This window comes from Strongylocentrotus purpuratus, unplaced genomic scaffold (assembly GCF_000002235.5).
Source record: "Strongylocentrotus purpuratus isolate Spur 01 unplaced genomic scaffold, Spur_5.0 spur5_scaffold_13, whole genome shotgun sequence".
NCBI lineage: Eukaryota > Metazoa > Echinodermata > Echinoidea > Camarodonta > Strongylocentrotidae > Strongylocentrotus > Strongylocentrotus purpuratus.
In genome coordinates this window covers 8640969-8785147 of record NW_022145598.1, presented here as the reverse complement: position 1 = coordinate 8785147, position 144179 = coordinate 8640969, and the positions used below count along the sequence as shown (strand labels likewise).

The following is a 144179-nucleotide window of genomic DNA, read 5'->3' as shown; positions in this document are numbered from 1 at the left end:
TTTTTTGTTGACCCGTCAGCCCCCCCCCCCCCCGTGGATCCGCGCCTGCAGAGGATCCAGACGTCGTCAAGGGAGGGAGGGGTAGCCAAATCTTAATACAACATTTAGTGCCGACTCAGCCGGCCGGCGAATAAGCGGGGGGGGGGCGCTTTTTTAATTTTTTTTTATAAAGGTTAACTTTACGTTATTATCCTATTTTTTTATCGTTTTGGGGGGCTAGGATGGGGGGCCCGAGCCGGAATAATCGCTACGTAGATCCGCCCCTGCATGCGCACACGGCATACTAGTACCTTGAGCATCTAAAGGCGCTATATAAATATCAATATGTATGTATGTACTAGATTTAGGAAAATCAAGGTTGACGCATTCTCGATCGCCGACTGAGACGACGTAACGCATGCGCAGTGCCTTAAAATGACGTCACACGTTGCAGTCAAAGCTGTTGACGTGCAAATCTAAAAGTCCCTAATGCGGAGATACATGACGACACCAACATGGCGTAGAAGTTGTCAAAATACACATCGCATAGAAGAGCGGCGATGTTCAAGATTGTAGCGAAGAGATAGAGAGTGACAGGTTTGACAAGGCTGTTGGTAAGGGAACCAACAGCAACCCTGCTGAAGATATTCCCTATTGCAGCTGAGAAAGTGATGATAATGGTGTTCCGGACACCAGGGGCGGATCCAGCCGGCGTCGAGGGGGGGGGGGGGCCAATTTGTGAGAAAATATTGAGCGGCGCATCAGCGCCGCGTTCCGCGCTTGCGCGGACAGGGGGAGTCTGAGGGGGGATGTGTCCCCCTGAAAAGCTTAAGAAAAGTCGAATTTGTAAACTCGATTTGGTGTATACTTTTTGCCAGGATATCATTTAAAATTAAACCTTCCAGACTTTTTCCAGCATAAATTTATGATAGGAGGAAAAGACTGTATACACAAGAAGTGGGACTATGTGTGCAGTCCGCCCGTTGTGACAAAAAGTCTTTAGGACATTGGTATTCATGGCACCGGTACCTCTAGGCAGGCGCGTTCGCAGGGGGGGGGGGGGGGGGAGGGGTTTGGGGGTTAAACCCCCCCTTTAGTTTTTTTTTTATGTGTGTATTTTAGAACAACCCCCCCCCCCCTTCGGCGATTTTTTTTTTTTTTTTTTTTTTTTTTGCCTGATTTCAAAATGTTAACCCCCGCCCCCCCCCCCCTGAAAAAATCCTGCGTACGCCACTGCCTCTAGGTGTAAGTGTTTAATATTGTTATATGTATAACTAAACACAGCAATGATTCCCTCATCAAGATCAGGAGTCCATAAAGTATATCTTTTATCCTTTTTATTTCATTTCTAAACAAGATCTTCAATTGCAACAATGTTGACAACCACAATTGACACAGTACAGATTCCTAATACCTCGGGTATCACTTGATTGTCAAAATCAGTCAGTACAAGACTAGTGCAGCAGTTGTAATGGGCAGACAGCAATAACTTGATTCGGGCTGCAGCTTTAAACACCTCACAATAGGCCCCGGTGAACGTTTTTCAAAGTAGGGGGGGGGCTAAAGTAGGTAGAGCGTAGCGTAAATTGGTGTAGGGTCCAGGGGGCGGCGCCCCTGGAAGCTCGGAGGCTTGAGCAGGCCAGGGGCAATTGAGGTAATTCAAAGGGTGTGGGGGGCATCAACAATAAAGGGCACTTTCCGGGAGAAAGGGGCACCTACTAAGGGAAACCTCAAAGCGAAAATTTACAGTTTTTTTAGACATTGGTATATACCCCTACAATGTGATTACAGGGATGATTTCAATGTCTGTTTCTCTCTTAACATGGTTCATACTGTTCAAGCATCACACATATACTTTGTAGTTGGTTTGTGATGGTACGAATAATTTTTGCGAGCGAGCAAAAAATTTGGATTTGTGAGGTCGCAGTGAAAAAATTACATCTTAAGCGTTACGTTTTAAGCACAATCTAATCATGAAAGACTGAAAAGATCTTTAATATGAACCATAATCATACCAACTTTAAATACGAGAGAGCGTAGCGAGCCACACTTGGGTGAAATTAAAGAAAAGTTCTTCTTAATCCTTTTAAATTAGGAGCACTTTTTACAGGGAGAGGAAAAGGGGGCACATATCCAAAGGGGAAAAGGACACTTATTTGAAATGAAAAAGAGCACATGTCAAAGTAAAAAGGGGAATTACCAGAGGTGAAAATGGGGCACTCCTCGCACTAAATAAGGGGCACTCACCAGAGATGATGGAAAAAGTGCAATTTTCAGAAGAAAAATGGCACTAATCAGAGATGAAAAGGGGCACTTATTACAGAGTTAAAGGGGACACCTCTCAAATTTTAATAAGGGCATGCACTCATCGGAGATGAAAAGGGGCACGTATAAGAAAGAACCAAATCTCACGCACATATTATGCAAAAGAGGTGAGTAATTACGTCCTGCAGGACACAATACAAATCCCAGGTTGGTTTCCGGAAGCTGGAGAAGAATCCTTTTCGCATAGTATACTGATTTTAATTTTTAATGATTTACGCATCTATCCAATCTGTCCATATAGTGTAACAGTAATAACCCATCTGTGACACTTATAAACGATGTGCATGAGACTAATTTTATTCGGTATAATTTACATATAATAAATATTATGGGCAGATTGAAAAAGAAAAATTTAGACTGACAGGTCGTCTTCTGTGCACCTGTTCAACTGAATGCAGTGTTTTTACCCAGATTCTGGCGATAAAAATGGGTAATTTTCTGAATAAATCAGGCTTTTACGACCACTTTTACGGAACTAATTTTATGAATCCGCGAACTGCCGAATTTGGAAGCTTTGCCGACATGCTTCACGATGCCTCCGTGTTTTTAATTTTCGCATTTGCTATTTTTTCGTGCTTTTTTCCTTAATTACGTTTGCTAAGTCGCGCTTTTATGTAGATAAAATATGTGGTCTCGCATTTTGCAGGAAAAAAAAAGTTTGTTTCCGGGGCCTTGCCCTTGGTTGGTTTCTTTCTATTTCTCTTTAAAATACTTTTTCAAAGAAGAGGGGGGGGGGGGCTCGAGCCCCGCCATACCGCGGACCCTGTACGCAGCATGATGATTTGACAGATGGACCTGAAGTTAACCGAGTCCTGAAATACTTTTGAACGTTGTAACTTGTACGCCCTAGTGTAGAGAGATCATCGGCATTTTGTTTCTAACATAATATATAGGCCTAAAACACGAATTAGGGCTAGTTTAGACCTTAAAACAATCCAAAGCTCGGCGCATGTCCAGCTGAACCGCGGGAGCTTGGCCTATATACGGATAGGTGAGGGCCCTGGGTCCACTCCTAACTCGTGTTTTAGCCCTTCTTTCTTCCCTTTCATTTCCTTTCCTTTCCTTTCCTTTTCTTTCCTTTCCTTTCCTTTCCTTTCGGGGGAGGGGGGGGGGCGGGCCCGTCGGCCCCCCCCCCCGTGGATCCGCACCTGCCGGACACAGATCCCTCTCTTCAGAGCATAAGGTACAAGAAAGGAGTGCCAACCACTCCAAACTATATGCGACGCCAAAGTAACACCATATACCAAAATAAATATAGGATCCACGTACAAATCAGATTGGCGAAGACTGTTGGTGATCCTACGAAAAATTGCGCTGTCGTCTCCGTTTTCATCTTTAAAGAAGAGTTAATTAAAAAGGCCATAAAAAAGAGGTTTAATGTCCAAAACACATTTGGAACGATATTACCTTTTACATCGCACACTACACATGTTATATGTAGGTCTCTCATTAACTTTATGATAATGATTATTACATATGAAATAATAAAAAAATGAACATCAAATCTGCAATTCCCTTCTCTGGTCGAAGGTCATAATATCATCTCAAGAGTTAGACCTTTGTATGGTTATTGTGATGTATATAGTAAGTTTCCTGATCTCATCACATTTCATCGTTAGTAGGCGGGGCAAAACCCTCGTCCATGTCCATGAAATGATCTGTTTCCGAGATGGCGCATATTAATTAGCATCAAAGCATGTATGTTAAAGTCGGACAAGGTTACGTATTGTCGACAATGATTTATAATTTATACCAGTCTTCGTAGACTAACCAGTCCCGGCAAGAGCACACGAGACTAACAGCCCACGAGACCGACAATGTAGGTCTATCGAATCTTCCAGCAAACTGTCGACATGGCCGACGAGACCAAATGGCCACAAAACCGACATACTGGTCTTTTTGGCCCTGTTGAAGGTCCACGAGACCGACATTGGCGCTCTAATAGGATTTTCCGATTGAACTCACCTGTTATGTCCTGACTTGTGCTGGTGTTGCATTCTTCTCCCTTGGGAGAACTTGGGACACTCTGAAAACCATTTCTCTGTGTGCTACTCTCATCTAATTCCAACTTAATTGCCATGCCAACTGGGATAATATTAGCCATCAGAGCGCTTATGATGAGCAGTCCACCTCTCCAATCGTATGCTTGACGTAATAATTCAGCTAAGAGTGGTAACAGAACCATTCCGGCACCATATCCAGTCAAACCAAGGCTGAAAAGTAGGTTGTAATTCTCCTTAGCAACACGGTGCAATGTCATGACACAACATATATTAACAATACAATATCCAAGACCTGTTTATTGAAAAGAAAAAGACATGGGGCCATATATATGTAATCATCATATCCAAATATATTGCAAGATGTACACGAAAAAAAATCCTACTCAACGTTTAGGAAAGGTATATAATAATGTATTTATTTATTTATTTATTTATTTTTTATTTCTGATATTTAGACAAGGTGGCTCATTATCATCAATAGTGGTAATCAGACCTACGGTTACAAGGTCACGTGACCTTTTGTCTTTGCATGTCAGCCCGAAAATCGCTCATTTTCGTGATTTGTGTGCAAAACATAAGGAAAAGTCGTTTTTTTCCTAAAAACAGATCAAACATGGGTTATTGGGTCTTGTTTCAAGTTTAGGTGGTTGTTTTGGGAGTCAAAATAGTTGAATTGTAGTTAGAAATGAAATAAAACAACAAAAACAATAAAATACATAAGTTCAAAAAAAGAATGAAATACATAAAAAAATTATCAAAACAAGGGATAACATAAGGAAGAAGCTGGCTCCTCAAAATTTAGTTGTCGTATTATTGTTTAGAATGGTCTAATGAATATATGTAGTGAAAAAGAATGCTTATATAATGATTATATATGATTTATGGGTAAAAATGTGATTTGTATGACCTTATTTGCATAAATTACCATAAATGTGCAAATGAGTGAATAAAAAAAAAATTGAAAGTATCATAGTATTTTATACACTTCACTTGACATGCGTGCAAATTTTCGCGGAGATCGGCTGCTTCACGGCCGAGATCTTATGGGGGGGGGGGGGTATAATTCGCCATAAAAATAACGATGTTTTAATGACGTCACATAATGCACCAATACTGCCCAATCAGACGACATCCCATAAAGAGTGAACATAACTGCAAAGCTATTATTTCTCAAATTATAATGAGTTTAGTGTATATAAATGTGATGGCATTTCAAACCATTCAAATGGGGATATGAAACCGATTTTGATAACTAAAATCATTTGATGGTAAATACACAGGATAGGAGCTAATTAACAATCAAAGACACCAGACTTTCAAATTGAAAACGGAATGATTATTTAGGATGGCATTCGTTCCCTCTTGAAACGCCGAACCTACCGCGGTGTGTGCAGATGAAAATACGATGGCGTTTTATTTTGTTTACAAGCGACAGATTCCTTTATTTTTATATCGCTGCATTTGTCATCAAAATAAAAACATGCGCGGGGTTTAGAGTGAGGCGATAAATTATACATTCAGCCTAATGGTAGTGAAGTTAGATGTGCTACATTCTACTGCGACTTTCTTTTTATTATTCTGACATCGAGACAGTTAAAATAATGGCACACAAAAGTCCTTTATTATTATCTTCAAATGAGTGATTTGATGAGTGTAAGTTAATTTACTCTCCCCTTCTAACTGTTTACGAAAAACTATAATGTAATCAACTGTAAGGTTTAAACAAAGAAAGGTCTTTTAACATTGTTTGTTGGTTCGGTGCACAGTTTCTTACCGGTAATTGACAGATAAATTGCCATTTGGGCGTTGCTGGTTGCCATGGATGTCAAAGCCACGCCTATTGGAGGGAGACATGCACCAGATATCAGAAGCAGACGACGAGTCGAATGGTGACGATAGAGGGCAGCAAGGAAAGGAGCTGTATGAAGACAAGCACACTCTCGGGGTATTGCAATTGATATATAGTGTCTATTTATATCAAATAGTTATCATCAAATGAATATTCATTTACACAATATATTACAATAATATTATTATTATCGATTATTTAGGAGAGCTATGAACAAAAACAAAATACCATTGAGCATATAAAAAAAAAATTGTGAAAGGAAACATAGCTTTCTGTTTTAAGGAGGGAGGTGTGACGCGGTTTTGGGATGTGTAATGCTTGTCTTTGGTGGCGAATCAGATTGTCGTGGTTTTGTGTTGCCTATTATCGGTGACAGTGCCCTTTTTCCCCAGAAAGCGTCCTTTTTTGTTGTTGCCTCCCCCTGTATATATTATTTTTGAATATAAATTCGGCGAAACATTGCTGCGGCCAGCTACAATGTAATAGCTCGAGCGAGCAGCATACATGTAGCTAGATGTACTATTATGCAAAGGAGCGCGCTGTGCGCAACGACTCATTTGTCAGGAGCTTGTGCACCGTGTTACACTTTAAGACCTCAACAGCAGAGGCAGTGGACTATGCTCACAACACGAACTAGTGCGGAAGGAAAGAAAAGGAAAATTTCATAAATGAAAACAATAAACCTGAAAAACATTCGTTTGAATTCGTTAATGAGACTGTTTCATTATTTTTGAGGGGTTATATAGTATTTAATTACTGTATTAGCGAGTGGACCCCACTTCTTGACATGTACATTCAATTTTCTATATCTTTTGCTATATATAACTCTTCGTTGTATGATCTTGCTAAAAAAAAAATATATATATATATATATACTAGGGTGTGTGCTATTACATTTGCTTATATATATATATATATATATATATATATATATATATATATATTATTTCTTACCTATAACTAAAATGTGATTTAAAATCATTTTGTTCGTACACTTTTCTAATACCCCTTTTATCACCGTCTTGTCATCGAGGAAAAAGAAATCAATGATATCAAGGAACGACTTTACATCATTCACAATTAGTCCCTAACAGGCAGTCAGCTCTAGATTTAGCTCCCGGATTTTCAACTTTGTGATCATTGTTTCGTCAAACGTCGTGTTTCTACTGTTAACTACTAGAGAAAGTGTATATCTGGGAAGCACCAGGACAAGTTTGGAATTGAATTTTACGCTTCCTGTTGTGATATTTCCTGGAATTCACTTCTTGATTTATGCTGTACTGGGTATGTACCGAAGCCATGTTCGTGTAGTCACTTTGCTGTGTATGTTGAGAAGGGGACAAGAGAACAATAGAAGTGTCCCCCTCAGACAATAGAAGGGTAACATCATTCAAAAGCAAGGGGCACTGGCCAATACGCTCCAATGGAGATACACAAGTTAAGCGTATTACTAATCCTTCTCTTAAGTACTTGCCCCAGGCAAGCGCCTGTAACTGAATATGCTCGTCGCTTTGAACCTGTACGGTGTCAAAGTAGTCTACACAGAGGGTACCACGGAGCCCGTATTCCCTACTACGCTAATTCATATGTCACATTTCAACTCTCGATAATATGTAGTGGAGATATAGAAGTCAATCCAGGACCCTCTACCACGGAAACCAGATTGTCAACGCACCGTTGCTTGTCTGGAATATCATTCAATGCCCGAAGTATACGGCACAAGTGTATAGATTTGTTAACTTTCATAGAATGCACTCGACCTGACATTATCTGTATTACGGAAACCTGGCTGGATCCATCATGTACTGATAGTGAACTTTCGATCCCTGATGACTATTTTTATTTTTTTTTTATATTTCGACGAGATCGTGAAACTGTTAATGATGTACGTCACGGTGGTGGTGTTCTTTTGTGCTTGAAAGCATGTCTAAACCCTAGACGGTTGGAAAATCTCGACCACCAACAGTTAGAAAATATATCAGCGGAGATATCCATAAACGGTTCAAAATGGATTATATCTGCACTATACAGACCTCCAAGCAACCTATCGGACTTCTGGGATCGACTTCAAGACCACATCGACCAGATCCAGGTGTCCTCATTGAATCACAGAGGTATCATACTGACTGGTGATTTTAACATCGATGTGAAGGATCCTGTTGCACCTGATGCTGTTAGGCTGTTGTCCATGTTGGAAGCAGCTGATCTGTCTCAGGAAGTGAAGTCTGTCACACGCCAGTCAACACATGACCCCACAATTGGTTCGATGATTGACCACTTCTACACTAACCGTCCAGATCTATTTGATTCTATTAATGTTCAGCCTAACCCAGTTTCGAGTGATCATCTCGCCATCTATTTTAGATTCAGACTGCTCAAGCCATTCGTTGGAAAGGGTACATTACGCGAATTTCTCCTCTACAAAAAAGCCGACTTTGACCATTTCAATCAATTGTTGGAGTTAGCTCCCTGGGACCTGTATTTTGACCCTAATGATGTTGATGCCACTTGGGAAGGATTCCTTGATTTGTTGTTGGCAGCTTCCCGTGATGCCATACCACACAAGTTATCCGGATCCAAGAAGACAAAAGCGTGGATCACTCGAGAAATCAAGGGCCTTATTAGGAAGAAACATAGGCTCTTCACAATTGCTAAATGCTCTAATAGTTCAGGTGACTGGATGAAGTTCAAAGAAGTCCGGAATAAAACGAAGAGCATGATTAACAGTTCATACTGGTTGTATGTCAACCACCTGTTTACATTGAATGATAACCGAAAACGTTTCTTTGCCTATGTTAGGTCAAGAAAGACTAGCTTGGCCCCTCCGGTCCTCGTTGATAACAACAACGTCATCAATAAACCAAACGACATTGCAGAAAGGTTTGCAACTTACTTCCAGTCTATTTACCCTCCTCCTAGTAACTTACCAAACGTTCCTGACGCGTGTGTTCATCCGATTCCTCCACTTTGTTCCGTCGAGATATCTACTAGTGATATAGCAAAGGCTATAATGCTTCTACAAGATAAGAAAAGTCCAGGACCTGATTCTATCACGCCAACGATGCTTAAGAAATCTGTAAAAGTTATCTCACCAATTCTTCAGCGTCTATTCGCCTTGTTTCTTCGACATCAATCTCTACCATCTTCGTGGAAACAGGCTAATATCTCACCTGTTTTCAAAGCTGGTGATCGGTCGCTTGTAACAAATTATCGTCCAGTAGCACTAACGTCCATTGTTAGTAAATTGATGGAGTCGTTCATTTCTAGGGCAATCTGCAATCACATGGAATCGAATTGCCTTTCATCACAGGTCCAGCATGGTTTTGTATCTAAAAAATCATGTGTGACCCAACTTCTGACCATTACTCACCAGTGGATGTCTATCTTAGATCAACGTCGCCCGCCCCGTATTGACGCAGTCTTTTTCGACTTTTCAAAAGCCTTCGACCGCATGCCTCACGATGTTCTATTGCACAAATTGTCTTCATTATTAATGTTACTGGTGACGTATGGTACTGGATTCGGTCTTTCCTGTCTGGACGTCAACAGCGTGTTCAGTACAAAGGATATTTCTCTTCACGGAGTTCACCAACATCCGGTATCCCACAGGGCAGCGTATTAGGTCCTTGTCTATTTAACTTGTTCATCAATGACCTGCCCCGCTACATTGACTCCTCATGTGCATTATTCGCGGATGACACTGTCATCTCTCGCCCCATGTATGCTCCCGTCGATCACCAATACCTCCAAAATGACATCGATAGCATTCATCAGTGGTGCCAAGACAACAAGATGTGTCTCAACGCTTCAAAATCTAAAGTCATGAGGATATCATGCGCTAAGAATCCAGGTATTCCCGAGTACAGCATCAATAGCGTTCTTCTTGATGTAGTAACTGAGACCAAATATTTAGGTGTCATGATAAATAACCGCTTATCTTGGGATAGTCACGTCAACTACATTGTCTCACGAGCCAACCGGCTCCTTGGGCTGCTTTCTAGTGTTTCATCCGGTCTCTCTTCCCACGCTACACTTTGTCTGTACAAAGCTCTTATTCTACCCATACTCGAGTATGGTCTACCGGTTTGGACCCCGTATACGAAAAATTTAATCGGTAAGATTAAAGGTATTCAACGTAGAGCGACCCGAATTATCCTTAAACAAAGAAGAATGGAAATGTCATACGAGGAAAGGTTGCGACGCCTCCGCTGGTCATCTCTTGAGTCTCGTCGGAAGTTCACTTTGATCACATTCATTATCAAATGTTTGTTTATGTACGTATCCTGCGATAGTGTAAATAGCGCCATAAATGTAAACCCAAGGTATAGTACCGACCTGAAGTTCAAACATTTGTTCGCTCGAACTGAAAGACTGCGTTCGTCAGCCATTAACTCATTTCCCAGATTGTGGGACACACTTCCTCAACATATTCGTAACGATGTACTATTGACTCAAATTGGCACTTGGTGCTCCCACTTGAAGGTGTTGAACTCTGGCTTGTAAATCTGTATATATATATGATTCCATATTTATTCATGTTGTATTATACATTATATTCCTTAATAATATTAATAATGATTGTAAAAGTTATATGATATAATCGTAGCAATAATAATGATTGCAATAACAATAATATAAATGATGTTAATAATAATGACGAATATGCTTATACATATTTGTAACAGTGTGATCTTTTAATGCTGTTTATGCTTTCTTATTGCTAGTTGTTTAATTGCTGCTGTTTATAGTCATTTATAGAATATAAATAATCCTTCAATTCTATAAATGATTCACATAATAACCACCTGTGATGTATACCGTATAATTTGTGTTTCATTTTTCATTATATAATATGAAACAATAATGATATTTATTTGAAACAATACACAGTCCATTTTAACCATTCCAAACCATTCCAAAATTGTATTACTGAATCTTAATATTTTCATAAACATGATATAGGGCTTACCTTTATCTGTACATATTATGATCGTGCAATAGCTTCGAGACTGGTTGTTGTTGAAATTGTATTCTCAATGAAAATTAATTTTGTTGTTGATGTTTTAATATAAATATTGATGTCAATGATACAAATTATAATAATCATAATAATCATGATAGTAACGGTAGTAGTAATAATGTTAATAACGATAATGATAATGATATTATATTTATTTTTTACAACGTGATGATGGTGTTGATGATTAACAGTAATAATATGTTACTATACCTTTCATGAAATCACAACTTTTTAAAAAACGATAGTAACGGTAGTAGTAATAATGTTAATAACGATAATGATAATGATATTATATTTATGTTTTACAACGTGATGATGGTGTTAATGATTAACAGTAATAATATGTTACCATACCTGTCATGAAATCACAACTTTTAAAAAAATTGTCATGCAATGTCTTTTTTCCTTTCTTTTTCTCCCTCTTTCCTCCATTTTCTTCTCATCTATCTTTTCTTTTTAAAGCTTTATTTTAACCAATATCAGGTGCATCTAGTCGGGTGTGGGGAGGAAGGTCTGCGGATCACAGTTATTTGGTTAACTTTTTCCATACCCGGGCAGCTCGACCGGATGCACCTGCTATTGCAATATTTATATATGCTTTCTATTGATTTTTTTAATCTCAATTCATGTTTGTTATATTGTTGTATTATGTGACTTGATTTGCCAAATAAAATAATAATAATAATAATTCCGAAATATTTGTGTGACTTTACAGGTCCACATAATGTGTTCGACTGTTTCATTTTCAGAGCATCCGAACGAGCATAAAGGGGACGATACCAATTTCATTTGATATACATTGTAGCTTATAGTTCATTGCCAAAATATTATTTAATACGTTGAACTGAAATTCTCTTGTTTTTGTATCTATTGAAGTTTAAACTAATAATTGGTGTGCTTTGCATATATCTTGTTGGGACATACCAAATCTATTTTGCAATCAAAAAGTACTTGCTGCTCTTTCATTTTGTCATTTATTAGTAGCTTGTAAAGATGTCTGCTCTTAAGAACCGGTATCAGTCGAATACATTCAGGAATAATGATTATCTCTTTTGATTTTTCTTTAAATTCTTCATTGAACATTTCTACAGTATATTGAATTCTTTACGCTTTTTGACAGCACTATAGATACATTGAATTCTAAAAAAAATCATTGAGATCAATATCAAATTCGTTCTTCAATGACTGGAAGGTTTTACGAAGACCTTGAGGAGTAATAATTTGATGAAGCAAGTATATACCTTTCTGGAACATTTTTGTACATGACATATTCATAATTCCTGCAAAGTTCTACAGAATTTGATGTTGGCTGCAAAAGGGACATGCTATCTTTAATTGCCCATTAAATGTGTATATGATTGAATAATCCTATATATATATATTTTTTTTAAAGAGGTAATACTGACGCATGAGATTGTAGTCCCATTGAGTCAAGCACTTGCCAATGTCAACGTACACAATCGTATAGGCATAGAAGGTTTACGTTATTGTTTCATGCTACTACTAACTCTTGTCCCTCGCACATCAAACTATCTTGTCTTACTATGTTAAACGATATTGTCCTACGTTTATTGCAGTGATCTACTATCTAAATCGCTTACAAATCGTGATAAATGATCCGATAACTCCAGCAGTGAGGTAGTTGATTATTGTGTAAGCGAATCATCAAAAGTGCAACGTGCAGGATGATTTAAGAGATAATTTGGCAAAGGATTGGAGTGGTCGCAGTAGGAATAATTGAGATTTAGATTCTCACCTGGAAAGTGGCAGAATGCATTGAGGAGACCAAGAGCAATTCCGATATCCGTCGATGTAGTTCCAAGACTAATGTTGATAACTTCCAAGTAAATTCCAATGGTCTTCATAATACCTACAGTACCGGATGTCCGTAAGCAGGTACACACCACCAGAGGTAAACTGGGAGAAGTTAACATATCATGAACACGACCCATGGTAGGCTATGATGAAATGATACACAAAATATAAATTCGTGTTTCACTTCTGTAAGCTGGGTAACATATACGACATGTAAAATAGACGAGAGTAATATTGATAGAACTCCGTGGCCCGAATTCACAAAGGAGGTTTTTCGACAAACCTAAGTTTATGTGCGTCATATTACGCGTTTCGACGCGTTGTTTTTAACAAACTATTTAGTTCATTCAATTTGCATTATTGTTGTACGGTTGAAAAGTTTTTTGTGAATAGAAGTCAAGGCACTACAGAGGTGAGGTTAATTGAATAATGGGATTAATACCCAGTAGTTTGGAAGAAATGCCAACAATGGATCGCTTTTAATATTTACACACCACATCGCATGGAGATGACATATTATTGTTATTATTAATATTTGTATTATCATTATTGTTATTATTGTAATTATTACATTTATATCTTATTCACAACTATAAAGCCGGATCCAATCAAGGGACTCAAGGCACTACAGAGGTGACGTCAATTGAATATTTACACGTATACAGTCATGTACAATTTGGGCAAAAGGACCACATGGAGTACCCAGAGATTACACTATTTCAATTGGCATGCTTGGTGCGGTTGAACAGTAGTGCATAACCGTGCCTGAATACATGTAGTTTCTTTCAGCAAACGACAAATCTATTCTATATTGTAATGAACAATATTCGTATCAATCCCCAGTTTGTTTTTTTAAAGAAAATGCTTGAGTGGATGTATGGATAATGCATGGTTAGGCTTTTTAACAAAAGGAGTCAAACTTGGTTGGGAAAGGTTAATAGCTTTAAATTTGTTTCAGCAAACAACAAACCTCGACAGCTGGAATTTATGATCTAGAGAAATATTCTTTATTACAGAAAGAATAATGGGATTAATACCCAGTAGTTTGGAAGAAATGCCAACAATGGATCGCTTTTAATATTTACACACCACATCGCATGGAGATGACATATTATTGTTATTATTAATATTTGTATTATCATTATTGTTATTATTGTAATTATTACATTTATATCTTATTCACAACTATAAAGCCGGATCCAATCAAGGGACTCAAGGCACTACAGAGGTGACGTCAATTGAATATTTACACGTATACAGTCATGTACAAATTGGGCAAAAGGACCACATGGAGTACCCAGAGATTACACTATTTCAATTGGCATGCTTGGTGCGGTTGAACAGTAGTGCATAACCGTGCCTGAATACATGTAGTTTCTTTCAGCAAACGACAAATCTATTCTATATTGTATTGAACAATATTCGTATCAATCCCCAGTTTGTTTTTTTAAAGAAAATGCTTGAGTGGATGTATGGATAATGCATGGTTAGGCTTTTTAACAAAAGGAGTCAAACTTGGTTGGGAAAGGTTAATAGCTTTAAATTTGTTTCAGCAAACAACAAACCTCGACAGCTGGAATTTATGATCTAGAGAAATATTCTTTATTACAGAAAGAATAATGGGATTAATACCCAGTAGTTTGGAATAAATGCCAACTATGGATCGCTTTTAATATTTACACACCACATCGCATGGAGATGACATATTATTGTTATTATTAATATTTGTATTATCATTATTGTTATTATTATAATTATTACATTTATATCTTATTTACAACTATAAAGCCGGATCCAATCAAGGGACTCAAGGCACTACAGAGGTGACGTCAATTGAATATTTACACATATACAGTCATGTACAATTTGGGCAAAAGGACCACATGGAGTACCCAGAGATTACACTAGCCCTACCAGAAACCCCTTCAATTTAAGAGCCTGTCCAAAAGACAGGTCCGGCCGGCTTATGACTCACAGGGTACTCTTATAAACAAGCCTAACCATATTCTCCCATCACCAGGGGCAGCGATTTCTTTTCATGTCCCCGGGGGGGGGGGGGACGAAATGAGAGGGAAAATCTGTATTCCGTTGGTACCACGGTCAGTGGCGTAATGAGCAATAGCGTTGGGGGGGGGGGGGGTCAGAACAAAATCTGCATGACCACCACTCTTACATGTTTCATGCAGGCCCCGCGGAACATTTTTCAAAGTAGGGGGGCCTTTTATTTACGATCAGGTAGAGTGGTGGGGTCCAATGGTTAAGCCCCGGCGGGGTCAAGGGGCGGAGCCCCCAGAAGCTCAGGGGTTTGAGGCATTAAATTACGGTCAGATGAGCTTCCAGGGGCCTGCCTTAGGGCCCCTGGTAGGGTCCAGGAGGCGGAGTTAGACATTAGACATTTAATTACGGTCAGATTAGCATATTTTGATACCTCATTTGTGACACTGGCAGGTCACTGATTGGCGTGGGGTCCAGGGGGTGAGCCCCCTGGAGCTCAGGGTTTTGGGCATTCAATTACGGTTAGATGAGCATTCAGGGGTCCGGCCCAGGGGTGGAGCCCCTGTAAGCTCAGGGGTATTTGGCATTTAATTACGGTCAGATGAGCATATTTTGATACCTCATTATTTTGTGGGCAGGTCACTATCCATTCCTTTCTTTCCTTCCCTATTTCTTTCTTTCTATTTCTCTTCAACATACTTTTTTCAGAACAGTTTGGGGCCCTGAAATGTAGGCTTCTAAATACGTGTAAGCATATTTCTTTGCCTAACTGTAGATTAGGGAATTGTCATTTCCAGCAAACTCATAACAAGTATTATTTACAAATAAGTGAGAAAAAATCCCGGAAAATCGTGTCATTTCAGCAACATTTGTAAATCACTGGTATCGAATTAGAAATAAACCAAATCGGAATTTTATTTTGGGGCGGGCAACTGCTCCCACGCCCCCCCCCCCATCAGTACACCAGTGACCACGGTGACACTAACGGAATACAGATTTTTTTACAATATTTCCTTGTACATTTTGAAGGATATTATGCGGGGGAGCATAGCGACCGAGCGAGAAGATTTTTGCATGGTATAAGTCTAAACGCTGCACTCTTGGGCTCTCCAGAATCTAAGTGTGTTTCAGTCTTTAGTCAGTATTTGCTATATATTTGTTTGCACTTTTTTTTTATTTTCCAGGGGGGACGCTCCCCCTTAAAAAAAAGTTGAGGGGGACGTTTCACCCCGTCACCCCCCCCCCCCCACGGGATCGCCGCCCCTGCCCATCACCATGACTGGTACCAATCACCCAGTAGTATATGCGTTAATTTATTGTCGATACTTTGTGTAGAGTGTGTGCTGTCCAATTTAATGGCAAAACGAGGAGATTCTGATAGCTGAGGGTTCTAATTAACAGATCGTTTATCATTGTTGATTTTCTGATTGTTTCATATTTTGCATCGATTAGTAACTTCTGTTAGCTGGGTAAAATATACGACACGTAAAATAGACGCGCAGAATATTGATGGGACTCCATAAGTATCAATGTACCATTGTCCTGTAGGATCTCCAACCTTTTAGTTCATTCAATTTGCATTGTTGTTGTACGGTTGACATATTACTATTATTATAATTATTTTAAACATTATTATTATTATTAGTAGTAGTAGTAGTAGTAGTAGTAGTAGTAGTAGAAGTAGTAGTAGAAGTAGTAGTAGTAGTAGTAGTAGTAGTAGAAGTAGTAGAAGTAGTATTATTATTATTATTATTATTATTATTATTATTATTATTAAATCTATATCTTTTTGTACAACTGTAGCGCAAGATCCAATCAGTGGACCAAAGGCACTACAGAGATGACGTCATCTGAATATTTACACGTATATAATTGGGGCAAAAAGACCACCATAGGGTACCCAAAATTTACACTAGCCTTACCAGAACCCCCTTCAATTTAAGAGCCTGTCCAACAGACAGGATCCGGCCGGCTCATGACTAACTCGGTACTATAATAAAACAAGTCTAACCCTATTCTACCATCACTATGACTGATATCAATCACCCAGTAGCATATGCGTTCTATTGTCAAATACTGTCTTTGTGTAGAATCTGTACCGTCCTACTTTATGGATAGACGAGCAGATTATGATAGCTGAGGGTTCTACAGATAACAGATCATTTGGCATTGTTAGGTATTCTGATAGTTTTATATTTTGTATCAATGAGTAACTTTTTCGGAGTGGGGTAACATATAATGTAAAGTAAAAAAAAAACACGCAGAATGAATGCCAGAACTTTATAAGTATCTGTTTACCATAGTCCAGATTTGTCTTCTTTCATTATAATGCTTTAACACTAAAACTATTTTCTTTTTCTTTTTTCATTTTAGTATGTACAAAAGTTACATAAACTGTATTATTTTGTTGTATATATGTAAATACAAAACAAACAAGTTTTACATTCATATGTATAAACAAATTAACAGAAAAAAAATCTTGCCAAAGAATGGAACTAGGCTCGACTAGCACTTGTGCTAACTTCTAGTTCCCATTAACAACTTCACCTAAATATAGTAATACACATATCTACGTACTAGTATGCAGATGTATGTCTAAATATCGTATTTAAACCATTACTGTTTAATCAACATTACTCTTATGTTATATCTACATGTACATGTATCAGTATTATTTTTTGCATTGTATGATTGTTCATATGTACTGTCATTATTGTGATGTGTTGTTGTTAATAAATTCAAATTCAAATTCAATTCAAATCTCTCTTCAAATCTCTCTTCAAAAACTACAAACTTCTAGTTCAATTGGCATGCTTGGTGCGGTTGAACAGTAGTACAGAGCTTTGCCTGAATACATGTAGTTTCTTTTAGCAAACGACAAACCTATTCTATATTGTATTACTATCCTATCAATTGGAACTATTACATCTTTATCCGCGTTAGAACCCAACAATAATACAAAAGTTTTGTTTCTCTTCATCTACAATCCAGACATATTTGCAAAAATGTCTAGAACAAACAGCGACATAAAAAAAAAAGACTCGCAGAATGAATGCCAGAACTCTATAGTCCAGTCGGAACTACAACATGCTTGGTGCGGTTCAGGCGCGTACGCAGGGGGGGGGGGGGGGGGGGGTTATGTGTGAGTTTTTTGTTATGTGTATGTTTTTTGGGAAAACCCTCCCCTTTTGACTTTTTTTTATTTATTTTTAATAAAACCGTATTGCCCTAGTTTTCACTAGCAGTGGGAACGGAGCGTTATATTCTTTGTATTTTCTTTGGTCTCCCTGCCCGTATAGACTTTGCGTGTAGAGACGAGTGAAAATATAGTATAGTCTAGTCTCGACAAAGTTTGTTCAGTTCTTTGAGATTGTCATGGTTGATTTATGTATTTGCTCAAGATATCTGATTTGGATAACAATCAAAATATTGACTGGCTTAACTTTCGGGAGATACCACATATATTGCCCTCACAAGACCCATATTGCCCTCGTCTATGACTCGGGGCAATATGAGTCTTGTTCGGGCAATATAATTGGTATCTCCCTCAAGGCCAGTTAATATTATATAATTGTATACAAGAATATTGGTATCAATCCCCAATCTTTTTTATTGAAATTGCTCAAGTGGATCCCTCTTAATAGTCAAACATCATACAAAATATCTCACTGAAGAAGTGTACTATTATTATCATTATTATTACTGTAGTCGTTGTTGTGCCATAGTTATATATTTCGCGTAACCTGTGAGGAGAGGGCGACATTGAACTGAAACACTGAGTATTGACTACTGGTATAACGTTAGGAAGGGTGTACGGGTGGTTCACTTCACTATGCTTTCCTCCTTGTCTTATACTATGGACCTATTACGGATGGACGTTCATCGTTTTCTTAAAGATACTATGTCCCTTTTGCAGTCAACCTCAAATTATGAAAAACTTTGCAGGAATTACGAATATGTCATGTATGTCCTATCTGTGAAATTTAAACGTTAGCAGTGTCCTAATATTCAAATTATGCAAGGAAACCTGTTTACTTGCTAGACTTCACTGTCAGACACTATTGTCAGTATTGAGTGAGTGACTGACTGGCTTTTTTCGTTTTCTTTGGTAATAACATACATAAAATGAGCTGCAAAGGATTTGTCTACATCAATAACCCACTTCTTGTAATGGTCAAAATTAAACTGATTGAATGTTTGCGCAGTATAAAACGTACGACCATGCGGCACAATGGCTCTATAGCTCCTAAGTCGATTTGACAACTAAAAGTCGTTATTTCCAACTTAAAGACATTTTCAAGCCCCATTTTTTTTAGGGGAGTTCTAAATTAGTATTATCTTTCAAATGCCATTGGAATTTAACCTTTTCATTTTGTTGGCCTGCAAAAGAGACATAGTACCTTTAACGAATTCATTGTGATTGTCTCCGTCAATGTCGTCTCAATAACATTCCGTACATGTTTCTTCACTTTGATCTCATGATGGTCACCGCCAATAAACCGGGACAGAATCATGATAGTGATTTTAAACATGTTAATCTACATGCGCAGAAGATAATAAATCGAAATCATTGGAAATCGATGTGCAGTTCTGGTTAATAATTGGAAATTGTTGTTCCGTGTGCTGTGTTCTATTTTTGAAAAACATGTTGATATTACCAGATAGGTTTCGTTTGGATTGTTTGTGGTTTAAAATCCTGTTTTCCCCAATTTCCTTATAATATTCCAGAATTAAAACGCACAGGGCGTATAAAGATAATGGCCTTCTAATTGTTTTATAAGGTCATTGGTGCGTGCAAAAGTGTGCTAATCAGTAATAATAAATTTCATATCACCAAAATCGCCTGCTTTTCAACTTTGCTGCTCCCCATTGGGGATGTTTTTATTGAAGACATACTCTTACAGAGCATACCATCCAAACAAAACCCAAGAGAGGGAAGCTGCTCCTTTGTCAATGCCCGAAAATGCTTACGCAGTCGTTATTGTTAAAATAGCTGAATTTTCTCATTAATATGCATATAATCAGAAGGCGGTGACTATCATTGGATCAAAGAAAAAATCACGTTCAATGTCCATCCGTAATAGGTCCATGCTTATACGAATAGTGCAGTGCGTTCTTAACGTGTGTTGTATTGTATTATATTGTATTCATTAAACTCCATCGATGTACATCAATAATCGGTGCATAAACATAAACATCAATTTACAATGCAATGTAACAAATCAATATTCTGTTTGTTAACATATATATCATATAAATCAATTTAAAATACAGTGTATATAGCAAAACAGAAGGCAAGTTATATACAGTGGAAAAACCCTTTTTATTTCTTCTTGTAATAACATGACACGTAATGCATAAAGTAAGTAATATAATGTACCATAATACGTCCGAAGATTTAGATATATAAAATCTAATATAGCAATTTTCTAAATAAATTACCACTCATGCTATACAAAATAGGTATGAGTTACATGGCACGCCTAAAATAAGTGACGTAATAATACTTATACATAATTATATTCGACCTACTGTAAAAATTCAACCAACAAAAGTAAGATTTTAAATTCTTACTTTGTTATTAAGTAGTATCTAAAAGTTATCCCTCACTGCAATTATATTTGTGGTGAACGAAGAGAAAATATATTATATCTTTATTGACTAATCCCATTATAAATATGAATTTTACTTGACATTCCAAATTACTAAATTTTCTTCCGAATTGCTAAAATATTTTAAAGAAAAACTACTCTTAAATCTGTATATTTGTCACCTTCTCATACTAGATTAATATTGCAGTCTTAACAGAACTGTAGATTTGGGGCGTTTTTTCTGGTCTTCTATATCTCCCCGTGTGGAATTGATCAGAAAAAGTTGATCATATAAGTATTGGTGTGTACTGCAAGGTTCTAGAGTCATCAAAATGATAAGAAATTAAGCACAGTCTTGGTAAAGTAACAAGTACTTTGCACAGAAAGATGTATATGGGACTACGCAGACATGCGGCATAAAATATGGACCTCATTTTTAAGCTGATACTTGTTATATTTAGAATATGAAGGCATTCAAAGAGCCAGGCTTTTCAGTCGAACATTTTTCTCTGAGGTTCTTTGACACTCGCATAATAACAATGATAACGTTCACGAATCACATTTCACCTCTCCCCAGAACTCGACCTTCTCTTTAAACTTCAGACTGAGAAGCAATTTTCTTTTTTCGGAAATTATATACGCTGTATGTTGAAAATGTATGTAATACTATGTTCTAAAAAAAAATTAAAGTATATTTCAGTTGATTACCTTTTTTTTAATGATATGCTTAAAATTTGTTTATGAAGACAAACAAAAAATTTAAATACAAAACGGAGCAAAAATCTTTAACGCTTCCGATACTGCATGTTCAGACGGGGTTTGCTTTTGGTCTGCATCTCACGACCACCATGAGGAGGAGAACGATGACGTCGATGAAAGCTAATAGTTTAAACGTTGCGTTGTAGGATGAGAAGTGATCCGCAATCATGCCTGAAAAAAACAAAAAAGGAATTTTGAATACACCATGTTGATCTGAATATGAGTCCGTGCATGAATTCATTAAATTACAGTCATATGATCAGCCACTAGTTTTTCCTTATTTCACTCACTGTGTTATCTCATTAAATCCTTCGCGGAGTGTTATTCTTTTTTTAGAAAGATTCATTATTCAATCCAATCTAGTTTTACCAAATTAGCACGAGGCCCTTTAATCACTTGGTTCGCAATGGACCAGTCACTTGTGAAAATTCTTTTCATGACAGATATTGTGTAAGTGTTTATTCATTTCATGATGACTATTCGATATAAATAGACACTGATGTAGGCCTATATATTCTTATAACCCCAATGTTATGTTTGTCTGCGCACATCAGCCCTCTATCGCCGCCATTCTCTTTCTCGTTTGCGTTTGATATCTGGTACGTTTCCCGCCAATGGGCATGGTCTTGATATCCATGGCTACCAGCAACGCACACTATCTTTTAATAACTGGTAGCAAACTGTACCTCAAACCTACTAAATTTCACATTCCTTATTCCTTTTCTTTCGTCCTGGCCATTAATAACAATTATAAGTTTCTGTAAGCAGTTAGAACTATTCAGTTCATAATAGTGTTTTATTAATTTCATTTAAAATCAAGGGTGAGAATGTCCGGGAGAAATTAATCTTGTCAAATCTTCTTTTTTTTTGTGCTGTAATTAAGATTGTAAATCAGATTTTAACCTTTCAAGCTATTTTAAAAGGATGCTTGTTTAATTGCTCATTTACAATATGTTTTTTTAGTGATTCCTTACCACTTAAATAGCCACCAACAAACATCCCAAATCCGATAAAAAGTTGGTCGACTGCATACGCGACATCATACTTTTGGGAAGACGCTCTATCCCTCAAAACGAGCTGTCCCAACACCGCCTTCCCTCCTACTGCCATTGCGGAGATACATGTCGTCACCAACATGGCGTAGAAGTTGACGAAATACACATCGCAAAGAAGAGCGGCGATGTTTAAGGTTGTAGCAAAGAGATAGAGGGTGACAGGTTTGACAAGGCTGTTGGTAAGGAAACCTGCAGCAACCCTGCTGAAGGTATTCCCTATTGCAGCTGAGAAAGTGAGGATAATGGTGTTCCGGACAGAGATCCCTCTCTGCAGAGCATGCGGTACAAGAAAGGAGTGCCAACCACTCCAAACCATATGCGACGCAAAAGTAACACCAAATACGACATTAAATATAGGATCCACGTACAAATCAGATTGGCGGAGACTGTTGGTGATCCTACGAAAAACTCCGCTGTCGTCACTGTTTTTAACTTCAAAGAAGAAGAGTTAAATAAAAAGTTAAAAAGAAAAGAAGTTTAATGTCAAAATAAATCTTGAATGATATTAACTTTTACATCCCACAATAAACATGGTACATGTAGGTCTCTCATTATTTTCATGATAAGGATTATATATGAAATAATACAAAAATAAACGATCCCATCCAATCCAAAAGATATTTGATATAGCGCCTTTTCCTTGCCGTACAAAGCGCTGCACACACCGCTCCACAATGTTATAAACAGAAGTAAGTCACCTCTCAGAGATCAGTTAAGTATATTATGTAGGCTGGTAATAAAGTAATTTCTAGCAGAATAAATGTGACTTGAGTAATTTCTTGCATTGGTCAGTAGATGAGGCCGCCTGCACAGTAGTAGGTAGCTGGTTCCACAGTTTTGCAGCAACCGATGGGAAAGACAATTCTCTAGCACGTTTCTTAGAGAGACACTGAGTGAGCCAGATGGATGATGATGAGCGGGTATTTCGCCGTAATGGCCACAAGACTGACGTACTGTTCTTGGCCTTCTTACATCTTGTTGAAGGTTCACGCACTGTGAACATGACGGACAAAGAAAGAGGACAAAACTTACGGTTCCTATTCTACCCTCAATAATTGCTGTGGTAGACAAAGGAACATCCCTTCACTGCTATTATTTAAATTAAGTAGAACAGGTGAATATGCATGTGACACCTGTTCTACACATTTTTACCCTATAGCAGTGAAGGGATGTTCCTTTGTCTACCACAGCAATTGTTGAGGGTAGAATAGGAACCGTATATTTTGTCCTCTTTCTTTGTCCGTCATATTAACAGTGACGAGACCGAAAATGTCAGTCTAATAAGAGTTTCCGGTTGAACTCACCTTCTGTGTCCTGACTTGTGCTGCTGTTGCTTTCTTCTTCCTTGTTACACCCTGGGGGCGAACTTGGGACACTCTGGAAACCATTTCTCTGTGTGCTACTCTCATCTGATTTCGACTTAATTGCCATGCCAACTGGGATAATATGTGCCATCAGTGCGCTTATGATGAGCAGTCCACCTCTCCAATCGTAAGCTTCACTAAATGATTCAGCTGAGAGCGGAAACAGAACCATTCTAACGCCAGTTCCAGTAAAACCAAGGCTGAAAAGTAGGTTGTAATTCTCCTTAGCTACACGGTGCAATGTCATGTTACAACATATATTAACCATACAAAATCCAAGACCTGTTTAACATAAAAAGAAAACATGTGGTGTCATTTATATACAATTGTTATATCTTAACAAATTGCATAATCACTTAATTAGATGAACGAGAAAGCAATTCACCTATGCCACGTTTCAGAGAAGATATATAATAATGTATCAAAATTCTAGTTTTCTTGTTTTGCAGTACTGCAAGCATTTCGCTATAGGACCGCTGCGTCTAAATTACCAGACAATAACAAACATTTTGCATGAGCAATAGCTCATTTCGTGCGTCAAATGATTAAAAAATCAATGCACGTAATATTTACAGTTTATACGTACTATCAAACACGATCAGTATATTACTATTCCATGCATTCGTATATTTACAAAGAATTCAGTTTAACTCGGGCAATAAACATATGTATGCTGTAAGAATGATGATGAGGAGGAGGATTCTCATTTATTCCTTATCATCATAATGATCATTAATATTGTCATCATTGTTGTAGTGGATATTGGGTAAAAGTATGTATGAAAGGACATACTATCAAAATTAGACTCAATATATTAGACTCGATTAAATCTCGTATTACCCTTAATTCATTTAAATGTAAAACGAAGAAAGAATTCTGTCAAATTACATTGTTTGGTCTTTTCCCAGTGCTGAATTAATATTTAATATTATTTCTACATTTCTATAAAACATCCATCACTATATTTTATATAACTCCCATATACTTATTTTTGTGTGAGACATATTTACATCAGCATATTTTCTTTTTCATTTTCGTCATCCTCATTATCATCTCCATCATTATCTTCACCGTCATCCCCATCATCATCATTGCCATTTCTAAATATTTGTTTATATAATTGTTTAATCATTCTTCATTTCACGCTATAACGCTATCAAGAAATCGTTTATTGTAATAGTCCTTCTTCTTCTAATGCAGATTTGTTAATGAATAATTCTTCGTATTGTGTTTGAATACTATCATTTATAATTATCATATTGTATATACTTTCAAAAGAATCGGTATATTTTTGTATGATGTTTTTCCAGAAATGTAATTTCGTTTATATGCTGAAGAAGAAAATAAATTCAATTCAATCCAATTCAAAGAGCTTGAAGTGTAAATTTAATTTCATGCATTTTTGATTCACAGAGGTTAAGACGTCATCATGTTGGAATTTAAAGTAAGATTTTTAAATTTTTAATTAATGACGTCATTTCCTAAATTTTCTTTGGACAGTGTTTCGCTTGTTTCTACTCAATTTTCTTTCACTTTTTGATATGTTATAGTCGAGAATCCACGTTACAAGGATCGTAATAATAACCCCTCATTTAGACAATCATCGTCAAATTTTAGAAGTGAATGTACATGTCAAAATTTGCCTCATCACTATTTTGGTGCTTTTTATTTATGACCGCGATTTGTGTATTTAACTATTCTATGGAACAAACACTGATGTGCTACATTGTACTGCAAAAGAAAAAAGTTAGTTTTATTCTGACATCAAGACAGTTAGCAAAATGACACATAATACAGTGCCATATTTTTATCTTCAAATGTGTACATACCACCTATACTTGTACAAGATACTGTTATAATATATAGTTCTTATTCGAATAGTTTCTTACCTGTTATTGAAAGATAGATTGACATTTGAGCGTTGCTGGTTGCCATGGATGTCAAAGCCACGCCTATTGGAGGGAGACTTGTACCAGATATCAAAAGCAGACGACGAGTCGAATGGTGACGATAGAGGGCAGCAATGATAGGAGCTGTATGCAGACAAGAACACTCTAAGATATTGTATTTTAAATACAGTGTCTATTTATATAATATAGTCATCATCAAATGAATATTAATTTACACAATATATTTGCAATAACAATATTATTTTCGTTTTTTAGGAGAGCTAAGGAAAAAAGAAAATACCAGAAAGCTTACAAAAATGTCAGATTGAAACATTCGATTTTTAAAATAGGGTAATCATATTAAATTACGGAGGCAAAAAGTATGTTTTAAGGATCTTTTGAAAGTGTCAAGACATGTTAGCTTTTTGTTGGTGGAAAAGGATTTATTGCTCCACGTTTTCAAATAAGCCACTATAAACAAAAATTCTTAGATAAGAGACTGGATTGGGGAAGGAATTGGTTATAGTCATCATTTGTTTAGCGAAGCTTACGAGCTGGTTTTTATACTTGGAGGGTGTAATTTTGAGGGACTCATGCTAATAGGAAAATTGCTACCAGGATTAACATATGGCGTCACGATCCGTGTAAAGCATGCAGTTTTATTCTCAGACACTCAGATACTAAACACATTGTGAAAGAGTATGTGCGGTACCGTATTGTGCAGATATGCATCAGTAGATCAGAACATCTACGCATAAAGTGACTCGGAAACATTGTTGAAGGTTGATGAAAAAATTGCGTAATTTCGGTATGAAATGTTACTTATCATATTCCTTTTACTGTACTAACCCTCAAACGTGTAATAAATCTTGAAAAAAATTCTCAAACGACGAAGATATCTATGGTTTTCTTTAAAGGTGTCACTTTGCGTCACCCTCTAACAGTAAATTATCATCATCAATTCATAATGTGAATTGCTTGCATACATTTAATGAGGATCTGAAATTACAGTCGTTTACTTCACGCACGCGCGTGCACCCGCACCCCATCGTCGTTATGCACTTGTAATGTGAAGCGGTTTGCCGTGAAATCTTTGAGAAATTGCATTTATACTAATGTCTTAGTTTTTAGAAACAGGTAAAAAAACAAAAGATAACGACTTTTTAATCGTGACCATTATTTGGAAAATTAATGAAGATTTAGTTGATTTTGGGAATGTTATAGAACGTATAGTAGGATATCTCCATTCAAGTGCTATGTTATGTTGTGTATAATGCCAATGTTGTCTCCTGCAGTGACGTCATATGCTATTGCGCCATACAGCTCCAAAACTGGACCTTTTTTTTTTTAGTGGTCTGAGTCGTCATTTTTAAAGCTAGATTCCAGAATTATTGATGATTTCTAAGAAAAATCATTGTCATATTCGGAATCTCCGTCAATTTGTTTGTCTTCATGTCTCTTTTTCAATTTTAAGCCCGTTTTGATTAGAGGGGACCTTTAAGCGATATAAGACGGAATAAAACAAATTATTTATACTGCTTGTATCCGATATTGTAGAGGTATAGTAGTGGATACATGTACGTCATTGCACTGTGGATCGCATGATTCACGATTCAAACCCAGCCGCGTCATTAATGTCTTTTAGCAAGTCATTAATCTACAACTGCCGCTCTCCACCTATGTGATGTAAATGAGTGACCGGTAGGAAGGTATTTCTCGATCAGTGTACGTCAGCTAACGCCGGGGTGATAATACTACAGTGCTTAGCAATATTAATATTATGCGCTATATACATGGTCTGTTTTATTGTGCCTCTGCTACCCACATTGCAAAAATACAGTGAATTCAAAACGCTGCCGTCAGAATTATCACGGTTCTTCAAAATTCTGCGACATGAAACCAATTTTTCGCCAATTGGACTTGCTACCCATCAGGTACCGGAAGCATTATAAAATACCCTTTCTGGTCTTCAAATGCATCCATGGTTTCTCGTCTGAATGGTATTTACGATTTTGGAATATTATTGGAAAATTTGTTGTTCAGGACTTAAAGATGAAGTTGAGTTCTGGTCCTGCGATTGCAATGTGAAAGAAACGGTGTGGAATCGACCAGAAAAGGTTGATCCTCTAGCATATAAGAATTTGTGAGTATTACAAGGTTCTGGAATCATCAGAATGATAAGAAATTGGCCAAGTCTTGGTAAAGTTACAAACACTGTACACAGAAAGATGCATATGGGACTACATGAACACGTGGTGTAAAAAACCTACCCCCGAGTTTTACGGTGTACATGACATATTTTAGAATATGAAGGCATTTGAAGAGCCATGCTTTTCAGGAAACATGTCTTATCTGATGTTCTTCCACACTTGTATAATAAGAATGATAACGCTCACGAATTATTTTTCATCTCTTCCCAGAACTCAACCTTCTCTTTAAAAAAGGGTTTGAGTAGTGGATAAATGTTAACATCTCAAAGGCAAGCAGTGATAACTCTGATTGAAAAAGAAGGCAAAGACATATGTAAAATCCATAATTGGAGACCTATATCATGACGTAATATAGATTTTTTTTTCTCATTTCATTTCGTTTATTTCCATTTCAAACAAAATAAATAAAGTACATGGGATTGCATTGTACATAGTAAAACAATGAAACTTAACAATAAATTTTAATTGGTCCATAGTGTACAACAGGCACATAAAACAGGTTGGTCATGGAGGGGACTGCTGAAAAGCTGAGCTTGTAGATTGCAGCCCCCTGTGACTTTAATTTGAATTTAAAAGATTTACACTGGGGGCATTCTTGATGCTAACATCAAGAATCGTCCATAGCTCCGGGCCTGCGTAAGTGAATATGAATTTAGGAAGTATAGTTCTAGTTTATGGCAGATGGAATTCGTCAGATTGGCGCGTGGGGTATTTGTGTATAGTTTTATTTTTGATGAATATTTAATTAAAGACTGAGGGTTGCGTATTATTATTTAACTGGTACATAAACTGACCGAGGCTATAACGATATAAATCATTTATCTTCAACACATTATTTTCAACAAATAAAACATCAGTGTGTATGGGGTGAAGGTAAAGGTATGCTTACAAGAAAAACTATCATAGGGGATTTAGAAGAAGGGGGTCTCAAGATGGTCGACCTTAAAACAATGTTCGCATCTGAAAATGTCCCCAAATGTAGTAATGGTACTGAAGAGTTTTGTTCATGCCATATCTATAGCTTGGAAACAGAAACTAAGACAAGGTTTTGATAGGAAGAATTGTGTTTCCAAGGCTTTTACAAAATGACTCAGGGTTTACGCCTGAAAACATGACATCCAAGTAATGTTAACGTATTCTAATTAAAAGGGTCTTTATACCTCCTACTTCTCATTACAAACTTACGAAAGAAATAAATGTTGCAGATCGTGATTGGGGATTATATATATATATATATATATATAAGTTAAAAAAAGACTTTTCCAGTGCAAAATCAACACAAACTGTTTTCTTAACTAATTATAGATTACAAAGAATGAAATTGGTTGAATCAGAACTATGTAATTTTTGTGAAAGTTTCCTGAAACGATGGAGCATATTTGGGGGGAGTGTGAATATATAAGGCCGGTATGGTAAGAGTTTCAAGCCTGGTATAGTGATATTACTAGTGTTTTATATAATTTTGTAACACCCGAATTACGGTTTTTGAACTTTTGTTCAATCTTAATTGTTAAAGAAATATATGTATAACAGGTACAGGAAACATAGACCATCGTTTAGATGTTTCAAACACTTAATGTTAAAGCAGCTTCTTTTTTCATCTTTCATTTCTGTGAGATTGTAAAATTGTATATCTCGTTTTTGTGTTGTTCAAACATTTTTTTTCAAATTATTTCCCAAAGTAAGGGGGAAAAAAAAGAAACCTCCTTTCGGGAGATTAAAATACCCCCCCCCCCCCAAAAAAAAAAAAAAAATAAAAAATAAAAATAAAATAAATAAATAAATAAATAAATAAATAAATAAATAAATAAAAAAAAAAAAATTAAAAAAAAATTTTAAAAAATTTAAAAAAAATAATTAATTAATTAATTAAAAAATAAAAATAAACAAAAAAATAAATTAAAAAGAATTAAATAAAAATAAAATAAAAAATAAATAAATAAATAAATAAATGAATATAAATTAAAAAAAAAAAAAAAAAAAAATTATTTAAAAATAATAATAATAATAATCCATGGTCTAGTTCCTCCCTAGCTATCAGAACTCATATCTTTCAGTAAACCATCACGAAACTCCTGCATATGTTTCAGCTGGACCACCCGTCTCCCAAGATGCTTCCAACACTTGGTGAATGAGTTCCCCAAACTGCCGCTCACAAGAGGCAGAATAAGGTACCCAGATTTCTTCGAAGCCAGTAATCTCTCAATAACTTAAAGCTATCAAAATAATACATTTTCTGTTAATGGTAAGATGCAATTGAACATGTATATGGATGATACAGAGGGGGCGTATCGTCAAGACCACCACAGCTCTACTTTTCAGTCCAAACGTTATGTCAGCATATAAGAAAAGGACACATTCTTTGATTTGCGTATCGGATAGGGAGCCCTAAAGGGTTGCCACTTGAGTTTCAAAGTGGAGGTGCACGGGTCAGTTATGCTCCCCTTACTCCAGCAGTGAGGTAGTTGATGATTATGTAAGCGAACCATCAAAACATCATCGTGCAGGATAATTTAGAGATAATTTGGCAAAGGATTGGAGTAGTCGCAGTAGGAATAATTGAGATTTAGATTCTTACCTGGAAAGTGGCAGAATGCATTGAGGAGACCAAGAGCAATTCCGAGATCCGTCGATGTCGTTCCAAGACTAATGTTGATATCTTCCAAGTAAATTCCAATGGTCTTGGTAATACCTATAATACTGGATGTCCTTAAGAAGGTACACACCACCAAAGCTAAACTGGGCGAAGTTAAAATATCATTAAAACGCCCCATGGCTTTGCTGGAATGATACACAAAATATAAATTTGTGCTGCACTTTTTTATAGCTGGATACGTAAAATAGACGCGCAGAATATTGATAGAACTCAAAAGTATCAGTGTACAATTGTACTGTCGGGGCTCCAAACTTCTAGTTCCATTTGGTGTACGGTTGAACAGTTTTGCTCAAACACAGGTGATAAACTTCCTGTCAGCAAACAACAAACCTCGACAGCTAGAATTATGATCTATAGAAATATTATTTTAGTGCATGAAAGAATGATGGTATCTATCCCGAGTCGTTTGGAAGAAATTGCAAGTGTGGATCGGCCGTCTCATTACTCACAAGTTACTCTAATAAAACAAGCCTAACCCTATTCTACCATCCCCATAAGCATAGGCGTTAAATTATTGTCAATACTTTGTGTAGAAAGTGTGCTGTCCAACTTTGTGGGAAAACGAGCAGATTATGATAGCTGAGGGTTCTGTAGATAACAGATCAGTTCACATTGTTAGATATTCTGATTGTTTTATATTTTGTATCAATTAGTAACTTTTTCTGAGTTGGGTAACATATATGTAAAGTAAAATAGACTCGCAGAATGAATGCCAGAACTCTATAAGTACCAGTTTACCATCGTCCTGTTGGAACTACAAACTTCTATTTCAATTGGCATGCTTGGTGCGGTTGAACAGTAGTACATAGCTTTGCCTGAAGACATGTAGTTCTTTCAGCAAACGACAAATCTATTCTATATTGTATTGAACAATATTGGTATCAATCCCCAGTTTTTTTTTTTAAGAAAATGCTTGAGTGGATGTATGGGTAATGCATGGTTAGGCTTTTTAACAAAAGGAGTCAAACTTGGTTGGGCAAGGTTAATAGCTTTAAATATGATCAATGCATTTTTGGATTTTCTTTTGATAGGAAGGTCAAAACATAAACTATGCGAAGTATAACAATGGTGGAAAGGAGATGAATGCACTTTACTGAGCGTTCAGAACTATTATCTGTAAAGGGGTATCTCACTGAGCGGCGAATGCTTGCAATCGTAGCAAATTTTGCGTTTTGCCAGGGTTCGTAAAGGGTTGCAAGAGGTTTGTTAAAGTTGATACTCTAAGCAAATAAATGTCCCTTAATTTGTTACCTACGGCAAGTATATGTTATTTTAAAGTTTTTCAATTACTTAGCATATCACAAAAAAAATCTGTCTACTCGAAATCCTCAATTGAAATGTCTAAAATATCCGCCTCTCTTTGCATAGAAAATCAGTCACGGCGCTGGTCTACTATTTATGACCTCACGTCCGGGAGAGAGTATATTCACGTACCCGGATGTTCCATAGCAAACATGTGCAGAGTGATACGATTTTCTGCATATTTTTGTTTCAAAGGCTGAAAAGTCTAATAAATCATAATTCTATGTACAATTCTTTACCTTCCCCTAGTACTTCATAGTATTAATATCAATTCCCCTTTTAAAAATTATGACATATACATGCCAACGATGTGCTATTAGTCGATATTTTCACCATGTAATTTTTGTTTTGGTGTTGAAATCGGCCCAGGCACGGAGTGAACAGTAGCTGTCTACCCATGCACAGTTCATTACCATACACTACAGCGATCTCCCGATGGTTTCTTCTTCCTTTTTCCCATGTCTTTCGCCTTCCTTGGCCCTGAACATCCTTCATCTACCAATTCTGACACCGGTAGTCAGGAGCAAGTCTTTGTTAGTTGTTTTTCTTAGCTGGCAACGTCACTTTCATTCTCTTGCAATTGCCGATAAACATATAACTAGCGCACGTACGTTCCATCACAAGCAAGCAGCGCCTAAAGCAGCGGCTTGGTCTTACCTCCCGATTCTGCTCGCTTTACGAACGTTCATGCAAGAGCCGCATCACTCGCCAAAATATTATAGAGGAAGCGCGCTTGCATGATCTCGTTCAAGTTTGATATTTTACAACATAAAATGTTTAACTGGTACTGTATCCTTTTTTGAGGCAGTCACACACATCTATGATAAGTACTATCATAGTTCTAGACCTATTCGTTTTACAAAACTGCTCATCACGACAATATAATGCATCCGCCTATTCATAAGTGCACGATTTAACTTTAATTCCTATAAGCAGTAAACTCGTCTTAAATCTCTACCAAATAGGTGAATATGAGGATATAAAAAGAAATCAGCGACTGGAAAATGTTGCTTCGTTATTCTTCATTCAAATGAAAACAGAAAATCCATCAAATATACTCCTTTCCAATAAACAGAACACCAAAAAGTAACCTCTTTTGGGAGTGTATTTTAAGTGATTTTAAAGTATAGTGCCTTTTGAACTAGATTTAAACGTTATCGACACGTGCCTTCATTTAAACAAAAAAAGGTACTCCTGTTCACGTTTTCATCTAACCTAAAAACCACCAGTTTATCACGCGACTGGAGTAGCGTGATTCCACCTACCTCTGTAAATCAAGTGTTTATGACCAAATAACCACTTGACCAAGCAACGAGTTTTTTGTCAGTTAACCGATGGTGGCGATAAATACGTAATTATTTGGTCTTGTAAGCACCTTTATTGATTGGTTTCACAGGTTATCCAAGGTTGGTGGTAATAATCACGTTGCTTACACCGGCTAATCGTCTTATTGTTCTGTCCGTGAATCTCTGGTTATATTCAACTAGTAATTCTGAGGTGTCTTACACACCTCTTTAAAAGGTTTCAAAGTTACCATACATTTCTTGGTTATGATCACGTGGCTCAAGCTGATTACTAATCTAAGCTGTGAAAACGTGATATGTAGGTGTGAAAATTAGTAATTATTAAGTGTTTTAAAACACCTTTTTAAATGGTAGTAAAAGTTGCCATAAGTTCCGCGGTGATGATCTCGTGACTCTAACGGATTATTGATCTAAGCTTGTCATACGTGACTTTTAGGTGTGAAAAATTAGTCATTATTAGGTGTCTTAAAACACCTATTTAAATGGTTTCAAAGTTACCATAGCTTTCTTGGTGATGATCACGTAGTTAAAACTGATTACTAATCTAAGCTGTGAATCCGTGACTTTTAGGTGTGAAAAATTAGTCATTATTAGGTGTCTTAAAACACCTATTTAAATGGTTTCAAAGTTACCATAGCTTTCTTGGTGATGATCACGTAGTTAAAACTGATTACTAATCAAAGCTGTGAATCCGTGACTTTTAGGTGTGAAAAATTAGTCATTATTAGGTGTCTTAAAACACCTATTTAAATGGTTTCAAAGTTACCATAGCTTTCTTGGTGATGATCACGTAGTTAAAACTGATTACTAATCTAAGCTGTGAATCCGTGATATTTAGGTGTGAAAAATGAGTCATTATTAGGTGTATTAAAACACCTATTTAAATGGAAGTCAAAGTTGCCATAAGTTCCGCGGTGAAAATGAGTTATTCTTGGGTGTCTTGATGGTTTCACAGTTACCATGTAAGTTCCGTGGTGATATTCCCGTGACTGTTGGCATATTTCTATGTTCACCAGTTGATAACTGACTGTTGGCATATTTTCATTGCACCAGTTGATAACTGGAGTGTGCATATTTCCAGTTGCACTAGTTGATGACTGAGCGTTGGCATATTTCGAGTTGACCCAGCTGACACCAATTCATCTGCATATTGAATATGGGGTGCGTGCAGATCTATGTTTTTTAAACAATTTATCTGAATTTACAGCATATTTCTTAATTACTGATGATTTAGTTAATATATGCAATTTATTTCGAAAATACTACAAATATAAATTACCAGTTATTAGGACATTTCGCTACTTCGTATAAATTACATTTAGTTAAACATGAATAAGGGAAACATTAACTGTGAACTAAAATAATTTCAATAAAGTACAAGTATACGAATTTTTTTCGATTAATTCAATTATGTAAGTCTACTTATTACCAATGCCCTTACATTGGAAATACAGACGTACCAGTATTGAAGTATTGTTGCTGTTCAACTGGTTGGAAGTTTTACCAAATGGTTCTAATGGCTCAGCTAGACCAGTTGAATTATAACTGGCCTGGATCAACTGGTTCATTTAGCCCATTTCAATTTCCAGGGTTACCAGTTGGCATTAAATGGTTCATCAACTGGACCAGTTGCAACTAGCTTTCTCTTCTGGGATGTTTGCACCCACCCCCCCCCCCCCCCACCCAACCCCCTCTAATCCCAAACTGCTTCCGGCGCGCCTGGACGTAATTATGGAAGATCCAAGACACGATGTTGAGAACGTCATTATTTTGGTTCATTTATTGTGTAACATTTGCGTAATTATTGGGTTGAACGCGGGTTACAGTAACATACTTCCTCTTCGACGTAAATTTCACGTGAATGAAGAACATGATTCATCTCAAGTCAGCCTCGTAATATTCACGTGAAAATCACGCAGATATTTTGACTAAAACTATCACTAACGCTTCACGTGTTTCTGTGACGCGATAATTTCGTGTATGAAGATGTAATTTCATAACTAAACAAACACGGGAGTATTAGGTTTACAAACCATGGTCTCCAAGGTAGGGGTAATCACGTTATTATAATGGTGATATTGCAGTGACAATTGCGTGATTTAGTGTACGTGTGTTTTAAGTTACCTAATGCAAAAAACGTATTAACACATTTACGGAAATGTCCGGTGTTTGAAGAACGTAACTCTCCTCAAGTCGATACCTTGATATTGACGTAATTTTCACGTGATTATGTTTATTGGGTTAACAACAACAAATCTAAGCTCTGACAGGATAGCATTTACGTAGGGATATCACTGCCATTCACTCTCACTGAGCCCATGACTCCCGTTCGTGACGTCACGGATAGAGGCTCGACTCTACGTGCAATTCCGGGTTTCAGACTTAGATATTTTGGTAGAGTTTACTCGAATAAATTCATTATTCTAAACTTGTTTTGTCGGGTGGACACCATTTGGTGTTATTATGGGGGTTAAAAGCTTTCTATTTATGTAATTATCTCAGTATTTGGGATTGTCTTAGAGTATCAACTTTAAAGGTTGCAAGAAAAATCGCAAACAGTTTTCATTACAGCAAACAAGAAATTTTGAACATGTTTTTTGGCGATTTTTCTATGAGAATTTCTGTTTCCGCAAACAGGTGCAAGCGTTTACAAAATAGTCGTAAGCGTTTGCAAAACAGTCATAAGCGTTTGCAAAACATTCGTAAGCCTTTGCAAACGGTTGTAAGACAGTGTCGCTGGGGTTCTTTTTTATTCACCACTGCTAGCGATCACGTTACGTATGGTTCCTATTTAAAATCGATCCATTAAGGAGTTAGCAAAAGGTCGCAAACATTCACAAATAGTGGCAAAGGATTGGCAAATAGTTACTAATTCTCGCAAAAACTGTCGCTTACAATAGCTAACAGTCGCTTATAATCGCTAACAGTGGCCACCTGCATTTCGCAAATAGTTTCGCAACATTCGCTCAAAATGTTACTGGTTCTCGCTAAACATTGCTAAAAGTCGCTAAATGTCGGGTAGGTGAACCCTGATTTTCGCCAACATTCGTCAGAAAAGTTGTCGAATCCATAATCGCAACGTTCTTAAAGGTAAAGACCAGTATTGGAAACGCCCCACTTTCAAAACATGAAATGGATCTATTGGTGTGTGAGAGATACACGCACGTGTCGCGCACGTGTGCGTAGTCCCATATACATCTTTCTGTGTTCAGTGCTTGTAACTTTACGAAGACTGGGCCAAATTTCTTATCATTTTGATGATTCCAGAATCTTGCAGTACACACCAATACTTATATGCTAGATGATCAACCTTATCTGATCGATTCCACAACGTTTTTTTCACAATGCAATCACATGACCATAACTGGTCTAGTGGTCTTTATCTTTAAGCATTCGCCGCTCAGTGAGATACACCATTTAAGGCCCTATCTCACACTGAGCGGCGAATGCTTGCGAACGTAGCGAATTTGGGGTTTCGCCAGAGTTTGTAAAATGTTGTAAAAGGTTGCAAGAAAGATCGCAAACAGTTTTCTTTGTTGTAAACAGTTTTTCTTTGCGAATTTATTTTTCCGCAAACGTTTGCAAACAGTTGTAAGCGTTTGCAAAACAGTTGCAAGCCTTTGCAAACGGTTGTTAAACGGTTTTGCTCTTTGTTTTCGTCAGTTCTCTGTGTTTCGCCAAAGCTAGCGACCACGTTACCATATGGTTCCTTTATAAATTCGACCCATTGAGTACCAGTAGTTAGCAAAAGGTCTTAAACGTTCACAAATAGTGGCAAAGGATTGGCAAATAGTTGCTAATCTTCGCAAAAACTGTCGCTAACATTTGCTTACAGTCGCTAATAGTCGCCAACTGCCTTTCGCAAACACTTTCGGAGACATTCGCTCAAATGTTGCTAATTGTCGCTAAACGTCACTTAATGTCGCTGATTGTCGCCAACATTCGTCAGAAAAGTTGGCGAATCCAAATTCGCAACGTTCGCAAGCATTCGCCGCTCAGTGAGATAGGCCCTTTAAAAACGTAGCTAATTTAAGGTTTCGCCAGGGTTCAGTTATCATTGTCGCAAACAGTATTTCTTGTCGCGTTCAACATTTCTTTGCGAATTTATTTTTCTGCAAACAGTTGCAGGCGTTTGCAAAACAATCCTAAGCCTTTGCAAACGGTTGTAAGACGATGTCGCTCTTTGTTATTGCCAGTTCTCTTTGTTTCCCTAATGCTAGCGACCACTGTACCATATGGTTCCTTTATTTTAAAAAAATCGACCCATTGAGTACCAGGGGTTATCAAAAGGTCTCAAACGTTCACAAATAGCGGCACCGGATTGGCAAATAGTTGCTAATCTTCGCAAAAACTGTCGCTAACATTTGACGACAGTCGCCAATTGCCTTTCGCAAACACTTTCAGAAACACTCAACTGTTGCTAGTTGTCGCTAAATGTCACTTATAGTCGCTAATCGTCGCCAACATTCGTCACAATGGTTGGCGAATCCAAATTCGCAACGTTCGCAAGCATTTGCCGCTGGGTGACATATGCGACGTTCAACGAAAGGTTTGAGTTCTGGGAAGAGATGATAAATAATTTTTAAGCGTTATTATTGCTGTATGCAAGTGTGAAAAAAAGCATGGCTCTTCAAATGCCTTAACATTCTAAATATGGCATGTAACATCATACAAATCGGGAGGGATTTTTATGCCATATGTTCGTGTAGTCCCATATTCATCTTTCTTTTTGCAGTGCTTGTAACTTTACAAAGCTTGGGCCACATTTCTTATCATTTTAATGATTCCAGAACCTTGCAGTACACACCAATACTTATATGCTAGATGATCGACCTTATCTGATTGATTCCACAACGTTTCTTTCACAATGTAATCGCATATTAACCAGAACTCAACTTTATCTTTAAGTAGTAATGATGGTCAAAGAATATCAGTGTACTCTCTAGAGGGTACATACCTATTATCTGAAGGATCATTGGTTATTTAATAGATGATATCAATACACCGTAATGAGAGTGCCGATCTATCATTAATGTGTTTCGTTTAAGTGAACACAACACTTTAATTGACGTAAAGAAATTCAGGTATTGTTTACATATGCGCTTTTTGATTTTGATCGCGGGGGTCTCAGTCATGTAGAAATAGTATAAGCATGCGTGACCACAGGTTTTACAGACACCATGATCCCCTAAACGAGGATTTCTTCTGAAGCGCTAGGGTTCTTTCCCGAATTCACACCCTAAACGGGTATTTCAAAAAAGTATACTCCTAAACAATTATTGTAAAATTGTAACCCCTTGAGCATTTTGAAGTGCGATAGGGATTTCCATTTAAGTTGTTGACAATATAAAATAAGGCAAATTGCGCTTCTGATGTAATATTCACAATGTAAAAATATATTTCAATAGAGAAGCAATAACATCAACATGTTCACTTCCAAATGGACGTCTAATGCACAGCCATCATATTAAGTCCTTTCTTTGAAAAAAAAGAATTACATTTCAAATTTTATCAAACCTATGTAAAGTACATGTAGTGTTTAATAAAAGTTCGCAATGTACAATTAACAGTGAATATTCTGCTATGCAAAACAAAATGTAAGGGACAAGCTTTAGGCGTGAGACTTGGTAGGTCTGGGTCGGTAGGTATCGTGGGCATCCATCTAGATCTACTGAAGATCTAAAGACCGACAGGCGCAGGCGTCGGCCGGTAATTTCGCCAATGGGCATTACTATCCCTACCCCCCCCCCCCCCTTCCCGTCCTGGTCTGGCCATGAGGGCTAGAAAAATACCCCTAAACGCGTATACCGGCACGTACAGCAGAAATTTGAAAAATTTTGAAAAAGTACCCTTTTCTTGAAAATGGCCCAAAATTGACGTTTTTTAAACCCTTAATGCGGGGACCGCAGAAAACACTCCTTTATGCGCGTTTTCTTGGTCAGGCATGCTTACCTATACCTGGCTACCTGGCTGCCGCCGTCAGTTGCTGGCGATTGGTGACCACATCTGCACATCTTATTGTTGTCTTTCCCCATTTGTTTCTATCCTGTGCTGACAGTATTTATATTTGACTGAGACCCCCGGGCCGCCTCAAGTATTGGGTAGTGTTGCAAGTTGATTGTTTTGTTTTATATTAGTATACAGCTTCAGAGGTTTACGATACGGGTTTTCTCCACGATTCTATTCAAGAGGGACTGAGGACAATCTTTTAAAGATTAGATATATAAATAAGAGCGTATTATTGTCTCAAGGATTGCAATGTTGTATATGCATGTGTATTGTATGTTGGTATGCTGTGGTGTGTGTGTTGGTGGGGTTACTTTCATTTAAGAAAAAGCCCTTACAGCGGCGGTTAATGGACAAAATAATCAGCTAATAATAGGTAATTTCAACACGATAAGCAATTTATACCTGCCATTACATGGAAACTGGAAAACAAAAGGTTCCCTCATAATTGTGTAGACACTTTGAAAATTGTGTGGATAGATTAAGTTTGATTGATATCTGGAGAGTGAGAAATGGAATAATCAAGCAGGGTACTTTATAGAGACAAACCAATCCTTTTGTGCAAAGTCGTCTTGATTATTAGTTTATATCCGCAGAATTATATGAAATAATATCATCTATAGCTCCTGATCATTCAGTTGTACAACTAAACTTCTTTAACTTACCTTCGAATGATATCAAATTCAAAGGATTTTCTAGGAAATTTGGATATCAACTGGATATTTTCGTATCGGGAAAGGTGTGAAGACAAGGTGACCCCGGCCCCCCCCCCCCCACTCAGTGTTATTTAGGGTACGCGTATGCTTGTACCCTCTTTTTGAAAAGACCCCCTATCTGAGCACTGCCAACATTTCCGAACCCCCCCTTTCGCGGGCTTTTCACGGGCTTTTCCTGCCTTGGAGACCCCCCTAAATCCGGAACGCTGCTCAATGTACCCCCCCCCCCCTATCTCAGGACATGCAGACACCCCCCCCCCCCCCCTCTCATCTCAGATAAGCTGTCATTACTGGTTTGCACTTCTTCAAGTTCAAGTTCTTCTTCTTGATCATTTTGAAGCACAATTTTGTTTAGGGCTTCAATATTACACCATATCACAGACACTGATAACATGAAGGGCCTTGCATCTCAGATTTAACATTGTTAAACGATCCCTTTAATACACAGCCAGGAATACTAATGCAGCTGTGTGTGAATTAGGGTAGCCTACACTACAGTACAAAACTACATACTAGGTCTAGATTCAAGTCCCACATGTTCATTTTCATGGGTGTAGGAAAATGAGTTTGAAAGTGTTATTATTGCGATCAAACTATAGGGCAAACTACTCACCTGAATGTGCCACCCTGTGAGCCACAGGTAGACAGCCACAATATCCACAACGAGGAGACTGTGGGTCCTGCTCAAAGACGTCCCAATCATGACAATTTTGGCAGGGCCCACGCCTAATAGCCCATCTTGATGCCCCGGCTTGATGCCGAGCCTAGCACGATATGCATGATGAGCGCGCCGTACTACAGACTATACGTTCTGTTGTTATCTCTCTCTCTCTCTCTCTCACACAGATTTTGAGAAGTCCGTACTGCCCCTGTACTGGGACGGGAGTGCATGGGACTCAATGTTTTTACTTTTCATAATGAAATAATCCTGAATGAGCTTTCAAAACTAGCAGGAATTTCTGAAATCTGATCGCGGGATTTCATTAATTTTTCTATGTTCAACTTCAAGATTTTTTTATAACCCCCTTTTTAATTACAAAGAGATGAGAGAAAAACACCCCTTTTTTAAAGAAATCTCCGGGTGAAAGTCAAATACACCCCCTTTTTTTACATTTCGCGGGCCGGACTTTGTCGCACGAAAAGTACCCCTTTACCGGACATTTTGGCAACACGCATGCGGTCATTTCCAAACCTGAGTGGGGGGGCCGGGGGTGACCCTCTGTCTCCCTATCCATTTTTACTCTGCATTGAGATTCTTGCTCGCGCAATTCGCAGCGACTCGGCTATTCATGAGGCTCCCTTCGATGATATTCACGTTAAACAAATTCTTTATGCAAATGACATGTCGCTGTTTGTTCAACTTCAAGACACTGAATCTTTTAATATATAGACTAAACACAATGTTTACCAGTTTTGCAAATATGTCTGGATTGTAGCTGAAGAGAAACAAAACTTTTGTATTACTGTTGGGTCCTAACGCGGATAAAGATGTAATAGTTCCATTTGGTAGGATAGTAAACATTGTAAAGATATTAGGTATACAATTTACGTTAGACGTGGAAAGCCAGGAAAGAATGATTTACAAAAAGAAAGTTAAGTTAAAAAGCTGCTTATGTGGTGGAAACAAAGAGATTTGACTTTGATGGGGAAACTTCAACTCATTAAGAATTTTGTTCCATCAAAATTAGTAAATTTATCCTCACTCACACCGGGACCGCCTTGGGCATTCCGTGAAATTGAAGTGTTAAAGCCCCACTGCACTACTTATAGCTACTTGCGCCCTCTATATAGCAAACAATTCCTTATCGATGCCTGTTGTTCCCCCATGATCCCCTTTTTCGTATCTTAATTGAGATCTGATTCGATGAGATAAGCACCTTTCAGTGACCTTGCAGGGAGGTATAATCTCCCTGGCCAGACTAGTGCAGACAGGATTTAACATTCAGTTTTTTTTTGTATAGAATGGAAAAGATGAAATCAAACGGAGTACTATGTTTTTACGATATATTACGCCAAGGGAGGTCTTAAATTAACCGTAAGATTTTCAATTTTTTCCTCGAATACAAAGAATCATGTGGATAAAGAGACTTGTCGTGCGGCTTTTTTTTTGGAAATATCATTCATTCAGTGCACAACATATTATTTTGTTACCTCAAAATAAGGGAGGCTGAAATAACAAGATACAAGCTGAACAAATTTATTCGGGGAACGCTACATACGTCTGCCAGACATTTACTGCATATGCTTTGATAGGCCAATGGCGATAGTTGCGTGTTAGAAGTAGTCGCTACGACGTCCTTAATATTAAGTTATTCTAATGAAGCTTCATCGGAATGTTTACAAGTATTTAACAAAATATTACAACTTGAGGAATCTGTGTTTAACAACTGTTGAACAGTCTTGAGTACACACGGAATAACGAAATTGAGCAACATTTGTTTGGATAGATTTTACAACCCCATCAAGGAAAGAGAGGATTACGACACTCCTTATAATCACCAGGAAGATGTTTGGTCAGAGTCCAGGCTTGTGGTACACCAGCAGAAAGTTGTTTATAGTCAATCACCGATAGCAGTACAGTATTCATGCATATACAAATGGATTAGGCTGTCTGTGTGTGTTGGGGAGGACGCTAAAGCATATGAATAGGTATCCTAAATACACTTGCTGCAGAACCTTACGATCAATTAATAGTGGCTATAACACACGAAAAGGACAGCTTAACGAAAAACACCCCCTGAAACAACCCAATAGCAAAACAAAAAGAAAGCTCCCAATAATTATGTCCGCTGGGCGCGGGGGCCACTAATTATCCTTAAAACGTTCAAACAGGAGGGTATACAATTTGCTTTATAATGAAAATTGAAGGAGCAAGGAAACAAAACGAATATTGCTGATGAAATACTATGGAACTAAAAAAAAAACTCTTTATAAATGGAAAATCTATCGTTAATTCCAGAAGAGCAGAATAAGGATGTGTAAAAATTCTGACAAGTTAAACAAACATAGGTGACCACTCACCGGAAGCATTGCAAAAATAAAGATTTAGAAGTTACGAAATATCTAACACTTTTAAACGGTTTTAAGAAAATGTGCAGGGAAGCTTTTTTTCACGAAAGAAAAGTATCACTCCTTCACAGAATCAATAAATTACTTGCCACTATTAAGGATTCAAGACATGATAATAAAAACGCAAATTATACATAAATATATACATATATACAGCTTTGCAGCAAACTTTTACATGTAAATAATCCTGAAACATCCAAAACGTTTTACTATACGTTTGAATATTTAATCATGGGTTTTATGATATGTCTTGATAGAGTTATCCTCCCAGTTCATTTAGAACCATTTTCATTTGAATCTCTGCATGCATGACTGAACATCAGACAATCTTTACAAGACTGCCAGATCTCACTTGCGCCAAATTGCTGGGTGAGGAATAAAATAGTGTTTTAAACAAAGACAGTCAGACATACACAAAAAACACACACGCACGCGCACGCACACACACCTACACATTCACGCGCACACGCAAACGCACATAAATGAGCGTTCCATTCCCGACAAGGCCCACCCAAACTGTTACTTTTTGTCGGGAATTCTTCTTCTCGTACGAAAAGTTGAGTGGCCGCTGTCCTCTTGGTGCGTATTGGCGGATGTTGTGCTTCATGATGATGATGATGCTGCTGATGATGATGATAATGATGATGATTAAGATGATAACAATGATGATGATGATGATGATGACATGATGGTGGTAGTGAATGTGTACTATTAAAAGGGAAAGATTGTCAGGGTTATGCCACTTAAAAATTCAGCGATCTTGATAAAAAATCAAGGCTTATTCAGAAAAGGGGAAATTATGGAACAATCGTTACCGTGTGTGTTGTGTGTGTGGATGTGCGTGTGTGTGTGTGTGTGTATGTGTGTGTGTTTATTTCTGTGTTTTTCTTTGTGTCTGTCTTACTGTCTTTGTTCAATGCACTGTTTTATTCCTCACCCAGTAACTTGGCGCAAGTAAGATCTGGCAGTCTTGTAAAGATTATCTGATGTTCAGATGGTACCTAATCGAACTTGGAGGATAACTCTATCAAGACAATTCTTAAAAACTATGATTAAATGTTCATACTTCAAACAATACAACTTTTAAAAAGTGGGACATTTCTGACTCACTCTGTACAATATAAACATATTATTTAAATTAAACATAAGAGACACAATTTTCTTTAAATTATATACACTGTATATTGACAATTTATGTATTCATATGTTCAGTATTTAAAAAAAAGTATGTATCAATTGATTGTCAATATACTCCAAATACGTTTATGAAAAAGAAAAAGAAAAAGGTTTGTAAAGAAAAGTTTTTGCTTATATAAAGAAGAAAGAAATTCTTAATGACCTCGCTTTCAGAGCTCATTAGTAAAGATATTCGTAAGACACTTCTGATACTGCAACGTCAGGCGGGGTTCGATTTCGGTCTGTATCTCACAAGGACTATGAGGAGGAGAACGATGACGTCGATACAAGCTAATAGTTTGAACGTTGCGTCGTAAGACGAGAAGTGATCCGCAATCATGCCTGCAAAAATAATGAGAAAAAAATTAATAGACCATGTTCATATGCATACCTATGTACAGATACCTTACATTACAGTAATTTGGTCATCACTACTTTGTTCTAATTTCATTTATTGTGATATCTCATTTAAACCTAAGCCGAGTGGCCTCGTTCTCTCTTTATTTGTAGTAAATTGCATCATAGGATTGTGTAAGCAGTTTGAACTATTTAGTTCTTAAAGGTAATACAAAGTTTTGGTATGGGGTCATGAATTTGGTTCAAATGAACATATTGGAAGCATATGCGGTCCTACAATATTCAGTAATCGTTGTCGCGGTTGAAATGGAGTCTAAAATTATGAAATTGTAAATGATAAACCCTTTATTTTGTATAGCTCCCTCTCAGGGTCAAGAAATTCATTAAGCTATAAAACAATGGTTGTTGACTAAAATCGACCGATTAGCTATTCCCGTTTGAAAAATATAAACTACATATTCTGAAATTGTCATTGTTCGGCCATAGGCGCTATTTGACATTTTTCAGCATTTACCTGGAGCACCGGTAAATTTTTATATTCAATTTGTCTCAAAAGCAGAAGTGTTTTAGGGGCTAAATTTTCTAGTGCCTATGTTACATCAACAGGGGCATCCAAATATCTCAAAATTTTAAAGAATCACTATCCACCCAATTTTTAAAATTTCACAAAACTTTGTTTTACCTTTGTATTTCATGTTATATTCATTGAATTTCAAAAGAACGGTTAGAATCCTGGGAGAGTGCAATTTTTTTAATTCATTTTCTCTTATCGAATCATTCTGTTTGCTTGAATGCAAGTTACGAATCGGAATTTAAACTTTCTGGAAACAACATGACAATATTGTGATTTTTTTAAAATGTAATTCAAAGTATTTTAAAAGGCAATTTTGTTAATTTTGATTAGTTAAGGAAGTATAATTAAATGGCTACGTTTTGTTTACTCGGTTTTGGTGATTCCTTACCACATAAATAACCACCAAGAAACAACCCGAATCCGACAGATAGTTGGTCAACTGCATACGCGACATCAAACTTCTCGGGAGACGCTCTATCCCTCACAACCAGCTGATTTAACACCGACCGACCTCCAATTGACATTGCGGAGATACATGTCGTCACCAACATGGCGTAGTAGTTGTCAAAATACACATCGCATAGAATAGCGGCGATGTTCAAGATTGTAGCGAAGAGAAAGAGGGTGACAGGTTTGACGAGGCTGTTGGTAAGGAAACCTGCAGCAACCCTGCTGAAGGTATTCCCTATTGCAGCTGCGAAAGTGATGATAATGGTGTTCCGGACAGAGATCCCCCTCTGCAGAGCATGCGGTACAAGAAAGGAGTGCCAACCGCTCCAAACCATATTATACACGAAAGTAACACCAAATACCACATTGAACACAGGATCCATGTAAAAATCAGATTGACGAAGGCTGTTGGCGATCGTACGAACAACTCCAATCTCGTCGCTGCTGTCCCCTTTCAAGAAGAAAGAAAGAAATTAATATCCTAAATACATTCGGTATGTTCTTTTCTCGTATTATGTCACAGTATACATGATGGTCTAACTTTTCGTATAATACCAACGATTAAGGATAAAATGATTCAAAAATCGGCAATATATTCAGAAGTCTCCTCTAATCACAAAGGCCATTATATCATCACAAGAGTAGAAGATTGTATGAGTATTGAGCTGTATATAACTAGTTCCTGGTCTCTTAAACACAGTTCATCTTTCGAAGGGTGGCTAAAGCCTCGACCGTTTCCATAAAATAATATCTGTTTCCGAGGTGGCGCAACTGAATTATCAGTCAAAGCATTTCTGTTAAAATCGGACAGGGTAACATCTTGCAGACAACAAATTTATATTTATGCCGGTCCTCTTAGACTAGACCATCTCGACCATAGCACACGAGACCGACAGCCCACGAGACTAAAGATGGAGGTCTAGAAAATCTTCTGGCAAACTGTCAACATGGCCAAAGGCCTTTGAGACCAACAGGACACAAGAACGTCATGTTGGTCTTCTTGGCCGTTAGACATCTTTTTTGAAGGTTTAAGAGACCGATAATGTTGGTCGCATGAAACTGCCGGTCTCGTGAGCTGTCGGTCTAATAAGGTTTTCCGGTCGAGCTCACCCTTTGTGTCCTGACTGGTGCTACTGTTCGATTCTGTTCCTTCGTTACACCCCTGAGGCGAACTTGGAACACTCTGAAAACCATTTCTCTGTCTGCTATTCTTATGTGATTCAAACTTAATTGCCATGCCAACTGGGATAATATTAGCCATCAGCGCGCTTATGATGAGCAGTCCACCTCTCCACCCGTATGCTTGACGTAAGAATTCAGCAAAGAGCGGTACAAGAACCATTCCGACGCCATATCCAGTCAAACCAATGCTGTACAGTAGGTTGTAATTCTCCTTAGCCACACGGTGCAATATCATGGTACAACAAGTACTTATCATACAATTTCCAAGACCTGTTTAACATAAAATGAAAAAAATTGGGATTTTTATATTGATATAATGCCTAATCACTCAATTAGATGGAAAAGAATGAATTACGTACGCCATGTTTTAATTAAAGTATAGGCAATATTATTTCTGGATTTATAGAACATCCATCACTATATATATAAATATTGTATAAATTTCGTCATCAAGGTTATCACATTACTAAATATTTCTTTATATACTTTTTAAATCATCACTCCCCCCCCCCTCCCCTCCCCACCCCAGGCTATCACGCTATCAAGCAATTGCTTATTGTAATAGCTCTTATTCTTCTTCTGCAGATTCCTTTATGAATATTTCTTGGTATTGTGTTATCAGCTATATTTGGTTTCAACGTTATCATTTATAATTATATTGTATACACGTTAAAAAAAGTGTATATTTTGTACATGTATATAATGTGTTTTCCAAAAATGTATTTAGATTTTATATTACAGGAGAAAATAAATTCAATTTAATTCGAAGAGCTTGAAGGGTGAATGTAATTTCATGCATTTTTTACTCACATATGTTAAGACGTCATCATATTGCAGTTTAAAGTAAGATTTCATATTTTTAATCAAAGACGTCGTTTTCTCAATGTTCTTTGAACAGTGTCTCGCTTGTTCTACCCGATTTATTCCATATTTTGATATGTTATAGTTGAGAATCCGCGCTACAAGGATTGTAATATTAACCCCATACCTAGACAATCATCGCCAAATTTTAGAAATGAAGGTACAGGTCATAATCTGCCACGACGCTGTTTTTGCGCTTTTTTTATGACCGCAAGTTGCGTATTTAACTATGCTATTGCACAAACACTCGTGTGCTACATTGTACTATTTAACCGTGCTATTGCACATTTTATTCCCATTGACACGTACGGAAGCGTTAAAGTGCCATTCTACTTGACGACATGACGAGATATTTCATCTTGTCAAGTCGACTTAATATCCATATCATGTCGACATGTAAAGATATTTAACCTACCATGTCGACTTATCAACTTTTATTAGTCGACATGGCGAAATAAATTATCTTGCCAAGTCGACTTTACAAAAAGTTCATGTCGTCATGGCGACATAAGTTATCTAACCAAGTCGACTTCTAAAAAAATACATGTCGTCATGGCGACATATATTATCTTACCAAGTCGACTACCCAAAAAGTAATGTCGACATGGCGAAATAAATTATCTTGCAAAGTCGACTTCACAAAAAGTTCATGTCGTCATGGCGACATGTATTATCTTGCCAAGTCGACTTCACAAAAAAGTTCATCTCGTAATAGCGACATAAATTATCTCACCAAGTCGACTTCCCAAAAAGTATATGTCGTCATGGCGAGATATGTAGTGTGACGACTATTTCATGCAGCGCGCGTATATGGCAAGCCCTTTGTGTAAAAACCAGATAAACTCTGTTTTTCTCAGATAAACTCAGTTTATCAACAGTTAAACACAGTTTATCAGAAAATAATAATAATAATAATAATAATAATACATTACATTTATAATGCGCTTAATACAATGTTTCTAAGTTGATAAACTGAGTTTTTCTGATAAACTCAGTTTATCAACTGATAAACTCTGTTTATCTGTTGATTAACTGAGTTTATCATTGATAAACAGAGTTTTTCTGATAAATTGAGTTTATCTGAGAAAAACTGAGTTTATCTGAGAAAAACAGAGTTCATCTGGTTTTTACACAAAGGGCTTGCCATATACGCGCGCTGCATGAAATAGTCGTCACACTACATATCTCGCCATGACGACATATACTTTTTGGGAAGTCGACTTGGTGAGATAATTTATGTCGCTATTATGAGATGAAATTTGTTGTGAAGTCGACTTGGCAAGATAATTTATGTCGCCATGTCGACATTACTTTTTGGGTAGTCGACTTGGTAAGATAATATATGTCGCCATGACCACATGAATTTTTTGTGAAGTCGACTTGGCAAGATAATTTATTTCGCCATGTCGACTAATAAAAGTTGATAAGTCGACATGGTAGGTTAAATATTTTTACATGTCGACATGATATGGATATTAAGTCGACTTGACAAGATGAAATATCTCGTCATGTCGTCAAGTAGAATGGCACTTTAACGCTTCCGTAGACACGTAATACAGTACTTCATTATTATCTTCAAATGAGAACATGCCCCCTATTCTTGTACAAGTTACAATTAAAATCTCAAATTTGTATTCGATGCGTATTTTAGTTTTTTATCATGTTGTTTCCAGAAAGTGGAAAGTCCGCTTTTTAACCTTCTTTAATAAAGCGAAAAGAATGATTTCATAAGAGTGAGTAAATTGCAACAATTAACTCTCCGCTCTTCCAACTGTTTGCGAAAACCTAAAATGTAATCAACTGTAAGGTCAACAAAGATAAAGAAAAGAAGGGCTTGAAATATGTTTAGTAGGTACGGTGTATAGTTTCTTACCGGCAATGGAAAGATAGATTGCTATTTGAGCGTTGCTGGTTGCCATGGATGTCAAAGCCACGCCCATTGGAGGGAGACATGTACCAGATATCAAAAGCAGACGACGAGTCGAATGGTGACGATAGAGGGCAGCAATGATAGGAGCTGTAGGCAGACAAGAACACTCTCAGGTTATAATAATTTATATACAGTGTCCATTTATATAAAATAGTCATCATCAAATGAATATTCATTTACATAATATATAACAATGCAAATATTATTGTCGATTGTTTGGGAGAGCAAAAAAACAGAAAAAAGTACCAGAGAGCTTAACAAAATAGCAGATTGCGATAAGAAACATATGATTCTTAAAATAGGTAAATCAGTTTAAATTAGGGAGGAGAGAAATATGTTTTTAAGGATATTTTGAAAGTGTCAAGACGGTTTCAATTTTTGCTGGAAAGGGGGATATTTGTTCATGTTTTCAAATAAGCCACTGTAAAATGTTTTTGATAATAGATGGGAGTCTGGATTTGGGAATAATTGAGTTATAGTTGCCACTTGTTTAGCGAATCTGATGAGCTGGTGTATATACCAGGAGTGTGCCGTTTGGAGGGATTCAGGCTAATAGGCAAATTGCCACCAGGTGTAAACATCTGGCGTCACGATCCGTGTATAGCATACAGTACTATTCTCAGATACTCAGAAATTATGCACAATATACATAATTAAGTGCGGTGCCGTATTGTGAGGATATGCATGGGTAAATCAGAATATCTAAGCTCTAGCAATAAAAGACAATATAAACCAAATGATTTTACTGCTTATATACGATACTGTAGATTTTTGTTTTAATACAAAATTTTCCCCACAGTAGGGCGTTTTATTGAATATTAAGTGCAGTATATGTTTGTCTCCATAACAACAGCTATTGAGTGATAATAACAATGACTGGATGAAACACTGAAACATGTAATAATGTGACACATAATGTGTATATGCCACTGACAGTAAACTCACATCATTAACAAGATTGAAAGAGGACATCAGGTAAGATGCCAATACTGTACATCACAGTGCCAGCCAGCACCCACCGACCACACTCCAAAACTGAACAAGACAGAACAATAGATCCGGTCCTGTAACCCCATTGTTCTGGCTCGTTAGCTCCACTCACTATGAATATGACGGACAAAGAAAGCGGACAAAATATACAGTTCCTCAGGTAGACAGAGGAACATCCCTTCACTGCTATTATGTCAAAATGTGTAGAACAGGTGTCACATGTATATTCACCTGTTCTACACATTTTGACATAATAGCAGTGAAGGGATGTTCCTTTGTCTACCTGAGGAACTGTATATTTTGTCCGCTTTCTTTGTCCGTCATGTTCATAGTGACTGCTCTCGCGTATCGAGCGCAAAAGTGAAGCCATGAATGCTGACCGCCACCGTTAAACCGTCAAAACGCGTCATATGACGCATATAAACCTTGGTTTGTCTACAGACCTCCTCTGTGAATTCGGGCCATAATCAGCATTAATCAAAAAGACCATTGAAACCTGACCAATATCTTTCAAATAAATCTTGGTAACCTTGCTAAATATTTTTACAAAAGATGGTTTTTCAAATTAAAATTGCGCGCTCAACCTCTCTTAATCATGTTCTAAATTCCTACCTGCTTCATAATTTTGTATATACACTGTCCTACAATCATGGGGTCGACACCCACTCACCCCTTTTCTTTTGTATAATCTTGTCCATGTAGTTCATAATTACCATTGTGTTTTCACGCTGCGTTGTATATGTTCTCTTCAGTAGTCACTTGTTTTGTGTTTGAATCCTTGTGTTAATTTGTTTTAAAAATATTTTTTTATAGTAGATCCCTCCATTTCACTAGACATATACATATTCAGTAACATTTGTATTCTTCTTCTTTATATTTAGATTGTATGATATGATTATCTGATAATTCCTTATAACTTAATCTAGAATGATATAAATAATGTTTTTTGTTATGCAAAGTAAATATGTATAGGCCTACTTGAATAATTATTTGTGTATACTTTGTTTAAAATGTTGTTTGCAATTAATTTATTGCATAAAATTTGTATTTTTCCTAATGAAACAGAAAATAAAAACTTGAAACTTGAAACTAATATTAGGCGCTTTAAACATGGTACTGTTTTTATTTTTAGGTGGTATGTCATCGAAAGATTACCAATTGATTTCGTCAATTTCGTCAATTTCTTTCAATTTTGGCCAAGTCATTGGTCATTTGTCACAAGACGTGAGAGCAGCATTTTCAATGTCATCAGGTCTTCATGACGTCATCCAGGCGCCATTGTCAAAAAATCAACTCATGATCGTATCTCCATTAACGATTTTAATACACTTGTTTTTCATTCAGGCTTAAAAACCTAATAATGGGGCAAGTACAGAAGAAACAGTTACAATCCTGGAATCTTGTCTTAGTGATATTTGATATTAACAAGGGTGACAGCGTCCCTGCATCTATCCCATATCAAGAACTTGAGTTGCATGTTTGTTTTGCGAACACGAACATGGAAGAACATGTCCCGATGACACGCAAGGAAGCATTCTCCAAAGATCTGTGACATGAAACCAAATTGAACTTGCTACCCATCAGGTCCCGGATTCACTACAGGGCACTTTTTTTTATCTTTAAATGCATCAAGTGAAGTTCCTCCCTAGCTATCAGAACTCGTACCTTTCAGCAATCCATCAAAGTACTCCTCTAGCTCCTGCACATTTTTCAGCTGAACTATCTCCAAAAATGCTTCTAACATTTGGTGACTGAGTTTCCAAAACTGCTTCTACGAAGCGGCAAAATAATGTACCCATATTTCTCCGTCGCCAGCAATCCTCAACACCTTAAAAATATCTAAAAACCCACTTCTTTTCTGTTAATTGTCAGACGCATTTGGACATTTTTATGGAAAATGGGGAGGGGGCGTATCCACTAGACCACCAAATCTCTACTTCTCAGTCCCTAATTCTCTGATAACCTAACGCTATGTCAGCAAATAAGAAAAGGGGCACATATTCTTTGATTTGCGTATCGGATAAGGAGTCCTTAAGTTTTGCCTCTTTAATTTCAAAGTTGCGGTGCACGTGCCAGTTATGTTCTCCTATATAACTCCAGCAGTGAGGAAGTTGATTATTATAAGCGTATCATCACAAGTGCATCGTATAGGATGCTTTTAGACATAATTTGGCAAAGGATTAAAGTGGCCGTATAAGGAATAATTGAGATTTAGATTCTCACCTGGAAAATTGCCGAATGCACCGAAGAGACCAATAGCAATTCCGATATCCGTCGAGGTCGTTCCAAGACTAGTGTTGATATCTTTCAAGTAAATTCCAATAGTCTTGATAATACCTACATCACTGGATGCCCTCAAAAAGGTACACAACACCAAAGGTAAATTTGGAGACGTTAAAATCTCATGAAAACGCCCCATGGTAGGTTATGATGGAATGATACACAAAATATAAATTCGGGCTTTACTTCTGTAAGCTGGTTAACATAAACGAAACGGAGAATAGACGCGCAGAATATTGATAGAACTCAAAAAGTATCGTTGTACCATTGTACTGTCGGAGCTCCAAACTTCTAGTTCAATTTGGTGTTCGGTTGAACAGTTTTGCTCAAATACAAGTGATGTTCTTCCTTTCAGCAAACAACAAACCTCGACAGCTAGGATATATGATCTATATAACTATTCTTTATCGCATGAAAGGATAATGGTGTCTATCCCCAGTCGTTTGGAAGAAATTGCAACTGTGGATCGCTCTTATTAATTCGACAACATATCGCACGGGGATAACATATCATTATTATTATTATTATTATTATTATTATTATTATTAATGTTATTATTAAGTATAGAGCCGAATCTAATTAATGGACTCAAGGCACTACAGAGGTGACGTCATCTGATTATATACATACAAATTGGGCAAAAGGACCACCATGGGGTACCCAAAGATTACACTAGCCCTACCAGAACCCCTTCAATTTAAGGGCCTGGTCCGGCCGGCTCATTAATCACAAGGTACTCTAATAAAACAAGCCTAACCCTATTCTACCATCCCCAGACTGATACCAATCACCAAGTAGCATATACGTTCTATTGTCAAATACTGTCTTTGTGTAGAATCTGTATCGTCCTGATTTATAGATAAACGAGCAGATTATGAAAGCTGAGGGTTCTATAGATAACAGATCAGTTGACATTCATTTGTTAGATATTCTGATTGACTTATATTTTTTATCAATTAGTTACTTTTGAAAGCTGGGTATCATATATTTAAAGTAAAAAAAAGACTCGCAGAATGAATGCCAGAACTCCATTAGTATCAGTTTACCATAGTCCTGTCGGAACTACAAACTTCTAGTTCAATTGGCATGCTTGGTGCGGTTGAACAATAGTGAATACCTTTGTCTGAATACATGTACTTTTTTTCAACAAACGACAAGCCTATTCTATATTGTATACTAAAATATTGGTATCAATTCCCAGTCTTTTTTTTTTTATAGAAATCGCTCAAGTGGATCGCTCTTAACTATCACACATCACACAACACATCGGACTGGAATAGTGTATAGGATTTCCCGGCCAAATTCGCGAGTTTGTCATTCAAATTAATTTGTCTTGCGTTCAAATTCGACGGTTTTAGTGCAGTCAGGTATATCTCGGGTTTATATTCCCTTTTCTAGTTTTCAAATCTATGGAATTTTTGTGAGAATCTACGTATGTTTCATTCAAATTAATGAACAATGTGCTTCTTTCGCTATTTGGTCATTCGATTTGGCGCAACAAGATTTTCTGACAACGCGACGGAATACTTCTAGCATTCTAATTCATTTGTAGCATTCAAATTAGTACTTTGTGCACTTAAATTGATGGTCAATATACATTTCTCGTTTATTACACACTTTTTATAGCTCATTCTTTTTCTTTCAAGATTGTTTTTTCAATGTGCATTTCATCATATTTCATTTTCTTGCATTTATACACTGATACTTATATAAGATTTACCTGATATTCATCAGCATTTAAGTTTGATTGTTACGAAGAAAAAAACGACTTGCATCTACGGACCTGATGGTCTCAGTATATTTGTAAATGTTCATGTAAGGAAGTTGTTTGTCTTATGTTTCATCATAAATTTATCATAATTTCATCATAATTTCATTATGGAAGAAGGGTACAATATTGTGACTGGGGTAGGGACTAGAGTTAACAATTTTAACATGATTCATTATTTAGCCATGTCTTTAGCCATCGATCTGCTGGCGGGCAAGTAAACTATGAAACTCTTTAAGAAAAACAGAGGGGTGTGCTGGGTATAAGAGACGATGTGAATTACTTTTGTAAAATTCCGAGTCTGTAGTGAAAAGGGGCGATTGAGGGTACCCCCATCTTTCCCGGCTATATGAACATGTCCGTGCAGAATTGCCATATCCCTTGATTTCGCCCCTTCTTTACTTTATGTCTGACTACACCCATCTGCATTGTCCTGAAAATGAATAAATGGAATAACAGCTTAGACCCCGATGGCAAATCATGCATTTTAACTGCATTATTTAAAAACTGTAAAAGTTTGTTGCAATTCTTCCCCCTAACATTCCTAACTTGAATGAAAAATATTACGAATACGAATGACAGGTGTTAATTTAAATGATAAAAATTACGCTTCGACAAGTGAATATTAATTTCAATGCTAGTTGTGCAGTTTCTAAATTGAATGACAGATCTATGAAATCCTTCGACCCAATTTTTTTTTGTGGGGGACATACTCCTTTCATATGTTAGCCCCCAGGATCAAAACCGTATCGATGTGCTATATTAGTGCCATTTTGTGAGGTATTAATCCCCATTACTATCAGTTATGACTTACGGACGTAGGTCCCCTAGTTAATTAGCATTGTAGTACACACATGCTTTAGCAGTCACGCAAAACAAAAACTCCCCAATTGTCATTCAATAAAATTTGAGAATGTATACTATTATCTAGATCTATTAGGAATAAATCATTGTCAAAATAATTCCATAAATTGGGGTAAAAAAAAATATTCCAACGTTATGAGCGACAGTGTACATTGTAAGGTACATGTACAATGTACTTATTTCTGACCCAGTACATGTAATGATAACATTTCTATATCAAAATAATTGCCTCTTGACTGCTTACTAAATACACCGTTATCTAATACATTTTTTTCAATTCTATAGTTAGATTCTGATTTCACTATGTAATGATTATGGGAGTTCTTACTCCACTTCAACCCAAGAAGCTTAACTTAATTGAACCTCCCATCTATATGACCGGGGTAATAGTATATTTGTAAAGCGCTTAGAGACATTTAAGCGCTATATCAAAATTAAATATTATTATTTATTATTTATTATATTGAAAAAGAAGTCTGCTATGAATCAATTGTTTAAATTTAGTTTATCAATAAACTACTTTGCTCTCAGTGTAAATGTCTAGCTGCTCTCAGTCTAGCTGTACAGACAAGTTACCCTACACCCCCACCCACCCACACACACACACACTCACATCTTGATAAAGAAAAACGACTCCTGCCCCCTGCGCTGCCACGGGTTAAATCTGCTAGTGATGATAATACACTATTCCAGTGCAATGTGTTATAATAATAATAATAATAATAATAATAATAATAATAATAATAATAATAATAATAATAATATGTCTTGTTTACCGAGGGTAGCCTCATCGGTATTCATACTATTCTCCCTGAGGGCATTGCAATCATATTATTGTGTTGTGTGATGTGTGATAGTTAAGAGCGTTCCACTCGAGCAATTTCTTTAAAGAAGACTGGGGATTGATACCAATATTTTTGTATACGATATAGAATAGGTTTTTCGTTTGCTGAAAGAAACTACATGTATTTCGGCAAAAGTATGCACTACTGTTTAACCGCACCAAGTATGCCAATTGAAATAGAAGTTTGTAGTTCCGACTGGACTATGGTAAACAGATACTTATAGAGTTCTGTCATTCATTCTGCGAGCCTATTTTATTTTTACCAGAGGCGGATATGGGGGGGGGGGTGGGTCGGCGGTTTAACCCCCCCCCCCCCTCCTTGGGCGGCCAAGTGAGACAAAAAACATGACGTAAAAAAAGTAAAACTGCGCGATTTTTGGAAAATCCTGGATCCGCCACTAGGTCAACCCCCCCCCCCCCCCCCTTTGCAAATAGCTAGATCCGCCTCTGGATACCATCATTTTTTCATGCACTAACGAATAGTTCAATAGATCATATAGTCTAGCAAGGTTTGTTGTTTGCTGAAAGAAAGTAGATCACTTGTATTAACGCAAAACTGTTCAACCGTACACCAAATTGAACTAGAAGTTTGGAGCTCCAACAGTACAATGGTACACTGCTACTTCTACAAATAATCTGCGCGTCTATTCTACGTATCGTATATGTTATTCTGCTTACAGAAGTGAAGCACATATTTATATTTTTTGTATCATTCCATCAAAGCCTACCATGGGTCGGTTTTATGAGATTTTAACTTCTCGAAGTTTACCTGTGGTGGTGTGTAACTTCTTAAAGGCATCCTGTCATGTGGGTATTATTAAGACCATTGGAATTTACTTGGAAGATATCAACATTAGTCTTGGAACGACATCGACGGACATTGGAATTGCTCTTGGACTACTCAATGCATTCTCTAACTTTCCAGGTGAGAATCTAAATCTTAGTTATTCCTAATGTGATCGCTCAAATCCAGTGGCAAATTATCTCTAAATGTATCCCGCACGATGTACTTGCGATGAATCGCTTACACAAAAATAAACTACCTGCCTGCTGGAGTGAGGGGAGAATAACCGACCCGTGCCCCGCCCCCTTTGAAACTGAAGTGTCAAATCTTAATGACCCCCCCCCCCCCATATGACACGTAAATTAAAGACCCCCTTTATTATTTGATGACATGGCTTTAGGTTTTCAAATAATGTTGGACTTAAAGGTAGATCTTCCATGGTCTAGTGGATACATCCCGCCCTCTGCGGGACGATTGCCCTTTCGTAAGAATACAATTAAACGATATCAAATCTGGGATAAATGGCCCTACGTGTTTTCAGTGTCTGTGATACGGTGTAATATTGAAACCCTAAACAAATTGCGCTTCAAAATAATCATGAAGTGCCTCAAAAAAGTAAAAAATCTTTGATTGACCGGTATTTATTTCCCCCAATAGACTGTAGCGTTATTAAAATCGTTGCGAAAACGAATTCTGAAATTTCTGATTCCAATCATAGATATCTTGATAATCAGAAAGGCGATCAGCTTGTAAAAGTCATGGGATTCATGTATGACCTTAAGGTTTATAGTTATGATTGCAGCATGAGCTAAATTCAGGATTTTTTTAAGAATATGAGGCAAAGTTAGCCTATCCCTTTAATAACAGCGCAGTTAACACATACAAATGCCTTTTCGAGGGTCAGGTTGAAAACTATGGTTCCTGAGGTAACTCTTTACAGCAAACATTTTTCATGAGTGCATGGTGGAGCCCTGGAAGGAAAATCGTCCTATTCACGTTACCAAGAGTAGTAACAGTACTAACAGAAAATGATAATTTTCGGCCGCGTCATACCAAAAGACGTTAAAAGATGGGAGTTGTTGCTACCTTGTTTGGCGTTCAGCAATAAGGGATAGAGCAACGTCGACCTGGCGCTGCCCTGTGGCTGCCGGGCTCACGATCAATTGGGCAAAAAGAATTTCCGTTTCGGCTTAATAAAATTTGGAGTGGACTATTAGGCTATTATTATTATTATTATTAACATTTGTATGGCACCTATAACATATGTTTAAAGATATAGACCGGTAGTGGTAAAATTGCATTCCAAGGGTTTGGGCTCTAAAATATCCAATGAATATTGGTTAAAAATTGCCTTCAAAGGTTAAGATGGCAATACTTCAACCTCATTGCGCAAATAGAGGAATATATGCCCAAATGGTCAATGTTGAAGATAATCGATAATTTACCAAATATATCAATTAGTAGGCGGTTTCCCGACAAAATTTGTATCATCACGTATTAGTCAAAACATATTCTTTCACATGATTGGTAATAAGAGCTTCCATTTAATTTTTTGAGAGGTGGCCGTTTCCAAAACTGGTCTATACCTTTAAGCGCTGTAGTATTATCACCCCATCATGTGTAAAAATACTATCTTATTCAGTGGCATAAATCCATTCTGTGGAAAGGGGAATATTTCTACATTTAATTCATTATAATGGATACTTTAATATATTTACCTCTTGCAAGCGAATGCTCAAAGTTTTTCGCCTGAAATAGAAAGATGTTTTTTTTGTTGCTTTGTCTCAGCATGTTTTGTGATTCCTAAATTGGGTACTTTTTGGCTGAAGGTCGTACACACGACTATCAGTATCCTTATCCACCTTTGCAGGATCATATGAAGACTCTGACTAAAATCAATGAATCGAAAAGTTCTTAAAATGTGGCCAGTCCTGATATGAGGAGCAAGTGAGCGCTACCAAATTGTCTGCCTATCGAATGTTGCAGGGTTTAAGATTTTTCTGAAAAAAAACTTAATGATGTCATGGAGCTATAGTGAGCAAAGCAATCAAGCAATATTTGTATCAACTGTAACTTACCGGTACTACTTTTGTTACTGGGGTTGTTTGATTGTAATTAAGAAAATCATCTGGATAATCCAAACATCTATAAAAGAAATTATACTGAGATGAGAAGAATGTCGCAGGTGAAATAGTTAAAAACAAAAGGTGTACATGAGTTAACAATATTACAAACTTTGTCTCGTATTTTCTGATATTTCTTCTTCTACAGACTCGTCTGTCATATCTGTTGCCTGGATAGTATCGCCATTAGATACCATGATTACTGTACAATTTAAGCTCATATCCTCAATTATTAACTGTGCTGTTATGTACCTTTTTAGTGATATATTTAAATCAATATATGCTCTTGGTATGAATTTTTCAAAGCATGAATGTTCCACTCTGAAAAGTAATTTCCCCCCATGGATCTCGCTTAAGTAGAGAGAAAAGAAAATTTAGAGTATAGCATTTTCAACTTGAACGATTGGATATTTTTGGAGTGGTTGAACAATTGTGTAGATCAAGATATTTCTAGGATGTAACAGTTAATGAGATTAACAGAAGTTGTAACTATTGAAGTCAGTTTCATTAGTAAAAATTATGCATTGAATATGTTGCATTATCTCAAAAGGATTACAAGACGTCATGTACAACCCCAAAATAAGTATGTTATAGTACTGTAGCTTGTACAAATTGTAAATAAATGAATACAAAAATTCCATGTGACAATGAGAATAAGATTTGAATTTATTGAATTGTTTCATGTAATTATGAATGCATTACCAAGCGATATGATTGCATCATGACTATGCAGTTCAAAGACAGAGTGAACTGTCAGTGAAAAAAAAGATGACTTGATGATGCTGATAATGATGATGATGATGATTATGATGTATAATGATGATGACAATGATGATGATGATGATGATGATAATGATGATGATGATGATGATAATGATGATAATGATGATGATAATGATGATGATAATGATAATGATGATGATGATGATGATGATAATGATGATGATAATGATGATGATGATGATGATGATAATGATGATAAAGATGACGATAATGATTTGTTATCATTATTTTATTATTGATATTGATGTTGTTTATCATCATTATCATTAATATTATTATTATTTGTATTGCTTTTTTACCAAACGTATATTTATCACAAATTTGCAGTTGTCATTTACCTTGTTCCCATACGTTTTTACATGACTTTCATTTTATTGACGTAGTGGACGCTGTTGATATTCTTAATTTCTATTTATTATGAATACTAATTAGTGTGCAACTTTCGGCTTTGCCGAGTTATGAATTCTTATTCTATGAATTTTTATCTCCTCTCAGACAAACAATTGGGTAGTTACCAGAGGTGGGTCACGAAAACGAAGAAATGGGGAGATATTTACTACTCAGCCCATGGTCTATTAGCCGAGGTACCCTGATCGAAAAGTTTATTCCGAGTACCCATCTACACAGTGAGTCAGAAAAAATGTCTCATTTTTTAAAAGTTGTATTGTTTGAAGTATGAATATTTAATCATGGGCTTCATGATATGTCTTGATAGAGTTATTCTCCCAGTACGTTTAGGTACCATTTTCATTTGAATCTCTGCATGCATGACTGAACATCAGACAATCTATAGAAGACTGCCAGATGTCACTTGCGCCAAGTTACTTGGTGAGGAATAAAAAAAAACAAAGACAGTCAGACAGACACAAACACACACACACAGACACACACACACGAACACACACACACGCACACATACAAACGCGCTGCACACACGCACACACACACATACACACACAACACACACGGTAACAATTGTTTCATAATTTCTATCTTTTTTCTTTTTTTAGCAGATGTTTCTGCATTTATTGATAAATCAAATATAAAACATTCAAATAACAATACAAGTATATAACATAATTGATTCACATAAAGAGTGACAACTTAAATACACACACATAAAAATGCATATATATAATGAAAGCTTGGAAGTATGGAGTTAAGTAAAAAATAATCAAGATAAATGCAGAGGCCAACTATCACCCAATAAACAAAATCACGTGAAAATCACGTTAATATCAAGGTATCGACTTGAGGAGAGTTACGTTCTTTAAACACCGGACATTTACGTAAACGTGTTAATACGTTTATTGCATTAGGTAACTTAAAACACACGTACACTAAATCACGCAATTGTCACTGCAATATCACCATTATAATAACGTGATTATCCCTACCTTGGAGACCATGGTTTGTAAACCTAATACTCCCGTGTTTGTTTGGTTATGAAATTACATCTTCATACACGAAATTATCGCTTCACAGAAACACGTGAAGCGTTAGTGATAGTTTTAGTCAAAATATCTGCGTGAAATTCACGTGAATATTACGAGGCTGACTTGAGATGAATAATGTTCTACATTCACGTGAAATTTACGTCGAAGAGGAAGTATGTTACTGTAACCCGCGGTCAAACCCAATAATTACGCAAATGTTACACAATAAATGAACCAAAATAATGACGTTCTCATCCCGTTTCTGAACATCGTGTCTTGGATCTTCCATAATTACGTCCAGGCGCGCCGGAAGCAGTTTGGGATTAGAGGGGGTTGGGGGGGGGGCTGCAAACATCCCAGAAGAGAAAGCTAGTTGCAACTGGTCCAGTTGATGATCCCTTTAATGCCAACTGGTAACCCTGGAAATTGAAATGGGCTAAATGATTCAGTTGATCCAGGCCAGTTATAATTCAACTGGTCTAGCTGAGCCATTAGAACCATTTGGTAAAACTTCCAACCAGTTGAACAGCAACAATACTTCAATACTGGTACGTCTGTATTTCCAATGTAAGGGCATTGGTAATAAGTAGACTTACATAGTTGAATTAATCGAGAAAAAAATCGTATACTTGTACTTTATTGAAATTATTTTAGTTCACAGTTAATGTTTCCCTTATTCATGTTTAACTATTTATACGAAGTAGCGAAATGTCCTAATAACTGGTAATTTATATTTGTAGTATTTTCGAAATGAATTGCATATAACTGAATCATCAGTAATTAAGAAATATGCTGTAAATTCAGATAAATTGTTTAAAAAACATAGATCTGCACGCACCCCATATTCAATATGCAAATGAATTGGTGTCAGCTGGGTCAACTCGAAATATGCCAACGCTCAGTAATCAACTGGTGCAACTGGAAATATGCACACTCCAGTTATCAACTGGTGCAATGAAAATATGCCAACAGTCAGCTATCAACTGGTGAACATAGAAATATGCCAACAGTCACGGGATTATCACCACGGAACTTAAATGGTAACTGTGAAACCATCAAGACACCCAAGAATAACTCATTTTCACACATGGATAACACGGAATACCCAGCTTATATTAATAATCCGTTTGAGTCACGCGATCATCACCGCGGAACTGCTGGCAACTTTGACTACGATTTAAAGAGGTGTTTTAAGACACCAAATCATGACTAATTTTTCACACCTAAAAGTCACGTATGCCCAGCTTAGATTAATAATCCGTTTGAGTCACGAGATCATCACCGCGGAACTTATGGCAACTTAGACTTCCATTTAAATAGGTGTTTTAAGACACCTAATAATGACTAATTTTTCACACCTAAAAGTCACGTATGCCCTGCTTAGATTAATATTCCGTTTGAGTCACGAGATCATCACCGCGGAACTGCTGGCAACTTTGACTACCATTTAAATAGGTGTTTTAAGACACCTAATAATTACTTATTTTTTACACCTAAATATCACGGATTCACAGCTTAGATTAGTAATCAGTTTTAACTACGTGATCATCACCAAGAAAGTTATGGTAACTTTGAAACCATTTAGATAGGTGTTTTAAGACACCTAATAATGACTAATTTTTCACACCTAAAAGTCACGTATGACAAGCTTAGATCAATAATCCGTTTGAGTCACGAGATCATCACCGCGGAACTTACGGCAACTTTGACTATCATTTAAAAAGGTGTTTTAAAACACTTAATAATTACTAATTTTCACACCTACATATCACGTTTTCACAGCTTAGATTAGTAATCAGCTTGAGCCACGTGATCATAACCAAGATATTTATGGTAACTTTGAAACCTTTTAAAGAGGTGTGTAAGACACCTCAGAATTACTAGTTGAATATAACCAGAGATTCACGGACAGAACAATAAGACGATTAGCCGGTGTAAGTAACGTGATTATTACCATAAACCTTGGATAACCTGTGAAACCAATCAATAACGGTGCCTACAAGACCAAATAATTACGTATTTATCGCCACCATCGGTTAACTGACAAAAAACTCGTTGCTTGGTCAAGTGGTTATTTGGTCATAAACACTTGATTTACAGAGGTAAGTGGAATCACGTTACTCCAGTCGCGTGATAAACTGGTGGTTTTTAGGTTAGATGAAAACGTGAACAGGAGTACCTTTTTTGTTTAAATGAAGGCACGTGTCGATAACGTTTAAATCTAGTTCAAAAGGCCCTATACTTTAAAATCACTTAAAATACACTCCCAAAAGAGGTTCCTTTTTGGTGTTCTGTTTATTGGGCATAAGCAAGAATGCTTGAGTCGATAGCATTGATTTTTATCAATATCGCTGAATGTTTAAGTGGCATTCACTGACAATCTATCCCTTTAGTACATATTCACTACCACCATCATATCATCATCATCATCATCATCATCAGTTTCATCATCTTAATCTACATCATCATCATCATCATCATCATGAAGTGCACATGAATCCAATGTGCTTTCTCAATACGTAGGTACATGAACAATCGTTGGCTATGTCTTTTGTTGTTTACCAATGACAAATTACGAACGATATCGGTGTGCCTGTGTGTGTGTGTGTGCGTGTGTGTGTGTTTGTCTGTGTGGCTGTCTTTGTTCAAAACACTATTTTATTCCTCACCCAGCAACTTGGCGCAAGTGAGATCTGGCAGTCTTGTAAAGATTGTCTGATGTTCAGTCATGCATGCACAGATTCAATTGAAAATGGTACCTAAATGTACTGGGAGGATAACTCTATCAAGATATATCATGAAACCCATGATTAAATGTTACTACTTCAAACAATACAACTTTTAAAAAGTGGGACATTTTTTCTGACTCACTCTGTACATCACCTGGGAGGAGAGTGGCAATTGTAGATTAATGACTTGCTAAAGGACTATTATATCGTGACGGAACCCTTGCCGTGAACCATGCAATCTACAAGTAGACCATGACAACTCTACACAACCGGACGTAGGCAGTTTATAGAATTTCATCATCATCATCATCATCATCATCATCAAGTACGGGTAGAAGGCGTTGGCCTGTAATTCGCTTAAGCTTAGATGTATTTCGCTTAAGCTTAGATGTATTTCGCTTAAGCTTAGATGTACTTTTCTACTCATAAATATCTGCACCGGAAGATACAACACTCAACTGTGAACAAACTATGATTTTTCGCAATACAGTACGTACTACTTTGTGTGTGACGTCTTACACCGTGTATAGTTCGATTATTCGAGTTATCGAATCAGCGCATTTGTGAGAGAATGCAACGTAAACAATATAGTTCAGGGTCAAAGTTGTTTACGCTAGCAAAGTGCAGAAAGGTCAAAAGAGAAACTATTAGTTAAGCGCATCGCGCGCGATACCGGTAAAGTGCGCGCATTCCAAGTTAGCATGCGCGGCACAACAACTGAATTCGTCTCACATACTCAACAAGTTCCACTGGGGTTGGATGTTTTTCTTTTTAGTTCTCCCAGATTTTAGGAACAGGAATATTCACGTAGGAACAGGAATATACACGTAGACCTATACTTTTTAGGTGTCTACACTTGAACAATTTTATTACCAAGACAACTTTTACCGTGCTGGCTCGTCGAGGATGGTTTAGCCCACACTATCGCCTGGTATAACTCTGGAAGTGATTATTCTGGATACATAAACTAAAGGGGATCTATAGATCTAGACTCTAGATCAAGTCTAGATCTACTCTATAAACTAAACCGGACTATCGCGCTCGATCAAGCCCGAACTTGACAGTGACAATGGGGAAGAAAAGAGGCGGGCAGACGACTAAACGCAAAGATCGCGAGACCAGAGCATCAACACGGAATGTTAGTGTTACCACAGGACCCAGCACGAGAGTGACAAGGCCTAGATTTAGTACTACTAGCTCTAGGCCTTCTAGTAGTAGGAGAGGGAGATACACGTCAAGGTCAATGCCAAGGGAGTCGGTGTCGCAAGATCAGCCAGTGACCGGCCCAGGGACGGTGGAGCAGGCGCCTGCAGCCCAGGCAGCAACACCCAGTCAGTCGTCGGGACGACCCTCGGTCGTGACACAACCGGGTGAGTTTACGATAAACAACCGTCAGCTTGACATTACAGGCATTAACTTTTAGGCCTAGATCTAATGAAAGCATAGAGACCAATTCAGCCCTCGTCCCTACCGTATCGTTCCCTTCTATAGTACCAGGGCGAGATGGAGGTCTAAATTCAGACCTGGGGGATCATACGGGTTACTAGGCAACCAGGGGATGACGGCTCGAGGGCAGGGATACGTTCCAATGGAACAGTATCAATCGGGTTTTACTGTAGTTCAAACGGGACAACAACTCATGCTTAAACCAATAGTAACAGCAAGAAACAAGATCTACAATAGTGAGGCGTGGACAAACGCCTTTTTGACATTTGCGAGTGTCTATTTGCAGGCACATCCAAACTTCGCACAAGAGATCCTAAAATATTGCCACCTCATACGGTCGGCATCGAGCAAATACACAGGGTACGGATGGCGGGACTATGATGTGGAGTTTCGCTCCCGTAAATTAATATCTAATAAAGATAGTGGGCTAGTATCGATGGAGAGTTGTGGCTCATGCACGTTGTAGGGGGTGGGGCGCCTAGACTAACATTAACAACAATAGGAACCCCCACGGCTAAGCCTCCAAGAGTGGGGAGGCCAGGCGGGCCCAGACCATTTCAGTCCCAATTTCCCAGAACATCGGGCACCAAAAGTCAGGCTTACTGGAGTCAACCAGCCCGCCGGCCTGGCGGCCGCCAGCTCGGAGCTCGCCAGTCCGGTCCCGGTGTATGCTATGCACTTAACTTCAGACATGGAAAATGTGAGCGTCAGCAGTGCAAATTCCTCCACAAATGCTTGGCATGCGGCAATACCGGCCTCGGGAAAGTTACCTGCCCGCGGGCCCGGGAGGCGATCACCAGCCAAACCGCATAAAGCAGATCTAGTAGGCCTAGATAGTCTAGTAATTCTTAAATACTGGGGATCAATATAACGAAGGGACATCAATGGCCAATAATAATAATGTTAACGTAAAGTCGGTACAAGATCATCAACTACACTCACTAGCTCCATCTCCCATTAAAGTAGAAAGACTAGTAGCAGAGTTAGAAAGATATCCCAATAAAAAGGCAGCGCAATTCTTAGTAACCGGTTTCACCCAGGGCTTCATATTGAATTACAACGGCCTCGGTTGCCTGACGATCTACCAAATTTGAAATCGGCAGATCAGAATAAGGTAGCGACAAAAAAGAAAATCGATAAGGAAGTTACTTTGGGACGCTACGCAGGGCCATACGAGAAAAGACCCCTTCAAAATTTGAGAGCAAGCCCAATTGGCTTAGTCCCGAAGAAGAACCCAGGGGATTTCCGACTAATAAACCACTTATCCTATCCGAAAGGGTACCCGATTAATGATTTCATTGCCGATGACGCATGCAAAGTAGAATACAGTAGCTATGATACTGCCGTAGATTTAGTTTCTAAGACGGGAATAGGGGCTGAGTTAGCAAAAGAAGACATAAAATCTGCATTCAGACTGCTACCCATATCAACCCAGGACTTTGAATTATTAGGAATAAAATTCGAAGGGAAGTATTACGTAGATAAGTGTTTACCAATGGGGATCCGATGCGCACCGGCATATTTCGAAAAATTCTCCTCATTTCTAGAATTCTGTGTGAGGGACAGGCTAGGAACAGATAGGATAGTTCACTACATGGACGATTTTTAGCAGTAGGGTCGGCAAATGCAGGAGGTATTAAATGTTTAGGAATAATAACCGAATTTCGCTCAGTAGGAAGTGAATTAACTAGGTGTCCCTCTGGCTATGGAAAAATCGGAAGGGCCCTGTACAAAATTGACATATCTAGGCCTGGAGATCGACACCAGCGTCATGCAAGTTCGGATACCTGACGGTAGGTAGCAGCCTTGAAACAGAAAATCCGCAGGGCCTTAGAACAAAAGTCTTTGGATCTGAGGAATATTCAGTCGTTAATAGGATCCTTGAATTTTGTTTGTCGAGCCGTACGGCCAGGTAGAGCGTTCCTAAGGAGGTCAATAGATCTCATGAAAACAGAAGACGGGTCAAAGGGTTCACGGCGTTTAACGGATGGAGCCCGTGCTGACCTCGAAGTTTGGTTGTCTTTTCTGGAACAACTTAACGGGGTTACAATCATTCAGCCTAGGCAATGGTCAACTGACGACATCCACATGAAAAAAAGCACGCCGCGTTTCATGCTAGTAAAGATAAGATTCTCAAAAACAGATTAATATGGAAAATCAACAATTTTTTGCATAAGAGAGAATGGCATACACAACAGTTGCCCAATTGCCGCAATGTATAGTTTTCTCAACTTGAGACCCAAAACCCATGGCCCTTTGTTTTGCCATGCTAATGGGGCCCCATTAACCAGGTATTAATTTAGAGCAGTATTGATTAAGGTGTTGATCTTTTCAGGGGTGCAATCAGCCCATTATGGCACTCATTTATTTCGTATTGGTGCTGCCACAATTGCTGCCTTGAATGGATTACCCACAGAAAAAATAAAAGAGATGGGGCGATGGCGCAGCGGGGCCTACAGGTCTTATGTAAGACCCTAGTCATATTAGAATAGAGATATCCTCCTTCTAAAGGTTATAGCGTGGAAGGTTGTAGTTTACATTAATAAAATTGAGAGTGCTCTTCCTCATCTCTCACATGAAGCAAATTATTGTAGTTGATCATAAGTTTTCAAAAAGTTATGTATACAGTGTAAAAATAAATAAATAAATAAAAAATAAAAAATAAATAAATAAATAAATAAATAATAAACAAATAATAAGAAACCGATTATCGTGCTTACCAAATTATAGCACGGGCACAATATGATGCTCGTTTTAACCTTAACTACAAACAAGTTGAATAGGGTGGACTATGAATAAACATATGATCGCGAAAAGAATTATGTACATGTATACTTCCCCGGAGAACTCTTTTGTTTTCACCACAGGTACTCGAGCCCAACGGTTGTGGCTATTGGGGGATAGCTTCGTCAGGAGAGCCGGCGAGAGGGCATCCTGGACAGGCAACCACAACCTGGGAGTAAATGCAAGCGAGGTTAAATGGTTTGGCAGAGGCGGCCTAACCCTACACGAATTTCCGAGAGCTCTCCAGGACTTACTAAGGTACAACCCAGCTCCTACCATCATGATCATTCACGTGGGTTCGAACGACCTCGGCCGCTATGGAGCCAAGCAATGTCGACAGGCATTAGATGATGCCCTCACCAGAGCCCGGGAATTATTACCGGGGTGCCATATTTATTTTTCAAGCATAATACCTCGTTTGTTCTACTATGGATATGGCCGTACAGTGCATTCGCAATTAGCGATTAATAAGGTGAGGAAATCCCTGAACAAATATGGTAGAAGAAAGATCAGGCGCATGCACAATGCATCGTTCATCATGCACAACTTCATCGCGCAAGAACACCAATATTTTAACAGGGACGGGATACACCTGTCGGACAGTGGATGTGACATTTTGATACAGAGTTTCGCAACGGCGGCTCGAATGGCTGGGTTAACTTAAAACTTGAAATCTCTGAGAAAACGCCGTTTAAATATAATGACTCCCTCAAATTAATGCACGTGAGTCTTGCGACTCAACACTTTAACATTTAAGCTGAATATAATATTATTTGTCTGCGGTACGATTGTATAGCAGACAAATGTTGTTTGTATCGTTAATGAATGCATATTTATGTTGGGTCCGGGGCTGTGCCCCGATGGAATGTAATTTGCATAGGCAGCTCGTACAGGTGTGCGAGCTAATTCTGCCACGGAGACCAGGGCGTGGCATGAATTAGTGTGTAATTGAATGATTTTAGCTTGAGCTTTCAACGAGACAACTTTTATTTACAATAAAAGTGCGTTGTGTCATGTACTGTTACATGACTGTGTTTGAATAAGGTTTTCCAGAGTTTTTATGCTCGTTGAGTTTTATCTCTGGTTTTTTATCCTGGACCATGATAGGTCCGGTTTCCAGTGAAGGAAACGGTTTCCAGTGAAGGAAACGAGAAGAAATGTTTGTTAAACATTCATACTGAATAAACGGCCGGCTCTCAGTAGTCGTTGTCAGGCTATTCCACAATAATTGAAGTGTATTATTGTGTTATTTGTGTGTATTGGAAAGCAAGAGGGATGACAGACGAAATAATATGTGAGATTATAGGACAGACAGATCATTGCATAATGTATATACATGCACATGTCAATAGAACAAGGCAGAATCTGATTTGGACCATGATATGGCTCGTTGACGCTGCTATCATGGTTGTTTTGTTGTTGGTTTTGGTATGGCAGCTCGTCAAGTATACCTACATGTATATTTCTAGTTTAGGGAATAATGCCAAAGATAATAAGATAACAGTGGATTGTACAGATGAATACAAGGTGTACATGTAAATAGACGTTCGATCAAAATAGGACAGTCGACTAATGACTGAATCTTATTTGAGGCTGTGCAGCTCGACTGTACACGGGCAAACATGTAATTATTGTCTTCAACATAGTGATCGTGTTTAATTGATTTAACGTGGATTCATAGATCGTAATTGTTCATTTCAATTTTGCTCGGCAAAGTCACATAAAATGTGATAATGGTGCAGAGAATTTAAGCACCTGGCTTGGTATTAAGGTTTGGGAACCGATGGAGAAAAATAATAAAAATAAAATTGTTAGTATTTTTGATAAATGCCCTTAAAGAGATGACTATAGTTTGCTTTGTTTGAATGGGTCCAAGTGACAACAGATAACATCATTTCATTTAATTGTTCGTCCATTTATGGCAGAAAGTAACAATTTAGAAAACAAAACAGACAAAACTATTTAAGAGGCAAAAAAAAAAAAAAAAAAAAAAAAAAAAAAATGGTTTGTATTGGCTGTTTGGGGTTGAAAATTGTCAAGGTTGCTTATTGCTATTGATATTTATGTTAATTGTTGTTCATAACAGGGGAGAGCGGTTTGCCCAATGGCAAGGAGGGGCTCTCAGTAGGAGAGGTTGTTTAGGGGAATCCGTAATCTCAGGAAACTGGGACTTCGGTTGGATGTCTTCCTCCCGGTTGGTCACGTGACCCGGGTTCCCCTACTTAGTATCTCGTTTTTATTTAGCCTCTCCCCTCTTCCCTGTACAATAGTGCGGGTACAGATATCGCCCCTTTTTAATTTCATTGCATTTCTGTTATTTGATTGTGACATTAATTGTTGGACGGTTTGAAAGGGGGAAATTCTATCCCCAGTGGAATAAATGTTGAGAAAATGGCAAACAATGTATCCATGTTGTATTTCTTCTCACAATTCGATTATTCGAGTTATCGAATCAGCGCATTTGTGAGAGAATGCAACGTAAACAATATAGTTCAGGGTCAAAGTTGTTTACGCTAGCAAAGTGCAGAAAGGTCAAAAGAGAAACTATTAGTTAAGCGCATCGCGCGCGATACCGGTAAAGTGCGCGCATTCCAAGTTAGCATGCGCGGCACAACAACTGAATTCGTCTCACATACTCAACAAGTTCCACTGGGGTTGGATGTTTTTCTTTTCCCGCCTCCCCACCCTTCTACTCCTTAGACAATAAGAAAGGAAGAAATAAGAAGTAGAAAGTGAAAGAGCTCAAAGAAAGGGGGAGGGAAATTTACACAGCAGAGCTCGGGGAGGATAGATTTGAGACATGTGGCCAAAAAACAAAAAAGTGATGATGATTATGGTTGGTTGGTTTGGCTTGATGCATTTTAAATAAATGGTTGGTTGGTTGGGCTAGTATGCTTTTAATGAATGGATGGTTGGCTGGGCTTGTAATAATTCGTGTTATGGTTGGCTGGATGGGCTTGTATTCTTAATTGGAACAAAGTTTTGGTTGGTTGGTTGGGCTAGTGATGTTCCAATAAATGGCTGGTTGGTTGGGCCAGTAAGCTATTAATGAATGAATGGTTGGCTGGGCTAGTATAATGATTCGTTTTAGAGATTGGCTGGATGGGCTTGTATTCTTAATTGGAACAAAGTTTTGGTTGGTTGGTTGGGCTAGTGATGTTCCAATAAATGGCTGGTTGGTTGGGCCAGTAAGCCTTTAATGAATGGATGGTTGGCTGGGCTTGTAATAATTCGTGTTATGGTTGGCTGGATGGGCTTGTATTCTTAATTGGAACAAAGTTTTGGTTGGTTGGTTGGGCTAGTGATGTTCCAATAAATGGCTGGTTGGTTGGGCCAGTAAGCTATTAATGAATGAATGGTTGGCTGGGTAGTATAATGATTCGTTTTAAAGATTGGCTGGATGGGCTTGTATTCTTAATTGGAACAAAGTTTTGGTTGGTTGGTTGGGCTAGTGATGTTCCGATAAATGGCTGGTTGGTTGGGCCAGTAAGCTATTAATGAATGAATGGTTGGCTGGGCTAGTATAATGATTCGTTTTAAAGATTGGCTGGATGGGCTTGTATTCTTAATTGGAACAAAGTTTTGGTTGGTTGGCTGGGCTAGTGATGTTCCAATAAATGGCTGGTTGGTTGGGCCAGTAAGCTTTTAATGAATGGATGGTTGGCTGGGCTTGTAATAATTCGTGTTATGGTTGGCTGGATGGGCTTGTATTCTTAATTGGAACAAAGTTTTGGTTGGTTGGTTGGGCTAGTGATGTTCCAATAAATGGCTGGTTGGTTGGGCCAGTAAGCTATTAATGAATGAATGATTGGCTGGGCTAGTATAATGATTCGTTTTAAAGATTGGCTGGATGGGCTTGTATTCTTAATTGGAACAAAGTTTTTGTTGGTTGGTTGGGCTAGTGATGTTCCAATAAATGGCTGGTTGGTTGGGCCAGTAAGCTATTAATGAATGAATGGTTGGATGGGCTAGTATAATAATAAGTTTAATGGTTGACCGGATGGGCTTGTATTCTTAATTGAAACAAAGTCTTGGTTGGGTGGTTTGGATTGAAGATTCATTTGAAAATTCGGTTTTGGCATTCTTTATTTTGAAAATATGCTGAAGGGTTGTGGCTCGTAGAGCCTTCTTGGACGCTGTAATTAAGTAGATATAAGTGCCCAGATAGATGTATCGAAGCTTATCATAACTCATCCTGCTATGAAATTATTATATGTATGTTTGGGGTTGAAAATTGTCAAGGTTGCTTATTGCTATTGATATTTATGTTAATTGTTGTTCATAACAGGGGAGAGCGGTTTGCCCAATGGCAAGGAGGGGCTCTCAGTAGGAGAGGTTGTTTAGGGGAATCCGTAATCTCAGGAAACTGGGACTTCGGTTGGATGTCTTCCTCCCGGTTGGTCACGTGACCCGGGTTCCCCTACTTAGTATCTCGTTTTTATTTAGCCTCTCCCCTCTTCCCTGTACAATAGTGCGGGTACAGATATCGCCCCTTTTTAATTTCATTGCATTTCTGTTATTTGATTGTGACATTAATTGTTGGACGGTTTGAAAGGGGGAAATTCTATCCCCAGTGGAATAAATGTTGAGAAAATGGCAAACAATGTATCCATGTTGTATTTCTTCTCACAATATCTGAGTATCTGAAAATAGTACTACATGCTGTACATGGATCGTGACGTCAATTATTAATCCTCGCGGGAATTAGCTCATTCGCATGATACCTTCCGAATGACACCCTCAAAATATAAACACCAGCTAGGAACCTTCGCTCAACAATTCACAAATGTAACCCAATTATTCAAAAATCCAGACTCTCATCTACCGAAAAACGTCTCGCAGTTCCTTCTTCGATTCCTCTCCATTGGAGAATTAATCTGTCCTGACACTTTCAAATGATCTCGAAAAGCCTACTTCTTTCCTCAGTAATTTGATATGATTTCCTTGTTTAATGAATTTTGTGTATTTTTTCACAATATGTTCTTTGGTATATTTTTGATAGCCCTCCTAAACAATCGATGATAATATTATCATTGTTATATATCTTGTTAAAGAATATTCAATTCATGATTAATATTTGAGATTTAAACAGATGTATATCAGTTATAAAAAATGTTGCTTATTATGAGCATAATGTTTTTGTCTGTCTGCATGTAGCTCCTATAATTGCTGCCCTCTATCGCCACCATTCCATTCGTCGTCTGCTTCTAATATCTGGTACATGTCTCGCTCCGATGGGCGTGGCCTTGACTTCCATGGCAACCAGCAACGCTCAAATGTCAATCTATCTCTCAATAACCGGTAAGAAAATGCTTTATTGAAACTACTATACTATAATAACCTTACAGCTGATTACATGAAAGGTTTTCATAAGACGTTGGGAGGGGAGAGTTAATTTTGGTCCATCCGAAAGACCTGACGCAGTTTCGAACCTGCGTCCTCGGCTGAATCATCATCAGTTTTTTAATTTCCTTAGTTAGCTGGATTACAGGCGCACGCCACAACGCCCCTGTTAAAACTTAAAGGCCCTAATTAAGCCGATATTTATTGTTAAAACTTGTAGGCTCTGTTTATCTTTTGCCTGTAACAACTCTCCTTATAATAGATATAAACCTAAATCAAGCCTCAATTTCTTCAGTATACGAGTTTCATTACTGCAAAATCAAGGAGAATAGATTGTCTATAAAGTCTGAATCAAAATTGACTTATGTTTAGGTCGTACCCGGCTTTCCAACACTCAATTGTACATTGTTCAACTTAAGTTGAAGTTACTATCGACCGTAATTTTTAGGCGAATGGCTTCCCATGTTTCGGACCATACATCGTTAATAAAAAAAATACATATGGACCGTCAACTAAAAGGTTGAGAACCCCTGTTATAGAGCTTCTCGTTGTGTAAACACAAACAATTTGTAACTCATATGGCGGCCATTTTAGATTTGACCAAAATTGTGGCTCTAGGGGACACCCTTCTTGACATCAAATCAATTGCGTGGCATCAGCAAATGTGGTGCGTTTAGAAATTTGCAACAAACTGCCCCATTTCCCCTCCGAACATCCCCAACTACCTGTAACTTGTACAAGTATCGGTAGTATGTAGTACTCATTTGAATATTTGATGTGCAATCGTGCGACATTGTATTAAATGGCATGATGCCATAACAATATTTACCTTTTTTCGTATTATAATTTAGAAAATCGATGTTTGTTCCATAGAATACTTATACGCAACTCGCGGTCATACACTGTAGGTAAACGGGGCCAAAATAGCGCTGAGATAAATGCACAGTATATAGTACGGCCCCTGTAGCGCAAACTCTCAGCAACCACATATTTCAAATTGGAAGAATATTTAGTAGAAACATTCGATACACTGTCAACAGAACATTGCAAATACGAAATTATTAATTACAAATATAAAGATCTTAATTTAAATTGCAATATGACGACGCCTTAACCTCTGCTTAGCTACAACAATCATGTTATTACATGTACACTTCGAGCCCCTTCAGGATTGAAATAACATATTTTTTAAATACGAATATGGGATATGGATGATAGGGAGATGTGAGTTTGCTCAGCTCTCTGTCTTCACCAACGAACTGGCCCAGGTGACCCCGGTTTGAAACTGAGTCACGTCTTTCGGATAGTGACGTCAAAGGTCGGTCCCCAGGCGTACATCCTCATATCTGATTCAACCACAACTGTAAAGCCCAGATTAGGCACAGACACATATGCTCATTCGTACATACCACCTAATTACAGTAACATAAATCCACTATAATGATAATGAAAAAAATAATGATCATAATAATAATATTTAATTTTTATATAGCGCTTAATACAAATGTCTCTAAGCGCTTTAACAATATACTATTGCCCCGGTCATTGAATTCAGTGCTTGCCCGCACACACTGTGTGCACAATCTCCACTCCCGGGGAGCATTTCAGCCGGGCGTTTCTTGACGCTCACAAGCTGTTTGACCGACAATGACGGCCGCATCCTACCGGGTACCCATTTGACACCTGGGTGGAGAGTAGCAAGTGCAGGTTAATATCTTGCCAAAGGATATTAGTGCCGTGTCGGGATTCGAACCCTCGACCTTCGCATCTCCAGTCAAGCGCCTTAAACCACTCGACCACGACACTCCCGCCATGACGATTATGAAGATTATATCATAATTCTCCTCATCATTATCAGAGCATACATATGTTTAATGCTTGAGGTAAAGTGAATTCTTTTAAAGAATATTTTCAATAGAATATGGAATAGTTTGCGTACTGATCGTATCTTATTGTGCGTCTCCACTATAAACACTATAAGCGTTCATTTTTAATTTGTTCGACTCACAAAAGGAGCTTTAGCCCGCACTAAAGTTTTCGCTTTTGTCTTGTATTTTAGGCGTCCAATGGCTAAATGCCCGCAGTTCCGACAATCAGAAAGCTTGAACCTTGATAAATTATGATATAACTTGTCTGAAAAATGACGTTCGTGAATTATTCTTGTACCTCTAATTTTAATGGGTAATTATGCTTTATATTCAGGTATGATAATCCAATTTCAATTATCCCACATGTTTTCTTTTTATGTGAAACAGGTCTTGGATATTGCATGGTGAATATATGTTGTACCATGACATTGCACCACGTGGCTCAAAATTTCAACCTACTTTTCAGCATTGGTTTGACTGGATATGGCGTCGGAATGGTTTTGTTACCGCTCATAGCTGAATTCCTACGTCAAGCTTACGGTTGGAGAGGTGGACTGCTCATCATTAGCGCTCTGATGTCAAATATAATCCCAGTTGGCATGGCAATTAAGTTGTATACAGATGAGAGTAGCACACAGAGAAATGGTTTTCAAAGTGTCCCAAGTTCGCCCCCAGAGTTCAACGAGGGAGAAAAAAGCAACAGCAGCACAAGTCGGGACACAGAAGGTGAGTTGGACCGTTATTCCTAGTAGACCGAAAGCCCGTGAGACCGGCAGTTTCATGCAAACGCAATAGTCGGTCTCGTGAACTTATGTCAGAAAAATATGGCAGAAAGTCAAGAAGACCAACATGTCGGTCTTGTATTCTGTTGGTCTCTTGGGCCTTTTACCATGTTGAAAGTTTGTTGGAAGATTCTCTAGACCTAGAGTGTCGGTCTCGTGGGCCTCGGTCTCGGGTGCTTAATTAGTCTAAGAAGACTGGCATAAATTATAAATTATGGTCGACGATATGTAACCATGTCCGACTTAAACATAAATGCTTTGACTGCTAACTCACATTTTATGGACAGGGTCGAGGGTTTTGGCAACCCTTCGAACGATAAAATATGTTAAGAGACCAATAAACTACTTATAATCAGCTGAATAACGATACAATGGTATACTCTTGGAATGAAATAATGGAGTAGTGCAGAGAAAGGAAGTGTAAATATGATAGTTAGTTTTCTATTTAAAAAAATAATCTTTAATCGTTATTAGAAAATTGATGAGAGACCTACATGTGCCTCGTGTACTGTGATATATAACATGTAAATTCATACCGAATGTACTTTTGAGATTAAACTATCTTTTTGGAGGCCTTCATAATCAATTTTTCTTTAAAGGTGACAACAGGGACGAGATTGGAGTGTTTCGTAGTATCGCCAACAGCCTTCGTCAATCTGATTTTTACGTGGATCCTGTGCTCAATGTGGTACTTTGTGCAATTTTCGTGTCGTATCTGGTTTGGGCCGGTTGGCACTCCTTTCTTGTACCGCATGCTCTGCAGAGGGGAATCTCTGTCCGGAACACCATTATCATCACTTTCTCAGCAGCAGTAGGAAATACCTTTGGCAGGGCTGCTGTAGGTGTCCTTACCAACAGCCTCGCCAAACCTGTCACCCTCTATCTATTCCTCCCAATCTTGAACATCGCCGCCCTTCTTTGCGACGTATATTTCACCAACTTCTACGCCATGTTGGTGACGTCATGTATCTCCGCAATGGCAGTAGGAGGGGAGGCGGTGTTGGGACATCTGGTTGTGAGGGACAGAGCATCTCCAGAGAAGTTTGATGTCGCGTATGCAGCCGAAGCACTTTTTATCGGATTCGGGTCGTTTCTTGGTGGCTATTTGAGTGGTAAGGATCACCTTAATCGCATATGAGCCATTAAATAATTTGTTGTTGTTAAAGGGGCATGTTCCACGTATTCCAGAGGGCGCTCAAAATACGTACGCGCTGGCGGACGGCGTTATAGCTGCCTATTGACACCAATAGAATACGGCTCTTACGCAGATGGCTTGTTCCGATAAATACACTGGCGGGAACGTGCCCCTTTATTAAAAGGTATAGACCAGTGCTGGTCATGCGATTGCAATGTGAAAGAAACGTTGTGGAATCGATCAGAAAAGGTTGATCATTTAGCACATAAGTATTGGTGTGTCCGGCAAGGTTCTGGAATCATCAAAATGATAAGAAATTTGGCCCAGTCTTGGTAAAGTTACAAACACTGTACACAGAAAGATGTATATGGGACTACAATATATCTATCCAGTCCAGATAGATATAATAATTTACCAAATATATCAATTAGTAGGCGGTTTTCCGACAAAATTTGTATCATCACGTATTAGTCAAAACATCTTTTTTCACATGATTGGTAATAAGAACTTCTATTTCATTTTTTGAGAGGGAGGCGTTTCCAAAACTGGTCTTTACCTTTAAACTTAAATTGAATAAAATAACAAAGTAGTTTGATTTCATGTTGTTTCCAGAAAGAAGAAAATCAGTTTGAAAACCTTCATGAAAGCGAAAAGAATGGTTCGATAAGATTAATTTCAACAATTCACCCTTCTCGTGATTTTAATCGTTGATTTGGAATGCAATTTTAAAAAAAACACGATTATGAACTGATTTGCTCTAACTGCTCAATACAAAAAAAAACTATAATGTTATAAGGTTCAATGATAGACAGAACAAAGATTGCAAACTCAGTAGGTTTGGGGTACAGTTCCCTACCGGTTATTTAGAAATAGTTTGCATTTAAGGATTTAATGGATATGAAGACCACACCCATTGGTGGGAGACATGTACCAGGTATCAAACGCAGACGAGGAAAATAATGGTGACAATAGAGGGCATCAAATATAAGAGCTGTATGGAGACCAAATGATGAACAAAAATAATCTTGGAGTACCGTTACTGATTTATATATGATATAAATCAGTGTCTGTTTATATCGAATAGTCATTATGAAATGAATATTCATTACCCAACATCCGTCATGAAAAGAATCATCACACGTGACTGGTCCATCGAGCACCAAATGATGAAAGGGCCGCATGTTAATCATGTACAAATAGATTGGATTTAATATAATGGATCGTTTTTCCTAAAGAAGAAGAACACTCCGCTAAGGATTCAATGAGATAACACAATGAATGCAAACAGATCAAAATAGTGACTGATCGAATGAGTGTAATCAAGGGATTTATTCATAGGTATTCAGATCAACATAGTGGATTCAAATTGCTCTCATTGTATTTTTTTCAGGAATGATTGCGGATCACTTCTCATCCTACAACGCAACGTTCAAACTATTAGCTTTCATCGAGGTCGTCGTTCTGCTCCTAATGGTGGTCGTGAGATGCAGACTAAAAGCAAACCCCGTCTGAACATGCTGTATCGGAAGCATCTAACATATATTTTTCATAGTGAGCTCTGAAAGCGAGTTCGTTCAGAATGGGACTTCTTTTTATATATTAAAAATAAACATTTATTTTACAAACAATTTTGGAGCATATTATATAAGTAATCGATAAGCAACTGATAGATACTTTTGTTTACATGCTGCATATAGTAATACGTTCATTACCAACATATTGTGTATATAATTAAAAAAAAGATTGTCCCTTATGTTCAAGTATTATAGAGTACAATACAAATATAACATTTGCATTAAAAGTAATCACATGTCCTACAACATTAGAAAAACGATTCTGATCGGTTTAATCAAGTACAGCCAATCGATATGGTTAGTCGATGGAGTAGATTTATGTAGAAGGTACATGTATAGTTTCACTTGCGGAGTGAATGCAATGAATAAACGATATCATCTTTTAGAAGCTTGTTTATGCACATTCCTTTCCCATTGGGAAGGCCCTCCTCCCAGATATTGTTTAAAAGATTAAATGAATATTGATCTGGGGCGGTATTCTGAACCCTGTGTTATCTCTAATATTGTTGTATCTTTGAAGATAAGATAAAGTTGGTATTCTAAACATTGTTGTAACTTTTGTGTTATCTTTTGTTGTATCTTTTCTCTCATCTTATTGGCCGCGCTTGCGCTCATACTTTGGTGCGCTTGTAATTGTGCGTATTATTAATAAAGTGGCATTTAATTCTCATTTGCATATGCGCACGGGAGATAATATTTCGAGATAATTGGTATTCTGAAAGTTGTTGTATCTTTTATCTTATCTTATCTTGCATGGTATTTACAACAATATTTACAACAGGTAGGGGGTTGTTGTATCTTTTGTGGTGATATAATGGCGGCAATATTTTTTGCCTAGAACCAACTTCGTGCCAATAGACGAGTTAGAAGAAGATTGTGTGTTGACCGGAAACATCACAGATGAGAACTTTCTAAGATATTACGTGCTAGGATAGGACTATTTTAATGCTCTCATCTTAACCAATATAGTGAAAGCGTAATTTGTCTTCATGATCCACATGCCACAGCGCAAATGATGACGCGCGTAATAAGCGCTCAAATAACTAATTACGCCCAAGATTAGTATGCGCTAGGCGCATCTTTAGATATGGCATAAAGTATTTCTATTGGTTGACCTACTTATCATGCTTATATAAAACAGATTTTGATTGTTAGGGTCCATAAAAATGGGCGTGTCAACAGCGGTCAAAGATAAGATAGAGGCGGTCCTTCAAGAGATAACACAGGGATAAAATGATGTTCAGAATACCAACTTACAACAATATTAGCGCTGTGTTATCTCTGGGAGATACAACAAAAGATAACACAAAACTTACAACAATGTTCAGAATACCACCCCTGGCATTATTGAAACTCCCAAAGGAAATATATATTGTTGGAAGGTAACAATAACACTTACAGCAGAAAACAATGAACAAGAAGAAAACATAATATTTTGAACAAAAAACTACAACATAGTTTACATTGGTTGTGGCTGTATCCCTCCCTCTGTTTGAATTAAGGGCCAGGGGTGGTATTCTGAACATTGTTGTAAGTTTTGTGTTATCTTTTGTTGTATCTCCCAGAGATAACACAGCGCTAATATTGTTGTAAGTTGGTATTCTGAACATCATTTTATCCCTGTGTTATCTCTTGAATAACCGCCTCTATCTTATCTTTGACCGCTGTTGACACGCCCATTTTTATGGACCCTACCAATCAAAATCTGTTTTATATAAGCATGATAAGTAGGTCAACCAATAGAAATACTTTATGCCATATCTAAAGATGCGCCTAGCGCATACTAATCTTGGGCGTAATTAGTTATTTGAGCGCTTATTACGCGCGTCATCATTTGCGCTGTGGCATGTGGATCATGAAGACTAATTACGCTTTCACTATATTGGTTAAGATATTGGTTAAGATGAGAGCATTAAAATAGTCCTATCCTAGCACGTAAAATCTTAGAAAGTTCTCATCTGTGATGTTTCCGGTCAACACACAATCTTCTTCTGACTCGTCTATTGGCACGAAGTTGGTTCTAGGCAAAAAATATTGCCGCCATTATATCACCACGAAAGATACAACAACCCCCTACCTGTTGTAAATATTGTTGTAAATACCATGCAAGATAAGATAAGATAAAAGATACAACAACTTTCAGAATACCAATTATCTCGACATATTATCTCCCGTGCGCATATGCAAATGAGAATTAAATGCCACTTTATTAATAATACGCACAATTACAAGCGCACCAAAGTATGAGCGCAGGCGCGGCCAATAAGATGAGAGAAAAGATACAACAAAAGATAACACAAAAGTTACAACAATGTTCAGAATACCAACTTTATCTTATCTTCAAAGATACAACAATATTAGAGATAACACAGGGTTCAGAATACCGCCCCATGTGTTTGGTCAATGTGTTTGGTCCATGGAGGGACCCTATTTTGTATAACGTTGTTTATTTGTTGCCACTTTACTCTTAGTTTATATCATTTTTTTTTCCCTGTATATTAAAGGGGTTGTAGCATGGTAAATACTGGTTAACGCCATCTACGACTTCTTTTGGACAACTGCATGTAAACGAATGGACTTGATTATTACTGGGTCAGCGCTCTAGCGTTCGCTAAACAGACCGAAGTTCTCCTCACTCTTCGGTTTGCGTATGTTGTACGCACGTGAATGCATACATGTAGGCCTACTGCGGTCGCGTCGTCCATAGTCGTAGTAGTATACCCGATTGGCCTTGAGTCAGGCCACGGGTAAGACAAATAGTCTCGTCATTCTACAGCCCCTTTAAGCTACCTCCTCTCCGGTTCATTTGTACATGGTTATAAAGTGGAGAAAAAAGTTTTATTCGGTTAAAGTGTTTTGTTGTTTGCATCTTAATAGATTACTTTCAAAGTAACATGATTTAAATTTTGTGAGAGTTGATTTTTGGGTTGTGTTGCCCCGAGTAGGATGTTTCCCCAAGAGTAAGATAGTAAAATAGTAATCGTCCTTGGTCAAAAAACATAGAGTGAAAGTTGTTTCCAAAAATTTCAAACCTTGGAACAAATGTGATATGTTTTATAATTCTTTGTTGGAAATAGAGCATTAACAGTCACTTATATTTCCCGATACGAGCTAGCCACTTGTTTACAGGGGACATATCATTTAGAATATTATATTGTGTTATTCTCACTTTTGTGTGTATTATTACGCTTGCCGGTAATTAAAAGAGACTACTATGTTTCTAGATGTTTTATAAATATATGATTTATTTGATTATTTTGTTTTGAATTCTTAAAGGGATAGTTGAGTTCTTGTTTCAGACTTCAAATGACTTCAGAGTGCATGGTTATTGCTCTTATTCTTATTTATGACATTTCTAGTGCTCTTTTAGGACCTATAATTGCTACGAAGGTAATTTCAGACTCCAAAATATGTGACATTTAGCCAAAAGGATCATACTAATTCACCTCCAATGTCAAAGAACTATCATGACCTTTGATTGATTAATAAATTAATAATAACAAAACACGGGCTGGCTGGTTGTGCGTATTATAACCAGAACGAAAAAACCAACAAAAAGCCAACAACGGCATTGGCTGAAAAAACGTATAAGGTGCTTTTTTTTATCAATGGCTGGTTCAAACTACCGAATATTTGTGGGGCACCACAATTATTAGAAATTGTTATATTTATGGATATTTCAGCGATTTTGATCAAACAAAGATGATTTTGTCATTTAAATTGTTTGTTCTTTCAAATTTGACACATATTTTTCATTTTTTTTTTTTTTTTTTAATTATCTTACTTAAATTGCAAAACTCAACTATCCTTTTAAGGAGTGATAATTTTTTGAGTAAAAAAACAGCACGGGGCATTTTCTTAAAACACATTATTCTACACTGTCGTCTTATTAAGCACAGTTTCCTCAGGTTGTAATATTTTGTAAAATACTTCTAAACATTGCTATGTAGCTTCATTGGAGTAACTTGGATATAAAGAACGTCGTAGCGACTGCTTATAACACGCAACCATCGCCTTTGGCCTATTGTTGTCGTTATTGTAAATATAGTACATACTATCAAAATTAGACTTAATAAATTAGACTCAGTGAAATCACGTAAAACCCTTAATTCATTTAAATGTAATACGAATAAAGAATTTTGTCAGATTACATTGTTTGGTCTTTTCCCAGTGCTGAATTAATATTGAATATTATTTATAGATTTCTATAACACATCCATCCCTATATTTTATAACTTCCATATATACACTTATTTTTTGTGTGAGACATATTTACATCAACATATTTTCATTTTCATTTCGTCATCATCATCATTATCAACACCATCATCACCATCATCCCCTTCATCATCATTACCATTTCTAAATACTATACAAATATACAATGACACTCGAGGATCTAGCTGAAACTATTCGCATCGAAGGAACATCAACTAGTACTATTCTCCCGAGGGCCATCGGCCCGAGGGAGAAAAGTACTAATGATGTTCCTGAGTGCGAATAGTTTTAGCTTGTTCCGAGAATGAGTCATTTTATATTTGTTTTATATCCCTTCCATCTGTATTATTCCTTGTACACTTCTGTAATAACATGAACCTTATACTCACATTCACATCTACATTCAGATCGAAAAGAAATAAAGAAAATTGCACAGCTCAAATGAAACATTGAAGGATGTAAAAATGTTTAGCTGGCGCTAGTGTAGTGCAGTTATCGCACAGCGTAAATTGCATATGGCTTGAGCGCCGTGACACCGCAGGGGTTGACCGCGCAGAGGCACTTTGAAATCATGTACGCGCTCGCTGGGAAAACGCATATAGTTCAAGAATATGCGTTTTTTATTGTGACGTCACGCATAATACCTTTTTTTCCCTAGGAAAAAAGGTACTATGCGTGACGTCATCAATAAAAATGAACTATTTCGATCTAGTCGGCAGGAAACGTCTTTTACAGTAAAACTATTCTTTTTCTTGTTGTGTACACACCTAATGCAACAATCTTACGATAAGGGATATAATTCTTTATATATTTTGAAATAATTTTTCATACCCCGCTATCACGCTATCAAGTAATCGTTTATTGCATTAGTCCTTCTTCTTCTTCTGCAGATTTCTTTATGAATAATTCTTCGTATTGTGTTATCGGTTAAATTTTGTTTGAATGTTATCATTTATAATTATCATAATTGTTTATCAACAGAATTGATGTATTTCCAGAAATGTAATTTCATTCATATTTTGCAGAAGAAAATCAATTCAATTCAATTAAATTCAAATAGCTTGTAGTGCTAATGTAATTTCATGCATTTTTTATTCACAGAGGTTAAAGGCCCACTGCACTACTGGTAGCTACTTGCTCCCTCCATATAACAAACGATGCCTAATCGGTGACCATTGGTCCCCCATGATCCTCTCTTTCTTATGTTAACTGAGAGCTGAGTTGATGAGATAACCACCTGTCCAGTGACCTTGCAGAGCGGTCTAATCCCTCCTGTAAACTACGGCAGATAAGCTTTAAGACGTCATCATGTTGGCATTTTAAGTAAGATTTTATATTTTTTAATTAATGATGTCATTTTCTCAATTTGCTTTGGACAGTGTCTCGCTTGTTTCACTCGATTTTCTCCCATATTTTAATATTTTATAATTGAGAATCCGTGCAACAAAGATCGTGATATTGACCCCTCATTTAGACAATCATCATCAAATTTTCAAAATAAAGGTACAGGTCAAAATTTGCCTCAGCGCTATTTTGGCGCTTTTTATTTATGACCGCGAGTTGTGTATCTAATTATATGGAACAAACACTGGTGTGCTACATTGTACTGCAAAAGAAAAAGGGTTAACTGTATTCTGAAATCACGAGAGTTAACAAAATGACACATAATACAGTACTTTATTGTTATTTTCAAATGTGGACATACCACCTACTCTAGGGCATGGTGGCTCAGTCGTTAGAGCGCCCTCATGAACGGGAGGTCGTGGGTTCGAACCCCGGCCGAGTCATACCAAAGACTTATAACAATGGGACCTTCTGCCTTCTAGCTAGGCGCTCAGCATATTAGATTGGAGAAGGGTAGTAATAACATATTATGTTATGCAGGGCCCGCTGGAAGAACAGTTTCATAAATGAAGTGGCTACCCTGGGTAAATAAAAGTTATTATTATTATTATTATTATTATTATTATTATTACAAGATACTATTATAATCTTTAGTTCTTATTCAAATCGTATTTTAGTTGTTTTTTTTTCATGCTGTTTTCAGAAAGTGGAAATTCTGATTTTCAACCTGCTTCAATAAAGCGAAAAGAATGTTTTGATAATAGTAAGTTAATTTCAACAATTCCCTGTTAACAAAAACCCTATAATGTAATCAACTGTAATTTGAAAGAGAAACAAAAAGAACTGTAAACATCTTTTGTAGATTCGGTGCACAGTTTCTTACCGGTTATTGACAGATAGATTGATATTTGAGCGTTGCTGGTTACCATGGATATCAAAGCCATGCCAATTGGAGGGAGACATGTACCAGATATCAAAATCAGAGGACGAGTCGATTGCTGACGATAGATGGCAGCAATGATAGGAGCTGTATGCAGACAAGAACGCTCTAAGATATTATTTAGGAGAGCTAAAAACAAAAAAACTTTCAAGTAAAAAACTTTTTATATAAATGTTTGCAGTATCGAAATTCATTTATTTAGATTCAGTTCTAGATATTCCAGAATATGTTATTCAGTGTATAGAAAATATCATATCCGACTTTCTTTGGGGTGAAGATAAAGGTATGATTTAAAATAAAACTATCATAGGGGATTTAGAAGAAGGGGGTCCCAAGACGGTCGACCTTATAACGATGTTTGCAGCTCAGTTGAAGTGTATAAATATGTATAACACAACTAGTAATGGGTGGAAGAATATCATTGATAAGTCACACGTAGAAGACCATACAACCGTTTATAAAGGAATGTTGAAAGCTTATTTCAGTTTTAATAATCCAGACAATGTAGAATATGCTAATCAAATAATTCAGAATAATAATAATATTTTGTGTTGCATCCTAACCCTGTTTTGATAAACGCATGCTTGTTTTAAAGGTATAATCTTAGTGAGCGTATTATACAATAATGACAGGTCAATAAAATGGGTTGAAAGAGGAGTTTCCCCCGAATTTTGTAATGCTATGGAGGAGTATTGTTCATGCCATACCTTTAGCTTGGAAACAAAAATTAAGACAAGGTTTTGATAGGAGGAATTGTGTATCCAAGGCATTTACTAATATTGAAAATGACTCAGAGTTTACACTAGAAAATATGACATCCAAGTATTCTTACCGTAGTCTAATCAGAGAGATCTTTATACCTACTACTTCTCATAACAAATTTACGAGGGAAATGGATATTACAGATAAAGATTGGGAAAAAATTGATATATCTTACTTTTTATATCAACTATTGACGTTAGAACAAGACTTTTCCAGTACAAAATTAACACAAACTGTCTTTAACTAATTATAGATTACGAAGAATGAAATTGGTTGACTCAGAACTATGTATCTTTTATGAAAAGTTTCCTGAAACAATGGAGCATATTTTGGGGGAAGTGTGAATATGTAAGACCGCTATGGTAAGAGTTTCAAGCCTGGTATAGAGACATTACTAGTGTTTTATATAAGTTTGAATTTTGACTCAATATTATTCGGATATAAAAGATATATTAAACCATAATTTGTTTATTAACTTTGTTCAATCTTAATTTTTAAAGAACTATATAGTAAAAAGATAAAGGACACATAGACCATCGTATAGATGTTTCAAACATTTAATCAAATTTAGTTTCACTCTAGGAAAGCAAGTGGCTTTGAAAAATAATACAACGAGCATTTTTGTTTTACTAATTGGCATGTGTTAAATGTTAATGCTTTAGAAGATTGATGAACAATGCAGCTGTTACGACATTTTAAAATTAATTTTTCTTCTTTTTTCATCTTTCATTTCTGTAAAATTGTATTTCTTGTTTAGGCGAGGCGTCAAAAATATCGATACCAGCAGGCTGCCGCCTCACGTATTGGCGCATCGAGGCTGCAATTACGGCCGAAGCCTGGCTGGGGCAATTATTTTGCACTTATTAGCCCAGCCGGCTTGCGCCAGGCTGGGATCTGAGGCTCGGTTTCCATTCGAAAGGCGGCAGCCGGCGCATGCTTTTGTTCGGAGACCATTATGATGACATCATGAGTTAATTGAGGGTCCTACCGCCAGCGGTAGCCGGCTGAGCTAATTTAAAAAATGCAGCCAGGACGCACAAGTGCAGTTAGCTGCCGCTGGCTGGTATATTTATTTTTGACGCCTCGCCTTATGTGTTGTTCAAAAAAAAAATTAAATTATACCCCGAAGGGAGGGGGAAAATTAAGAAACTTCCTTTTGGGAGATTAAAATACCCCCCACTCCCCCCCCCCCCCCCCTCCCTAATAAATAAATAAATAAAAATAAAAAAATTATTATAATAATAATAATAATAATAACAATAATAATAATAATAAATTAATTAATTAATAAATAAATAAATACAAAATTTTAAAAAAAATATATATAAATTTAAAAATAAATAAATGAATAAATAATAAAAAATAAAAATGCATCAATAGTCTAGTTCCTCCTTAGCTATCAGAACTCATATCTTTCAGTAAATCATCACGAAACTCCTGCATATGTTTTAGCTGGACCACCCGTCTCCCAAGATGCTTCCAACACTTGGTTAATGAGTTCCTAAAACTGCCGCTCCCGAGAGACAGAATGAGATTCCCAGATTTCTTCGAAGCCAGTAATCCCTCAATAACTTAAAGATATCTAAAACCTACATTTTCTCTTAATTGTAAGACGCATTTGAATATGTATATGGATGATACAAAGGGGGTGTATCGTCTATACCACCACAGCTCTACTTTTCAGTCCAAACGTATATGTCAGCATTTAAGAAAAGGGGGACACATTCTTTGATTTGCGTATGATAGGGAGTCCTTAAGGTTTGCCACTTGAGTTTCAAAGTGGCGGTGCACCGGCCAGTTATGCTCCCCTAACTCCAGCAGTGAGGTAGTTGATTATTGTGTAAGCGAATCATGAAAAGTTCATCGTGCAGGATCATATAAGAGATAATTTGGCAAAGGATTAGAGTGGTCGCAGTAGGAATAATTGAGATTTAGATTCTTACCTGAAATGTGGCAGAATGCATTGAGGAGACTATGAGCAATTTCGAGATCCGTCGATGTCGTTCCAAGACTTATGTTGATATCATCTAAGTAAATTCCAATGGTCTTGGTAATAGCTATAATACTAGATGTCCTTAAGAAGGTACACACCACCAAAGGTAAACAGGGCGAAGTTAAAATATCATAAACACGACCCATGGTAGACTTTGATGGAATGATTTTTTTTTTTTTTATTAATGAACGTTACGCTACACTTATGGTAGCTGGTTAAAATAGACTATTAGTGGCGCCGAAAAAACGTGGTGATTCTCCTTCACACGGGTCCTCCACCTGATTTTGACTGTAATATAGCTTAGGTAAAGTAAACAGGGGAGGCGCACGTTAACACAAAAGGCAGGCTTCAGTTAAGATCATAAAACAAGAAAGGGAAATCGAAAGAGAGTATGGATGGAGAAGGAGAGAGAGAGGGGAGAGAACGAGAGAACGAGAGAGAAAAAATAGAGAAAGAGAAAAAGAGAAAAAAAAGAGAGAGAAAGAGAGAGAGAGAGAGCGAAAGAGAGGGAGAGAGGGAAGGGGGAAGAGAGAGGGGATTTATAAATAACCCTACATGTTGTATTAAGAAGACATCTATATGATATTAATATATTTACATCTTACAGCGTCAATAGACGGACATGTGTAGTGAAAAATAAGTCATTAAGTAGACATGGTCATTAGAAGGACAATTCCATGTCCCGTTAACGATTGAACAATACATTACTGCCCTCTGCGTACGTTTGCAGGCAGAGGATACTTAAAGGCCTCCCAAGAAACAATAGATTTAATCATTAGTCATTAGTTTAATTGGTTATTTTGTTTTGAATTTAGGGTTAGGGTTAAGGTAATATACCTCTTATTATGATGTCCGGTCAATGTACAATTTAGGATTATATATATATACAGTGCGTCCCAGAAAATTGACAAAAGACTTAACTCCATTTCGGTGACAATCAGATAGGCATGAAGTCTTTCGTCTACGACTGATTGTCAACGAAGCGGAGTTAAGTCTCTTGTTAATTCCCTTTCTTGCTACGGCAGGCAGCCAGGGAAAACGAATTCGTTTGATAAAATTATGGAAATGCAAGCACTACTTTAAACAAACAGAACTTTGTCATTTCTTGCTCATTTTTCCTGATTGAGGTGTCATATTAAAGGGCAGAAACTCAACTTTCTAGAAATGTGATTTTCTCTTTGAAATTCAGAAACCGTCCGCCAAATGACTTGTTGGTTTCCTCTCTTCAAATTCATTTGAATCACTCATGCGGGAAATATGCATCATATGATTTGCATCAAATGAAAGAGGAGGATCTAAGCTTTCCAAATATGTGTCATTTATCAATTATACTTTTAATTAAGTTATGATACAACATCGATAACTCTCGGTTTCGTTTTTTATGGGACGCACTGTATACACATATACATTAATCCTCATTACTGTCAGTTATGACTTAAGGACGTAGGTCCCCTAGTTGATTAGCATAGTAGCATACACTTGCTTCAGCAGTAACGCAAAACAAACACTCGCAAATTATTAGTTTATAAAATCTGAGAATGTATAATATTATTATTTAGATCTATTAGGAATAATTCATTGTCAAAATCATTCCTTAAATTGGGGTAAAAATAAGTATTCCACCATTATGGCCAACAGTGTAAGTCCACGGTTTCTCCAGTTTTACCGTGGTTACTACCTTAGTATACACCGCCAAACCATCCTCACACAGACTCCAAACTGACTGGTAATTTTCAATTATAATTTATAATATGATATGTAATTTTGTCTGGTGGCGGTTTCGCCGTTGTGACTGACTCGATCATCGAGTTTCACCGAATAAGGAGAATACAGACGATTATGAGAGAATAGATCATTTTGCTTAGCATACAGGTGATCTTGCGTGACATAGCCGGCTTTAAATATAAGCCTATACCAGTTTATAATAAGAATTGGGGTAAAAAAACAAATTAAAACTGCCCTTAGAGGTGATCTTAATTTTTATCATGTACCTTTGTAAAAAAAAAAAAAACCTAGAATATCTAAAAAAATCGCAATATTGCTTGATCATTTTCACTTTCAATAACCTCTTTTTTAGAATATCATGACGAAGAGGTTTTCAACAAATAATTGCACAGTCATTAAAAAAAGAAAAAAATAGTAAAGGCCTTTTTTATCAGTGGTTGGATACTTCCTTGTAAGATTATTGGAAATACAAAATCCCGTGAAGATATACGTACAGTAGGCCTATCTGACCTTTGTTAAACATTTCCGGTCGGTATTTCCTCAATTCAAACTGAAAGACAGCTTGAAAGAGAAACGAACAAAATTTTATAATAAGACGGATTTCATTTCTTTCAACTATGTGTTATTAGAGTCCATTTGTTTCACCCCAAAGAAAATAAGAGCGAAAAATACTTTAAAAACACGGATATAATTGTGTTTAACTTAGTGATATTTAAGTTAAGTCGTTCAAGTCCATAGCACCAGTATATTAAATGTTTTTGTTCCAGGTTGAAGATATGGAAATGTGTACGGAAAATTACATTTTGGACGTCTCTCATATGCAACCTGACTCTTACCACATTTTTTTTTAATGGATTAAATTTTAAATAAATTATTAGGTGTATAGGTAGGGCATTTGCAGTGGAAACGTCGCTGTCCAGATTCTAAACCAGTTTGCATGACCTGCACCGGGGATTTCTCATTATACCAAGATACCAAAAGTTCAGCAAGTCCATAAGCACGACAAGAAAGACTAGAGACCGACAGAGCAAATGAATATAATATATTATAAGGAAAGATAGAGAAATGACAGTCTTTTGGGCCGTCAGTCTCAAATAACTCTTTAACGTAGCTAAAGTGAGCTGTTTGGTCGTGTATATTGGACTTATCTGAGCTGAATAAGGTTTTAGGTCTAATTAATAGTGGATGACTCATATAAAACAACTACAAGGTTTAATTTCTATAAATATTTTATGCGAAGATGTTACGTTCACTCCAGCATTTAAAGGTAAGAGGGAAATCCCCGTTGGTGGTTACCTTGTTCTCCCGAAATTTACAGATGATATCCGAAACCTGTATTATAGGAAACTGATCTGCACGTGAGGCATGCTAATTATAATGTACATGTCATGTAAATACAGCACCATCCGCTACGGATGTATGGATTGTTTTAAGGTGAAGAGAAGGCAGAAGTGCTGCAGTCGATGTCATTATGTCTGTATCCTTACTTCTCGACTACCATTAATCTGTTTGCCCTGCCTGGGTAATGAATTCTTCTTTACAGAATAAATCACGAGCACGTTGTAAAGGCACGGCCGTTCGAGTACTAGGAGGAAATGAAGGGGTTTATTTTGTTCATCTTTGGTGTAATACCATTTCTTATTAATACCAACTACGCACTTTTGGAAAGTAAGTACACCATGCTCATCATACTAAGTAAAGGTTTCATTTTTCAATTCGCTTTACTTTCATTACAGTGTTTAATAGTTAGAATGCCTATCATCGTTATTTTCAGCCTTGTTCCTTCTTTTTAGTAGTAGTATTAATAGCAGACGTAAATTAGTAGTAGTAGTAGTAGTAGTAGTAGTAGTAGAAGTAGTAGTAGTAGTAGTAGTAGTAGAAGTAGTAGTAATAGTATAATAATAATAATAGTAGTAGTAGTAGTAGTAGTAGTAGGAGAGAAGTAGGAGTAGTATATGTAGTAGAGTTATTTCTATGAATTTCGATACCGAGTGTCAAATACTTAAACCAACTTCATCAAGAAATTAAACACTTTTCATCATTCTCTTTGTAGTTGCGTCTTCAGTACGATATAGGCAAATATCAACTTGCCTAAATCAGTTTAAAACATTATTGTACTGCATTTGTTCCGTTTATCTCTTTATTTTCTGGTCTCCAGTATTCTCAACTGCCCCTGACTACATAAATATTGAGTTATTTCTCGAAATTCCAAATTGTCTCAAAGAAATAGCTGGATAATAATTTCTTCAGTTAGTATCATTATTTATGGGAAGGAAGTGGGTAGGTGGGATTATGGTGGGGATGTCTTCGTTTCCTTTGTGTATTAGAAGAGGGCCCATTTGGAAACGTTTATCTTTACTTGCATAAACATACGTCAGCCTATTATGTTGGAGCTAATAATTTGGTTTCTTTTTAATGGTAAAACTTAACGCAGTGGACATACATATCCCCCATCAGTAGTTATGTAACTAAGATTTAAGATTTGTCAAAATTTCGGTCAGTTAAATATGGTTCTCACCTGAAACCGCAAGGCCCGACTGCGTTGTGTATTGGTTACGGTTATGCCGTTCTCAACCGGGGACTAGACAATGATTCTCAGCCTTTTGTGTATAAATTTACATGGTATGCCTCCACTTTTCAAATCCTTGCCTTAAACAAAGGTTTTACTTTTCTTCAGGATAATAGCTCACCCATAAACTCGCTAAAGGGAAAAGTCCAGAGTAAAATCCTGCAAAAATCATTGAAATACTTTCGCTTTTTAATATCCATGTCCTCGCCGATAGTCGCACAGATTTATCAATATCACTAATGTGAGCTCTGCTTCTGACTAAGTTATAAACGGGTAATCCCCCCCCTCCCCCCCCCCCCCCTCCCCTCCCTCCTCGAGCGTACGCAAAACAAAATTCTGTGTAAGCAATAAACCAGGGAGTTGAAACGGACTCCTGGCTAAACGAAGGATCACAACTATGCCACTACAATTTCTGGGTACCACTTTCTGAAAGCAGCAGGAAACTTGTTTACTGACGCGCAATTAGATATCCAGGAGGAGTAGGAAGTTTTCAGGAGAAAAGACCCCCCCCCCCCCCCCTTCTTACACATGGGTTGCGTTTTGAATGGAAGTCCCTAATAATGGGTGCCATTTTCTGCCAAAATTACCCTTAACATGTGTGGTTTAAACGTGCAGCCGCACGACCCAGTGGGGGGGGGGGGTGGGGACTTTCCCTGAGTTGACAATTTTGAAACTGCTGGGTCGGGAGCATATTCCAACATTACGTGGTAGGCCTACCTATCACCAAGATAGTATCTAAAATAATATGGCGCAAACGGATCGTCGTCTGACTCTCGTCACTTTCGTCATGCGCGTGGGTTCGAGTCCCGTGCTCAGTAGGCGAAAATGCAGAAATGATTGTCGCCACGTTAAGCACACGCTAATGAGTTCATATTTCGCTTTCGTTCATGGTTTCCGTATGTTTCAGTTTCAATTACAGGAATTGAACTTTACATAAACATATCATGGCTATTTTAAGTTCAATTTAAGATTTTAGGATTCAATAAACATGTAAGATCAATATGAAACAAAATGAAGTATTTACAAAGTAGGATGATGCTAAACTTCTATAAAAAGATTTGTGCTAAGAGTCATCTTTTAAACGGTTTACACTTTTCCACTATCAACTTCATATTATCAAATGGAAAGAGAGCGGCCATTGACAAATTCAATGATTATATGGTATTTATATTCAACATTTCATAATTTGTGTCAGACAAAATCGCTATGACCCCCACCCCCCCCCCCCCGCCACACACACACACACACACACACACACACACACACACACACACGCACACACACACACACACACACATAAAATCCACACAGTCTTTATTGCATGACATAATCTCCGCGCACCTAGGAATTGTATCCGCAGTAACATAACTCTATGGTTAGATTTGCTTCAGTCGAGTCTGACCCTCACACTTATAGCAGTGCGTATCAAATAAATGTTATTCAAATACAATTCAGTTCATTTTTTATCTTCTTCATTATTTATAAATCATTGCCGGAAGTTTGCTTTGTCTACAATAACTACAGATAAGGGATAACATGACAGTACAGGATAATATTGACAAGATATACAACATTTACAAAATGCAGTATGAGGCAGATTTTTTGATAATCAATTTGTAATTTTATCTAAGTGTACTTTCACTCGCTAAATTAGCTCAATATAACCCAAACTTCAGTTTGAAGAAAAGACAGAAGTTATCAAAACGTGTTACTTCAACCTAAATAAAACAAAATTAAGAATTGGAAAAAAAACATTACTTGGTATTCTGGAGGTTGCCCGGCGATAACGTCCTTTAGAAAGATATTAATCCACAATCATGTGCCACACTAAACCAAAATGGGTACCTGCAATATCGCTAGGGCCCTCAAGGAGAACAGCAGTGATGCTAATGAGGCTTCATTGGGTACAAAGTAGTAGTAATAGCAGAAGTAGTAGTAGTAGCCATAGTAGTAATAGTACTAATAGAAGTAGTAATAGTAGTATTAGTAGTAGTAGTAGTAATAGTAGTAGTAATAGTAGTAGTAGTAGTAGTAGTAGTAGTATTAGTAGTAACAGTAGTAGTAGTAGTAGTAGTAGTAGTAGTAGTAGTAGTAGTAGTAGTAGTAGTAGTAGTAATAGTAGTAGTAGTAGTAGTAGTAGTAGTAGTAGTGATAATAGTAGTAATAGTAGTAGTAGTAGTAGTAGTAGTAATAGTAGTAGTAGTAGTAGTAGTAGTAGTAGTAGTAGTAGTAATAATAGTAGTAGTAGTAGTAGTGGTGGTAGTAGTAGTAGTAGTTGTAGTATCAACATCATTATCATTTATATTTTCACTCATATTGATATTGTTATTAATCATTTATCATCATCATCACCATTATCATCATCAGTATTATCATTATTCTATTTGAATACCAGGTGATATCAATTTGGAGGATTCTTAATTTTTAATGTATTTTTGATTGCTACAATATAACGTGCAATGATACTAAGAAATTGTTAGTATATCCTCTATTCAGCTTTTTTCTGCAAAGAATTGTCGAATAAAACTACCATTGAAATCACCAGAATTCATGAAAGTGATATTCATCATCGAAAAAGCACACAATGATAAATTCACATTACACTTTCGTTCATCGTTTCCGCATGTTTCAGTTTTAATTACTGGAATTGAACTTTACATAAACAAATTTTCCTACTAAGCCTATATCATTTTCATGACTTTTTTTTAATTTTAATTCAAGATTCGGTATTCCCTTCTCATGATCTAATTTTCCTACTGAGCCTATATTATTTTCATGACTTTTTTTTAATTTCAATTCAAGATTCGGTATTTCCTTCTCATGATCAATATGAAAGTAAATTAAATATTTACAAAGTAGGATCATGCAAAACTTCTATTAAAATATATGTGCCAAGAATCATATTTTATACGGTTTACACTTGTCCACTATCATCTCATAATCTCCACGCACCTAGGAATTGTTCCGGCAGTAACACAAAACTCTATGGTTAGATTTGTTTCAGTCGAATCTGACCCTCACACTTATAGCAGTGTGTATCAAATAATTGTTATTCAAATGCAATTCAGTTCATTTTTATCTTCTTCCTTTCTTCCTTATTTATAAATCATTGCCGGAGGTTTGCTTTGTCTACATTCGTAATACACAAAAACTACAGATAATGGATAAGATGACAGTACAAAATAATATAAACAAGATATATAGCATTTTAAAGATGAAGTATGAGACAATTTTTTTTATAATTAATTTGTGATTTTATCTAAGTGTACTTTCACTCGCTAAATTAGTTAGGTATAACCAAAACTTCAATTTGAATAAAAGACGGAAGGTAGAATGTGTAACTTCACCCTAAATAAAACGAAATTAAGAATTAAAAATCTTTACCTGGTATTCTGAATGTTACCCGGCGCTTGAGAACATCCTTTAAGAAGACACTAATCCACATGTGTCACTTTCCACCCAGATGTAAATGGGAACCAGAAATTGCTAGGGCCCTCATGGAGAACAGCAGTGATGCTGATGAGGCTTCCTTGGTTACAAAATAGTAGTAATAGCAGAAGCAGCAGTAGTATTAGTAGCAGCCATAGTAGTAGAAGTAGTAGTAGCAGTAGACGTAGTAGTAGTAGTAGTAGTAGTAGTGGTAGTGGTAGTAGTAGTGGTATCATCAATATCATTATCATTGTTATTTTTATTGATATTGATATTGTTATTATTTGTTATTTTGTTATTATCGTTATAATAATTATCATTATTTTTATTATAGTGTTTCATTATCATCATCTGCATAATGATAATCAATAATCATCATCACCATCATCATCATCAGTATTATCATTATGCTATTTAAATACCAGATGATATCAGTTTGGAGGATTCGGAAGTGGCAAATGTAACCTCTCCAAACTACCCGAACGACTATGAAATCAACACTGACATCCGATGGAGGGTAATAGCTCCACCAGGCCACAGGGTGATGCTGCACTTCGTGGATCTGCACATCAAAGATGACCTCGACTACGTCACCGTCTACGAAGGTAGGACGCCGATATTTGAAGAGGCTGTGCAGAGAATTCGTATATCTGGGTTCGACCGTCCTCCAAACACAACCTCTGTAGGATCCTACCTCTGGCTCCAATTCACCAGTGATGCGGAATCTAATGATAAAGGATTCAATGCTCTTCTGTCGTACATTCATATACGTGGTGAGTATTCTTGGATTTTAATCGACTCGGGCGAAGCAGGCACGGATCTAGAATATTATTTTGGGGTGCTTAGGAGGCTGAGCAGTTAAGGAGTTCTGGCTTTCATTTTCTACCTGTATCTCCCTTTACATTCTATTCAAGGAAAAAATGGGGAAAACTTAAAGAAATTGTGGGTTACGCTATTGGTGCTAAGGTATCTTCATTTTAGGTAATTTCGTTTCTCTCCTAAGAATACAAGTATAAATGAAAAGGCCTATTTCAGGCAGAATTATTCGACCACGGCTGTATAAAATACACATTATGGATGGAATCAATAAAATTGATGGGTATTCGAATGTAACTAGAAATACGACTTTACTATGAATTTGACGGCCATGCTGATCTATAAACTTTTAAACTAAATGTAAAGTCATGGAATTCAACTTTACTTGAGTCCGAACTCTAATCAGTATTGTATCAGTATATGAAAAACGAAAAGACAGTCAAAACTCATCTGAAGGGCGATTTCAACGCCCTATCGTGTTCTCATATAAATCATGTACGGAATACGTAATACTTCATGGCAATGTTCGCATACATCGAAAGGCAATGGTCTTTAGTTGGTGTATTAATAGGAAGTCTCTGCGATCATATCATAATGCCATATACTTCTACTGGCTAAAAAATGCTTCTATTGACATTCCAGATATATTGTTGACGCTTGTGGAGGAAGCCAATATAACAACTCCTAACTACCCAAACCAATACGACAATGATGCCGATATACTATGGAAGGTCACAGCGCCATCTGGGTACAGAGCGGTACTCCATTTCAAGAACTTTACCACGCAGCAACTCAAGGATAACGTTACTGTCTTTGAAGGTCGGGCACCAGAATTTGAGAAGTCCGTGATGAGAATTCATGAATCCGGCAGCACCATTCCTAGCAATATTACCTCTGTTGGATCCTATCTTTGGCTTCGATTCATCAGTGACGATCAATCCATGTTAGGCACACACACAGGATTTAGTGCACAGCTTTTGTTAGCTGATATACCAGGTGAGAAATAAATTAAGTTCTTTTGCAAACTCTCCATTTTAACATTGCATAAAGTAATCCCACACTTCACAGTTTCATAGATATCAATCAAACACGTTACCGTTTCGTAGAAATGGTAGAGACAAGGGAAAATGGGGAGCACTCATCCCTCCACCCCCAGGTTCATAATTCCGAGGTTCCTAATTCTATATCTAGGGATTTATAATCCCGAAAATCATAATTCCGAACATTTGGTGCGTTATTCCGAATGTTTGTTCATCTGAAGGTTTCATAATTCCGAAACTGATATAAGGTTCATTATTCCGAAATCAATAGAAAGCTCTATAGCATTTTCGGTATTATGAATATGCACGATTATGAACCCTATTAGTTCGGATATACCAACCTTCGGGATAACGACCCTTCGGAGCCGTAAAAATTGGCCTATCATGTATCACAATATCCAAAATCACTCTGAATGTATTGAAAATAGTGCGATGTCAAACATGGTTATATAGATGTATAATATAATGCCAGTTTACTTGTGTGTCAGTGTTTGCGGATTATAAATTCCTCCTAAATCTGTTAAACCCTTATAACATATCCATATGTATGTTAATCGCTCATTTTGAATCTTTTACCCTCTTGAATTAAAATCAGTTATCGATTTGTCGACCACGGAGACCGCCAACTTAACATCGCCTAAATTTCCAAACCAATACGACAACAACACTGATAATCTATGGAAGGTGAAAGCTCCAACTGGCTACAGGGTTGTGGTGACCTTCGCATATTTCAATACTGAGAATGAAAACGACTTTGTCACTCTTTTTGAAGGACGTTTGCCCGATTTTAAAGAGTCTACGGAAAAAAGAAAGTTGTCTGGAAGTCCTCGATTAGGCAGCTTTACCTCTATTGGGTCCTACATGTGGCTTCGCTTTACCAGTGATGGAGGGAACGGCATTGAATTGCTTTCCCCAGGCTTTGAGGCGATGCTTTCTTATATTACGATAAGAGGTAGGTTCGGAAACTGACATCTCGAAAGCTCTGACTCATAGCATAGGAGTAATATTGATGAACCCATAAATATTGCATTCATCAAATACAATAATCCATGTATTGGTATTTCAACACAAATTATATATATTTGTATTTTAAAACGCATTTTAACTTTAAATGCTGAATTATCACTTTGAAAATTACTTTAATTACCAATCCAATCCAATTAAAAGAGTATTTGGTATACCGCCTTTCCTTGCAATTACAAAGCGTTTCACTGTTTGCTCCATAAGGCAGTATATACATCATAAACAATGATTAAACCACTTGGAAACTTCAGCTGGGCCAAAAATATACACATAATATGTAATTCGTACGAAAATCACAAATCAGTTTGTTGAAATTCGTCATATCAATAACCAATCTTCTATTTGACTTCCAGAAATTACCTTAGAGAATCCAGAGTCCGTAGCTGAAGTTACATCTCCGAACTTTCCGCAAGAGTACAACAATTACGCTGATATCTTATGGAGGGTGAAAGCTCCAGCAGACTACAGAGTGCTGCTCCATTTCACCGCTTTGGACACCGAACCCGAGTATGATGTTGTCTCCATTTATGAAGGGCGGGTGCAGGACTTGGAGAAATCAACGAGGAGAAGTCGTAATTCTGGACATGGAAGTCCGCTTAACATCACCTCAATCGGATCCTACCTTTGGATACGATTTACCAGTGACCGGAATTACCAAGCCAATGGTAACAATACCTATACAGGGTTCAGGGTCCTGCTTTCTTCTGTCCCAGTACCTGGTGAGCTACTAAATTCTTTCTCTTTATTGCTGTTATTCATTTCAATTTGATATACATCGGGAATTTAACCGAAAGATAATATTTTGACTCGATTCCTATCTAGTATTCAATTTTTTTTAAATAAAAATTTTCAAATTCATTAACAAAGTGGTAAGTTAAGTTTCTTCTAAACACACTCTGACATAGTTGATATCATACCACGTTTAGAATAAATTAAACTTAATACTTTGTTTATCAATTATGACAATTTAATTGTCTATAAGATTGAATACCAGATGTGAATCAAGTTCTTTTTTTTTCTCCAGATATCATCGATGAATTGAAAAACACTTACGAATCAAATTAAAATAATTTTATACTGTCATTTGAATACCAGGTATATTGTTAACGACTTCGGAAACGACAAACCTGACATCTCCGAATTTTCCTCGCTCATACGACAGCGATACCGACATTTTATGGAAAGTGATCGCTCCATTAGGAGAAAGGGTGATGGTTACTTTCTCTGCCTTCAACACCGAGTCAGGTTATGATTTCGTCACCATCTATGAAGGACGAACGAATGACTTTGAGGAGGCTGTTGAGAGATCCAAACTGTCTGGGTCATCCGTTCCAGACAACATCACATCCATAGGGTCGTACGTTTGGCTCCGATTTACAAGTGCTGGCGAGCTTCAGAGTTGCGCATCATGCTCTGGGTTTATGGCAATGATAGGTACTGTTCCTATACGAGGTTAGTATGATATCGTGCAACAGTTGAATTTGGTAAATCGTGGTATATAGGGAAAAACATGGGAAAAGTGCTTTGACATCTCCCCCCCCCCCCCGGAATGATTCGAACATATTCAATTTATTTCGTGCAAGATAGGGAGAAATGAAAAAAGTCTGGATCATTTCTGAGAAAGAAATTCATGCCGAAATACTCTTCCTAGTGTATTCCATATCTTCCCAGGATCTCTCGTACACGAGGCAAGATCATTCACCAAAATACCACAATGACCATACTGCACCTAATAATGTATTCCTTAATAGTATAAAACTAATTTTGAATGGCAATAGTTGGACATGTTTTTTACGCAGATTTATTACTGCAAATTATTTATTGCTAAATGCAAAAGGCCTTCAGATAACATGTATTGTCCATGAGGCTGTATGGTCCAAAAATTTACAAATTTACACAATCCGATAATATATTTGCCTACAGAATAATTTGTTTTAATGAAATGTGTCACTCCCAGTCGTTCCTCTTCTAACCCCCCCCCCCTCCCACTTTATAGTGAAACCCCAGCGGTGTCGTCTCCAAATGACTTTTCCAAAGAAATAATGTAATGTTTTTGTTTGCATGTTGACGTCCATGCCTAAGGACTCGAATCTCAATCGACCACATCACCTGTAATGAAGACAAGTGTCCCAAACGCAACACCCAAGACAATCTTCAAAGAAGTTATAGGTATGTTTTGAGCTTTGTTGTTCAGGAATTAATTTAGTTTTAATTGTATTCTTCTTCACGTGCTTTGTCAAAACGTGATGGAAGCGAATGCCTTTCGGTGGCAACTGTAGTCCTGTCTTCATCATGGTCAGTAATATTCTAATCTGCAAAGCTTCCACTAAAGCTTTGCAATCTCTAGACACCCGTAGGTCACTGTTCAAGTGCTCCACGATCTTAGCTCTGAATGGTTTGATCAATTTACTCATCAGCTGATTTTCATTCCATTCGTCTTATCTTTAATAATTGTTGATTTGACATCTTCTTTCTTCATCCTTGGTATGATCAACATGTGCAGCACAAAACTCTCATTTCATTGAGGTATCTTCTGAGGCATCACCAATCATTAGGCTAATGATAGTCACCATGCCACATCAGACCTTAACAAGCAAGAAAATGAAAGATACTAGATCTATTTTTCTCTTGGTCATGCCTACATTTGAAACATTCATTTTTTATTGTCATACATTTAATTATCTAGAAAAATTTGGTCAACGTAGTATCTTAAGAATGAGATTTATTTGTTTTATGTTTTCTTTTTTTATCTCTTTCCCAAACATATATAGTTATTGCATCGATCGGTTCTTCCGTGGCTCTTCTCTTCATCGGATTTGTTATTTTAGCGGTGTTCATGTATCATCGCAAAGGGTAAGTTGAACGAGTCGTGTATTACCTTTTAAACAATTGTTTCGTTGAATTTACTTTGGATGAATCCTGGTTAGTTTCATTGACTACGCCGCTTACTATCTCGTTTTCAACTTTAAATCAAAAGAGAGTGAAGGTTATGGTAAAAAAAAAAGTCCCTCGCAAACTGTTAACGGCTTTTCTACTAAAGGATGTGCTTAGATATCAACAGAATTTGTTTAGATTTTATCTTGATTTACGTATAAATTAGAATGAATATCAATAGTAAAAGATAACTTGTGCTAGATGACGGCAATGGTAACGCTTTGATCTATACAACACAGACTCCTGTCACATTTCTCTGATAAATGCGTCCTTGTGAGTTTCTGACACTTTCAAAATTCCTGAACATTTGACCAAACTTCATATCTAAACTCAACCTTGACCCTATACCGAACTTAGATACTTAATCGCAACTTTAACTGTAACACTGAATCTTTGACGAAGTAATACTCGAATGATTGATATAGCGGCAAATGTTGGATCACACGGAAATTGACACAATATTTGAACACATCGAAATGCTTTTCAGAAGAGAAAAACTGAACTTGGCAGGGTAATTGTCCCTTTGTTTTATTCTGTATTCATTTGTGAATTTATATTCGAAAGAAGTTACTTTGCGTGAATCTATGAATCCATCACCTGTACTTGCAACATTGTGGATTCCGGGGTTTTCTGAACATTTATCATACTCTCCAAGGATAATGGAACTAATTTGCATCATTGAGGCACTTTCTACAGTGTTGTTCTTTCTCTCTAATCACCTTTTACAGATCCAAAACTTCAAAGACTCTGGGCCCCTCCAGTCCTGATGACGAATCTGCAGATATCGTGTACAGGAATCCAGTCTACGGTGCCGATGGGGATTCAAAAGACGACATCATAGGCTCCAGTGCAAGTAGGCTACCTACAGAGTTATATCAGGGGGTGACTCCCGATGCTAATGCCGCTGACTTGACTTACTGCTCTATTGACGATCTACCCCTTCTTGGGAAAGATATGCCAAATATTTACGAGGAATGTGCTGAAGAGGATGTTCTTGAGTACAAATCATTGGCTAACAATGCTACGGTTGACGTAGTCAAATCACAGGGTCCGGTATCCTGTGTTCGAGAAGAAGCTGCTCCAAGGATGCGTCAACTAACCGAAGATGGATACGAAGAGTGCATCGTCGACAACAACAAAAACATGCCAACACCTTCAGCAGAGACAGCAGACGCCCTCTACGACGGGTCAGAAAGTGGACACTTACCAACAAGAGCAGAAAGTCCTTCGATATCCAAGGCATCCAACGATAACGGGAACGATGACCAATACCTCGAGGTTAATATCCCTGGAAAGGCTTTTGGACATCCTACATCGAATGCCAGTACAGCCTCATTATGTCATGAAGAGAAGTATAATACGTTAGACTTTCAGAAGCCGGGTCATATCATACGTTCTATTTCTAAATCCCAGACAACCTTATCGAGGAATGCAAGTATCGAAAACCTCACCGATGCAAAGGAGGGTACTACCTACGACGCACTTAATATTCAGAAAGCTACGTCTCCGCGGAATCCTGCGAACGTCGTCATCCACGATGACAATGTTTACAATACACTCGGCGAATTTTAACCTCACCCCTGAAAACCGCTGAAAACAGCAGACATAATAGTACATATAATGACGCCCAAACCGTAGAGAAAGAGAAGAGGCTAAAATCTAGAATTAATTTCGTCCGTCTTTAGAGGATTGTACATTTTCATGAGGATGGTTTGGATATTAGAAGGGTTACGAAAACTCGAGATTCGAAGGCAACATTATTGTCCAATTTAACTCGACATTTCTGTTAAAGTTCTAGAGCACCGTAAGGTCTAAGTGAAAGTAACTCGAAAGTCATTTTGTTTCCATAACATCTGACAACCTTGACGGAGCTCTCTCTGTAAACATGATAAATAGATTGTACAAATACGATTATTATTGTAATGGCACTATGGCTATATCAAGAATCTGTATTTCACCACTTGCAAGATAATACCTTTGTCATATTAAGTCGAGCTGCTTTGAAGTTGTTGAAAGGAATCGATTGATATCTTAACAAAAGCAGAATACATCTGATATGTATCTTGGTTGAGAAATACACCTGCACATACGAGGAGTCGTCTAAGTGCTAGTTCGACATTTTTTGTATTTGAAATCCTAAGAAATGTTTTCCGAGTAAAGATGTGAAACGATCTTCGGTGCGTGCGTGTGTGAAGGTGTCGGGGGAGGGGAGAGGGACTTGTGCGCAGTGGCATCATGCTAACGTTTTGATTGATGGGGTATGTACAAGGCGGCTGAACATTTGTCAACGACCAAAGAAAAAAAGTTCCAATATTAGAAACGATTGGAAACGCTTTTAACTGGTCTTCGGTTTCTCCAATTTGCATACAGCTATTCCTCATTTGTTCAGCAAGACCCCCGAAGTAATTGCCTGTGAATGAATAATTTTAATAAAAAGCGAGAAAAAAAACGAACAAATAAGTAAATTTGAAGATTTCCCGACTAGGCATTAAATCTAAGAGTATAAAGTGTATGGATATAGATGGGGCATGTATCCTCCTCCTCCCCTCCATACACCAAACCACACACACCCACACAACACTCGCACACCTTTTTGTGAAACGAGAAAAAGAGAGGTGACCGTTATCGGGAAGAGGAGGGTGAAGGAGTTATAAATAAGATATGGTAGAATTAAGGTAGAAATAAGGTAGAACTTGAGATTGGGAACGACCGAGGAACTGAAACACATGATGAGCGATCATGTTACTGGCGTCAGTGGAGCTATTTAGATTTCACCAGTCTCATTTTGCGTACAAATATGAAATAACAAATGTAATGCCAAGTACATGTATAATTGTAGGTAAGAATGACTTTTCACTCAATGATTATGAAACTTTAAGAAACTTAATGTATATTAATGCTTGTAAATTTGTCATTAAAGCCAATAGGGTGCATTCACAATTAACAGCACCTCCATCGGCTAGCCGCGCCAGGCCAATATTACATCTTTCATCCCAAGCAGCGCAGCACATTGCGACCCACCGATCAAAATGACTAAAGCGGTCCCAACTTTGTTAATTCATCCAATGAGATTAATTGTTTTGATACCACCGCATATTTTTATATTGAATTTGGATGTAAAAAACCACAGATCAATTGACTGTGACTGATAAAAAATGCCTATTTTAGAGAAAAAATTGATACAAATGGTAATTTCGGTCCCTTTATTGCTGTTGAAGGGGGTCGATTTGCCCACTTTTTTGAGCATCAGGACACATTTTTACATAGAATAGCCAAATCTCCTTTACTCATAGTAACGATTGAAAATATCAACCTTGATAAATATATTAACAAATGGAAAGCACTATATAATTGTCAGTTTGGGCCAAAAATGGCCAAAATAGCCCCATATTGTGAGTATGGTCTATAAGACTGACATTTGTATAAGCAGCCCCATATAAGCTATTCAAACCTTCCCCATCGAAAATTCTGTTAAATCCCCTAGTCTCCTAGGGTGTATAAGAAAGCACCAGTTTATGCGATGTCGACTTTTTCCCCAGATGCATCACGTCAAAACTCTTTAAAAAAATAATAAGCACTGGTAACGCTAGATTGCGTTAGAGATTTTGAATCCACCATTTTATTGCACTATGAATAGTTTCAGCACTATAGGCAACTTTATCCATTTCACCTGTATATATTTCTAATATTTGGACAAATAAAAGCATCTCTTCTTTTTTTACAAATCTTAAACCAATAAGAACGAGCATTCCTTTGTTAAACCCCGTCTGTAATGTTTCCACATTCACCAATATACTTACATGTCAGTTCAGAAATAGAATGCAGCGAAAAAAATTAAAATAAAGCTTGTCAAATGTATTATCTCAGTTTTGTGTTGTATGGCATCCATTTGTTATCATTGAAACTTCTATTTTCTTATTCAAAGTCATTTTCTTTATTATTACTATTGTTATTAGTATCATTATTATCATTATTATTATCATTACAATACTTTACCATCGTAATGATTATCATTACCATCAATGTTGTTGTTGTTTATGAAAACATAGACGCATGCGAATAGAGCAAACAAGTCAGGAAAAGAAACGACAACCCAGATTACATTACGTTCAAATTCATATGTTCGTATATAAATATATTTATATATACAGTGCGTCCTAGAAAAAAGCGAAACCGAGAATTATCATTGTTTTATCATAACTTAGTCACAATTATAATTAATAAATGACACATATTTGGAAAGCTTATTGATGCAACTCATATGATTCATATCTCACGCATGAGTGATTAAAAGCAATTTGAAGAGAGGAAACCAAAAAGTCATTTGGCGGGCGGTATCTGAATTTCAAGGAGAAAATCACATTTCTAGAAAGTTCAATTTCTTCTCTTTCATATGACATATCAATCAGGTAAAAGGAGCCAGGAATATCAAAGTTCTTTTGTTTAAAGTAATGCTTGCATTTCCATAATTTGATCAAACGAGTTAGTTTTCACTGGTTGCCTGCCGTAGCAACTAACAGAGTTGACAAAAGACTTAACTCCGTTTCGTTGAAGATCAGCCATGCATCAGGTCTTTCGTCTTCTTTTTGCACGGCTGTTAATCACTCATGCGTGAAATATCGACCGGCGCAATTTTCAAGTTTCCCCATTGATTTCAAATTTTTGCCCCCCCCCCCCTCCAAGAAATCCTGGATCCGCTCCTGGAATAACATTTGGACATCAAAAAACATAGTAGCCACACGAAGGTGCAACTGTATCAATCACTCGTCCTCTCAATACTGCTTTATGGGGCAGAATCCTGGACAGTTAAAAAAGAAGATAGTAACAGGCTTCAAGTGTTCGAAATGGCATGCCTCCGTCGCATAATGGGGGTGACAAGACTAGACAAGATCCGAAACACACACATCAAAGAATCCCTCAACCTCGATCAAGATGTTATAGACAAAGTCTCCACTAAAAGACTTAAATATTTTGGCCATGTCCTAGGAATGAAACCCACAAGATACCCAAAAAAAATTACTGTTGAAAGAAATGTCACAGGAAATCGACCCAGAGGCCGTCCACACAAAAGACGGCTTGACTGCATCTCAGAGGACTGCAAAGCAAGATACATAACAAGGCCGACAGATGCACAGGCTCGTAAGCAGGGGGGGGGGGGGGGGGGGGTTGGTTAGATGTTAACCCCCCCCCTTGAGTTTTTTTTTATGCGTATGTTTTATGTATGCTTATTTGGAAACCCCCACCCCCCCCCCCCCCCCCCTTTGAGATTTTTTTTTTTATTTTTTTTTTTTTAAATAAATTTAAATTTTTTTTAAATAAAAGATAAAAAAATTGCCAATGGTTCCCATAAAAAAGGTAACCTTCCCCCCCCCCCCCAACGGGACAAAATGTCAAATTTTGAATTTCGAGACCAAAAAAAAAAAAAAAAATGTCCTCCTCTGCGTGGACGGCATAAGTCAAGTCAAGAATATGAAATGTGATAGGTTGCAAGTGAGGTTCCTCGGAACCTTATTCTGGTTAGATACATCTCAAGTGGATGAAACTTCCCAGCGTTTCCTGTATTGGCACGCCTTTATCAAAGCAAACGGATATTCAAACGGATATCTAAATAGAGAAATGATTATTTGACCACGCAAAAGCTAAATATTTTTTTAAGTAGGAGCATTTTTATTTAATTTCCTTGTAAGCTTTGTGCTATGAAACCTGGATAAGATTTTATAGTTATTTGATATACATTAAATGACCATCGATTTAGTAAGTGTGGTAAGAGCTTTCTGAAGTATTCTCTTTGTTGATGAGATTACCTTTTATGGACAATGTTCGGATTTTCTTTTTTGATCTTATATGGCGTAATGTCATTAATGAACATCATAACAGCCCAAGATCCACGTAAGTATAGCATTTGTGTTCTTCTATGGGTTTTTTAATCTGCTACTTAGAGTACGTGTTGTTGAATAATTAGACCGTTCCACCGCACAGTAAATAGTTTAATTATTTATCTACAACAATGAGACTCTCAATGTGACACACCTGAATACTGATACAAGCGACAAAAGAAAAAAGGACTAAATATTAAATAAAAACTTTGTTGTGCACTTTGTAATCTGGCATAGGCCTTGCATCAAGTATTCAATGTACAATAAAGTATGAAAAGTATTGTAACGCAGAAGATAGATCACCACACTGTATTTTATCAAAGACGCCAGATTGCGTCAGCGACCATTACGGCCTGACGCGTCTTGTAAGAGAATACCAAATGAACAGTCCAACATTGCTTTGAACATAGGCTTTGAATTACCGGCGTACAAAACAAAAAATGAAAAAAAGAGGTTAGATCAAAGTGTGTGTCAGGCAGCTATCAGATAAATGTGCTTCGTTTAATAAGTTAACTTGTAAGTTGAACAATTAGTCAATCTGTTGTGCTCTCAATGCTCTTCATCTAGCAGCATGTTAAGAACGTACTTCCCAAACCAAAAAATCAGAGGAAACGAAGAAAATAGAAATGCGATAGGTTACGAGTGAGGTACCTCGGAATATCATTCTGCCATAAATGGGCAGAACACATCTCAAGTGGATAAAACCAAAACCAAATATATATCCTTCTTCCCACACAAATGAAACCTCTTGAAATAGTATTATGGATCAATGATTCTATGTATGTCAATAATAGATAGCTTTTGAATAATGAATGCACTCCATATTTCTTCCTTTTCAGGATATTAAAAGTAGTAGTAAAACAAATGTCCGGAAACACTCGACTGGTATCGATAAACACGATCTTCCTGTGTGGAGTGAGTCTGCTATAATTTTCGATTCTTTCTCATTTTCCCCAGCGTTTCCTGTATTGGCACGCCTTGATCAAAGCAAACGTGTACTCAAACTGACGGAATTCTAAACAGAGACATGTATACTTGACCACTCAAAATACGCCCTTACGCTTTCCAGCAAAAGTTGGAGAGGTTCATGGAGTAGAAGCATCTTTGTTGAATATCCTTGTTGTAAGCTTTGTGCTATATGAATCCTGGATAAGATTTTACAGATATTTGATAAGCATTAAATGATCGTCGATTTAGTAGGTGTGTAGAGAGCTTTCTGAAGTATTCTCTTTGATCGTGAGATTACCTTTTATGGACAATGTTTGGATTTTCTGTTTTGATCTTTTATGGCGTTTTTGCATTGATGAACATCTCATCAGCCCAAGATCCACGTAAGTATAGTATTTGTGTTCTTCTATGGGTATTTTAAAAGTTTTAAAGTCTGCCGGTGTAGTTATTGTAGATCTACACTAGGCTTTTGATTTGGTCAATGTTAAATGTCTTCTTGAATAGGGGTCAACGGGACGCCACTCAAATTGTTTAAAAACTACCTTTAAGATTGGAGAATTGTAACTTGTATCTGTATAGGTATAACTGTATTTTCGAAGAACCACCTATTGAGCTCGGGGTACCCCAATGATCTATTTTGGGTCCATTGTTATTCATACTTTTCATCAACGATTTACCCTTAGTATTTCATTCATGCACACTTTATTTGTACGCAGTTGACACCGGATTTACTTTTCTCATGAGGACCCATATACAGTTTAAATTTCAATTAACACTTAATTGGGAATTGGTCAACCTGGACGAGTGGATAAGCAGAAATAGACTGAAGGTTAATTATGACAAAACCATGAGCATACTAATTGAGAAAAACACATGCTCAAAATGTGTAACCAAGACTTAATATAAGTATCAACGATCATGTAATCAATCAAGTTGGATTGTTGAAATACTCGGGTGTGTAGATTGATGCAGAACTGAAGTGGGATGTACATGTAAATCACCTTTGTTAAAAAGTTGGTCACGTGGTTTCATTTCTCTTTCGTTGTGGGAAATGCATGAATAGAAGAAATTTAAACGCATATACAAAACTGTTTATTCTACCCCATCTAGATGATGCGAACATTATATCGCAGTCTTCCTATGAAAAAATACATTAATCAATTACGAAAGCTACAAAATAGAGCAGGAAGAACTATTTCGAAAATAAAGCCTCAATTACATGTTTCTGTTTCTTCAATGCATGAGATAATTCGGTGGAAGTCTTTCATATTGCTTCGGCTGTCTCATTTTTGCTCGCTAGACGTATATAGCAGACGGCAATCGGCGGAATAGACGACACTTGGTAGTGAATTTGTATGTGAGATTGCTTTGCTAAATATAAAATACAAGAACTTTTTCCGGATCTTTAAACTATCATTGATATCTGATAATTAAACAGTTATTAAAATAAACCTACCAAACTACATAATACAATGAAATACTTGACTTAAAGTAGGGGAGTTTGATGTGGTGCACAATTGCACCCCTCTGTATTATCGAATAGTCTATGGCGATCACGAATATTCATGTTTTTGCTTACCTCTGCAAAATTCTTGCCTATACTAAATGGAAAAATTACGGTGGGGGTTGGCTGAAATGAACATAATGAACCGATCAGAACTGATCTATGATAATTCATGCTTGTTATTCTTCGTGTGCTTGACCTATAACCTTACGATCGCGTGGCAAATTGCGTCCAAAGTTCGACTTGTTTCACATGTGTTATATAGGCAATGGCTAGCTAGCGAACTATTTTGAACAAATTACGGTGGGTGAACTTTCAAAAGTAAATGGGACATGAGAGTTCCAATGAAAAACTAGTGTCAACGAACGTCGTGGTGGGTGTGCTTTTCGTTTAAACAAAAATGAATTGTTAATTATTTTATTTTTTTTGGGGGGGGGTCAAAGTCAGCAGGCTAACATGTTAGGCTGCTGGACTCTGACGATAGGGGACGTTTTCCAATGAGACTATTCGGAGCCATATGAAAATCTCGCCAGATATTAGGGTAATGATATTCAAAGTCCTCAATAACATGACACCAAATTATTTAACTGTACACATATTTCATACCCCAATGCCTTATTAGCTACGATACAGTAATCTTTCCCTTCCAACACCCCGAACAAACAACAGCAAACCTACTCTGAATTGCACATCTCTATCTTTATTCAAACGATTTCTTTCACAATTAAATTAATTAATGCTATAAGACCTTAATGTAATTTTATTTTGTTGTTCTTTACATACCATTATTCTTGTTGTTTGGGTTTGTGTTGTTCTGCCCCCCCCCCCCCCCATCCATCTTCCTTTTTCACTATTTCTTCTTTTCCTGTCTGGTTCCCATGGAACACCAGCTGCACTATACAAGTGCAGCTGAAAATTGGCCATCCAGCCGTCTGTTTCCTCTTTTTGCTTATTTCGTTTTTACATTCTTATTGTACGTTTATAATGTTGTTGATGTCATTTTTTCTTCAATTTAATGTCATATGATCTTTTTGTCTTGCTTATGTAAACTGTATATTATGCATACATTACTAGATTTTTTGTTATTTTTCTTTTGTTACTTTCTTTTCATTGTGAATTTTTGTTTTTAGGACGGAAATAAAAACGAAATAAAAACGAATAGTAACTATAAAGTTGACCATAAAATTGACTACGACTATTACAGGAAATGTAAGGAAAACGCTCTTTAAAATGCAAGTGACTGCTTTCCATAACGATTTTGCCACTCTTTTGTTGCGTACTTCTTATGGATTACCGAACTTCGTGATTCCTATAAAAAAAAGGATAGATTATAATTCAATTTTTTTTTATCAGGCATTTCTGTCTCGGAGGAGAGCAACTGGTCAATGCTATGACCTCAATAAACAACTACATGCAAAGCGCTGGAATATCAAATCAGATTCTGTAAAACTACAATCTTGCAAAAAGAATTTCATATCTTTATAGACAACAATTTTAAATAAGCATGTAATAATCAATTTGCCCATCCCTTACACCCACTCCCAGCCCTCCAGCATCAATAAAACCGACTATAAAGTAAAATCGACCATGGCTACTGCAGGAAATGAAAGGAAAAGCGCTCTTCAGAATTCATCTGTTGTATACTATCTACTTATAAACAGATTAATTACCTAACTTCATGTATACTAATGTAAAAATGATAGGTTGTAATTCATATTTTCATTTATAACCTACTTTGATTCTTCTGTTACATTCTATTTTGTATATTGATGAAGGTCCAAATATTGTAACTTCCATTTAAAAAGTATTTATGTTCAAAATCCTCAATAACATGACAACCAAATTATTTAACTGTACACATATTTTATACCCCCAATGCCTTATTAGCTACGATACAGTAATCTTTCCCGTCCAACACCCCGAAAAAACAACTGCAAACGCGCTTTTTTGTCTACAGGTGGCTAAGTTACACAGCAGCACTCCCCAACCTACTCTGAATTGCACATCTCTGTCTTTATTCAAACGATTTATTTCACAATTAAATTAATTAATGCTATAAGACCTTAATGTAATTTTGTTTTGTTGTTCTTTACATACAATTATTCTTGTTGTTTTGGTTTGTGTTGTTCTGCCCCCCCCCCCCATCCTTCTTCCTTTCCCATTATTTCTTCTTTTCCTGTCTGCTTCCTATGGAACACCAGCTGCACTATACAAGTGCAGCAGAAAATTGACCATCCAGCCGTCTGTTTCCTCTTTTTGCTTATTTCGTGTTTACATTCTTATTATACGTTTATAATGTTGTTGATGTCATTTTTTCTTCAATTTAATGTCATGGGATCTTTTTGTCTTGCTTATGTAAACTGTATATTATGCATACATTAATAGATTTTTTGTTATTTTTCTTTTGTTACTTTCTTTTCATTGTGAATTTTTGTTTTTAGGACGGAAATAAAAACGAAATAAAACCGAATCGAAACTATAAAGTTGACTATAAAATTGAATACGGCTATTGCAGGAAATGTAAGGAAAAACGCTCTTTAAAATTCAGGTCACCGCTTCCAATAATTATTGTGCCACTCTTGTGTTGCATACTTATTATGAAGAGATTAGCTACCGAACTTCATGATTACTTTGCAAAAAGGATTGATCATAATTCATATCTTCATTTTTCTTATCAGGCATTTCTGTCTCGGAGGAGAGCAACTGGTCAATGCTATGACCTCAACAATCAACTAAATGCAAATCACTTGAATATCAAATCAAATTCTGTAAAAATACAAGTGTTGCACAGAAGAATTATATATTTTTACAGACCATAATTTGAAATGAGCATGTAACAATTAATTTGCCCATCCCTTCCACCCACTCCCAGCCCTCCAGCATCAATAAAACCGATTATAAAGTAAAATCGACCATGGCTACTGCAGGAAATGAAAGGAAAAGCGCTCTTCAGAATTCATCTGTTGCATATTGTCTACTTATAAACAGATTAATTACCAAACTTCATGTATATTTATGTAAAAATAATTGGTTGTAATTGATTTTTTGATTTATAACCTACTTTGATTCTTCTTTTACATTCTTTTTTGTATATTGATGATGGTCCAAATATTGTAACTTTCATTTAAAAAGTATTTATGTTCAAAATCCTCAATAACATGACACCAAATTATTTAACTGTACACATATTTTATACCCCCAACGCCTTATTAGCTACGATACAGTAATCTTTCCCTTCCAACACCCCGAAAAAACAACTGCAAACGCGCTTTTTTTGTCTACAGGTGGCTAAGTTACACAGCAGCACTCCCCAACCTACTCGCAATTGCACATCTCTGTCTTTATTCAAATGATCTTTTTTCACGACAAGTCTAATTTATGATATAATACCTTAAAATAATATTTGTTGTCCTGCTTTAAATACCATTATTCTTGTTGTTTTGCTTCGTGTTGCTCTGCCCCCACCCCCAATCCATCTTCCTTTTCCACTACTTCTTCTTTTCCTTTCTGGTCTCCATGGAAGACTAGCTGCACTATACAAGTGCAACTGAAAGTGGGCCATCTGTCTGTTTCCTCTGTCTTTTTGCTTATTTCGTTTTACATTCTTATTGTACGTTTATAATGTTGTTGATGTCTTTTTTTCTTTAATATAATGCCATGTGATCTTTTTTGTCTTGCTTATGTAAACTGTATATTATGCATACCTTTATAGATTTTTTGTTATTCTTCTTTTGTTACTTTCTTTTCATTGTGATTTTTTTTTTTATGCCGGAAATAAAATCGAAATAAAAAGGAATCGAAACTATAAAATTGACTATGGCTGTTGCAGGAAATGTAAGGGAAACGCTCTTTAAAATTCAAGTGACTGCTTTCCATAACGATTGTGCCACTCTTTTGTTGCGTACTTCTTATAAAGAGATGGATTACCGAACTTCGTGATTCCTATAAAAAAAAGGATAGATTATAATTCAATTTATTTTTTTCAGGCATTTCTGTCTGTTTTGGAGGAGAGCAACTAGTCAATGTTATGACCTCAATAAACAACTACATGCAAAGCGCTGGAATATCAAATCAGATTTTGTAAAACTACAATCTTGCAAAAAGAATTTCATATCTTTATAGACAACAATTTTAAATAAGCATGTAGCAATCAATTTGCCCATCCCTTACACCCACTCCCTCCCAGCCCTCCAGCATCAATAAAACCGATTATAAATTAAATCGACCATGGCTACTGCAGGAAATGAAAGGAAAAGCGCTCTTCAGAATTCATCTGTTGTATACTGTCTACTTATAAACAGATTAATTACCTAACTTCATGTATACTTATGTAAAAAAGATGAGAAGAATGTTTTCATAACATTGGCAAGATTATAGTCCTTGTCATAAGTAAAAGTGGAGATGTTGTCGATGGTGAGGGTAAAAAGGGGATTTTTCCTTACTTAAATTTGTTCTACTGATTCATCATAAATGGGTCTGTAATGTTATCATTAAAAGAACCAAGCATACAGTCCTGTGATGTTTCAACAAGAATTAAAGTAAGGGACACCTTTCATTTTGATGATAGAGGAAAGGTATGGAAAGGTAAGGCAGAAATAAACCTTCAGAATATGTAATTTTCCTCTCATGATAGGTGCCATTTTCAATCAGTAAAAGGGGAAATTTGTCATTGCTTGAGGACAATTTAATGATTTTGGAAGGATCTGAGGTTATACGCCCCTGTCATCCCTGAAAAGAGAATTCGCCCCATTTCAGTAACTGCTTGTTTTATAGAAGCACATCATCCCTTAAAGTCCGTCTGTACTAGTTTGGCCAGGAGGGTTTAGACCACCCAGCGTGGTCACTCACAGGTAGCTATCTCATCAACTCAGATCTCAATTAATATAAGAAAAAGAGGATCATGGGGGACCAACGGGCACCGCTTGGGTACCCGGTAGGATGCGACCGTCATTGTTGGTCAAACAGTTTTTGAGCGTCATGTAACGCCTGACTGGAATGCTCCCCAGGGAGTGGAGATTGTGCACACGCTGTGTGCGGGCAAGCACTGAATCCAATGACCGGGGTAATAGTATATTTGTAAAGCGTTTAGAGACATTTGTATTAAGCGCTATATACAAATTTAATATTATTATTATTAGTAGTAGTAACAGTAGTAGCTACAAGTAGTACAGTGGGGCTTTAAAGCTCACATTTCGCTAACGTCATGTTCTCATGTGATATTAACGTTTTCACTGTATTAACAAAAAAAAATTCACATGCCAAATTAAACAAAATGTTGCTCAGTGAAGCATGTATGGTTTACAACAATCATAAACTATTCGGAACCATGTTAGTTCTTCTTTATTAAAAGCAAGATATATATTTGTACAGCTAACATTTATTTTTGTTTTCTGGTTTCCTGTTTTCTGGGACGCACTGTATAATATATTCTGTCAAAATTATAATATGGCAATTACAGTAATTTTCTTATATGAGAGAACAAAATGATGAACATTAAAGTGTTTACATTTCAATGTCAAAATATTTGGATTCGATTCAAGAGCTCTCGGTTTTGTTTACTAAAGAGAAACTCTCATTTATCTACGCATGTCCCTGTACGAAAATAGCCATAATACACACGGAAGTTACAAGCTCTAAAATGTGGCAGACTTTTGCAGTTGTTCAAGTAACTAATACTGCAATAACTACATGCCTATACTGTCTAGTGGGTTTCAAGGGGTCAATGATTAAATCAATCTATGAATAGAAGATTTTTACAGAAGTCCTTTTTAATATATTTTATGAAACTATGCATGTGCGATAGATTTGGAAGGCTCTTTTCGTGACGCCATATACAGTAGTATAGTATTAGTATACAAATAATGAATGTTTATCAGTTGAATAAAATGTTAATCTGTCAACGAATGAAAAGATCCACACTATTTAACGAATGACAAACATTCATTATTTGTTTTATACAACATCATCATTGGAGTATATTATAGGTAAAATAAAAATGTAAACACTTAACAGCACAACATTGTTGTTTATACCGGCCGCCATGATGACCCCGGTCGTCTGCTTGTGAATGTACGTTTTAAATGTTGTACTGCAGTGCAACGTCACAACTACGACAAGCAATAGGGGTCGGATATAACCAAATGTGTACGCTAAATAGAACCAAAATGCACGGTGAATATATAACTAAAATTGCACACTCAATGAAGTAGTTCTTCAATAGAATATTAAATATTATGTGACCGAAATTCCCCAATCAAATGACAAAGATCTACTTGGATGTTATATAATAAGTGTTACAGTATAAGTAAGATATTTAAAGGGATAGTTGAGTTCAGACCGCAAATGCCTTAAAAGTGCATGGTTATTGCTCTTATTTTTTTCTATGACATTTCTAGTGCCCTTTTAGGTCCTAAAATTGCTATGAAGGTAATTTTAGACCCCAAAATGTGTGGAATTCAGCCAATACGATCATACAATTTAGCTCCACTTTCCAAAAAATTCGGTGACTGTTAATTAATTAATTAATAAAAAAAAAAAGAATACATGGGCCGGCTGGTTGAGCGTAGTATAACCAACACGAAAAAGCCAACAAAAAAGCCAACATCGGCAATGGCTGAAATACAACGTAAAAGACGCTGTTTCATTTTTTCAACGGCTTTTTTCAAATTATCGAATATTTGTGCTGGTACAAAAATATTAGATATCGTTATATTTATGGATATTTCAGCCGTCTCTGAACCGATTTTGTTCGAAGATGATTTTGTCATTTAAATTGTATGTTCTTTCAAATTTGACAGTCAGTTTTTTCATTATCTCACAAAAAATTATGTTGTGTAGCGCCCTCTGCAACAGAACTCAACTATCCCTTTAAAGACTGTCAATACTACTGGACCAGAAGGGATTAGATCACACAGCGAGGTCACTGACAGGTTGTTATCTCATTAACTCAGCTCTCAACTAACATAAGAAAAAGAGGATCATGGGGGACCAACAGGCACCGATTAGGGAAGTTTTCTATATAGAGGGAGCAAGAAGCTACGAGTAGGACAGTAGGGCTTTAATAGAGCTGTGCTGTCCAATTAAAGATTCACATAAAAGTACTCTAATGCTAAATCTCTATTTAAACCCTTGTATGTCTAAATCCTTTCTATTGCACATGGAATAATTGTATTTGCAGCGTGGAGTTGCTCATTCGGCTCCTTCGATCAACCTGTCAGAAAGCAATATGGACCATGCATTATTTGTCCTCGCAAGAAGTCCCAACCTTTCTTTTGGTTTGTGACAGACACAGACAGCTGTAAGTAATCGCACCATCAATTGTCACTTTACAAATTGAAATATTGTCGTGGACGTAACATTAGGCCCTTTTCTTAAAGTGTTGTATTGCCCTTTGCGACCGACCCCAAAAAACTTTAAAATTTACCGGCGGCTTTAAAAAAAAAAAAAACGGTTAGAGAAAAACAAAATTAAAGCATTCAAAACTGAAAAATTTCAGCAAAAAGAGGGAGGAAAAAAAAGTAAAAGCAAAAAATATGTTCCGACCGACCGACCGACCCAGGTTTTGGCACCTAAAGAGCAATCCAACATCTTTTTGTTTAGGCCTAAGTAGGACTAATGGTAACTATTAAGTACCCTTTTAAATTGCCCATTAAAAATTACACCTCTAAAACGAAAGTAATATTCATACGAGAATTTTTGTTTGTAACTGAGCCGTGATTTCATTTTCGATATATTAGATCATTAGTTTTGACACGCTGTATCCAACGATATTGAGGTTGAATCCAGCATGTTAAAAGTGTTGATCTGCCTATTTGAAAAGGTTCTCACTCCTCGCACCTTTCAAATGTTGATTTAATATTTGAGGGTTTCCTTTTGGTGTAGGCGCAATGTCGATTGCGTGAAAAACGCTCCTATCAAACCCTGAGAACGGTGAAGGCAGTTTACCCATAAGCTAGTGATTCAATTCATTGGATGTACTTTTCATTTTGCATTTACTTTTATGGTACGATATCACTCTCAGGATGGCGCCTCAAAGGCCCAGCTTTTCGTTGACGCAGTTCTCCGTCCGCAAAGTGGCGCGTCGTGTGCTACGAGCATAGTTCTTGAAGCGTGATCGGTTAGCGTAGGACTTCATCAGAGATTAGCGTGGCCATTGAGGCGCCATGCGAATTTATACATGACAATGGACAGTGGAAAAACTGTTGCCGAATAAATGTGTAGGCGCAATGTCGAGTGAATAATGCTCGAATCAAACCCTGTACAAGGTGAAGGCAGTTTACACATATTATGCTAGTGATTCAATTCATTGGGTGTACTGTTCATTATGCATTTTCTATATTTGATAAATTCATGAGCAACATATCAGAAACAGGGCAGGGGCACTGCTCCCCCCCCCCCCCACTTTTTCAAGTACCCTAAAATGCCCCTTTTAACAAATGAAAAATGCCTCTATAAATTCGTAAGAAGTGCCCCTTTTTACATAGGAAAGTGCCCATTTTACTTTAAAAAGTGCCCCTATTACTTCTCACTTATGATAAGTGTCCATTTTTTCATTCTGATACTTGCCCTCTTAAATCTCTAGTAGGTTCCCCTTTTCAGATACGAGAAGTGCCCCTTTTCCCTTTTGCTAAGTGCCCCCTTCACCTCTGATAATTACCTTATTCAAGTTTGAGAGGTGCCCCTTCTTCTTTGAAAGGTACCCCCTTTCCTTTATAATAAGTTCCCGTTCCCCATTTTCAAATGTACTCCTTTTCCTAATGATAAGTGCCCTTTGATCAGTGCCCCATTAAAAAAGAGCTTATTCCCCTTCTAATAAATGCCCCTTCTCATTCCAATGAGAGAGACTGCCCCCTTCTCCTAAAAACCCCTTCAAATCTGATCGGTACCCCGTTTATTTGAAGAAATGCACATTTTCCTTTAATATAAGTGCCTTTTTTTTATTCACATAAGTACCCCTTTTCATATCTGGTCAATGCCCCTTTTCAGGTGCGATAAGGGCCCCTTTTCACCTCTGATAATTTCCCTTTTAACAATAATACGTGATCCTTTTCCTTTCTAATAAAGGACATATCCCCTTTTCATAAATGCCCCTTTTCAACTCTTATAAATACCCCTATCAAAATTTAGTTGGTGCCCCATTTCCGTCGACAAATGCCCATTTACCATTCTCATTAAAGCCTTTTTCCATCTCTCGTGAGTGCTTTTTTTTCAGGTATAAGAAGTGCCCCATTTTCACCTCTATTATTAATTACCCTTTGTACTTTGACACGTGCTCCCTTTCTTTTCTAATAGGTATCTTATCCCTTTTGATAAGTGTCCCCTTTTCCTCTCATCATTACACATGCCCCTAATTTAAAGCGACAGAGAGCAATGTCCCCTAATGTTCGCTCGCTACACGCACTCGCATTTATAGATTATATAATTATTTTACTTATGAAAGGTCTTTTCAGTCTTATATTATGAGAATGTGCTTGTAACCCCATCAGGATTGGATTTTTCCCTCTTTATAAGATGAAATTTTTCGCACTGCGACCTCACAAATTTTTTGCAAAAGAGTTCCTCGTTGGCTTTGCTCGTTCGCAAATGAATACTCAGACCATCACACCCAAATGCAAAGTATGATGCTTAAGAAATGTCTGTTATGATGTTTAAAGAGAAACACATATTGAAAGCATCCCAGATAATGTTTAAAAAAATATAGGGGTATATACCAATGTCTAAAATGTGGTATATTTGCGCTCTAAGATTTTCCTTTGTAGGTAACCATTTTTCCAGAAAGTGCCCTTTTTGGTGCCCCACCCTCCCCCCCCCCCCCTCACTTCAGAGGTCGCCCCGCCGCCCCTGCAATGAGCATAGCATATAAGGCGTTATTGGTTAGCATAAAACTTTTCCAGAGACTGGCGTGTTCCAATTGCAATTAAAAATCACAATCATGACAATGAGCAGTGGAAAAACTGTTGCAGAACAAATCAGCCTGAATATCCACCACTTTTATCTTTCCTACCAGCTTTTGGTGAAAATCAACCGTATTTTCGTGCAGCTCTCAACAATGGTCATAACCCACGTGAAGGGGTGTCTGCTGAGTGCAAGCTATTGAATGATTCTTTACCAACATCAAATGGCTGGCTACTCTCGTTCAGATATATCTTCAATTCGCAATCTCCCAACGAAAGGCATGGTTATTTTAATTACAGTGTATGCAAGGGTGAAGGTACTGTGCATCCACTACATGTTGTTGAAGGCTGGGCATTGAGACAACACTCATTCAACTGCTCGGATGTCGAGGTATTACATTAAAGAAAACTCCAACCTTGATAGACACCTCCTCTAAAAGAAAGCAGGAATATCAAAAAAGCAAACTTGTGAAAGATTGAATGAAATCGGACCAAAACAAAATTAGAAGTCATGCATTCTGTTAAAGTTGTTTGGGAACTTTAAATTGCCATGACCTACTCAATAATGTCAATTTTTCAAAATGTATAACTCAGGGATCTTTTCATTCTAGAGGATTTATAACAATATACCATCCATAATATATTTTGAATAGACCCTCACGGGAAAAAGCACTTAAGAAAAAACAGAAATTAATTATGTTTTTATACAAGATGAACAGAAGAATTGTCCGTGATTATGTCACATCCACTTTAATACCAAATTGCCAATTTGAAATTTGCATAGCATGATATAGTGATCTCCTACACTATGAAGGGTAATAGGGATTGATGAATGTTTTAAGATGATTAATTGATAAATTTTATCTATCAAGATGAAACCATATTGTCACAATCAATTCATAAAAAGATACAAGAAAAAAATATTCCAATACTGTGGGCTCCATTATATTTCGTCCGATTCATTTAAAACTTTTGCCAATCTTTTCTCTTGTTTTTCTGATTCACAGAAATTAACTTATTACAATGGTTGGAGTGTCCATTAACTCTCTAAAATAATGCGTGAAGTACAATTCGTTGGCATTTATTATAATCTATTACATATTTAGTAATATTAATCACTGCTTGTATCGGTAAGGCCTGCCTTTTGAAAGCAAAAGGCCCAAATTAAAGGCAATATAAGCATGACGAATGCTACACAATCAATACCGAACTAGGCATGCACTTTTGAAGAGCAAACGAGTGCTAAATTCTATCTCGGCGATAAGGGTGTACCTCAAATGTGTATATATAGTGTAGGGATAGGTCTACATGATGGAAAAGGCATGGTGCTGCCATTGTATCGGTTTGGGATTACTTATACAGAGTGAATATTTTGCTTGAAACATTTTGAATAAATGTTTTTAAAAACTTTTAAATAGATCTTATTAAACGCCATATATTTTCTTTTTAAACGCTGAACTGTTTCTCTGGAAACTAGGTAGCTAGATTGTTTATATTAAGTAACGGTCAACATTTATGACCTTATGACATATGTATATGACATTGTCAAATCTTCTATTCACTGTGTTCACATTAATATGGAGACAAAAAGATTAAAAGGTGATATCATATCCATGGCCTTATATTTATATAGAGTTGCGATTGATTCAAATCAATCGCAATACTTCATAAGACGAAACCCTGATCTCTTGAGATTAAACCTATCTTACATGGTTTGCATGTCTCGTGGTTGCCAACAAATTCTGTAATTTAGATAATTATCATTAAGAGAGACTCATTTCTTGCTTCTTTTTTAGCCTTGTGATTGTTTAACGAATTGATGTAAAGAAAGAAATACATATTGTTCCAGTGAATTACAGGTTTTCCTGCGGTACTTTTACAATGTTTTTTTATATTTTTTTTTATAGATTTCCTTCAAAGCAGTTCGAGGAAACGTTACAACCAATGTAGGAATTGACGATGTTGATGTAGTCCAGCCAGGTATTTGTATGGCAATGTAATTTTTAGTCTCTTGTAAATACCGGAGGCAATCGTTTTTCCTAAAGGTTTTTTTTTCCATGACGGATTTCAAGATGTCGCTTAACACTTAAACTTCATAGAGATTTATCAAATCAAGTTCTGAGAAGACATGAATTGTATGTATCAAGCAGCAACAACAAAAAATATCGTCAAAATAATTTTAGGAATAGAGGTAAGCAAAAATTATTCAATCTTTATGGATTTTTTTTTATATAAACAGGGACGATCAAAGATAAGGTTGTAAGAAGGTGCCCCAGTGGCGTCTCCAGATCTTGCCATAGAGAAGGGGAAGGGGTAAAAAAAACCTCCGTAATAAATTATGAAGATCCCTGTATTTCAGCAAGAAAAAACTCTTTTAAGGCGTTAATTTGTGGGCGTGGGCAGAAATATTTTCCTTCAAGCATATCTTCTTAAATTGTAAACATTGATAAGATGTACAACATCAGTATGAAATCAATTTATTTTTAATTCAGCACAGCAAAGGAGCAAAAAAGATTGTCATACTGTTCCCATGTGCTTTTTACTCTCGCTTTCGGATATTAGGTTTATATTTTGTGATACCTTGCTAATAAAAATATGGTTACTCTATCATCGAAGTGAAATAAACAAACTTATTGGAGAGACTTGAAAGAATGGTAGGCATGACACAACAACGCATTCCCCCCCCCCCCCCCCTGCCAGAGGTCAATTCGACATTGCCAACAAGTAAGCAATTGCTTACAAAAAACTGACTAAAAGACTACCAAACCCTGGTAGACAGACATTTTTTCGCATGGTGGAAATATCTAAGATCCATGCTGCACCTTTCATCCCCCCATCCAATTCTACATGTAGTTCGCATTTCTCATGCTACACAATGAACAAAGATTATCATCGTTAATAGTTTCCACTACAAGTCTATACTCCTACCACTGATATTGTAAATATCCTGTATGAGTACGTATGACCATTTGAAAACATCATAATATGTGTATTTCAATTAGGATACCCTGAAGCACGCTTCAACAGATTCAATCTCAGCAGTAACCAATCTGAAGTTTCTTTGACCAAAGAGATGTCTGGTAGAAGAGTGCGGATTACATTCTCGTGGCAATACCAAGGTGAACATGGTGGAGGAGATGATCTCCTGGATGTCTTTGCATGTGAGAATAGGACACATCACTGGACTCCGGACCCGAAACAAGCCCGAAACCAAAGTACATGGTACAAAGAAAATATCAGTTTATCATGTGACTCTAACTATGTCAGTGTAAGTATGTGCACGTAAACAGGTTTTCTATTTTTTGTTAAGTATTTTATTTGTCGCATATAATTATGCAGGATAGTGTGATAGGGTTTCTTCGTTTTCTTCTTCTTCCTCTTAGTCATGTGTGAATTGAATGCCAGTATTGCCCATGTTGTAGACCAGTAAAATTACACAAATTAAATCAAATTTTTATTGGGATTAAAGAGGCAAGCAGTGGTAGATGAAAGATATCAAAAAGAAAGGTCCAGTAGCGAATCAGAGTTGGGGGCACAAAAGAAACAAACCGTGAGCCCCAGCTTCCCCTCCCCCTTCCCTCTAACTCTTCACATTTACTATATTTTCTGAGGCCTCTTCATTTGTCTTTTAGCAATCGGCCTATGTGAAATGAATAACCATCTATTTCAATTGAAGACAAAAACATTTAAAATGGTAATAAAACGTCAAATGTCAAGTCCTAAGTCAATTCTGGTGTGCCCGAAAGAAAAAAAAAATTAATTATTTTTAATATTGTGTTACTTAATGAATAGTAAGATCATATATGGTGGATATGAATAGGTAATCCACAAATTGAGAAAATTACAAATGCGGAGTAAATAAGTATAGCAATCTAAGGTTGTTGTTTTTTTTGTTTGTTTTTTTGGTGTGTGTGTTTATTTTTGTTATGTTTATTGTTTTTAGAAATTGTTTGAATTCACTCAGATATTCTAATGGGAGGTAAACAAGATAGTCAAAACGATCGCATATACTTTCAGGAAATCGACTCACAACAATCTTAATAGCCCTGTAAAATACTAACAGACTTGTTTTTAATGCAAAATATCACGACGTAATACGCACTTAATGTGTACTCGTATAGGCAATACAAGAGGCTACTAAAATTGATCATGTACTGATTTCTTGAAAATCTTTTTTGATTGTGTTAGTTTCTTTCTTTCTTTCGTGATGCAACAGATAACCTTCAAAGCCAAGAGGATTTCTCCTGGTATTTTCTTTTTGCTGGATGATATTCGGATCTATGATATCTCGGGTAAGATAATAATAATAGTGATAACAATAATTATAATAATTATAATGAACATAATAATATCATAATTATAAGTATTGTTACCATTTATATTGCGCTTATTACTAATGTTTCTAAAAACTATATAAGTATTGGTAATATATTAGCTGTTGCTGTTGTAGTTGTTGCTGTTATAGTTATTACCATCGTTACTATTATTAAGAGAAACACACATCGCATCATCTACAACCATAAACATAAATATTCAAAGAATGTCTGACACCAAAAACAATACATAAATATTTGTCCTATCCTACCCTCCCCTGCATATTTTAATAGAAATGAGACGACTTGTGATCATTTGTCCAACTACTACCAAGGCTTCAATATCAAACAATTTGTTTGATTCATTGTATACATTCATAGAAAAATAAAAAATTAATCAGGCAATCAATACTAAACGACTTCTCATATTCCTAAATTTTCTCCCTGTAGAAGTTTCTTTACAGTCAACATCCAGCTCTGGCAACATTCAAACTTTGTCTGCCACCACTCCTACAACTGCGGTGTTGTCAACAACGGTAAAAACAAAACCACAGACGGGTAAGTATGAACGACTGTTGATCGGGAAATCCCAGTAGACTGATAACTCACGAGACAGACATCAGAGTTAAAAGCACGAGCGTTTTTTTCTTTCTTCAAATATATCAAAGAAAGACAAAGAAAAAAAAGCATGACGAATATAAAAGGAGAATAACATAGAAAAGAGAAAGCAATATTTGGGGACGATAAAAAGAGACGACGAAAGAATCAATAAGATATAAATATACATAAATGTAAATAAAAAGATTTAGAATTGCCTCCATATTTCCCCATGGATGTTTTTGAAAGCTCCTTTTCCTATAACTCAATAACACAATTTTATACCTTTTGTTATTTCATTGCAAGTGGTAGAACAGACTGGGTCTACATCCCATCAAGGTATTGTAGAATGAAAAGATTGAAGATGAAAATAAGAAAAGGGAACGTCTTGGTCATGTCCAAAAACAGTTGAAAAGTACATGAGGAAAGTTCAAAGCATATCAAAAGAGACATGAAGGAGAAAGCCAAGATGGCACATTTCAAAGCAATCATTTTCATTTTTTCCTCAGCCTCCTTAAATCCGTTTGACACTATCAGTTGAGCATATCATATTTCGCTTATTTTCATAAAAACAGGGAAACCAATTCCACGTTATATCCTTTATGGGGCCTTTTCGGTTGCAGCTACATGTCTTCTTCTGGCAGTCATCGTTGCAATCTTCCTTCGCCGGAAATGCAGGTTTGTGGCAAAGATGATGTAAGCTTTCATAACCTTAAGCACTTTAGTCGTGTTAGTGTCTCCTTTTACTGTTTTTTTCTTTTAATTCGTTATCTTCTGAACCAGTTTGCTTTGAATTGTTTGCTTGAGTCTGTTTCTGTAGTACATTGAGCGACTAAGGAATGAGAACAAGGTAATTAATAATTTGAGTCTAGTTTCGTTCGAGTAAAAGTTGACAATTTCCGTTGCATTTTATACTTTGTAGTGACATGTCTGTTACATTATCATTCACATTGAACTTTGTAGGAGTGAACAAAATATAAAGAGTTAATCCCAATTCGAGGATGCAAAGGCACAGCGATTCATTTAGACATTCAGAAAATTCTGAACTGCTATCTTTCAATATGCCAATAAACGAGCACAAAAGAGCTGCACTGATTTTCGATTCATCGACGCCTTCACCGGTTTTCCAAACCTTTAAAAAAGGTTAATTTCTTTTGAATAATTTTTTGTTTATGTTTATGGACTTATTGATCAAATCAACAGTTGAAAAAAGAAAGGTGGTAATAACCAATGCAATATCAACAACGCTTTTTAGAGCCTAGATATTTTAGTCCTTCTTTAAACTAAAATCACCAACGAAAATTCGATGGATGAATATTCGCAGTTCATTTAAACACTACTTATTAATATAATGTAGTGGAACCGATCGTGAAAACACATGATATTAATAACGTAATCAAATGAATTTTGAGTTAATACTTTTCCAAAATATAGAACGTAGAGAACGTATAGAAATATATAACATACAAGTTCTAGAATAGATCTCTAATCACATGTAATTTGGGATCGATTCCTTTATAAACTTTAGAATCATCGTGCGACCCCTTCCCCTTTGTTTAATCGTGTTTTACTGCCAACTCAAGACAGCCAATTGATTAGATTTTACTTTCTTATTCAGATCTAGATCGAAACCAGTTTCTTCACAAGGATCAGATGTAGACGACACTGGTTTAGTAATCAACGAGCTGTATGATGAATGGAGTGCCTTGCCATCAGCCTCAGATATACTGGTCGACGGTGATCACGCTCCTTCAAGTAGTACGACAACCCCTGACATCACTGGCACCAATGCGGACAACGATATGGGAAACATCTCAGGAGATGAACATGGCGGTTGGGCTTGTAGATCTGCCCATTACAAGACGACATGTGATGACATCACCTATCACACTCTAGAGGCTCCGACGAACGATGATTGTACAATCTACCAAGGACATGAAAATACGTATGCAGATATCGAGGATAAACGGTTCGGTGTTTCCAATGTGGGCGACGATTTAAAAGACACGAAAGGAGATGGGAATTGCAATTTGGCTTGTAGGTCTACTCAGGAGAAGACGTCATGTGATGGAAAAACCTATTACACTCTGGAGGCTCCAATGAATGATATTTCTGCAGATATCGAGAAAGACCGAAATGACAAGGCTTGGAGGTCTATGTCGGACAAGACGACTTGTCACCCCAATAATTACTACACCCTTGAGATTCCATCAAAGGACGACGAACGTCATGGTGAAGTATCCGATAATGAGTATGAAGATGTGGGCAGGGTCAACTTCACAGGTCAAGAAGATGCTGGTGTCAACAAGCGTTTTACTCTTGAACGCCGATCTTTGGGTCCTGATGCTGGCACCTCGAGCAATAAACAGCATCAAAATGGCAATACAGACATCAGACTCTCTAAAGGTGAGGAGTACGATACTCTTAACTTCAGGACATCCGTAAAGAAGTCTTCCAGACATACTGTAAATGGGGCCTTTGCTGAAGAGACGGAGAACAAAGATATGTACGGTTCTCTGAATCTTCCAGAAACATCAGATCCTCCAAATTCTTTGGACATTCAACTAATCAACGACAACGTTTATGGAAATCTAAGTGATGTAGACGTTGATCCTGGTAAATGCCAAGGAGAAAAACCAATTGCTTCATGGGTTGAACCCGAAGCCACGTACCAAAACATGAAACTGTAAGCCTCATGGTCGCTCAGTTAAGATCACATTGAAATCTAAGGAACTAGTGAGAAGAAGCATTTGAGGTCAGAAAGAAGCCATCAAATAATTAAACAAGATCGACAAGCTAAGAGGCATTACATGTCCATGACGTCCAGAATATTCAAATTTTGGCTTGAAATCCCAAAAGGGTGATGTGAAAAAGAGCGCATCCGACATAAAATGTCTATCGAAAATACAGCAAGCAGTGTCAAATAGAGGAAAAGGCAACGTACCTAATGTCAACTTGATTCTACCAGCGTCTCAATCAGTTTTGCCTCTTATAGTTTAGTCTTGTCAATGGTGTCGGACTTAGTGTCCGACATAGTGCCATAAAATTAGATTGTTTATTTTAATTCATACTCCATTAAAAAAAATAATAATGGGGAGGAGAATAGTTGGTTGCATCTGGCTTAAGACGTGATTTTCCCTTTAAAAATACATATTTTAAACAGGCATGAGGACTATGCCGCCTACAACCCCCACAAAAGCCCTGAAAATATCCTTAAATTTGAAATCTCAGCGGCTCTTGAGGTGCTATAGAGAATTTTGATAGGTAAAGGTGCCTAAAAACTGTTTGCAAACAACGCTTTTAAAGGAAACACTAGAATATTTGATATGCTCCTGGATCGTTTGGTGTTATGAATAAAACCATTTGAGCAAGGAAACACTTATAAAAAGAGGCAATCGCAAAGGCTTTCTAGAAATTACCTCAAGTATAATCAATAGCAGCTCATAGTATAACCAATATAAATCGTGATTGGATTACGTAATATGTGTACGTCAAAGCACACTTGCAAAGGTGGTAGATAAAGCTGCAATGAATGCCGTCTGTTGAATTATCGAAATTCTTCGCGGTCGTGTTACTTCGAGTTTTTTTTACAGTTTAAATAACTGGACGACAATTGGGTATTGATTTTTTTTTATGTAAAGTTTCTTTCAATTTGTTTACATAGTTAATTTGGAGAAATTTGTGATAAAACGTTATAGTTTAGTCTTGTGTATATTTACCATATCGAATAAGTTTAAATTTAGTTTATAGATAATGTAGATAATAGGGAACTAGTGATTATTGACCAAGTTCACTACTAGACTATTGGTTTATTTGAATGAAGTTTGATAACACACATGTATAAATTATGTAAATAGATCCAGTGGCAACCTTTCCACCTCGCCTGCATTTCACTCCGTTTTCAAAATGTAAATATTGAAACCTAGAAAGAAAGAAAGAAAAGAAATGTGTAAGGATTTTTTGTTTTCGTTTTCCCCTCCCTAACTATAGTTAGGGAGGGGTGGGGCGAGGGGAAGAGGCGTAGATCATAATAGAAAATAAAGTCTCTAATTACAAGTTGCGGACTTGCGGAGTCATTCAAATGAGTAACATACAATGTATATATTATTAAATCTTGAGAGAACATACTGTTTTGTACTTAAGAAAAAAAATGTTTTGTAGAGTTTAGATTGTACACTTCCAAAAGTCATGTAATGAAATGAACTAAAATGTTGGTTTTTAACTTACTAATAAATGTACAGCACTCTAAGTGAAACAATACTTCACCCAGTCATTTTTTTTTTTACTTTCAGTTGTTCATTGACTATAGTATCATTTCGATTAAATGCAATTCGCCTGCCAAGGACCTAGCTAACTCAATAAATTGAAAGGAGAGTTAAACGCCCTTCTAGCTAGCCTTCCGTAGGCGAATGTATTACTAGTTTAAATTCACTCAGTGGATATTTTAAGCATGTAGTATTATATTTTGTGAAAGTCACTTATAAGCAAAGGGCCGGTCTGTCAAATTGACTCTGGCTATGGAAAACAATTATTATTTCTAAAATTTTGCATTCACGTTTAGGAACTTCATGATTGTTTCAACTAGCATTATGGAATCAGTAGCATCCAATTAAAAGAAAATTATAAGTGTGTGGATCGACTATGTACGTGCCCCTGTCCAATCGAATCGAGTATGGGTGGAGATATGAGTCGAGAAGAGAGAGAGGAGAGAAAGGGGGGGGGGGGTCGCGAGAGAGAAAGTAGAGGGAAAAAGGGGGGTATAGAGAGGGAAGGGAGAAGATACGAGGAGAGGGTGAGGGGGAGACAAGTGAGAGAGAAGAATAAGTGGTACTAGCTAGGCGATATGAAAATTATAACGACCCATATATCCGGGAGGTTGGGATCAAAGGGGGGGGGGCGAAATAGGGGGGTTATATAGCGGGGTATTTGAGTCAATTAAAAGGGGGTCCATAACGAAATCTTTTAAGAGAGATTTTTGTTGCTGTCTACTTCTATTTTTTATTCACTCTGATTATTTCTCCCCTGATCTGATATCTATATGGGGCGGGGTCGATTTGAAACCCCGCCCCCTTATTTATAAAGTGTACGATTCGCGATTGAAGGAGAATACGTAAAAAATGAATATGAAGCTTGCACATGCAAAGAAGTGCATGCGGGTCGTTGGTTTTAGAGGAAATTTCACATCTTGGTTAGCAAGGAGACAGAAACGTAAGCATGTAGTTACCTGTTATACACTGATTATAATTAATTTAGAGAGAAATTAAGGAAAACGAGCCTTGTGTTGTGTTGTACTGCCCCACGTGCTCACATCGATGTTAGTACTAGTAGGAAGTTTGAAGTCTTTACCGAATGAAATGGCCTTTGGCTGATAAAAACTGATTCGGAATTAATTTTAGGTTTTAATTAAGATAGAGACTCATCTAGGGTTCTAGATCTACAGATTAATTTAAGTCTTGGCTTATTACAAGCCCGCACGCCGCGCCCGTCGAGGTTTAATCATTTCAGAGAGTTGGAGTTTTTAATCATTCATGATGCGGTGGCCGGTGGAATAATCTATACCTCAATGAAATTTTCTATTATTAATCCATTACACTGCTGTTTTATTTTATTTTAGTGTATTCAATTAAGTAGATTATACCTAATGTTCGTGATTGTAGGAGTGAAGACATAACTTGTTGAGTATAGGCCGTAGGAAGCTTGTAAAACACGATTGAGAAATGATGATATCCTTTCTCAATATTTGTCACAGTTAGATGTCTCTCATCTGTTTCCTCACCGCTTGGTGGCATCAGAGTAGTTGATCTAACAAGGTATTCATTTTTTGTTTAATTGTTTTATTATGTTGTTTATTTTTGTTGTGTTTTATTTGTTTTTGTTGATTGTTGTTTTGTTTTTTTAGCCATTAGCATTACCATACAATTCAGAGATAAACCATCACAACATGTAGGCATTACCATTCTACTTTTTTCTTCTTCAAAATACTGTCTGATCGCAGCTTGAATCTTCAATCATAATGCATTGGTTAGAAAGCTTTTTAAAAAAGAAAGATTATTTTGTTATCATAATTTGTATAAGTTATTAGATCAGAGTTTGTCATTGATATTGTAGCATAACTAGCCCAGTAATTTAGTGAGACATAGAGGGCGTTATAGTTAATTGTGAAATATATATGTGTACATCGTGAGATGTCAGTCAGTCAGCGTTGAGCTGTCGCTGAGACAGGTTCTGTATAGTTGTGATCTGTGAGTCGGCGTTGAGCTGTCGTGTCAGTCAGTCAGCGTCGGGCTGTCGTTGCGACAGGTCCGTTACCAGGAACGAGCAAAGTTACTTAAACTGCAGATACTCTGCAAGTGTTGTTTCTTTAGTCCTGTCAGACATTCAGTGATTGCGGGAGCGAGTAAAATGAGAGCTAGTCCACCTTATTTCTTACACAATATACTTTTGTAAGAGCCCACTGAGAGTTGAATGATTGTCGAGAGCGTGGACCGGGTTTTGAGAGACTGCAAGGGAGAACGCTACCCCGGCAGAGCCTGGTTATGCAACAATATGGTCAGGGTTCAGGTCCTGTATGTATGTTCTGTGGCAAGACAGAGCTCTATTAGACCCGACATCAAGTTTGCATTAATAAGTGCATGTAACATTTTGATGAAAATCCATTAAGGGATAGGGAAATTGTGACATTTATCAATCAAATACAAGCTTATAAAGTGTGCTGAGCTGCTGATATATATATCCTTAGTTTGTAGCGTTTAAAGGACTTTTTCTTTTTTTTATTTCCTATTAATGTGAAAAGTTAATCATCCATGCCATCTGATTTGTTTGATTCTAGGCAAGTTATTGAACAATTAAGTTATTAAAAAAGTTAGAATTGCATGTATTTCAATTTTTCTCATTAATTTGTATTCTTGTAGAGTTTTAGCAGGCCCTTTCTGTTCTATGCTCTTGGGAGATCTAGGGGCTGAGGTTATCAAGATTGAAAGGCCGGGTAAGAGCTGTGAAAAAATATCAATCAATCATATTGAATTCATACTTGCTTAGTCATGAATGAATATTACCTGTGTTATGTCCTAACAAAGCTATTTGTTCAAGTGTTGATATTTTGATGATTTGATGATGATGACAATAGGGACTTTTAGATTTGCGTGGACTGATACGTGTGACGTCCATTCAAGGCAGTGCATTAAAAGGACGTTGATCGTAGCAATCCACATTGTCTTCGTGCAAATCTAAAAGTCCCTATTGATAACAAGAATGGCACCTATCAAGTGCCTTTACAATGTTTGTATATATCGGTGCATTACATAAAATTATTACATGCATGTATGGTTTACCTTGTAATCTGTTTCTTGGGGATTTGTTCAAATCCTGAGTTTTATAACTGTACTGAAGAGAAAAAACTAGTTTGATATTTTAGATATGTATCAAACCAGTGATATTATGAATTATCTATCGTACGTTTTGCAGATCTGCTTAGAATATAGATTCAATGATTACAAGGCAACATGAAGTGTTATTAAATAATGCGTCCTTAATGATTGACTAAAATTCTTTGTTTTCCATTTGACTATAGGTGTTGGAGATGAGACTAGACATTGGGGCCCACCATTCATCAATGGAGAAAGCTGCTACTTTCTATCAGTCAATAGAAATAAAAAGGTAGGATGGAAATAGAGATTAAAAGAAATGATCAGGGCTAGGATAGATTATTTTTTCACATTGTTTTCATTTTTGAAGTGCTACCTTCAAGTTTCTTTGCCATTTAATTTAGTAGAATCAATTAAATGAAATTAATTAAAAGTTCATTTATGAATGAAATATCTATAATTACTTTGTATTAGCCCAACAATTATTGCCTTTATTTTACACTGCAAATCATACCAATCTACTTTCTTTCAACCATAGATCTTTTTTTTTCTTTTTTTCACCGACAGAGTCTCGCTGTGAATCTAAAGCATCCCAAAGGAATAGAGGTGGTTCAGAAGGTTTGTCATAGTCATTTTGTTGGTTTAACCCCCTACAAAACATGAGAATCTTTAAAGGTAATGTTATTACCTGTAGTGGTTGAGTGGATATGTATCCAGACTGTGGATCACACGGTTCAGGGTTTCAGTCCCAGGCCAGCACGAATGTTCTTTTGCGAGACAATAATCTACATTTACTACTCTCCACCCAGGTGTAATAAATGAGTACCTGGTAGGAAGTTACATGTACATGTAGCTTGGTTGAAGCCAGGGTAATGAGGACTTTGTAATTACCTTGATCATGGATATTGACGCAAATATAAAAATATAGTTTTTTTTACTTAACATTTCATTCTACCAGTTAGTTGCATCCAGTGATGTACTCCTGGAGAACTACATCCCTGGCAAGCTGGAGGAGCTAGGCCTAGGGTATGACAGCCTCAGAGAAACCAATCCTGGTCTTATCTACTGTTCAATTACAGGTGAGAGGGTCTGTGGAACTCATTGCCTAATCTCAGAACCTAGAAGAGGTAGTACATAATTATATAATATTGACTGGCCTTGAGGGAGATATCACATATATTGCCAAAACTAGACTCATATTGCCCCGAGTCAAAGACGAGGGAAATATGAGTCTTGTGAGGGCAATATATGTGATATCTCCCAAAAGCTAAGCCAGTCAATATTGTTATTGTTATCCAGAGCAGACATCTAGAGCGAATAAATAAATCAACCATGATAATCTCAAAGAACTGAAGAAACTTTGTCAAACTAGCGCTCTGCATCCCGTGCTTGCCAAAAATGTTGATACCCTGCAGACAGTGTGCCTTTGGTGTGATTATTACGTCATAATAGTGCACAGGTTCTTGATTCATAATAGATGCGCAATGAAAATGACAAAACATGGCACGGTCGGTCAATTTGGTCTTATATTTACTGCTTTTTTAACATGTAAAGTCCTAGGCTTTTTCATGAGAGGGTAATATTGTCTTATATTTACTGATTAGCTCTTTTAGGATTACAACAAGTGTGATATGATTTTATAAAACCACTGCTCAGATGTCTGATACAGGTAATAATAATAATATTAAAATTAATATTAATATAATATGTCTCGTTTACCCAGGGTAGCCTCATATTTATTCATACTATTCTCCCTGAGGGCCCTGCAATTATATGAGCTACCATGGAAAGGTGCTCCAGCATTTCAGGAATTTCTTCCTTCCAGGTACCAATTTACCTCACCTGGATGGAGTACGGTTTGGCAAATGTAGATTAATGTCTTGCCAACGGACATTTAGTGCCACGGCGGGACTTGAACCGGGAACCATGTGATCCACAGTCCGGTGACGTAGCCACTAGACCACACCACCTCTACATGTAGCTTGTGGAAAGGGTTTAGTTGAGAATTCCATTGGTCTATTCCCTATCAGTCCCGTTTGGTCCTACACACCCCAGTTTAATCCTATAGGTCCTACGTCTCATTGGTCCTACATATGCGTGTACATCCATTTGGTCTTAATAAGACGGTGAGTTGTAGAACGCATGGGATTTTTCAGTCAAACTGGCATTTACAGTGGCTTTTGAAACGCTTTCCCACTTTTCAAAACCCCATCCCACCCAACCCAGGGCTGTATGAAACTCATTGAGAGGAATGGCGAGATAAACAAGGCATACCGGTACATGAACAAAAATATCCTAAATTTTCTACAACAAATATTGAATGCATCCTGTTGTTGAATGTAATATACAATCACCTACAAATTCAGAATTTTCCTCATGCAATGTCATTCTAACCTCAGCTATTCTAATGTGCGAGTGCAAACGTATGTGTTTACAAATCTACTCAACAAGTTGTATTATTGTTGAGTTGTTACACTGAGGGTGTATTAAACTGCAATATCTCTTTGTAGAAGTAGTCGAATCCAGCTAGCGACAGGGAATCCCTTAGTTTCAGTTTCAGTTTTATTTTAATTTCCAACAGAACAATCACTATGAACAATTATGACAAGAAATCAATGTACATTGTTTTTGTGATTGGTGCACATTAACACCGAAGTGTATAGCCTTCTGGCTCTCAAAGATGCTATGTACATGTGTCAGACTATTACTTAGGTGATTGCAATCACTTATGTCGTTTCGACAACTAATGGTCATTATTTTCCCACAAAAGGCCATTTTCAAACCCTTTCATTTTGAGGGAAGTTCTAAATAAGTATTGTCTTTCAAATGCCGTTGGAATTTAAGCTTTTCATTGTTTTGACCTGCAAATGGGACATAGTACCTTTAACAGACAAAAGCTTTGTTTGAATGCTGAATGATCTCATTTTATTTGTTGTAGGTTATGGCCAGACTGGACCATACTCGGAGAGGGGTGGCTATGACCTCATAGCGGCAGGCTTGGGAGGACTAATGAATATCACAGGGCCACAGGTATGTGTATGACAAAATGAGAAGCATGGAGGCACTCATTTACTTTCTAGCTTTTTTCAACCAGGACAATTAGTTTGAATTGATATAGGCATAAAGATGAATATGATATTAAATAAACAGATATATTCAGAGTGAGGTGACATATTTTTGTTTTTGAAATTGAGAATGTCAAAATGAAAAATAAATGTGCTCCAGTCATGATGCTTGATAAATCTGAGAGTAAGTTTTCTTGAAAAAACTCTGTATAGAGCTAGTTGCTCCTCTTTATCATTCCCCTAGTGGCATTACCATCACATGACAGAGGTTCGTACAGTTTTTTTTCTCTTGCAGCTGCTTATGGGTTTCACAAGCGACAGGGGCTTTTTCTTATTTAGATCCATGGCTAAAACATAAATTATTTTTCTCCTGTTATTAGTGAATATCCTATTTAAAGATGAAAAATATAAACCATATTAGATTTGTAAGTATCACTATTTAATGCTTAATATCGAAGAAATCTGACGAAACTTTTGTAGGACTTTTGTAGGACTCAAATTCACAAATGGGCTCTAACCCATGAGAAACAATTTGATTTTGAATTTTTTTGCTTTTTCTATGAAGTTCAACTAACAATACTGGTGGTAAACATATATATATATATATATATATATATATATATTTATTTTTTTTTTTAATTTTCTTCTACTGTATATGGATAGGAAGGGGATCCATGCAAAGTAGGTGTGGCTATGACAGATCTGTCCACCGGTCTCTACGCCAAAGGTGCCATTCTAGCAGCTCTATTACACAGAATGCAGACAGGGGAAGGCCAGAGAATTGATACCAATCTCTTATCAACACAGGTATGGGAATGTATATAGAGAATCCAATGGATGATCATGTGCAGGCTGTACCTCCCAGTTTATAAAAATGTGTGCTCCTACTTGTATGTACTAATTCCCGGTTTTCTTTCCCTTTGTGTGGGTCTCTCTCTTTCCCTTTTTTTTTTCTCTCCCTTTCTCTCTCTCTCTTCTCTCTTTCTCTCTCTCTCTCCCTCTCCCTCTCTCTCTCTCTCTCTCTCTCCCTTCCTCTCTTTTTCTCTCTCTCTCCCTCTCTCTCTTTCTTCTTTCTCTCTTTCTCTCCCTCTCTCTTTTTTTTTTTCTCTCTTTCTCCCTTTCTCTCCCCCTCTCCCTCACCCTTTCCCCCTCTCTCTCTCTTTCTTCTTTCTCCCTTTCTCTCTTTCTCTCTCTCTCTTTCTGACCTGAGACTAATAATTTATCTGCGCTCTCTCTCTCTCTCTTTCTTGTCCCCATTTAACCATCTGTTCTCCTTATAATTATTCCTCTTCCCCTCTATGTCCCTCCCACCTTTGCCTACATTGCTCATACATTATCTTTCTACAATGTAACGTACAGGTACAAATTTGATATATGCAAATAAAAAGTGGATAGGTCTTTTTCATATTGGTATATGATTGTTTTTTATGTCGTTGATAGGTTTCATTATTAACCCACCTTGCTACAAATTACCTAATGGATGGTAGGGAGGCTAAGAGGAGAGGCACCCAACATGAAAGCATAGTACCATATCAGGTAATACATTTATCTACGGTGAAACCTGTATATAAAGACCACTGAAGGGAGGCAAGAGAAGTGGCCTTATATAGGCAGGTAGTGTTTATGTAAAGGTTTTTTTAGGGCATGTTTCAACGAGAACAAAAATATTCAAGGGTAATTGAAAATGTCGTCTTTATAAGTTTATACACAGGTGGTCTTTCTATACAGGTGGTCGCTGAAGCAGGTTTCACTGTATACTCTCTGTGTAAAATGTACTGTATATGACGCAACAGTTCCATTCTGCCAAAAAGGTCAACAATGGAGCAAATTAAGATGATTTTCTGAACAGATTTTATTGACTGCTTAAAGCATATGTAAAAAGGCCACACAATGGCTTAGGAGATTTAAGATAGCATGTACAAGATATGTTTCATCGTAAAGGGAAAAGTTGACCTCTAAAGAAGGGTGGCCATTATATTATAATATAAAAAACGCTGCTCTATATTATAGAGCAGCGTTTTTGCAACATTTTAATATTCGTGGCACCCTCAAACGCCCTTCTGCCACCCGGGCATAGTGTTTCTAAATGTTGCAAGCGAGCGAGGCAAAAAATGTAATTGTCTTAAAAATTGTATTTCTTCGTGAAAATACGTAGTGGTTCCATACTTTTTGTTTTTACAAATTTCATTAATTTGTCTCGTGGCACCTCGGTTTGAAAAGCTGATACACAGCGACCACTATGTAAAGTTTTTGCCATGTTTTTTTAAATACAGGCAGGTGATTTACAGAATCCTGTTGTGAACGGGTTAACATTGTTTTGATACAGTTGGTTATATTTTTCTAACAGGCATTTAAGACTGCTGATGGGTATCTGATCATAGGCGCTGGTAACGACAAAGCATTTCAGACGTTATGTAAGGTAAGTCTCACCATCTTAAAAACTCAATGCTCCTACACATCGAGAAAAATCTTTCCATTTTTTCTAACCCTTACTCAAAAGGGCAAAAACACACTGATGTGTCGCGAATCGTTGCATATATCAATTTTCTGTTTGAACAGACTCATCCCTGTAAGAGTCTGATTTATTCATGTTGCATCCAGCCCTTATCCAAAGTAATCCCCCTTATGAATAGATAATGTATGATGTGCATGTCTATGCCATAAAATGGTCATATCCTGTTCAGTGTTGTTACAAACCTCATACACATACCAATATTTATTTTATTTTATTTTTATTTTATTTTTTTTTAAGTGTGCTGTCATTTGAATCTTCATGCACATTCATATTAAATACCCAAAACTGTACAATTGTCAATTTGGATACATTTCAATGGACACAAGAAACATACTTGTTTGTTTATTTTGGGATGTTTTTATTTACTTTCTTTTTCTCTTTTTTCTCAAGAGGATATGTCTCCCTGAGCTAGCTGAAGACCCTCAATACAAGACCAATGCACAAAGGGTTCTAAATAGAGATGTGCTTCTACCTGTCTTGTCGAAAAGGTAATTAGGAAAACCTACCCCATATTGATTTTATTTTAATGCTTTAATATTTATTACCTTTGAGTGTAATATGATATACATGTAGTTACCTTGCTAAAACATGTATGCCTATGTTTTCCATAGTTTTTCATGAACATATTGAATTATTGAAGTATGGGTTTGTAATGTAGACTTTTTGTTAATGATGCATTATGGGTGTTGCATTTCCATATGTCCTCCCATAGAAAAAATATAAAACTATTGTAATTGCCACAATAAGATATGAGAAAAAGGGCATACTTTGAGTAATTTTGCGGGGGGATAAGTGAATAAAACAGCATTACATAAAGCCTGTTTTTCATAAAACTAAAGGCTAGTCCTGGTGATTAACAACTCCTGTTATTGGGTTAACACTCGAATGGTGTTGAATTCCCCATGAGAGCCCACTTCTATGCATCATTAATCTTTCAATGAGAACAACACATTGTACGAGAATGTGAGTAGAGATTATCAGCATTTGTAGTCAGAAGGCCTGTCATCGTCAGCTCAAGATTGCCAAATATTCCGCTATTTGAACTATCCCGATCGCAAATTAAGCTAATTTCTCGAGCTCAAGTTTCAAGTTTCGAGGTCGAGTCTTGAGCTGATGAAGACGCGATTTGTAACTTTGGGTTTATTTCCGAAATCAGAAATACATGTAGCCGGCTATTTGGCAATCTCGAGCTGATGAAGACATACCTAGTGGTGTTCATCTGATCCTTCTTGTCATCCATAGGTTATCGGAGAAGAAGACCAGCGATTGGATGGAAGTGCTGGAGGGGTGTGGCTTCCCTTATGGACCAATCAACACGATGGGTCAGGTGTTTGATGACCCCCAGGTCAAACATAATGACCTGGTTCAGGAGATTGATCATCCGACAGCGGGTACAATGAGGGTACCAGGTAAGAAATGATGCCTAATTGTTTGCAAGTTTGGTAGTTTGGGGAGACCAATCAACAAAAATTGCTTTTGCTCTGTGGATTTGGGGTTCCATTCTGTAGTATAGGGTGGTGTTTCACAACAATCCTAAGTTGGATTTAACAATTCTGGAAAGCCATCTATGAAAATATTTTGTACAAGTTATTTTAAAAGGCATAGAATGTTGTTTCAAATCATTCAAATTTTCTATAATCAAGGAGATTTCATGTTCTTGATGTGGAATTAATAAAAAAAAGTTTGAAGGCTACAAATGGCTCTCCATAAATTCTAAGTCCAACTTAGAGTTGAGTTTGACCTAGGATCTTTGTGAAACATCCACCAGTAGAATATATGGGTGAAGGGGGTTTCGGCCATTAATACATTCGCCGCCGATTCCCATTTGCTTTAAATGAGCTGAAACGTACAGGAAATGTTGATTATTATATTCAGAATATCACCTGTAACAAAAAAAAATCACTTTTTTGAAGTTATTTGGTTAATTCAAACTGCTGAAATCCTGATCTTTTTTTAATGTTTTTGAGGCACTTCATTATTTTTTTTTAGGGCTTCAATATTACACCACATCACAGACACTGATAACATGTAGGCTATGTATGCATCTCAGATTTAACATTGTTAAACAATACCTTTAATGTTATACTTCTGCCATTGTTTTTTTTTCTCCAGGTCATGCCGTCCAATACAGCACCATATCAACCAAAGAAAACTTTCCCTCTCCCTTACTTGGACAGCATACAGCAGACATTCTCACCAATCTTCTTGGATACACGCAGTCTCAGGTAGAAGAGCTTCACAGGGATAAAGCTATAGCTCTCCCATGAGACTGGACTCCCTTTTACATCTGTTGAACACCGAGATGAGGTACAGGTCTACCCACAAAGAATTGATAAGAATGGTTTGTCAGGCTGTTGAGAGCCAGATGGATGAAACTCATTATTTTTACAAATAGTTCATGCCATTTTGGTTTTCAACAAACAAGATATTTGGATGAGCAATCGGAGCCATTGATTACGTCCTTCTCTATATGCTACGTTTTTTCTTCTACAAAACTAATTTTTCCAGGAACCTATAATATACAAGCTTTTTACACTGCATGCTTTTTAATAGGTTCCTCACATTCTACTTAATCTATTATATGAATTGAGAATCATTGAGACGTGCTCATTTATACTACATGTATTGTATGATTTGTTATTTTATATGTATGGGTTGGAACAATAACAAAAAACTTGAAATTGAACTTGAGATGAGGTCTACTCACAAAGAATTGATAAGAATGGTTTGTCAGGTTGTTGAAAGTCAGGAGAGTGTTACTCATTATTTTTACAGAGAGTTCGTCCCATTTTGGTTTTCAACAAACAAGATATTTGGATGAGCAATTGTAGCCGTTAATGTCTTTCTTCTCAGCTAGTATATATGATCATGATCAACGACGTATGAACTGCCTTCCATCTTGACTATTTTACAATTTAAGTATGTATTGTTTGTTATGAAAATCTGAGTAAATTCCTCTGATTAGGTCTTATGATAATTCCCTGTGCAATCCATAGTCAATGTATTTTCCATAAACATTAATGAAATGAAATAGGCTGATGCAGGCTCACCCTAAACATTGTATGAGAAATGTTTTCTTTGTGAGTACCAATATTTAGTTAGGAAAGCCACAAGGTAAAATTTCAGTCTGTTCAGTGCAATCATAGAATGTATAGGATTCCATGTGGAACATAACATATTTTTTAAGTAAGTCTATGGTAAAATGTACAAGAGATTATGTAATGTATGTGTAGAAATAGAAAGTGACTATCAAAATTGTATCAAATTGTGTGTAAACAAAATTAGTTTTCTAATATTTCAAATGAATATGAAATTAGAAAGCATAGCAAGTTCTTCACCAACCATGTTTTAGCCAGTGTGCCATTATGCAGCCGCTTACTGTACATCCTCAGGAACAGATGATTTATAAATCACAGTATTGTAATTAAGTGATTGATTGATGGATTTTATTCAAAATCAGTAAAAACAAAAACAGGTTATAAATATTTACAATGTACATACAAAAATCAACTTAAATATGTGAAACAAAGTAATAACATTTAAATACACATTGTTGGAAAATGAAATAGGGTGCATCAGTAAAAGCCTATGTGACTTAAATAATAATAATAATAATAAAAACGTTACTTTTAAAGCGCTTACCACCGAAGTCTCTAAGCGCTATTGACAAGTTAATACACCCATTACAAAGAATGAAAAACATTATACAAATTTTGGTTAGCTGATGGTTATACATAATAAATTGCATTTAACTTAAACATACTGGGACAGTACTTTTGTACGCTTGTACTTATTTTTAAAGGAAATTCCAAACTGAGTATTGCGTATTAAGATTATTATTTTTTTGTAGATTTCCACAGAAAAGAAGTTTCTGCCATTAACTAATGCAAGATATAGTGAAAATTGCCAGAATGTGTAGAATATTTGCAGAATGTATACTGGATTACATGTAGGTCGATGTTCATCTATTTTTTATGAGAGGCCAAATATATATTGTACTTAGTGTTCCCCCTGAAATGATATGCAATAAACATTATATGTATCTATGTAACTATCTGTGTTTCTTTACTTCTATGTTGTATTGTATCTCTGGAGGTGATTGAATCGATAGTATATATATCTATCTCTTTCTCTGTTTCTCTTGCTTTCTCTCTCTTTCTCTCTCTCTCTCTCTCTCTCTCTCTCTTTCTGGTACTGTCTATTTGTGTTTTTACATTTCTTTCTCTATGTCTGTCTGCATTTCTCTATCTTTCTTTCTCCCCCCCCCCCCTTTTCCCTCTCTCTCTCTCTCTCTCTCACACAATCTCTCTCTCTCTCTCTCTCACAATCTCTCTCTCTCTCTCTCTCTCTCACAATCTCTCTCTCTCTCTCTCACACACAATCTCTCTCTCTCTCTCTCTCTCACACAATCTCTCTCTCTCGCTCTCGCTCCAATCCCTTTCCATACTACATGTAGTCACATTCAAACTACACATGTTCAAAGTAATACAAATCTGAGTTTATAAAGTTCATTATTACAATTTATTCATAAATTAATCAAATGGTTTGTACAATATACACATGTACATGCTATAAATATACATACAAATTATCTGCACTTATGAATACATATGTCCATGAACGACCTTCGTTGCTGTGAGTAAAAGTTTTAATAGAATGATCTCAAAGTAAACATTCTCACATAAGTCAAGATTCTTTCTTACTGAAATACACTCCAAGTTCTCATCATTGATGATGGGGGGAAATTCATATGAATTGCATAAATAGATAATCCAATCTAATGCAACGAATAAGTTGAACATGGTCTGATTTACTATTTCATTGGCATTATAGCTTCATTATAATTTTACCCTTTTATAGAATAAGGAAAAAGGGGATCATGGGGGACCAACGGGTACCACTCAGACATTGTTTGCTATATAGAGGGCGCAAATAGCTACAAGTAGCTGTCCCGCTTTAAAGAACTTGTACGCTACATTACGATCATCCCCTTCTTGTAACAGACGCTAGGTAGATCGATCATATGTTCGGGCAAGGGTATATTTGGATGGCTAGCGCAAACTCTACTTTGTTGAACATAGAAATTTGGTTAGTAAGGTAGAGCCTCAACAGGGAAATGCCAAGATTTTGAAATAATGAGAGTTTATTATAAAATTGTTCACTAACAAGGTTTAACAGTATTAAAATATGGCAGCAAAGCAATGAAGTGTTGTCAGGGCGAGTGTTGAAGAGCTTGTACGCTACATTATGATCATCTCCTTCTTGTAACGGACGCTAGGTAGATCCAGACAGAGAGGATGTGGTTGGGGTAGGGGTGGATGTGGACGGCAAGTGCAAACTCGACATTGTTCGACTCGTTCTTGTGGACTCCCGTACTCTGAACTTTGTCCACGATGGTCTTGACGTCAGTGTACGACATGTGGAGAGGGAAGCCACACAACTGGAAAAAGAAACAAGATAAGGATTAAAATCAATTAATCATAAAAATGAAGAAGGAAAATGAGAAGGTGAAGAAGAACAAGATCAAAGAAGGAAGGAGAAATTATGAAAAAGAATATTTTTCGCTATCGTACTCAACACAAAAGTTTTCGGCACATAAACAATAATTATCATAAAATAATAATATTAGGTCTATTTATATAACGTAGCCACTATATGAATATACTCTACTTCGCTTAATACAAGGTATACTAATACCCTGGCTGTAGCTGAGCCGCCATGATAAGGCGCTTAAGCATTCAAGGAATTTCTTCCTACCGGGTACCCATTTAACACCTGGGTGGAGAGTGGCAAATGTAGATTAATGTCTTGTCAAAGGGCATTAGTGTCGGGGCAGGACTTGAACCGCAAACCATGTTGTCCACATTTCGGTGGCATATCCGCTAGACCACGACACTTCTAACACATGCTATTAAATCCTTTTCAATTTTTCTATCCCCATATCCTTTTTAAAGATTACAAGGCATTCTGTTGCCCCTCTTGAACTACACTGTAAGGCAGATATATCATTTTGGTACAGATGTCTTGGAGTAGTAGATAAGGAAACAAACTGAGGGCCACATGGCATGGTGTTTAAATCCCTGCGACGGCACTGACGCCCCTTGGCAATTCTTTAACTGACATTTGCCGCTCTCTACCCAGGTGAAGTAAATGGAAGAAATTCCCTGAAAGCTTAAAGACCGTCTGTAATAGTTTGGCCAGGGGGATAAGACCTCCCTGCAAGGTCACTGGCAGGTGGTTATCTCATCAAATCAGTTCTCAATTAACATAAGAAAAAGAGGATCATGGAGGACCAACAAGCACCGATTAGGCATTGTTTGCTGTATAGAGGGCCCAAGTAG

The 144179-nt window shown here is 36.9% G+C and overlaps 6 protein-coding genes across 8 annotated transcripts in view; 4 read left to right on the top strand and 2 right to left on the bottom strand.

The window, feature by feature from the left end:
* Positions 1-44303: 44303 nt before the first annotated feature.
* On the bottom strand, positions 44304-46881 carry LOC115923374 (monocarboxylate transporter 12-like). The gene is made up of 3 exons (XM_030983867.1): positions 46575-46881; positions 45403-45915; positions 44304-44425 (listed from the first exon to the last, which is right to left on the bottom strand). Exons 1-3 carry the CDS (start codon positions 46879-46881, stop codon positions 44304-44306), a joined length of 942 nt encoding a protein of 313 aa, XP_030839727.1.
* A 29197-nt stretch (positions 46882-76078) lies between these two features.
* Positions 76079-78908, top strand: LOC115923373. Its single transcript, XM_030983866.1, has 3 exons — positions 76079-76205; positions 76861-77373; positions 78787-78908. The coding sequence occupies exons 1-3, from the start codon at positions 76079-76081 to the stop codon at positions 78906-78908; spliced, it is 762 nt and encodes a 253-aa protein (XP_030839726.1).
* Positions 78909-87868: 8960 nt separating this feature from the next.
* On the top strand, positions 87869-103335 carry LOC105442836 (bone morphogenetic protein 1-like). Its single transcript, XM_030983864.1, has 10 exons — positions 87869-87893; positions 91366-91378; positions 96386-96723; positions 97409-97762; positions 98402-98758; positions 99183-99548; positions 99925-100281; positions 100912-100998; positions 101601-101682; positions 102492-103335. The coding sequence occupies exons 1-10, from the start codon at positions 87869-87871 to the stop codon at positions 103333-103335; spliced, it is 2823 nt and encodes a 940-aa protein (XP_030839724.1).
* A 22139-nt stretch (positions 103336-125474) lies between these two features.
* LOC115918554 lies at positions 125475-129143 on the top strand. Its single transcript, XM_030982844.1, has 2 exons — positions 125475-125572; positions 126513-129143. The coding sequence occupies exon 2, from the start codon at positions 126697-126699 to the stop codon at positions 127582-127584; it is 888 nt and encodes a 295-aa protein (XP_030838704.1). The 5' UTR covers positions 125475-125572; positions 126513-126696; the 3' UTR covers positions 127585-129143.
* Positions 129144-129964: 821 nt separating this feature from the next.
* Positions 129965-140287, top strand: LOC586995 (succinate--hydroxymethylglutarate CoA-transferase). 3 transcript variants are annotated; one of them, XM_030982841.1, is made up of 13 exons: positions 129965-130102; positions 130644-130704; positions 131806-131879; positions 132465-132550; positions 132826-132876; positions 133217-133337; positions 135197-135288; positions 135987-136130; positions 136764-136859; positions 137671-137742; positions 138229-138326; positions 139081-139247; positions 139951-140287. In XM_030982841.1, exons 1-13 carry the CDS (start codon positions 130012-130014, stop codon positions 140103-140105), a joined length of 1308 nt encoding a protein of 435 aa, XP_030838701.1. In that variant the 5' UTR covers positions 129965-130011; the 3' UTR covers positions 140106-140287. The 3 variants fall into 3 exon arrangements, with proteins under 3 accessions (XP_030838701.1, XP_030838702.1, XP_030838703.1); XM_030982843.1 differs by lacking the exon at positions 130644-130704 and having other exon boundaries at positions 129996-130102; XM_030982842.1 differs by lacking the exons at positions 130644-130704; positions 131806-131879.
* Positions 140288-142464: 2177 nt separating this feature from the next.
* The window catches only part of LOC756176 (coiled-coil and C2 domain-containing protein 2A), a 32971-nt gene continuing 31256 nt past the window's right edge, over positions 142465-144179 (bottom strand). The window contains exon 37 of the mRNA XM_030983863.1: positions 142465-143278. Within this exon, the coding sequence (XP_030839723.1) occupies positions 143090-143278 (189 nt within the window). The 3' untranslated portion in view covers positions 142465-143089. The remainder of the gene's footprint in view (positions 143279-144179) is intronic.

What these genes read in the sequence shown, in the direction of transcription:
- LOC115923374 (XM_030983867.1), bottom strand. Translation starts at nt 46,881, where the DNA reads ATGATATTGCACCGTGTGGCTAAGGAGAATTACAACCTACTGTACAGC. An exon ending in CACCAGTCAGGACACAAAGG is followed by an intron (nt 45,916 to 46,574) that starts GTGAGCTCGACC and finishes TCTTCTTGAAAG; the next exon opens with GGGACAGCAGCGACGAGATT. An exon ending in TCTTGGTGGTTATTTATGTG is followed by an intron (nt 44,426 to 45,402) that starts GTAAGGAATCAC and finishes TTATTTTTGCAG; the next exon opens with GCATGATTGCGGATCACTTC.
- LOC115923373 (XM_030983866.1), top strand. Translation starts at nt 76,079, where the DNA reads ATGGCAATTAAGTTGTATACAGATGAGAGTAGCACACAGAGAAATGGT. An exon ending in CACAAGTCGGGACACAGAAG is followed by an intron (nt 76,206 to 76,860) that starts GTGAGTTGGACC and finishes TTTTCTTTAAAG; the next exon opens with GTGACAACAGGGACGAGATT. An exon ending in TCTTGGTGGCTATTTGAGTG is followed by an intron (nt 77,374 to 78,786) that starts GTAAGGATCACC and finishes TATTTTTTTCAG; the next exon opens with GAATGATTGCGGATCACTTC.
- LOC105442836 (XM_030983864.1), top strand. Translation starts at nt 87,869, where the DNA reads ATGATACAAAGGGGGTGTATCGTCT. An exon ending in TTTGTTAGCTGATATACCAG is followed by an intron (nt 97,763 to 98,401) that starts GTGAGAAATAAA and finishes AATTAAAATCAG; the next exon opens with TTATCGATTTGTCGACCACG. An exon ending in TTCTTATATTACGATAAGAG is followed by an intron (nt 98,759 to 99,182) that starts GTAGGTTCGGAA and finishes TTTGACTTCCAG; the next exon opens with AAATTACCTTAGAGAATCCA.
- LOC115918554 (XM_030982844.1), top strand. Translation starts at nt 126,697, where the DNA reads ATGGGAAACATCTCAGGAGATGAACATGGCGGTTGGGCTTGTAGATCT.
- LOC586995 (XM_030982841.1), top strand. Translation starts at nt 130,012, where the DNA reads ATGAATATGAAGCTTGCACATGCAAAGAAGTGCATGCGGGTCGTTGGT. An exon ending in TGAATATCACAGGGCCACAG is followed by an intron (nt 135,289 to 135,986) that starts GTATGTGTATGA and finishes GTATATGGATAG; the next exon opens with GAAGGGGATCCATGCAAAGT. An exon ending in CCAATCTCTTATCAACACAG is followed by an intron (nt 136,131 to 136,763) that starts GTATGGGAATGT and finishes TGTCGTTGATAG; the next exon opens with GTTTCATTATTAACCCACCT.